Below are 144,179 nucleotides of genomic sequence, written 5' to 3'. Positions count from 1 at the left end.
GTCACTTACATTAACACATTTAAAAATCTGAAACTGCAAAAAAGTATACATTTACCATTAATGATATTTAAATGACAAAAATATTGTTATTTATTAGTTATTATGTACTGTATTATAAAAGAAAATCTTGAGACAAGACGAGACTATTGCCAAGAGATGTTTTCAAGTCCTGCCCTTCTCTCAACCATTTACGATTAACAGCCCCACACCCACGGTCCTCTCACCTCTCATTCATGTGAATACTTTTGTCAAACACAGTTCCTGCGCTCTCAGCACTTATAAATTTTTACGTTTTCTTCACTTTATGTTATAAAAATATATAAATATATAAATAAAAGAAGACTTATTATGTCCAATTTTATTGAAGAATTTTATCCAAAGTGTTATCAACAGAAGAAATGAGTACACGGGCAATCCTAGCACAGAGAAACGATGAAGTCAAACGAATTAACGTGAAAATTGTCGATCGGTTACACGGCAAATTGGTTAAATGCGTATCAATAGACTATGCTGAAACAGTTGGTGGTGATGGTGCAGAAGATGAAAACATCAACTTACAATATCCCATGGAATATCTACAACCGTTAACACCGTCCGGTCTTCCACCAGCCAAATTATTGTTGAAAGAAGGATGTATCATAATGTTACTGTAGAATTTATCTATGAGTGATGGGCTATGCAATAGGACAAGATCAGTTGTATTCAAAATTGGATGAACAATTCTGACATGTAAAATTTTAACAGGCGACTAGAAAGGTAATGTAGTACATCTTCCGTGGATAACATTAGACATCAAAGGAGATCTTGATATATCATTCGTATTAAAACGTTTACAGTTTCCCATTAGAATAGCTTTTGCTATGACAATTAACAACTCACAGGGACAAACATTCAAAAAAGTCGGTTTATTTATCAGAGAGAAAGAAATGATATTCACTCACTGCGTTGTCACGATGTAAGTCCAAATATGGAATCAAAATTCAATGCGATATTGATGAAAAGTTAATTCCAAATATTGTTTTTAATGAAGTTTTACAGTAAAAGTGTAAGTTTAAAAAGTATTTGCATGTTAATTTCAAAGCCAAACAGAACAAAAACGTATAATGCAACAAATTCCTCTAAAGCAACATGAAACATAATTTTCTTTCAATTTATTATGTTTTACTATTTTTTACTATGGTTAATTACTCGTGCAATGTAAAATAGTTAGGTCTATTATGCATATGTAACAAGTCCCATGAAAATAACAATCTTTTTAAATTGTACATTCGCTACACCATAGCAAGCAGGGGGCAGAGACCCCTAGTTTTTTTTTTAAAAACAGAAATTGTTAACCTGGATAGGACAAGATGGTTAACTTTGCAGATGATACCAAGTTAGGTGGATTGGCAGATAATCAAAAATCTGTTTAATCGTTATAGAAAGATTTGCACAGCAAACAGGCTTGGGCAGATTTGTGGCAGATGAAATTTAATGTAAGTAATTGTAAAGTATTACATGTAGGAATTATAAATGTTAGGTCTGAATACAGAATTGGAGGTCTGAAATGGGAAAGTACATTTTATGAAAAGGATTTAGTAGTCGTAGTGGACTTATCACTGATAACTTCAGTGTTCAGAAGCCACTAAGAAGGCTAACACGATGTTAGATTATATAGCACCCTGAATGTGTAGAGTACAAGTTCAAGGAGGTTCTGCTCAATCTTTATAATGCACTGGTGAGGCCTCATCTGGAGTACTTGGTGCAGTTTTGGTCTCCAGGCTACAAAAAAGGAAAACAGCTGCACTAGAAGGGAGACTGGGCTGATTCCCTAATGCAGGGTATGAGTTATGAGGAAAGATTAAAAGAGCTGAGTCTTTTCAGTTTAAGCAAAAGGAGATTAAGAGGCGACATGATTGAACTGTTAAAAATTCTGAAAGGGATTATTCCTGTGGATCGAGGCTATTACTTTAAAATGAGTTTAACAAGAACACTAACACACAGTTAAAAACTTGTTAAGGGTAAATTTTACACAAATGTTAAGAAGTTTTTCTTCACACAGAGAACCACAGCCACTCGGAATAATTTGCCAAGAAGTGTGGTCGACAGTAGGACTTTAGGAACCTTCAAAACGAGACTTGATGTTATTTTGGAGGAATTAAGGGGATATGATTAGTGAGCCTTGTTGGACTGGATGGCCTGTTCTTGTCAAAATTTTTCCGATGTCCTAATGTTCTAAAATTCATGCATTGTGATGTAACATTCAGGTGCATATGAACCTGAAAACTGTTTCAAACATTTGAGCTTTTTTAATTTTTATTTTACTTCATCAAACAGACAGATGCATATAAAAATGCATTGATCAAATGTGATATTAATTAAATTCCATACTTTGATAATAATTACACAGTCAACACCACAATAGAGCATCACCAAGGCAGATAAAACCCGTGCGTACAATATAAGTAGTACAAACAGCACGGCAGATGCAGGGCACAAACACACACACACAGGAAAGCAGAGAGGAAAGAAAATGATAACTCAGCACATGTGGCGCTACCTCAGCGGGTGCTCAGCTTAACTTGTTTAAACTTGTTTGAACTTGCCTCTGCTCATGTCATCTATCGGGTGCAAATTTGGCACTTGTGCTTTAGTCTGACTTTGCTTTTTACCTTCTTCACGGCTAACACCTGCACAAACTCTGCTTCTACCTCTTGTTAGCTACATTCTGCCTTCAGTCCCCAATATTAGAGGGTCTTTGCTATAATTAAGGGGGGCAGAATCCTTTCCAGTTTGGCCTCTAATAAAAGTTTTGGAGTGATTTTATGCAATGACTGATAACCACACTGTAGATTTATGTAAAATGATGATGTCTGCTTCATAATTATGAATGGTCTACAGTATATTGACAATTTAGCTTGTCCACACACTTAGTGCTGAGTTAGCACAGACATTAAATAAATAATCAGGGTAAAAAAAGTAGTCACAGTTGCTTGAAGAGTGCCTTTCAGTAAATAATACTAATAAACATTTTTATGTTTGTAAAGATATACAGGAGTTAAAGGCCACCCCTTTAATTCCTGCTATGTAAAGTGCTAATTTCTGTCATGGTTCTGCTTATTTATGTCCTTTTGTATGTTGTCTTTGTTTAATTTCAAATATTTTCTATATGTTTATTATAGATAATTATTTATGTAATGTGTAGAAATTTTCATTATTGTGTAGTTATGTTTCTATGTGTGATCATGTGTTCTCTCAGGTCATTTCTATATTGTGGTGGGGCCAAGATAAACACAGAACTAACATACAAAAATGTTAGTGAAATTCTAATAAAAATTTAGCAAACCCTTTTTGCAAATTCTGGATTGATACCACAACACAAAACTAGGAAGTACCTGTTCACTTAATTAAGGTTCAAGCACTTTATTGTTATTGTGTAACACAACGAAATTACTTTTTGTGACAGCCCCAAGGTGCATTTAAAGAAAAGTCAAATAATTCCAAATATGTCGTATACAGTGTTAAGTGATCAAGTAACCAGAGCAAATTATTATTGCTCAAAGTACAGCAGCATAAATTGTTATTGCACCTGTTAATGACTAGTACATTACATATTCTATATTGTATTAATTAGTATATTGCATATTACCAATTTAGCTTATTGCACATGTTCAATTAAAAATGATCTCAGACTGAGGAGATTCAGAGTTCAGAAAGTTTATGGCAGATGGGAAAAAGCTATTTGTTAGTCTGTTTGTACGTACACAGATTGACCTAAAGAGTCTTCCTGACGGGAGGAGCTCAAACAAAGAAAAACCCCAGATGAAACTTAAAAACCACTGGGCCAAGGGAATTAACAGAGAAAAGCTTTGTAGAAAACTATCCAGGTTCTCAAAATTTTAAAGGCCATCAAAAACGCTGAATTATTTCAATTTAGTAAAGAATCACATACTCAAGGACACTGGTAGAAATGAAGAGGCTGACGCCAGGAAGTATTTTTAGGAAGAAGTCTGTCAGTTTGAAACAAACTGCTGAGTCATGCATTGGAAGCAGAAACACTTACAATGTTTTAGTATAAGGATGAGATATTGGACATCCTCAAACCAAAGTAGCAGCAAGTGGACAAAATGGCCACCTCTCGTTTACATTCTTTCAATACACAATCAAAGCCCAGTGGGACAAGCACATATATACACTTTACACTATAGGCAAGTATGATAACAATCAATAAAACTTAAGAACCCTCCAGTGGCTGTTTACTCACACTGGCACTGGAAGAGCCTCTTATATACAAGTACTGGTCCTGTCCCCTGTTAGTGACAACACTTCTGCCTCTGCCATTTTTTTGGTAAGAGAAATATCACTGCATAACAACTTTGTTAATGATTAATCTACTTATCACACGAAGTAAAGAAACAGAAAGAAATGAAGCAGCTGTTTGTAAAGAAGCTATTTAGGGTTCATTTGGCAACTGACTGATCAGTATGAACTTTATGAATAGATGGAATGTAGTGTGTGGGGGACGGCTGGGGCTCTTGCCCAGCCGGGACGCCTGGAGGATGGAAGGACCTGGAGAGAGACAATAACTCCCCTGGGACATGAGGGGGCAGCCCCTGAGGTTTGCATCGGGGCCACGGGATTGGAGCTTGGAAGCTCAACCCTGTTGTGGCCCGTGGTCACCACCAAGGGGTGCCTGGACAATTGTGGAGCCCAGGATAGCAGCATTTCCGCCACACTTGCAACTGCTGCCAGAAGATCTGGGGACACTGGGGCTGCCTCGCTCCATTCGGGGAGCCAGAGTCGGAAGGTGGAGGACAGAGCTTGCGAGGAGAGGAGCGAAGAAAGAAAGAAAGAAAGAAAGAGAAAGAAAGAAAGAAAGAAAGAAAGAAAGAAAGAAAGAAAGAAAGAAAGAAAGAAAGAAAGAAAGAAAGAAAGAAAGAAAGAAAGAAAGAAAGAAAGAGAAAGGACTGAGCAGTGGTTGCTGGGGATTGTGCACTGTATACTATAAAAACGCGTGCTTTTGGGACTCAGTGTCTGTCTGTGTCAGGGCTGATTTTTCCATAAGTGGCAAATGGCTCACTAATCATGGCCACTGGTTAGTTGCTTTGTTTCATGATGTATGATGATGTGTATAATGCTACATGATGAGTACCATCCTGGGCATCTTATATGTGAAGATGTTTTTCTCTTTCTTTCATTTTTGATGTGGTACAGAGTAGCTAGCACTGCAGTCTCACAGATCCAGAGTCATAAGTTCCAATTCCTGTCTAGTCATTGTTTGTGTGGACTTTGCAAGTTCTCCTTGTACTCGTATGGTTATTCTTTGTATACTGTTTTTTCTTCCAATGTCTCAAAGATACTACAGTATATTAACTGGTTATATATATATATACAAACTGCACTAGGAAGCATGTGCAAAGTAAAGTGAAATACTTTGCAAAGTACTGACATCCCTTCTTCCACTGTTCAATCCTGTGATATAGCTTATGCACCACTCTAGCAAGGACAGTAAACCTGCATATCAAGGAAATAAAGAACTACATACAAGAGTGATCGATGTCGCTCATGTTCCTTTTGTAGTGTTATCCGTATGCTGCTGGGGACATTTCCTTCCTCGTCTCATCAGTAATCCTCCATTATAAATACTATGCAATGGTAACCAGGCAATAGCAGTACAGGTCATGGCGCTGGCCTAAGACATCCAGTCATACAAGAGCAAACAGTTATTGCACATATTGCTCCATGTGTGACATAAGTGTGCAGGAGATGTGCAGTAATGTGTTACTCAAGTGCTTTAGTACTTTGCTTTTGTCAACTCGCAGCAGTCATTTTCATGAAAATGTCCTTAATGTATTTTCTATAGCTTTTTTCTCACACCTTACATATAGATGTTGGAACATTCTCAACATAGTTTTTACATTTTGAGAACTGAACATAGTACCAGGGTGGAAGCCAGGACTGGGCAGTATTAAGGCTTATTTATTTGCTTTATTACTTTTTTCCTTTTGGCACAGAGCTTGATGAACTCCAGCACAGCGGCCCTGCAGGAGGAAAACAAAATACTTAAGAACAAGTTGATTCAAGCAGAAAAAGTGAAAGGTGAGTCAAAGGGTTCAATATTGACAAAAAGAACACAGCAAAGTGACAACTCATAAGCATGCTTGCCATTAAACATGGCAAGATTTAAACTGGCTTTCAATAATCTTACCAGCTGGCAAGTGGTTATGAGTGGTAGAAGAGACATTAATTAAGTACAGCAAAGGTGCAAAGTAGTCAACAATAGGGATCTACAAAGAAAACAAACTACTGTGGGTCTGCACCTCCCAGCAATGGCTAGCATTAGCCACCAGAGGCCAGTGTGCCACACTACAACTGTAATGGTTGCCTAGGGCAGGAAATCTTCAACTGAATCAATATGCTGCTGTGGAATCCATTGTTTCTGTAATTTTCCCCATAATGTGATATGTGACAGCAGGAAAACACAAAAAGGTCAGGTGGAGTGAACTGAAGCAGACATAACAAAAGCTGCCTTGAGAACCGGTCCATTTAGTACAAAGAGCAGTCTTATGGGCGCAATGGTTCTTGAGGCTGACATACAGGACTCTGCTGGCCTAGAAGGTTTGGTGGGTCACTTCAGATCTTTCAAGTAACCTGAAATTGGGGTTTAATTGGAAGTCAGTTTAGGGCTGTATACAATTAGTAGGCTCCAGAGAGAGTCAAACAGGTAAAGATGTGCACATGTTTGCGGGAACAAGCCATTTTAAACAATAGAAAGGGCAGACTATTAGATAGGTACAGTGGGTTGGGAGTATTATAAATACTATGAATACCATGTATAACTTTCATTAATGTCCCTTTTGTATTTTCTCTATTCTCATTACCAAAACCACCATTTATGATATACTTTAGAATTTTGATGGTTTTGTTCTCTCATAGTATGGCACGTAGAAGTCTTCTGCTATGTAAAATACATTCTGGGTTTCACTTTCCTAACAGATACTCTGAAATCATTATGACATGGGCTTAATAAAAGGCCCAACAGGCAGCATAGGATTGCTGTCCTATGTCTACTGTAATGTACCCTTAGCTCTTTTGAATTATCTGATGGATGGATTTCTGCTTCAAATAATGTGTGCTGTATCATCCAACATATGCTTAATTAATTAAGCTGGAGAGTGGGAAAGTCATTGCAATCATCTACAGTTAGTTACTTGCCAGGTACGAAAACAATTCTAAGATATTCCTAGACATGTGCCAGTACCCTGCTAATTAAGTTCATTCATAGAGAGGTCATTTGTTGCCATGGTGGGATGCTCTGGATTAGCTAGCATGTCCACCTATTATGTAGCATTCAACAACAAAAACAATATTTATTTATATAGGATATATTCATACTTAGCTTAAATAGCATTACAAATAGAACACAAAATTGCAATTATAAAAACAAGTACAAGACAGAAATGGTATAATCTCTAACAGAAGTGAATGTAATGCAAATAGTTCATTAGTCTCCAGTGGTTACAACTTTATATGTTAGGGTCAAATTTGATAACGTTACAGTATGAAATGGTGAAATGATCAGGGCGGAGAACAAAATAAAAACTCCACCTGGTGTAGATGCTGAAGAAAATAAATCTCTAGGGGTTTCAAGGAGAAAAAGCCCCCCCGCCACAGCCCTATCTGATCATTCAAAAATACTAGAATATTATACAGTTATTCATTACTGTACATATAAAGATTTGATATTGTGGGTACCATTATATTTATAGCATACTCCACCCTTTCCACCTTCAAAGGCAGTTGCAGAGTTCTTTAACCTCCTGAGCACTATGTTTACCTCTGGAAAAACAAGTTAAAAACATTGATTTTTTTTCAACAAGAAAAAATGTTATTATGTGTAATGGAAACATGTAAATATGAACAAAAATCAGATAATGTAGGAAAGATGTAGTGTCCAATGCTGTTGATTCAGAACATTTACATCTGACATCTTTATCCAAGACAACTTGCAACATTTACAATACAATTGGTTAGATTGCTTTTGGTTTTCTAATTGGAGCACAGGCAGGTCAAGTGACTTGCTCATGATCACACAGCATCAGTAGCAGGAAATGAACCAATAACCTTAGCACTTGAAGTCCAAAGCCTTAACCAATACACCCCATTGCCTGCCCTTTGAAGCAGTCACCAATATACAGCCTGAAGTTGCAATCGAGACAGTACACACACTTCTTTGCACAGTTTTCTTATAAATTTTTTTTCTATTGTATGTGAACGACAAAGCAAATAGTCAGTGCCTGAAACACACAATCGAGGCACCTTTTATGTTAGTGTAGACTACACAGCACCTGGGTTAGTGACTTCCAAATTTCCCTCGACACAAATATTGACGGTTGCTGTATTGTGAACAGTGCTTAGGGGGTTAACGTCTTTCTTGACTTTCTGCTTGATCGGAATCATTTTGCCTTTTTGCCCCACACCTGCTTGCACCACAATGAACTTTCACACGATCGAATTTGAGCATATCACAGTGGTTTGACTGTACAATGCTGTATGCATCAGTTTCACTATTCATATCAACATCTGAGAACCAATTCACATTGTCATTGCTATTGCTTAATTAAATTAATGGTTCAGTGTCAGTTTGTTCTAAAACTGGCTTTACAGCTTTTTGTTTACATGCTGCTTTGTCATATAGAGTCCTAATTGTGTAGACTTTAACAAATGCCTCAGATCCCTTACACTAACAACTCAGTGGTCGGGTGCTTTACCACTTAATGTCACCTTCCCTTCTTTATCTAAACTTCAGGCCATTAGACAGAGTAAAGAAACAGCCAGAAGTTAAGTTATGCATTTAATCATGTATTATTAATAATATTTCCAAAAATGTTATGGAAGCACGTTACAATGTTAACCCTTAAACCGCTAGAACTGGTTATAGTTGGTTCCCAATGCAATTTGCTAGCACGCCGGAGCCAAGTATATTCTGCAACATATATTCGTTGAACATCGCAACCGGCTATTGTTGCTTCCCAGTGCAATTTGCCAGTATACCGGAGCTGATCAGTCAGTGCCGTACATTCGTTGAGCAGCCAGTTCATGACCACTGCCACCCCCTGCAGCACAGCAACAGCACTGTCCCTGGGATTCAGCCACTGCTAGAATAGCCTGCAAGCATCAGTGTTTACCTCTGTGTGTTTGCGTGCAGCCAGTTCAAGCGCAGTTGGCTCTGTGATTTACTGAATTTTATCAATGGCATCAGTTGCTCCTTATGCATATTGTTCCAGAAGTTTTTTTAAATAGTTTTTACAGTTCATTGGCAGTGTGTAAAATGATCAGTGTTGCAGTAATTGTGATGTTCTTTGCATGAAAAAAAAAGTGTTCAGTTAAAATTTCACTTTTTCTTGGTGAATTGTGACGTCTATTTAAAAAGTAAGTATCTGGCGTCCAGGGGTGCATTAACCCCCAAGTATATGGCAGTTTAAGGGTTAATGTTGACAAACCATATATTTACAGCATATGTTTTTTGTTCTTTATTTCGCCTTATACAATTTCTTGTATCAGGAATTTGTTAGTTTCGCATACCCCTTGGGGTCAGAGTGCAGGGTCAGCCATTGTACAGCGCCCTTGGAGCAATTACAGGTTAAGGGTCTTGCTCAAGGACCCAGCAGAGTAGGATCTCTTTCGGCAATGACAGGGATTCAAACCAGCAACCTTCGGGATACCAGCACAGATCCTGAGCCTCAGAGCCACCACTCCGCCCTAATGTTGCAGTGTATCTTACATCCATAAGCATCTCTCTGCTCATCTTCAGTCTAGCTTGCTTTGCTACCAGGTGAGCTTTGAATTCAGTGTTGAAACAGGCCACATGCCTGTCTGAGTATGGCTGCCAAGACGGAGTTATCTTCATCATGGTATTCTCTTCATGGCTAGATAGTGAGAGAGAGGGAGAAGTAAAGGCAAGCTCACCAATTTTTTTTTTACTATTCTTACCACAAGTCATGAGCCATTGGGGTGCTGTGGTATAGAATGGCCTCTGATTCAAAACCAATCCTAAACAGACATACTTCAGACCAATAGAATTAGCTTACCTGTCCCTTCTGGGACCAAACATTAAGGAAAGTGCTCACATACAACTCATCCCCAAGTCGCTTTGTTGAGGCAGTTTATGGTCTTCATGCAGGAGATGGCTTAAAATTGTATTATGTGATATCATCTAGTGTTGAATTATACTCTGTACTTATAAGATTTCTATTGTACTATTATATTGTATTGAGGATTACTTGTGTTTTGTTCTGTGTATTGTATTAACCCCCTTCTTTTTGACACCCACTGCACGCCCAACCTGCTTGGAAAGGGGTCTCTCTTTGAACTGCCTTTCCCAAGGTTTCCTCCATTTTTTTTTCCTACAAGAGTTTTTTTTTTGTGAGTTTTTCCTTGTCTTCTTAGAGAGTCAAGGCTGGGGGATGTCAAAATTTCAGGGCCTGTTAAAGCCCATTGCAGCACTTCTTGTGTGATTTTGGGCTATACAAAAAATAAACTGTTTTAAATGTTTTAAACTGTATTAAATGTTCTAAGTCCAAAAACAGTCACCCTTGCTAAGCTTGTCCGATACATGCTCCATCCCCTGCCATAAATTTCACATCCTGAATCAGTCCTAAAGACTGGGGGTTTGTGTTGGTTGGGTAAATATCAAAGCACCTCTGTTCTCATGAATAAAGTAAAACATGCCTCCAGAAACACTATCTAATTTTACATTTGCTTTGTCTAGCTTACAAATATAGACATAAACAATTTAGCTGAACTATTCTATAAAATTTCAGTAATTATTTACTGCTCTGATGCTGATCTTTCTTATCATATAATATGTCATTGTGATAGCAATTGACAGGAAGAATTCATAATTAATTACAGAATTATGGTATTTGATGATTCCTCTAGAGTGTCTCTTTCTCTTACACGATTTGACCCAAAAACTAATTAGCACATCGTCATCTCATAACAGGCTTAAGTTTCAAGTTTGCCATTCCTTCCACTCGTTTTAGCTCTAGACTGTCCTCAAGAAATTGTGACATACAGACACACACACATAGACAGACACACACCCATCATCGAGATATTAATGTTTTCTGTATCAGGGACCCTAAAACGCTGAGATCCATCAAAAACACGAAGATCAAAATTTTTGATGAATCTAAAGCTTTTGCTCCTCCTCCATAGACAATAGGTTATGGTGGGGGAGGGTGCAAAGCAAAAATATTTATCACTCCACCACACATGTCATTGTGTGTTTTGGTTAAATTCTCCTTTCTACTCATAAATATTGATGAGTTACCATTGATGGTAAAATATTTATGATTTTTTTGCAGCATATATTATTTGATCCACTAGATTTCAGCAGAATATTATCCTGAGGGTTATTTGGTACATCAGATCATAACAGCTTAACATGACAGACACACTGAGTTAACCGTTTTTACATAGTATTCTGAGTCAGAGAGAAGCTTGGGGTTAACACAAAAAAGGAGGTTAAAGAGATGGCATTGGTGCAGAGCTCTATCACAGCACACTAGAAAGAGAAAACAGAGACAAAAGAAGTGATTAGCAACTGTACAAAGTAATTAGTAACTTGTTCAGATGTTGATTGATTTATATCATTGGCCACATGCCGTCCAATCTCAGATTATCAGGAAGAACAATTTACACTGATAGTACGGTGAGATCATGCGCCACTCAGTCCTGGCTACCCCTGCAAAGCAACTCTATAGCAACCATACACAAAAATGCTAGAAAAATGGTGATAAACAATATGATGGCATTGTCATCAGACGGAAATTAATTTTAATGTCGGGGCAAACACTCCAGAGGTTGAAGTGAATAAAGAAATAGAATTCTCCACTTACGAAAACAGTAAATAAATGCAAGGCCTTCCACAAACAGTGCAGAAAATGTTTGGATCATGACAATTGTGCATGGATCTTTTTTGAGTCACGCTGTCTTTGATGTGGTTATACTTTACAATCCCAGCAAGGTTGCTATTCCATTATAACTCATGCCAGTGTGCCTTTGGCAAAAAGCCTACTGTGTTCAAGGTCACATAAATATTTTGTCTTACCCTCACCCCTTATTCTTCTGAGATTTGCACACATTGTTTAGTGTTTTACTCAAACTTTTTAATGAAAGATGTGGCCAAAGTACACAACGATCCTGGAATTTTTTTGTACCCAGATTAACCTATTCTCCAATATCGGTTTGTCTTTCTGATATGTTTCCTACTTGCTGGTTTATTTTGCATTATCCTGTGACAAGTGCTGGCAAACGTTACTTTTAAAAGTAACTTAGTTACATTACATATTACACATAAAAGAAAATTAACTAAATATATTATATAGCTACATATCATAAAATGTAATACTTTAGAAAACAGTGTGTTACTTTTGCATTATTTTTCTTCTTTTGTTTGAATAACTACACATTTGACTGTCCAGCATTTGTTATTAAATCCAAAGCCCATATATGAATGTTCATGAAACTGACCAGAAACACAGCCAAATCTGATGATTTTCTTGTGTTATATAAATATGTTTATAGTTCTTTATGTGCTGTGAAGTAAATAACATCTGTTACACTTTCCCATCTGCAAAGTGAGCGCCCAAAGATTTGCGGTATGAACACTGACTGCTGCACCACCAAATCATATTGTTTCAGGATATAAATAGAAAATAAATGGATTAGAATTAAACTGACACTTTTTTTGATATGTTTCTGTTACTGAGAAACATGAAAAAAGCTCTTTTCTGCAGGGTTGTGCTGTTGAACCCTGTAAAAGACTGGCACATCCACCATGTTTGCTTCTTTCCTTACATGCGATGCTCACTGGCTTCCTGTGACCCTAAACTGGGACAAGTAATTTACTCCTCAGCACATGCAGGATTAAATGTGTATTTATTACTTTTTTTCACTTGATTGCATGGCACACATGGGCTTAACCTCTACCTTACTAGCTGTCACCATATGGCTGAAGCACACACGTTCACGATATTACTGAATAGACACAATACTTCTGAAAAATAATATAGTCATATTTTCTTTTTTTGGAGTGGCAAAAATAAGCTTCAGTAGTAATGAAGTAATGCATATCTATTTATTTATGTTACATATTTTTACTTCAATAAAAAAGTATTGCGTTATGTTACTCACTACTATAAAAAACAATCTAAGTAACTCACATTAACTTTAATACATTACCGCCACCTCTTCTCATGATGTCATCTTATTCATTATGGGTGCTACCATTTTCTAACAAGAGCATTGTCTTTTGCTATAACAATTGCTCCCAGTGTTCCCCGGGATAGTGCAACTAGAAATGTCATTGGAGCAACGATATGTACAATATAGGTCACTATGTGCAGTCTAAGATTATCTGAGATTAGCATTCTTTGAGATGTTTCTTATGATTCTTTGTATAAATTACCACTTTACTCTTTTCTTTTCATTTGAAGACTTTCATTCTGTTTGTTTTGCAGACTGGGCTCTGAAGACCAATTTTCTGATCATCTAGTAGCAAACTCAGCATGTTTCTTGACCAGGTCCGATCTCCTGGTCCTCTCTCATAAACATTCTTACTGTCTCTCTGTGAATCAGTACATGATCCACTTGTCTCAGCCTATTTATAATGTCATTGTCTGGCCCTGAGGGGCACTCACTTAGTGAGCAACTGGTCTTATTGTTTAGCAATTCATTTAATAATGTGGCTGATCATAATGTTGGTTATAATACGGAGATGGAAAATGTTGTATAGTACTACTTAGGTAATGATTAAGAAAATACCACACAGTAAGCCTCTAAGTATCTGCCAAGTTGAGACACTGATTCTATTGAAAGCTGACTATATGGACCAGCAGTCACCTCCTCCCTCTCTCTTCCTGAACATTTTTGTACAAGTAATACACACTGAGAAGAAATGTGCTAAACTGAGAGCATATAGTTTCTCAGTAAGCATATTTAGACAAGCAAACTCACAGCCCTTCTTTTTCATTTCAGACAATCTAATAAAGCTTAACATCAGCTTCACCGAGATGCACAGCCTTCTTCAAAATACATCTGAACAGCTACATCAGTATCAGAGATTGGCTTCTCAACTGGAAGAGGACAAGTGAGTGTTGAGGCTCAGGACTCTTGGCTAACTTTGGGCAGCCTAGTGATGGATGCCTAAGGCTTGCTGAGTTCAGCAGGTGGCACTGACAAGTGAAGAGGTATCTGACCGAAGTCTTTGTCTTTTCTTCAGGAAGAAGTCTGCTTCTGACATAATGCACCTTGAGAAAAAGATCAAGCTTCTCTCCAAAGGAAATCGTTATGAGTCACCTGGCACCGCCCTCCTCTTTAGTGTGGCACTACTCATATCAATGCAAAGGTGAGTATGATGCAATCATAAGGGGTGAAGGAAGGGCCTTAATGAGATAAGAAGGGGATGGGCAGGGGCTAAAAGAGGCCCTGTAGGAGGTTCCCCCATGTGGGCTTTTTTACAGAATTGGTTACTTCCAACCAGGGGAATGTCTATAGCAAACTATTTTAATATTTACTGTCTCTTTTTAAGATATTCAATAATTACATTTGTGAATGCTAGCGGGTACCAGTTAGCTCCAAACCTCAAAGATGAACACGTCAATACAGTTCCGAATTCTAATACTGGGTGCTTATTACAATTACCTTGTATACACAAACACAAAACAAGTTGTCTTTTCTCTCTTTCTCCTCCTCTCCTCTCCTCTCCTCTCCTTTCCTCTCTACCACACTACTCTCCTCCAGTCAAGTGTTGCCTTCCTTCCTCCCAGCTCCAACTCACCTGGACGAAGCAGTGCAGCCAGTTTTATTAAGACCCCAGGAGTACATCTGTTGCTAGGGCTCTGGCCCATTGGAAGCACTTCCTGATAATACAGAAATTCAGAATAACAGGGAATGTCTCTCCCTGCAGTGCACACTTGTGGCACCCACAGACCCCAGCAGGGCTGCACTTCTGGACTTTACTTTCCAGCATTCCCTACTGGTTTCTGACCAGGCCGCTGCCATCTGGTGTCCAGGGGGAATAAACATTCCCCAGAGACACTCCTTCCCTGTCCTTCTCTTTCATCCCGGTCAGGGAATGTACTACAAATATATCTCATCTGGACGCCTGTCAGTCTGCCTGGGGGTTTCCCATCCAGGTAAGGAATCTTCTGTTCTGGTCGGGGTGTCCATTCTTCCACCTGAGGAGCTCTGGCACCTTTCTCTCCCTTGGCTGGGTTGTCTGTCTGTCTACTTGGATCCTCCCGTCCGGGTAAGGAGCCATCTCCTCTCCTGGTCGGGATGCCCGTCCATCCCATGTGGCACTTATACATTTTGACTTGTAAAGATTCAAATTTTAGATTTTTAGATTATATTTGGAACAGAGAAAACTCTGGACTGTTTCTATGAGGTTCTAAGAAGCTTTCAATAGGATGTAGTTAGTAGATAGTTGGTAGAAACTGTTTTGCTCTTCTGCTTTATAAGGCAGCTCCTGGGTCCATGGTGGAATTGTCTTATTTTCCTTTAGACTACCTGGGAATTCTGACATCCCAAAGATTTACTGTGGACTGAGGACACTAAATTGGCACAGTATGGGTGAGTGTGGCCTGTGACACACTGGAGCCCTATCTGGTGTTGGACTGGTTAAACCCTCACCTAGAGAAGCAGGCTACAAACAGATGAGAATATCAACCTTTTGTCTAGCCATAATTACAAAGACAGGTTTATTAATTAAATTTGAATTAAACATAAATAAATTACAAATTTAACTATAAAATAAGCAACTTTAAACAATAAAATGTGATTAAGAATATGCTGTACATAAATCCATCTTCTAATCTGCTCATCCAGCGTAAGGCAGCAAGTTGCCGATGTCTGTCCTACACTTTTAATTATAAAGGTGGTTGAGCGTTTCTTAAGAGCAATGCCATAGGTGAACCATTTTTGGTTCCCAAACTCATCCACATGAAGGTTTCAGAAAGAATGACAAAACAACGACAAAAATGAACATAGCAGGGGTGCTCAAGCTCAGTCCTGGGGGACCCACTTGTAGGTTTTTTAGCTGTACTCTTACTTTAATTAAAACAGCTGTTATTTCCAAGTTTTATGTTTTGGTTTCAGTCCAGAAACTTCTAAACTGTTTGAGTTTTTTTTATTGGACTACAGCAAGAATTAAATATGTTCCAGGGGACTAATTTAGCATTTTTAAATTTTTAATTTCAAAATGGAGGATGGTGATTTTCATTCTAATTTTTCAGGTATTCTGGTTATTTAATCCATTTATTAATGAGCACATTAGTGAGTCTGACACTGAAGTAGTTGCAGCGTTTCATCATTCGCTGTCTGCTCATTAATTGTCATTATTAGGATACACTTAAGGGTGCAAACAGAGAAAAAAGGCAAATTAATAAGAAAACAAAGAAGAGTTAAATGTTTAAAGCTATGGGAAAAAATAAAAATACTATGTTTCTAAATTCATTAAATATGTAAAATGAACTTGGGAACCATTAAAATAAACGCTACTCTATCTCAGATTCTGAAAATAAGATGGTTTGGCTACTAGATTATTAAGGAGATCAGACTTGTGAGGTTCTGAGTAAGCTCCACAGTTCCTGGTCACTTCTGGGAGCCTCTTGAACCCAGAACCACCAATAACGTACCCGAGGATGAGCTGGGCAAATTATGACATATACATACAGTAATCAAGTGGTTGGTGTACAGTGTTCAGTACTTTTATTCAAAACAAGCAAAGTTCCAACAGTGCAGTGCAATATTTTCAATAAATAAATAATCCCCAATAAAAGCAATGTCCATGTGGAGTTAATAATCCAAATCTACCAATAAAAATGAAGTTAAAATACACGACAGGAAACAGTTCTAAAAACTCAAAATCCCAGGTGCATCCTTCAACAATCTGGATGTCTGCTCTGCTTACCCCAGATGGGATCCTGCAGCCAGAGGAGATGTCATTCTGACAGGCACAGCCAACAACAGGCCCCTGGTGCCATAACAGGCTTCTAGGTGGGTGCCGCACTTTGCCTCACCTCGCTCCTCCAACTCCTGCTGACACTCCCCAGCCTGGTGCGAGAGCCCTCTTGAGCAATGGATCACTCCAGCTACCTCAAGATGCTTAGCGGGTGTGACCCATTTTAGCCCCTTTCGAGTTTTGTCCATTTGTGCTGTCTACCTCCTCTCTAGCGCACTCTGGCATCTACTGATCCTGCTGTCAAATCCAACTTTCCTTTAACCTTAGTCTCTCATTGTGCACACTCACTTCCTTTTTCTTTTTTGCCCCCTCTCTGCTACGCAGGCTCCTTTTACAGCCCAAATTGGGTGCAGGTGTTGTCCTCCACCTGCTCTGAGGTGTGAATGAAGCACCTGACTGACCCGCTGCATTTGCATATGAATGTGAGATCAGCCAAGCACCTCAATCAACATCGGAGCAGCGCATGCACTTTCACACGTATGCCTGCACCCATTTGGAGCCTGCATGCGCCAGGCCTTCAGATTATTTATTTAAAATCTTGCTTTGCCACGAACCTCTTATCACAGGACTCCTTTGTGGAGGAAGTTTATGATAAGACAGAAAAATAAATGCTGAGTGGAATGAAAGAGATATATGTGCAGTAAAATTAAAAGTCCTGTTCTTCATTCTTTAGGTGTCTGTGAACAATGGAACCGATCAGAAGCAGGAATGGCAAGCCTCAAAGTTACTTGTCTACAGACTGCAAAAAGAACAAAAATGCAAAAACAAGCTGAATAATTGTCTATTTCTTATATTTTAAGTAAAAAGACCCTCAAACATTATATATGATTTTCCATTACAGTTAGGTCAACATTGTGTATGATGTATACTTTTTTTTATTACAGTTCTGATTTATTTTTTCATGTTTGAAATCTTAGCTATGTTTGCAATTACTGTGGCACAGTGGATAGCAGTATTGAGTCAGTTTCACAGAGTTTGGCCCAATCCTGTGGTAACTGACATCTTCCTGGAATTTGTGTGCTCCTCATATACATGGATGAATTTTCCTCAGGGTGTATAAAATGTACAATTTGTATTAGATTGATTGGTAGTTGTAGTGGGCGGCATGGTGGCGCAGTGGGCAGCTTTGCTGCCTTGCAGTAAGGAGATCTGGGTTCACTTCCCAGGTCTTCCCTGCGTGGAGTTTGCATGTTCTCCTCGTGTCTGCATGAGTTTCCTCCCACAGTCCAAAGACATGCAGGTTAGGTGCATCCTAAATTGTGCTTGGTGTGTGGGTGTGTGTGCCCTGCGGTGGGCTGGCGCCCTGCCCGGAGCTTTTTTTTCCTGCCTTGAGCCCTTGCGCTCCAACAGACTACCATGACCCTGTAGTTAGGATATAGCGGGTTGCACAATGGATGGATGGATGGGTAGTTGTAGTGGCCCTGTATGAATGTGTGATTTCATGTAATTCATTTATGTTGACCTCTATTGTAAATCACTTTGGATAAAAGTATCTGCTAAACTTATACAGGTAAGTGTAAATGCAAATGTGTGAGGGTGCACACGTGAGTGTGCCTTACAATAGACTACAATTGTACTCCTATCGTGAGCATAACAATCTCATCAACATTTCACCACCCTGCAACCTTTTCATTCAAATGAAAAGCTAAAAATAGATTGAAGGTTGTTGCCATTTATTTTGTGGAAACTGTTCCAGATAACAGGAATAGTGGTTAACAGTGTTGCTTCTTCAGGAGGCCAACCTTGAATCTTAAGCCAGATCACTATCTGAGTGGGGTCTGCACATTCTCCCTGAGTCTCCTTGGGGTTTTTCCTCCTGGTACTGTCATATCCTGCATGTCACATTCGGGTAATAATCGGTGACACCTAATTAGTTCTGTATGAGTGAGTGTGGGTAAGTATGTCCTGTAACGCACTGATAACCCATCCAGGGAATGTGTTCCCATTGTGCTGCTGATGATAGAAAACACTGGTATACATTGAAAAAAGTTGGATTATTTCTTGTGATTTTTATATATGTTTGGGAGTTGAATTAAAAACTTAAAACCGTTTTTCTCCATCATGGAAACATTTGTTTCACAAAACATATTTTTTAGCTGTCTTTTATCTTTTTTTATTGCTTTCACATTATAATTAATTAGATATCAATATTTTCTTTAAATGATAATTTATCTGAATTAAATACTTTAATATTAAATCCATGGTTAAAGCCATGTGGTTGTTTTATTTGATAATCAGATCAAAATGTAGCTGGAATTGAACTCAGTGATGAGTCACAGCAGCAGGCAGGAGCACGTGAAGCTGTTAGAAGCCCATGCGAGTCGGATGGCCGAGCCAAGAATTTACATTGGGGTCAGAACGAATATTCAGCCAAACAGCTATAGCTTGGTGCCAAAAACATCATTAGACTGAGCTTGGTGGGTCCTTCTAAAGTGCGACAACCACCTCTTCATATTAAGCTTGGTTTAATAAAGCAGTTAATCGAAGCCCTATTAAAGACGACTCTTGTTTTATATATTTGTGCCAAAAGTTTCTGTGTTTGTCTGAGGCTGAATTGAAAGACTTGATATTGGAAAATTGAGCAGAATTTGATGGTCCGATGAATGATCTGGAACCAGGATGCTTGGGTATCATTTAAAGAAGTAATTTCTAAGTTTTTAGGTAACAATAAAGATCCAAATCATAAGAATTTGTGAAACATACATTAGTTAAGTTTCAAAAATTAGGTTACAACATGAGTCTCAGAGATCACTTTTTGGAATTTTCCCCTGAAAATCTTGTAGTGAGTGAAGAGCAGGATATCAAAGACATGGAAAGATGGTACCAGGGACATTGGGATGTCAGTATGATGGCGGACTACTGCTGGATGACTGATAATGACGCACGAGAAAAAGTGTACAAAAAGTTTCAAAACAAATAAATTAAGAAGTGACAAAAACTAAAGAAGTTTTAAATAAGTCAATGAACATGTGTTGTTTTTCTCTATGCATATATGTTTAAAAATATTAGATTGAAAAAACATTTTTATGCTAAATTGATTTACAGCAATATTGTATACATAAATAAACTGCACATTTTGTTAAATTGTATTCATTTTCTTTTCAGTTTTGCACTTAAATGTGATGGACACATTATAATTATATTTTTTGCTGTGTACTTAAAAAAAACTATTCACAATTACAACAATTTTTAAAGAGTTTAATTTTGCATATCTTTGTAAAGGGTGAAGCTATCCTAAATGAAATTAACAGGTAAATTATTATTGTGAAATGACTGCCACTTTGTGGTAAGAATATGAACTGCACCTGGGATGCTGTTGGTACATAGAGTACCAGGGTTGGGCAACACTTTTTTATGGGGGACCACATGAGAAAACTAGCTTGTTGAGGAGGGCCGAACACATTCTGTCAACTGCTACATACTGTAAACATGTTATATTTCTTTTTTTTCACAATAATAAAATTAATAAAGACCACATATTCAGAGATCTTTTTTGATTTTTTGAACCATGGAACATACACATTCTATACCATGCTTTTAACACAACCTACAATTCCTGATTGTGTAAAACAAAAAAACAAAATAAGAAATACATTTTACTGCATTAATCACTGATAAAGTATTTCACTGTCTCTGTTCCTTTGACAACTTAGTAGGAAGAAGTAAGACTTTGATGAGCTTCAGCTAATGCACTGAACTCAGGTGTAATTCCTGATGTTGTTTTTCGCAGTACAGCAGACACATGGATTTGTTGAATTTCATTGCTGAGAATGTCTGTTCACATATGTATGTTGATCCAAAGGGAACAAGCATTCTCTGAATTAGTCTTCACAAGTGAGGGAAATTCTCCATTTTGAGAGAATTGTAGAATGTCAGTAATGGCACTGACTTGAAGTGTTCTGCCAAAAATGCATCAGACTTCAAGCCTATAAATTCAAGTTGTACCTCACTGAAGGCATCATCCACATTACAAAAAGAGAGGAGATGGTGAACATTTCAGCTTCCACTGCTTTGAAGTCTTCAAATCACCTGGAAAACTCACCATGCTGTGCCCGGAACATGGCTGCATATCTTTTAAGCATGTCAGCAGATAGATTCCTCAATCTCAGCGTGGGAAGGTGTATCAATGTGTTCCTGTCACTTGTTGAGACAGAAACAGCAGCTTCGTCATGAAGGCCTTGACTAGGCTATGCCTAGTCCTTTACCTTGCAATTTTGTATTCAGTTCATTCATAAGTGCAGTCACATCATTAGCAATCCGATAACCAATTAGTGCTGCTAACTTGACCTACCTCCTGTATCTCTGATTTCAGATCCCAGGCCTGTTTGTGAACTTTGCCCAAGCTAAGCCACCTGACAGCTGTGTGGTAGCCCAGATCAGTGTGATCAGCCTCCTCCAACTATGTAACAAACTGCCTGAGATTTAATATCCTAGCCCTGATGAAATTTACAGGATTTATTACAACATCAACGTCATGATTATTTCTCAGCACTGATTTACATAGCACTTCTCTGTAAATAATACAATATAAAAATATGACGTTTTGGGCTGGGTTAATCTCAGCCACTGTTTCCTGCATCATTTTTAAAAGTCAAACATTTTTACCTGTCAAATCAGGAAAACAATTAGTTGTCACACCAACTAAGTCTTCACACTGCAGTCCTAACTTTTGCATGCACATACTGACTTCAGTAAATAAATCCTTACTGGTTGTTGTCCTTTTCTCTGACTGCATAGAAGTCTGCAGTTCCTCTGTCTCTTCAAAGTCTTTCGTTATTCCTTTCACAAAAATGAGCAGCTGCACTGTGTCATGAATATCACAGCTCTCGTCCAAGGCCAAGTAGAAGAAGTCAACATTTTCCACCATGCGTTTCAGCTCTAGTACCAGATTCTCCACAATTTCCTCAATCTGTCTTGTAACCGTTTGCTGTGAGAGGGACAGACATTCAAACGCTTCCTTCTTCTCTGGGCAGAGGATTGCCGCCAACTCCAATAAGCACTCTTTAACAAATTTGTCATCAGAAAATGGTTTCCTTATTTTGGCTATGCAGTGAGCTAATATATATTCCTGATTTTTACTGTTCCTTCCTTTGCTGTATAAAACTTTGTAAAAAGACTTTGCTGTTTTTGCAGTTTAGCTAACAATTCCTCTGCAGTCTTCACCTTCTCATCTTCAGATAAATTTCTCTATTTTTTGGTGTGCCTAGTCTCAAACTGAAGTTGTAGTCTTTAAATGCAGTGATGTGCTCTTTGCATGCCAAACAGATTTCATTACTGCTAATCTCCGTGAAAAAATACTTGGTAGTCTAAAATTTGTTGAATGATCTGCTTTCCGCATCAACTTTTCATTTTTTTACCGGTCATTTTTATTGTGTCTTTGCACAAAATTCATACAGGATGCAGATTAACAACAGGTGTTGTCTTCCTTTATTCAATATAACATGAACAAACAGTCCATGAGTAGACATTTTAACAGCCCAAGAAAATAGATAGATAGATAGATAGATAGATAGATAGATAGATAGATAGATAGATAGATAGATAGATAGATAGATAGATAGATAGATAGATAGATAGATAGATAGATAGATAGATAGATAGATACTTTATTAATCCCAAGGGGAAATTCACATACTCCAGCAGCAGCATACTGATAAAGAAAATATTAAATTAAAGAGTGATAACAATGCAGGTATACAGACAGACAATAAATTTGAATAATGTTAACGTTTACTCCCCCCCCCCCCCCCCCGGGTGGAATTGAAGAGTCGCATAGTGTGGGGGAAGAACGATCTCCTCAGTCTGTCAGTGGAGCAGGACAGTGACAGCAGTCTGTCGCTGAAGCTGCTCCTCAGTTACTGTTCAGTGGATGCAGTGGATTCTCCATGATTGACAGGAGCCTGCTCAGCGCCCGTCTCTCTGCCATGGATGTCAAGCTGTCCAGCTCCGTGCCTATAATAGAGCCTGCCTTCCTCATCAGTTTGTCCAGACGTGAGGCATCCCTCTTTTTTATGCTGCCTCCCCAGCACACCACCGCGTAGAAGAGGGCGCTTGCCACAACCGTCTGATAGAACATCTGCAGCATCTTATTGCAGATGTTGAAGGACGCCAGCCTTCTAAGGAAGTATAGTCGGCTCTGTCTTTTCTTACACAGAGCATCAGTATTGGCAGTCCAGTCCAATTTATCATCCAGCTGCACTCCCAATGTGCAAATGCATTGTTTTTCAGTCCTTAATATTTTTAATTTTAACATACATCACTATACTATAATAGAAATAACTTACTCAATTAACATTTATATTTGGAAATTTTAAATGTTCACTAATAATAGATAACTATTAAAGTTTAGAACACTTTTCAACAAAACAAAAAGTAAGACCACTAGTAAAGAAATAACTTTACAACACGGTAATTTATATCACCAGCAAAATAATGACAAAAAATTAAAAACTGATATAAAAGACAGTGAAAGCAAAAACATGGGTACATTTGACTTATTAAATGTTGACTCAACTACACACTAATGTGATACTTTAATTGTATCACTTGTAGACGTGGAATGTGAATTGATAACCAATACTCATATAAAAAGCATTGTGGTATAAAAATGACAAACTGACCTAACATTATCTGGATAACAGAAAAATACATCTGATAACTACAAATATGGTGGCAGATGTGTTGTACTGCTGACTTACAGCTTCAGGAGACTAGATCCCATAGGGATATCCAAGCTGAGGTGTCACACCTCAATAAAAGGACAAGTGTAGTAGAAGTAGGACCCCGTTGGTTGGTAAGTGGTATATGACCAAAATGGTGTTGGGACAACCATACATTTTTAGTGCTGGTTACAGTGGGACTGTATGTGAAGGCCAGAGAAGTGACAGTCTTGAGGCAGCACTCTTATGCGTAAGGGATCCTACTGTATACTCCATACTACTCCATAATTATGTGACTGGAATCTGTTTATACATGTGTGTGTGTGTATGGGGTGAAGGGGAGGGGTCCTATGTGGAATACTGCAGAGTAACAGACAGTAGGAAAACAGCTAAACATAGTTGTGTAAATAGGACTTCTGAGTGTGGGGGTATCTGTGTGTATGTTAATCTTAAGTTGCGGGAGAAGACCAACCAAGAAAATGACTTAGTAAGTATCATGAATTCCACATGAATAGTCTGTATGTATCTTCCAACTAACTGGTTATATTAATATTTTGTAGGGCTCTCAGATTGAATATCACTATTCAAATATAATGCAAATTTAGTAAGGTTCTTCTTTGAAAGTAAAAGCTGACATTTGCTTGTCAAAGAAAGGCATTTGTCTTACCTGCACCAATTCTGGCATTGTGTTACTCCAGACGCGCTATGCAAAGCTGCAATATTTTACTGATCCTTTTTTTGTGCTTCACTTCCATGATCAGCCTTTTTGTCATTTTCAAGGATTAGTTGTAATCTTCATTAGTAGGACTCCTTCATAATGTAGTATTTTTTTTTAAATCCCATTAGTCTGCATATTGATCTGCAACTGTACTCGGCAGTTTTAATAAAAGCTTCCCCATGCCCTAAAAGTATTGTTTTGAATATGATTCTACTCCATTCACTCTTAAACCTCAGATCCCAGGTGTTTAATGCCAAGACCTTCTCATTAAAGCAAAAGGAAAATAAATGTCAGAATTCTGATTTTTCTTTAATTACAATGGTTTGAACGCACAACTGTAAACAGCCCCATCAGTCAACACGCCATATCACACAATTAGTATCCATCCAACACATAATGCCTTAAATAATGATGTGTAATTAAAATGATTCAGGACACTTTAGTAAAATATTGGTACATATGCAAAGGAGAAAAATAGTAGATTGTGCAGACTCAGACATGATACCTGATTTACCAGGTGAGACCAAAAGTACTTACTGGCTTTTTATTCCAAATGCCTCAATATAAACATTGCCCTGCAGCTGCTTGTTGGACACATCCAATATAATAAAACAAGTCTGCCATCGACCCGCCTGCTCTTTTACTTCAACCGCTTTTCTCATTCTGTCGCTATCTTATTAAGTGACCCGTATTACTCCTGATCTTAAACCGCTCTGCCTGTGTCTGTTTGGCAGCGACATGTCACAATACGTTTGCACCGCATGCACCGGTGTCAGAACCACTTCATGATTTTTAAATACACGAGTAAAGAGAAGTAAAAACATTAAAAATAATATACCTAAGAGCAGTGCCAGCACGTGGATCGTAAATATGTCAGCTCCTTTTTGTCGTTGCTTTTATGACTCTCTGTCTCAAGAATGACTTACGCACCCAACCGTCAGTCCTGGGGCATCATGTATAATCGGTGCGTACGCACAGAAATGTTGTGTACAAACGTTTCCACGCTCAAATCGCAATGTATAAAACCTAAACTTGGCGTAAAGCCACGCACATTTCCACGGTGGGCCATACCCTGGCGTAAGCAAGTTCTCCGCTCGGTTTTGCAGACTGGCGGCACCCAGCGTCAAAGCAGTGCTACTGTTCCTGTGTGGTTTCCCTTTTTTGTTTTACATCCACATCCTTGATGCGGCTTTATAAATACACTGAAATTAACCGCATATTGTTTATTAGTTTAATGCATCTGATTCTAATTAACTTGTAACAATATAATGGTCCACAGAATGGTCAAACTATTCCAAATACCATAACTGCTTTAGCATTTTTCTCTCACTGCACCTTCTTCTTCTTCTTTCAGCTGCTCCCGTTAGGGGTTGCCACAGCGGATCATCTTTTTCCATATTACTCTCACTGCACCACTCGGAGTATTTATATCACTGTATCTGAGTGAGAATCACAGCTGTACAGCAGCTGATCGGAAAGAGAATTATCGGTATACAGCATCAAGCACACGCTGCCTCAGCCATTCGCTATTTGAACTGCTCTCATCCGACAAACGCATCAGAGCCTTTCCTGTACGGACCTCGTGGTTCACAAACAGTTTCATCCCAAGAGCTCTAAACACACTCAATCAGTCCATCAAATGCTCCTTATGGAATTGTTTGTACAGTACTTATAAGTACAATTACCTCACTGTAAACTTGTGATAGTTATAATATTGCACAACCTGAGCCACTTTATAAAGCGCGTATTTACATATGATGACGATATCATTTTTAAGATGAAATGCAGCAAAATATGTTTATTATATTATACAGATAAAACTTTAACTACACAGTGCCGCAGCACTAGCAAAGAGCTGGAGCTTCGTTCAGGGATTGTTCCTGTCTCACGCTGTATTCTTGCTGTGGCTGACACGACACTGGAAGGATAGATGGATAGAATAATTAAACATTACGAAGATATTTCAATGTTCCTTAAGAGTTTTGAAGAATCGGTGTTCTAAGCTTACAGATGGCTTAACGTCTATTACAGAGCTGATTGTGTGGCAATTGGGTATTTGGAGAAAGAAAAGTAAGGACAGGAATTGGGGGTTAGTACGTTTGAAAGAGACAGTACTTCTGTAATAAAGTATTTCATCGAAGGTCGCGCATGGCGCAGCAAGCATCTTGCATGAGACATGACCAATCGCTGCGCCACCGTGTTCCCATGTTTAATAACATGCTTTAACTCCTATCATCATGAAAATGATACCACGCATACTTCTCAGATATTTTAATTATTCAGAGAGCTGTAATATTACGAATGTAATGGATTCTGTGTCTTGTCAGAGGAAGAGAAAGCCCAGAAGCACGTAGTGATTCACACACATAGAGCACATAGAAGATCAATTACAAAACATAGCATTTAACGTGCTACTTTAGTTACGAAGGGATTTGAGAAACTAGTGAATTAAACGATTTTAAGATAAAAGTTTATGATGTTCTACTTTAATAACAAAATAAACTACGTGATTCAAGTGGAAATTTCGAGATTAAAGTTGACATTTCGTCCTTTTTTCCCACTGCGTGCCTTTTTTTTCTCTGTACCCTAATAAGCTTTCATATGACACTCAAGACGGCGGGCTACGGCTCGCCTTTTCACGGCGACTTTGATATGTGACAGCTTCTTTTTTATTTCGGGCACTGTGCGACTTTGTGAACTTGAGCTTTCAAGTTTCTCCGACACGCTGTGTCACTTCCTTTTGTTGTTTATACCACTGTTTAAAACAACAAATAGTCAGTTTTTCTTTGCCTCCACTTGGTATTCGCTGAAATTCTTCTATTTTCCCTCTTACTTTTGCTATTGTCTTTTCACAGAAGGCTGAGCTTAAGGGCTATTTATATGGATTTGCATATTTAAAAAGGCGTAATTATGGGAGGAGTTGTGGCGGAACAGCAGGCGCGAGCACATGAGTTACTTTTCACGCTGATCGGGATTTATGTAGTGGAAGAAAGTGGAAGTTGCCGTTTGCACAGATTTATACATCTGGATTTTTTTGTGCGTACGCACATTTCCGCTTTTGTGCTTATGCCATGTTATAGTGTGAGTTCTACACACGGCCCCTGGACTGAAAAAAGATGGCGGTGCAGATGTTTGGAATTTTCAAGACTGCAGTACCTATGAGGTCGGGCCAATATCACGTAACACCCATCACATTAGACTATGATTAATATTAGGGCCCCATTACACTATGATTAAGATTAGGGTTGTAGGAGGCATTTTGTGACTGACGTTGTGGGCATTACTTGATCTATTGCAAGCTGCAGCTAGACCCTTCTCGGAATTTTGGAGGTGCTTAGTGTAGCAGATAAGGTCTTTGTCCTCCTCTCGGACCCTCAGGTACCACTCCAAACACAGGGTAAAAGCACAAGACTCTTTTATTGTACTCTTGTACAGTGCACAAAGCACCCTCCACTCCACACTATTCATAAATAAACTCTCAATAACACAATACTCTCTTTCCTCCTCGCCCAGACACTTCGCCACCCTACCTCCCAGCTCAGCTCAGTGTCTGGGCTTTCCCACAGTCCTTTTATACACCCTGACCCGGAGGTGTTCCTGTCCAACAGTCCACAGTTCCTTATTCCTTCTGGGTTAGGGTAAACAGTCCTTTTCTTCAACCCGGGAGCACGTCGTTTCTTCCTGTCACGTGACCACGACGTACTCCCGGGTTATAGGGCACATAAGAGCCCACGAAACCTCCTATAGCAACTCCTGGTGGCCCCCAAGGTATCCAGCAGGGCTGCGTATAAAAACTACATAGTCCATGAGGCCCTGCTGGAACTCGGGGCACGTCCACGCTGTCCGGAGAGCTCCTCCTGGCGGTGAGGGCCGGAGTAAGAAGCCGGCAATCCACCACATTATATTTAAAGAATTATTTTCTAAGTACCGCAAAATTTTTTTTTTGCTGTAATAAAGTATAAAATGCCCTTGCAAATGCACATGTAATGTCCACAACCGTTAACCTAAGCTCCAATATATTCGAATATTTACTTTTTAATTTGAATATTTAAACCTGACTTTTTAGCTAATTTGGCAGCCCTAATATTTTGCTTTATTTTTTCTCGGCCAAATATCGTCATAGAACAAATGTCATATTTGTAGTGATAATAGAAACAGATACAATCCGTTTTCTGAAATCACTTGTTGCAATTTACGATGGTCATATTAATAAAAAATGCAATGGTCAAACTGCTTCTTTCCGTTCATGGGAGTCTAACTCCAGTCCTGGCAGGAGTACAGAGGCGCAGGTTTTCACTTTAACAATTATCTTAATCAGTACCTAGTTTTTGCTACGAATTAACTTCATTTGCCTTAATTTTAAACAACTTGCAATTTCCTTAATTACCAGCCTAAAAATAATGATCTACAAAATACGCCAACACAGGACAAGCTAACCTGCGTCCATCATACAACATCTGAAAATACAGAAAGGTGAACGTCTCAGTAATATTGACCTGCTTAGTCCACAAAACATTTTCACGGTGCACTTAGAAAAAAGAAAACCAGCAGTTTTGGAAATGTGTGGCAGAACGACAGCAGCAACAAGCCATGGGAATAAAAAAGTCTAATTATCGAGAATACTTGGCTTCTACATCAGAAACTGGTTGAAGTGAAATTTGTTAAGAGTTCAAGGCTCCAATTTAGGCGGTTATCTGTTGGATCACTTCACATCTCATTTCTGTTTGGGTGCCATTTACGAAAAAAACACAATTTAGAGGACTTAAACACGAAGGCAATTAAAAGAAGGGGGAAAATCAATAAGCAGGAGAAATTGGTCACTGATTAAGAAAGTGTCAGGAAGAAAAAAAAACTGCAGCCATTAACGCCCCCAGGATCGGAGCTGTACGTATCTTGTACGAATGTTGGATTTTAACTACTGATCAAATTGCACTTAACACTCTCGCATTTCCAGTTAATGCTGTTAAATTGTGCAATGTTCCTGTTACTAGTAGTGTTACAAAACAGCGTAATTTGGATTACTTCATCTAAAAAACAAAATCAATTTAGCGTAAAGAAATGTAGTTACATAAAAGAACCCCTTTTGAGCTACTCAACAAAACCGCATGCTGTGTAAATCCCAGAAGATTTGATAGAAGCAGTTCCGGAGCTCGAGGGCAGTGGGCGTGGTCCACCACGCGTCTCCCAGCAGTCACGCGACTTGAGATGCCCGAGAGTGGATACGGAAGTAAACAAGCCATTATAGTTGGTAATAGTAAGCTCAGAGTGAGACGATGGTACGATGAGTCTCTGTTTTGAGTTCCATCATGAGTGACCGTAACCGTAGAGCGTCGGGAAGTGTGCTGCGACTGGCCAGTCTACTGTCATGGGTAAGAAAAAAACAAAAAAAACCAAAACAGACTAATGGAGTGGTATCGGAAAATAATTGTAAAACTCTTATGGAGCTCCCGGTTGTCTTAAGAGGCAGGTGGCAGCTTCAGCTGGAGTAGATTCGGATTTACACAGATTTCAACGTGTATGGAGTGGTCAGGGCTTCTACAGACGCAACGCAAGAGAAGAAATTTGACAAGTAGTCATTTTACCTATATTTATATGGTGTGTGAATATAGAAGCCATAGATGTAGAAGAATGTGAATAGTGGCTATGCAGCGTCGTGTACTATATCTTGTACCTTGAATAAGATGACTTGACAGAATCTGTTTCTTTTATTACAGTCCCGTGGATTCAGTGGATAGGGCAATCACATAAGTAAAGTAGGCGAGAGGTAAACAGATTGTCTTGTAGAAAGAGTTTGAATTTATTTTTCGAACTAGCTAAATGACAAAATGTCACCCCTTTTTTTAGTGCTTGTGGTTTCATTCAATTTACTTTTTATTGTCCTAAAATGATAAATTTGTTTTTTTTTTACAAATACACCATTATGTAATATTAAAAACACATCACAAAGAATACAGCCAATAAATCTAAATTTCGTACAAATAAATAAAATATAGCAATGAACATGATACTTAAGGTAAACCCTTGGCTCAGACATAGTATACATAAAAATTATAGCACCATTTAGACTTGCCTAATGAATAATCCAAATGATAACTGTTCTTCCTATGATTTAAGCTTATGATTGTTTTGTTAAAATGGAACTTATTTAGAAGATTAATAGCAGTTAGAAAGAACGTATTTGAGCCAGTTGGCAATGTAAGAATGTGAAGTGTTATTTTATGCTATTTCAGGGTTGATGATCATATTTTGATATTTGATTCTTTACCAGTCATCCTAGCCCTCTAAGTGCCACTCCTAGGAAGGAGTAAATGTAAAATCCATCCATCCATCCATTTTCCAACCCGCTGAATCCGAATACAGGGTCACGGGGGTCTGCTGGAGCCAATCCCAGCCAACACAGGGCACAAGGCAGGAACCAATCCTGGGCAGGGTGCCAACCCACCACAGGACACACACAAACACACCCACACACCAAGCATACACTAGGGCCAATTTAGAATCGCCAATCCACCTAACCTGCATGTCTTTGGACTGTGGGAGGAAACCGGAGCGCCCGGAGGAAACCCACGCAGACACGGGGAGAACATGCAAACTCCACACAGGGAGGACCCGGGAAGTGAACCCAGGTCCCCAGATCTCTCAACTGCGAGGCAGCAGCGCTACCCACTGCGCCACCATGCCGCCCCTAAATGTAAAATGAAAAATTTAAAATTTAAGCAATGGGGAATCATTTTAGTCAATTTCAAGGTCAGTGGTTACAAATATAGATGTTATTTTGATCCTTTACTTGTGAGCTAGTCCTCTACAGACATCTATCAAAGAGTGGAAAAATAACAAATATGTGTTACAATTGAGAATATTTAGACTTTAAACATTTAAATGTCTGATGCACCTATTCTTGTTTATTATGTACTTCTGCCTCTTGAAGAAAATCATTACATTTCTTATGAACAATCTAAATTAGAGAGTCTTACACTAATTCATACTTTTTTGTCCTTGAAACCCTGAACCTGTGACCTGAAAGCAACAATTAAAATTGAGAATGTAGTGAGTAAGCCCTGTCAGACAGAATACATTCTGCTTTCTGTACCAATTGCTTATTAAACAACTCTGTTTTGACTGTTGAGACCTTGTTATTTTTCTGCTCCATTTTGCAGTTTGTTTTATTCTGTTTTTGTTGCTGGCATTTAGATTTTCAAAGCAGGCCAGCAGATCTTAAGTAAAGACAGAATCAATACAAGATTTATTGTAAAAAAAAAAAAAAAAAAAAATGACACAATTATTGAACAAAATGATTCACCTTCCTTAAACAGTAGAGGTCCTGCTGTCCCTTTTTGTAGATGGCTTTTATATTTTCATTAAAAATAAGGGTTGAGTCAGATATACCAGCTAACCCACTGTTTGTTCAGAGTGAGACGCCTGATGGAACTGGTGCATGATTTATATCACAGATCTGATTGTTGAGTGAAGAAAAAAAATAACAAAAAAAACTTTTTATTTTTTAGGCGTAATGTTGGTGTTGGCAGACAGCAAGGAACAACTGAACTTACAGTGTGAATTGGGATTCTTTGAAATATATTATTAAGATAGCATTACTTACTTGTTTTAGATTCAACATAATCTGAACAGTACAACTTGTAATAAGCAGACAACATTGTACTTTTTGTGTCCAACTTTTACTTTAAAGTATTTTAAGGAATACATGAAAGCGCAATCATATCTGCTTATTTCAATAATCTGACCATGTATACAATGTTAAAATGTATCTTTGATAAATGTCAATTGCACTTTTTCTGCAAAACCCAGCTTGTGCAGAAGTGAAACCTTTCTTTCCTCTTTTTAAAGTTGTATCATCCATCTATTCATTTCCTAAAGTTGTTTATTTGTTGCAGGGACACAAAGGGCATCCAAGTTCTCCCCAAGACCTGAAACAATCTCAAATTAATGTCAGTTTCTTGCAGCTCATACTCACTGAAATGTTGAAGTATATACCAGACTGATTTAAAATGCTATATTTTGGGGTATGACTGGAAACCCAGAGTACCCAGAGAAAACCTAGACTAACACAGGTACAACTTACAATTGTCACCCTAGCAGTGACGGTACTGGGAATTGATCCTTGTTTCCTGGAGCTGTGAGGTGTTAACCATATAATAATAATAATAATAATAATAATAATAATAGGCTTAATGATGTACATATCATATGTTTAACAATTTTCTTTTCCTAATTTTCCAAATCAAATTCACAATTAGCTGGAAAACATCCAGGTATGAAAGCCAAGCAGTCAAACAACGTGTATTTCCACAAAGCAATTTAGAATTCTAAATTGCAGAAGGAGATTTGGACAAAGATGAAGAACTCGCTTTATTTCTACATTTGGCTGGGACTCTAAATTTAGTCCAAGCACTGTGAGAGGGCAGTGTTGCCTTTTGTGCCACTATTCAAGTAATTAATACATGTTTTTATTATTAATGTAAAAATAATGTCTTACTTCCTGACAGTTAATCAAGTCATGTTTCATGTTCAGTTACGCATAAAAATATTATGTTATCCGAATAAATACAATAGTGGCTATACTATAAGCATTTGTAAAACTCTTTGGAAAGCTGTTTCTTATTTAGCCGTTTCTACTAACAGTGGCATTACTTAACATTTACATAGCAACATTTAATTTTCTGGTTCTGTTCCTAATGTACCAGTTCAAACAAAAATGTTAAATAGCCATACATGACATCAAAGTAATTGTTACATTTATAATAAGAATTTTAGTCTGAGTCATTATCCAATATAGATCAATATTTATGGCCAATCTGTTTCCCAGTTGTATGTCATTTAAAGTGAATGAAACACAAATGATAGGGAAGGCATACCACAACACAAAAATAAATACAAATAAAATGCAGCCTTGGAGACCCACTTATAGGGAACTGATAATCCATATTACTAACCGAGAATAAACCGGATATGGACACAGGGACACGGCGATGGGACCATGAGACGTACTGCGCATGTGCACGTCTCACCGCAAGCGAAGTCGTATCCACCGCGAACGAAGGAGTCACGGCCCAAGAATGAAAGAGCTCAACTAACGTGAATGAGAAATGAAGCAACAATGCGCCCATAGCTACCACTAACGACACAATCACACACAAAAGAGGATTCTGCGCTGCACCCCAGAGTGAAACGTGAGAGGCTATGGAGGCCCCACAGGTCCACAAAGATAGTACGAAAGGCGCAGGCGTCACCGCCATATTGTGAGTGGCACTACTGCAGAGTGAAAGGGGCAGGGGTCGCCACCATATTGTGAGTGGCACTACTGCAGAGTGAAGTTAGGAATAATGTGCTGCTTGGGATTGTACAAACTGCTGAATGCTTTACACCAAATTCAAACACAATACAGCTCAACGATACAAACACGAGCCCACCTGGATAAGATCAATGAACGCAGGCGCCTACAACGCACGTCTGAAACTGCGGAAGCAAAGCAGGCACGGGTTCAAAACAAAAGACCACAACTGACGGAGATAAATAATCTCTTTCAAATCTATTTCGGGTTACCCAAGACCAGGGGTTGGCGAGCGAAGCGAGCAGGGGGCAGAGCCCCCTAGTGTCTAATACTAAGGGACTTGACTTTAAACTTGAGCTTTGCTGGTTAGCCCCTGTTTCCATCTCCACTTCCATTTCCACTAAACCTGCCTGTGTTTCAACTGTGTGAAATACAAATAAAATCAGTTGTAATATAACCGTGTCTTCATAAGAGCTTTGAAGTAATCTAAACTGAAGAAAGGCACCACATAAAATAAAGCAAGCATATTTGTTTGAGGCAGAACCTCTGTACTTTTGAAGGCCTTCCATTTTTAAACTTATTTTTTATTTTGTGGCTAATGAGGTACAACGTTCTTGTTTTCTTCCTGAATCCTAGATACCTATTGCTATGTAGTTCCATTCTGGGGCGGCACGGTGGCGCAGTGGTAGTGCTGCTGCCTCGCAGTTAGGAGACCCGGGTTCGCTTCCCGGGTCCACCCTGCGTGGAGTTTGCATGTTCTCCCCGTGTCTGTGTGGGTTTCCTCCGGGCGCTCCGGTTTCCTCCCACAGTCCAAAGACATGCAGGTTAGGTGGATTGGTGATTCTAAATTGGCCCTAGTGTGTGGGTGTGTTTGTCCTGCGGTGGGTTGGCACCCTGCCCGGGATTGGTTCCCTGCCTTGTGCCCTGTGTTGGCTGGGATTGGCTCCAGCAGACCCCCGTGACCCTTTGTTCGGATTCAGCGGGTTGGAAAATGGATGGATGGATGGTTCCATTCTGAAGCAAAACCGAATGCATTGTTTGTATAGTGTTTTAGACTGTCCCAGGTGTGAAGTGTGTCATGAGTTGATAATTCATAAAAGTATCATATCAGACACCTGTGGGGATGCGACGTTTTGTGCGCTTACTTCAGTTAATTTGAAGTAAATCACAACAGTATTGAAAGAGATTAAGATATTCAATGTTTCATTCAAAAAAATTGTCAGTGTAAAAGGATCAGCACAATGGTTGGGAAAGTCTGCTTAATACTCTCTTGTTTTTGTGTTGGCAGGTTGCTGCACTAGTGGTTTTGTTGGCATCTGTGTGCTTCTTCATTACATTTTTGAAGTTCCAGATCTTCTTCTCAGACATCTACATCATTGTACCTATTATTCTGGCAACTGCAGTGGCTGCCACCCTCTTTTTTGCCAGTTTTATAGGGTGCTGCATTAAGAATGATTCACCATGCCTTCAGGGGATGGTAAGTGCAACAGCCTCTTGTGAAAGGTAAAGAGTGTCAAGGAGATTTTATGAAAGTCAGGGAAGACATCAGTTTGGTATATAGGCTGACATTTTATATATGAGCAGAATCATTTAAAACAGAAAAAAGAATGGCTAACTTGCAATAAATTTTGTTTGATTGTTATTAGTATAGTTAAATACATGTCTTAAATATCCAGATTTCTTTCACTAGCTCTCTCTGGGTTTTTTTGTTTTTTTTCAGAGACATGTAAATGAAATCCACCTTAATAAAAGGCCAAGTGTCATTGTTTCTGTGTGTCTGCCCAGTTGCTATGTCTCTGTTCTATTTCATTTGGTATTCGATTCATAAAGGCAGTGCCAGTGTTTGTGATGTGCCATCTGTTGGAATGGAAAAATGCAGTGTATTTTATTACTATATGCATTACAAAATTTATTTCAGTAGATGTTGCACTACAAACATTAACACTGAATATGTCAAACAGAGAGTAACTGCCGGATGTACAGAAATGTAAATCAGCTTATGTGTGTGGCTGTGTATCTGTGTGTTTGTCCAGTTGCTAATATTAGGAAGAAAAATAGGTAAAACATGTAGAAGAAGAGTAAAAAAAATTTAAAAATTGATCATAAAAATACTACACGAGGGTCTAAAAATGAGAAAATTGGTTTTATCAGCCTATTATGTTATTTGATGTTATATACACCAGCAACAGCAGCGTTGTAGTGATATTTTTGCACCTGCTTGGGCCACATGAACAAGGTTTATAGATGTAATGCTGATAACTTTTTGTGGCAGAAAGTGGATTAGTGAAAATTATGAGAAATTGACTTACTTCTGGGGGAAACCAAAGCCATGATACATTTTTCACATGCACACACTGCTATGGGTATGACGTTAAACTGCATCCGGCCCTGCAAGCAGTCCTCCAACTTGCAGGGAAGCCATGGGGGTTGGTGGTAGGATTGGCACTCCAGCCACCATAAAAAAAAAAAAAAAAGTTCATAAAGCTCTGAGACTACAGAAAGGACTCCTTTTTGTTCTCCATGGGAGTGGCTCTGCTGCAGCTGCCTATAGGAAAGGTGCTCGCATCATGAAGGGGATGGGGAAAGCCCTTGGGAGCACCATCCCTGGAAGAGTCAAAACCGTCGGAGAGTCAATGGGGTCAGGTGTGTTGGGAATCGGAACTGGTGTGATGCTGAGGCGTTGCCTGCTGCACGGCAGCACTCGGGTCCCAATTTGAGGCAGTCCATCTGGGTAGGCACATGGAACGTCTTGTCTCTCTGGCATGATGATCATCTTCCTCTGCTGTCGGAGGAGCCATGTAAACTCAGCATTTCAGTGGCAGCACTCTGAGGTCCGCAGACCTGGGACTGGTCAGATCTCTGTAGGTGAATACACCTTTTATTGGTCTGGTCGCTCTGATGGCTGTCATACTCAGGGTGTAGCTGTTGCTGTAACGGATTGGCTTCTTCCGATGGTGTCCGATATCACTCCTTTCAACGAGCGTATTATGAGACACAGATTGCGGCACTTCCTGGGTGCCTTCTCTGTTGTCTCAGTGTATTCTCCAACCGCGGTGAGTGATGTCTCGGTGAGGGAGACATCTTATTCGCAACTTCGCTCAGTGGTTGATAGGTGCCCACGAGGTGATACCCCTCTGGTCATGGGTGACTTCAGTGTAACCACTGGCATTGACAGGGCTGGCTATGAGGATTGTCTCGGTCCCTATAGGTCTGGTGAGAGTGGCTCCATGTTCCTTGACCTTGCAAAAGGTTGGGGCTGTGAATTGGTGGATCCTGGTTCCAGCACCCTGAGCCGCATCGTTGGATTTGGTACTCCAGTACTGGTGGTGCGGTGAAGGGGATCGATCACATCCTTGTGGGCAGACACTGGAGGTTATTGCAAAAGTGCAGGGTCTACATAAGTGCCCAGTTTGTGAATTCTGACCACAGACTTGTTGTTGCTACTGTGAAGATCCAGCTTGGGTCCAGTAGGTTACCACCTTTTAGAAAAATAAGCCTGGACTTTGCCAGACTCCAAGACCAGGCTGTTTCTAATGATTTTTCACGCAGTTTGTGTGAGGAACTTGTGGATTTGGGTGTGACTGCCGATCCTAATGTGATGTGGGAGACCTTCCATGACAAGACTCGGAAGGTTGCTGAGAGCTGCTAAGGCTGTCCTCTCAGCATTGGAAGCAATCTTTGGTTCCATTTGGGAAACTGGCATCATCCCAACTGTCTGGAAAATGGGACTTGTCATCCCTATCTGGAAAGGGAAGGGTGATCGCCTGGATTGTGGCAACTACAAGGGGATAACATTTCTCTCAGTGCTGGGTAAGGTGCTAGTGTCGTCCTCAATAGGATCTGTGATCACTTGCTCACCTACCAGCACCCGGAGCAGTCTGCTTTTACTCCTAAGAAGTCTACCATCCACTGCATCCTGGCACTGAGGGTTCTCGTGGAGCGCAAATGCATATATTGGCAGAGTTTCTTTGCAGCCTTTGTCGATTTTCATAAAGCGTTCCACTCAGTTGACTGAGCTTCTCTGTGAGACATCCTCTTCGTGGGATTCCCTCAAGGTTGCTGGATATCATGAATGGCCTGTACTGTGCAGCGTGGAGGCAGAACCTCTACTTTTTTCCCCAGTTGATTCTGGGGTTTGTCAGGGGTGTGTTCTTGCTCCTACTCTGTTCAGTGCTTGTATGGACTGGGTGTTGGGCAAGGTCATGGTGTCCAGCAGCTGTGGGGCATCTGTTGGTGAAGAAAGATTCACTGATCTTGACTTTGCTGACAATGTTGTGATCTTTGCAGAATCAATGGAGGCTCTGATTGGGGCTCTCGAGAGAGACTGAACGAGGAGGCTGAGTGTCTAGGCTTGCAAGTGTCCTGTATAAAAACCAAGATCCAAGCCTTTAGTGACCTCTTAGGCACAGCCGTCAGCAGTGTGTCTGTCTGCGGAGAGAGTGTTGACCTTGTCGAGAGGTGTACTTTCCTTGGCAGTGACATTCATGCCTCTGATGACTCTTCCTATGAAGTCAGAAGACGGATTGGGAGAGCCTGGGGGGTCATGAGGTCACTGAAAGGGGTGTGTGGTGCTCCCAATGAAGGTCCAAGTCTTTAGAATCCTGGTGCTTCCCATCTTGCTATATGGTTGCGAGACATAGACGCTATCCAGTGACCTGAGACGATGACTGGACTCCTTTGGTATTGTGTCTCTCCGGAGAATCCTTGGGTACCGTTGGTTTGACATTGTGTCAAATGAGCATTTGCTCATGGAGTCCCAAATGCGGCACATTGCCTGCATTGTGAGGGAGCATCAGTTACGGCACAATGGCCATGTGGCGTAATTCCCCGAGGGTGATCCAGCTCTTAGGATCCTCATTGTTGGGGACCCGAGTGGCTGGACCAGGCCAAGGGGTCGCCCACGTAACACCTGGCTGCAGCAGATAGCTCATTTATGGTAGATGGGACTGGACCTCATGTCTGCCTGGGGGGTTGCCAACTCGGACCCCGAGCTGTTTTGTTGTGTGGTGGGTGCGGCATCGCACTGTACCAGTGCATGCACCCCAACTTTAAACTTCTTACGAGATTTAGTCTTGGTGGCATTCATGAGACTGAAACCGCATTTACAATTGGCACAAAACACTTGAAACATTGCACAGGTATCCATGAGGCAAGCCAGCATTGCAAATTCTTCTTCTTTGAGTACATTTTGAACTATATGTGGAAAGTTTGTTTTTTTTTCTTTTCAGACACAACAAATCGAAAATTGTGATATTGCATCATCACTGTCTTTGACAGCTTATTCAGCTCAGTTGACAGGGGAAGGAAATGATGGTACCATTCAACCAGCTTCATGATTTCTGTTTCTCCATTATCAAAGTGAGCTGTGTTGGAAATAACAGTGCCTTATAACAACCTCCAGTCTATTAATTCATTTTCTGGAAAGCAAGCCTCCATGTGCAAACCTCACTCCAGTGCACATTTTTGCCCAAGTACTGAGCGCACAATTCTAATATTCTCGCCTTCACAAACTGAAACACTTCAATTGGTGTCAAGGATAGCACAGGCAGTAAAAAATAACAGAGCTTAAAATGCTTATCTGATGGGCAAAGCAAGTACAGAAAGAACATTAGCCTAAAATTAAATGTCTTAAAGGAATACTCTACCCAAAAATATATATATATATAAAATATATATATTTTAGTGCTGGGCAGCGATTAAAATTTTTAATCGTCATTAATGTGAACAAAAACATTTTTTTTAATGTATTTCATTTATCAAATTAGCAAAGTTAACCAAACCAGTGTGTGAAAGTAAGTGCAACCTAGATAAATAAACTGAATTATAAGGATAATTAGAATTAGCTGATTGAACACAGTCAGGCTTGATTACAACTTGCCCCACTCAGTATAAACCTCGCATATTTTCACCTTTACCATTAGATTTAAGTTGCCATTGTAAACATTTAGTAAGCACATAATGCCATGAACATATCAGATTTATGAGCCAATTAGTAAGCTATTGTTGGCCACCTGTCTGCAACGGATTACAACACAACTTCTGTTTCTAAGACCCCACTCGACCACAGTGAGTGCCGTAATCTCCAAATGGAAAAAACTTGGAACAGTACTAAATCTTTTAAAAAACTGTGTCTCCTGCCAAAATCATTACAAGAGATCAATGTTCAGTCACAAAGGATGATTATAAAAATTCAAGGACTGGAGGATTTTCTTTCCTCAGCAATATTCAATTCTCATGAATGCACATTGAAAAAGGCATTGGATAAGGCTTCATTGTAGAGTAGCAAGGTGGAAGCCACTGCTAACCAAGATGAACATATATACCAAAGTCCCCTTTTCAAGGAAGCACCTAGATGATCCCCAAGCCTTTTAGGAGAATATTCTGTGGACAGATGAGACATAGTGACGTATCCTATTATGTCTGGCATAAAGCAAACAATGTATTTCAGAGTGGGACCATCCTATCAACAGTAAAAGACAGTGGTCGTTGAGTGATGGTGTGGGGATGCTAGAGATCTGGGTGACTTGCCACTAATCGAAGGTATCATGAATTCTGTTAAGTATCATGAGAATATCCTGTCACCTTTTTGAGAACAGAAGTTGAAGTGTTGTTGGGTCTTGCAACAAGGCAATGATCCAATGTACAAAAACAAGTTGACCTCAGAATGAAAAAAAACAAAATCTGGAGTGACCTAATCAAAGTCCAGACCGAGATATTATAGAGATGCTGTGTCAGGACCAGAGAAGAGCTTGAAAAGTTACTAAAGTCACTGAATTAAAGCAGTTCTGCAAAGAAATGTGGGCTAAAATTCATCCACAGTAATGTAAAAGGCACGTGTTGAATTATGAAAAGCATCTGGTCGCAGTCATTGCAACTAAAGATAGTACAGCTAATTTTTTAAGTGTAAGGGGGCAATTACCTTTCATACATTGGCAATGGGTATTGGATAACTTTACATTCAATAAATGACATGAGGAAAACATGTTATTTGCTTAATCAGGTTCATTAAAAACAGTTTTTGTCAAAAAATTGCACTAACAGTTGAAATAAGAAACGGTAAATAATTTTTCATGCCACTTAATGTATAACAAAATTTAAATCAAATCCACCTTGACTGGGAGATGAAGTGCTTTCTTAGTGAGGACACAAGAATAATTTGGGTTGTGCTAATTAGTACACCCAGAATATATAATGGTGCCAACAACAAACATGAGAGGAACAAAATAGCTACTAAACTAATGCGCATTCAACAGGAAGCAATCATAGGCTGTCTTCTCTTTCCAACACCTACAAGTGTGAAATCAGAGCAGAAGGTGATCACACCAAGCACAGTGGTACAACTGGCAGCAATGGGAGCACCAGCTGGAGAATCATGATGGTGCCTCATTGCTGATTGGCCATTGGTATCATATGATGATAATGTTGAGGGAACAGTGAGTATGGGCAGGAAGCATGATTGGAAGTTTCCAACCGTTATAAATGTTTGCATTCTCAAACAGCTTAATACAATTCATGTTTCTGGGTTTTTCCTAAAACGACTGGGTACAGGGCAGGAACCAACTCTCCAAACGATTTCTTTTATGCACACTCCTGCTTTTACACTGACACATAGGCACTTTTGGTTTGAAAATTCCCTTAATACACATTTCTTTGGGATATATGAGAAAAATCCATGCAGACATGTAGTACAGTATAAGCTCCATATGTTGTTACATAATGTCTTAACCTATAAAACTATGAAGTAAATATAGTGAAGATAGGCCAAAAGTAGACTACCACTGTCCAAACTAGACAGTTTATAAAAACAGTTAAAGTGCTTGTGCCATTTGTGCTTATAATGAGCACAACTAGGGCAACAAAAATGTCCCTGCTTAACTTAAGCTTATGAGTTGAACTTTTTCATCATTCACAAATGGTTGGGTTTTAAAAATAGTTTTACGTTTTAAAAAGAAGAAGGGAATTGGTAAGAGATAGCAAAAGATGGTTGTAAGTGAACATCTCAAAACCACAGATACATTGTATTTGTGGCTTTCCTAATAAAGTAAGCACTAAAGTGAAGTTTTTTGGGACTTTCAGATCTTTAACCAAATTTTTTAAGAATATATTATATGAATAAAAGTTAATACATTTTGTTGGGAAAAGGACAGTTTTTGTGAAAGCTTTTTGTTTTTTTTTCTGCAGTTTGTCTATCTGCTTGTGATTGCTTTCTATCTAGAAGCTGCTGCCATAGTTCTGACTCACCTTCACTCAGCCAAGGTAACTTATACCATCTAAAAAATTTTGGTCCATCCCTTTGGTCACATACGATTTTAAAATTTCCTTTCAGTTCCATCCTTCTTTTATCAATGTGATATCTATATCTGTTGTCCTAAAGTGGTGCATTAAAAGAAATCTTCATCTCAGAGTATGAGTCTTTCTGCCTCACTACTATTCTTCTGCACTTCCTTTGTTAACTTTGTATGATCCTATAGTTAAGATTTTGCTTTTCTTTTTTTTTTTCCTTCTGTCTGTTTAAATAGCCTTCAATGTTGGTGACACCTGTATTATGAAATTTCAATTTTGAATATTTAAATTATAAAAATCTGATAGTAAAACCATCAAAATCATTACTTCATGTTGTAGTTCATAAGATGTAAAGAAGTACGTCATACAATTCAGTCTGTGATTAAGATCTCACTTAGAAAACATGACAAAAATTCTGGCCAGTGTGGATTGGTAATGTTTAATTTAAAGAAAGTCTATGAGAGGAAACTTTGATTATTTGCAGAGGATGAAATGCTGCTGCCTAGACACAAAATATGTTCCATGAATATATTCATCTTGCAGGTAGACACTGAGCTGACAGCATTTGAAGGAGTCCTTAACAAGTACAATGAGACTAACCAGAACATTGATACAAGAGCTGTAGATGATATTCAGGAGGAGGTATGTTTGCTTATCCTGTCTTATTTTGTTTGTTGTATTTCGTAATATCCATAAGTGATCTGGTAAGTAAAAATGGCAGACATTTATAATACAGAAAGTAGATCGGCAAGATAATAATGTCTTTACAGAAGTTTGTGTAATGCAGTATGTGTTGTTATTTTCTCAATTTAGCTTCAATGCTGTGGCATTCAGAATGTCAAAGACTGGGAGAAGACTCCATGGTTCATACAGACTAGAGAAGACAGGGTGCCCCATAGCTGTTGCAATTCAACTTACCATAATTGCACGGGCAGCCTCACCGATTCAAAAATGCTCTATGACAAGGTAAGAGTAATTTGACTTCTGGTTGTGTCAGGAGCTGTAGCCAGGAGGTTTATGATATACTAACTTGCTTCTGTTCTCATAATTCTCCTTTACACATAGGGCTGCCAAGTGGTACTGAAGAAAAACGTGTCTTTTAATTTCAGATTCATATTGTGGTCACTAGTAGCAACTTCACTGTTACAGGTGGGTTATTGGATGAAAACAGTAAACAAGCTGTATTCCTGCATTATTCTCATTCTCTTGTTTCTGATCTTTTGGCAGGTTGTGGAGCTCATCAGCATTGCTATTCTTATGAATGAACGTGTTCTCCCAGAGTACCGTATATTGCTGGACAGAGACACTTACGCCTGAGGCAGTTCATCTGTTTTTCAAAGGACATCTATATTCTCCAGTTTCACAATCATAAGTGTTCTTTTGAGGTTGAACGGACTTGTTTGCTTTCCAGGAAAATGGAAGTCCCTGTTATTGTACAGTATTTTGATATTAGAATGGGCTTGAATCATCTGTCAAATGTTGATTAAGAAATGTGTCTATAAACCCAGATTGTATGCTTGTTTTTGTGTACTTAAAAATATTTTTGGTGTAGTTTTCATGGAAAAAGATTTAAGACTTGCACAAATAAAATCTCACATACTTAAATATAGATTTTTGTTTAAGACAAAATGTATAGTAGTGTTCTACTTATATAAAGTACTCCCATCAATTACTTTCCTGGATTACTTGTACAGTGTGGGTATATGTATATTATCAGTAAAAATATTTTAATGTTGATGTATATTTTTATATTGTGTTTCCTGTCAGTTCTTAAAGTCTGCACATGACAGGAGTAAGTGCCTCATTTTTGATTCCCCCAACTCTAGCCCCCACCAACTTGATACATGCTACTCTTAATTTCGTTTGTATTAAATTCTATTGCAGTATAGTGTACTATGTTGCGGTGGGTAGCACTGCTGCTTCAGAGACCCTGTACCCTAATTTCAAATCCCATGTCTATGTTCAGTCTTGATGTTATTCCCATGTCTAACTGGGTTTTACTCTGGGTATTCCATTTATCTTCACACATCCCTAAAGAAATGGAAATTAGATTAAAATCTGGCCCTGTGATGGGCTGATACCCAATTGATGGATATTTGTCTGCCTTTTTTCTAGTGCTGCCATGATAGGCTCTGGGATGCTAATGTTACACAGTGCTAAGCTGAAAGTAGTAGTTGTTCTTACTGTTGGTATATGTCACATTAGTCATTTTAAAATTTCACTTTACCAGTTGACCATTTAATGGGCCTAGCTCTAGGCATTAACTGCATGTACTCTGTTTAGTTTGAAATGGTATAGAGGGAATCAAATTGGAGAATAGACAGTCTTCTGGAAGACTACCTTCCAGAGTTTGGTTACAGATGTGATGTTAATATGTTACCACATTTTAATTCAAAACACAAATAATGTAAAATGAAGTTTAAACATGCTGTATGTATACATTGACCACAATTATTTTAATGTTCATTACATTAGTTTACCTAGGTTGGCTGGTTATCCTAAAATTCCTTTACATGTTTAGCAATCCTAAGTTGATGTCACATCACGTAAATTTTAGCTATGGAGTATGTCAGATTTGCCAGCCGCCAGACCATCTCAGTTTAAAAGACTGAAAATTGCTACCCATTTCACATTTACAAACTGACTTTCTCATTCGTCATTCACTCCCCTTTTGTGACAGCCAATAATAGTGTGCTGCCTGATGGATCTGATGTTGTACAAAGGGTTACCGGGTATGGTGAGTTCAGCAGCAGTCTTGGCCATCTTTTTCCATTCTGTCTTGGTACATAAAATGCAAGACATCACGCAGATGAGCTTTTCTTTTTTTTGTGAAGTCCAAAGTCCCCATGTTCCATACCTCTTTGCTGCATTGTGATAATTGTTCTTCTGGATCAGGGTTCATTGGTTGTCAGCTCCCATACACACAGAGCCCTCACCTACAACTAATGGAGCAAGTCACAGACTAGCTGGAGTATATCACTGGGCCCATAACATTACATGACTGTCTCTGACTCGTTAAGATTGTGTAAATGACAGTGATGACTAAAAAAAGCTACACCTCATCCAGTACCTCTTCATCATACTGTACAATTTTACTCAGTTATTTTCACTTCCATATTGCCATCATGCATATTTTTTAATTGCTAAGCTCTGCAAACATAGACCCAATTACAAAAAATTAGATGCAACATATTGACAGCATTCGAGTGATCTCCATCTTTGTGCTATGCATATACAGAATTTCTATCCATCCATTTTTCCACTTATTTATCCAGTAGGCAAGGGGCTATTCTGAGAGTATTGGGATCTAGGCCATCATGGGAACAACTCAACCGTTACTTAAACTTGGATAACTAAGAAATAGTGATTAACCAGACCTGCATGTAATTGGAATGTCAGAGGAAAAGTCCATGCAGATAATGGGAGAACAAGCAGGTATTGCATGGGTATGAGTGTCCTGGAACTAGAACTGGAACCCTCTAGATCCTGTTCCATTATATTGAATTTTGAGGGTACAAATTAAGAATTTAGAAGCATCCATGTTTTTTTCTTCATTATTTTACCTGGCCTGAACATGAATGTGTTATTTTACAGTAATGATTTTATAAATGGCCTCTAATTTGTGAATTACAAGCTTCCAGTTCAGTAGAACCTCGGAACACAAACGTCTCCAGACTCGAATAATTCAGAACATGAATGGTTCATTTAATTTTTTTTTCCCCCAAACCTCGGACAAAAACTCAAAACACGAACATCCTGATAAAACATTTATGGATCAAAATGCAGCCATGAGGAGCCGAGACAAAGCCAAAAGGGCCTATGCATGCTGTATATGTCAATGACTCTGTCTCTTTATTGCTGCAGATCTCCTCTTGTAAAGACATGCTGAAATTGTGTTTTGTGTGTGTTATTTTTTTTTTCTTTTTTGTTGGGGTTGGTTGGGTTCCTGTTGAAAGTATTACTATGGCCCCTAAGAAAGTTAGCGGTGACAGTAGCAAAGCGAAGAGGAAGAAAAAGGAAATAATGAAACATGAAAGTGGTTCACGTGTGTCAACACTTGCAGAAGAGTGTGGGATGGCCTAGTCGACAATATGCACATTATTGACCATCCCTCCTCTCCTGCCACTTCCAGTATGCCATCAGCTTGCATCATTACAGATAAAGTGCAGTTACAGTATGTAAATTGTCATTTTTATTTGTTTTATGTGATTATTGTGTTTATCTCTTCTGTGCCTTGATTCCAATAGTTTTAAAATGATTTTTATCATTAGTTATGTACTTATATAGGTATAAATAAGCAATCATTTGGGGTCTGGAATGGATCAATCCAATTTACATTATTTTTTTATGGGGAAATTTGATTCGAAACTTGACCATATCAAAACTTGACCAGCCTTCTGGAACAGATCAAGTTAATGTTCTGAGGTACCACTGTATTTGTAGCTTATAGTGTGTGTTTCTTGTTTCAAAACAAAGCCAGTATGATTGCCAAAACCTACAAGGTAAAGTATCAAACTATAGTTGAATTTCTAATGTACTCGGACCAGTCCCACAGAGGGACCACAGATCCTAGAAGAGCATCAACAGCAACAGAAGACATTGCCATCAAGGAGCAATTTGGAATACAAAAATCAACAAGTTACAGTACTTGAGACAGAAGAGGCTATTAGGGAGGTGAGCTGAATGACTCATTCCTCATGAAACACTGAAGCAAAATTATTATTACTTATTATATGGCTAACACCTTTATCCAAGGCGACTTTCAACATTTGAGAGATACAATTCTTTTGTTTATCCATTTGAAGCACAGGCAGGTGAAGTGACTTGTTCAGGGTCCATAAGTAACAGCAAAATGTGAAGCCACAACCTCAGGGTTTGAAGTCCAAAGTGTTAATGGCTATGCCATAGTGCCTGCACTACACACTATGCACATATGATGTCTGAATGATGACTTCTGAGATTAAACATCACTATATCTAATAGTGAGGAGACTCTTGAGCTAATAAATCTGGGGGAAAACTGTTGAGCATGCCTCTTCTGCTTCTCAACCACGCTCCAGTTCACACTACAAAGACTGTTCTGCCAATTGTCCAGACCTTGCTATTGTAACAACCATCTGTTCCCCAATCTGAAAGCCTACTTCCATGAAATACGCAATACCAATGATGAAGCCACTAAGCCATCTATAAGAGAGTAGTTGCACAGGCAAGACAAACCATTTTAACTGAGCAGCACTAAAAAGCTTTCTGAATATTACAGCAAGTGACTTAGTGAATTAGTGATGACAGGCATTTGGTAGAACAGAAATTTTTGATCACCTCTAGTAACTAAAAAATGTGTCAGTGGGTAACTAATGTTATATACAATTTGAAATTGAAAAAAATCTAATTCTCTCTTAAAGGATCTGTTTAGAACTTTTTGAAAACCTGGCAGGATCTAATCAATAATATTTTAGAATAAGCACTTATATAGGGGAGAAAGACTACTTTCCCTCTATACCACTCTCAAAGGTTTTACTCTGGCTTTTAGTCTGTCTCTCTTTCTCATGGGTGGGGGTGGAATTAAATTTAGTTTTGTTAAGTTTGACTTGATTGTATGGAATGTTACATGCTTTAAATAAATTCAAAAAAAGTTAATAAAAAAAACGTTTTGGGGGTAATTTTAATTGATAGAGCGAAAGGTGCTAAGAGATAAATAGATGAAGTTCTCATTGTAACATAATTTGGAAAGGAAATAAAAGAACACTGTATTAACAATACAAAGAGAATATTGTCAACAGGCAAAACGTACTTCATCTCAGATTCCAAAATAGGTTATGCATGTTGTGCAGCCAGTCTATACTGTACACTACAAAATGCATTTGGCCTAGACAGACAGATGCATAGATAGATACTATTAATCCTGAAGGAAATTGCACTGTATTAGCAACTTCCTGACAAACAGGAAAGAAAAGGTGAAACTGGGGAGACTTCCCTCTAGCACCCATACAATCAGCACTGGTGCCTCCAGTGATGTGAGCTCTCCCTTATGTTATTCTCCCTTTATATTATTGATTGTACCTCTAACAATCCTTTGTCAAACTCCTCAAACATGTAGACAACACAACCATCATTGGACTCGTCAGAAATGGTGACGGCTCTGCAAACAGATAGGAGGTTGAGCAGCTGGCCCCTTGGTGTGGTCATGACTATCTGGACCAAACTCACTCAAAATTGTGGACAGTGGACTTCGGAAGGAGGGTCCCAGTATTAAATTGTGTCTCCATATTTAACAAGAATGTGTCAGTTGAGAAAGCAGTCATGTTTCTGGGACCTGACATGGAAGTCCAACACAGATCCCATCATACAAAAACAACAGCAGAAAATGTACCTCCTGCAACAGCAAAGGGAGTTTAGTCTGCCAAAGGAGCTGCTGATTCAGTTCAACACAACAATCACCGTGTCTGTTCTAAGCTCAATTATTACAGTGTCGTTTGGACCAGCAACTAAAAATGACAAGTACAAGGTTACAACGAATAGCCAGGTCAGCTGACTACCGGTACCTGTCTTTCCACCTTGCAGGACCTGTGCTATTGCAGAATCATAAAGTGGGCACGGAAATCATCATGACCCCTTACATCCAGGCCACATTGTCTTTAAACTTCCCCGATATGCCAGGCAACACCAAAACAAACAGCTGTAAGATCACTTTCTATTCAGAATCCATTGAGCTCAAATACAGTTAATTTGGCTGTGCTTGTTTTATGCTGGGCACCCAATATCTTGCAATATTGTTACATATAGCTTAATTCAGTAATTATTTCAGTATTCCTTGCAGATTGTATACCTATGTTTACATTCTGTGTGTTGTATTTTTATTAGGTGTGTACTTATCAAATGTGCGTATGTCTGTCATGTAACTCTACTTGGAGATTCACCAGATTTCTTGTATGTGAGCATACCTGGTCAATAAATGCGATTCTGACTCGCACGTCTGGTATTATGGCAGCCATTGCTGTATTCTTAAAAAATTATTTTCTCCTAACTACTAGAAGAAGACTACAAGTCTAGCACGCGCATTAAAAAATATAAGCTTTCATAACGAAACTGTGCATGCTCGAAATTTCCATTTGACCTTTATTTTCCGTTATGTTGAAGTAAGCATCAACATTTTTTCCTGCGAAGTCCTTCTTCACTAACACCATGCGCAGCGTACCCGACATTTTCTGAACAAAATCGTCACTTGTCCTATCGCATTGTTCCGTCAGGGCGGGATTGAATATTGACCAATGGCTTAGACTACGGATATTGAGTGACGGCGTTAGTTTCTAATAGGAGACGGAAAGAGGCGGGTTTACGTCACTTGTCCGTCGCGCCGGATCCTTGCTCCTTTCATTGTATTGCTAGAGGACCCCGCCGATTTGCGCTCCACGGAACCTGAAATTAGCAACAACGTGCAGGTCATCCTATTCGAAAGAGCATCGCTATTGTGGAGAGACAGGTACGTAAGACTTGAAAGGGCACAGTAAGTTGGTAGCGAGTTGGAACTGGTTGGTGTAACGGACGCCATGAGACGCATTGAGGCCTTGCCGGGCAGGCCTATGTGGGCTGAAAGGGCCGTAAGAAGGAGGGTTGAGTTTATATTATGGTGGGTAGTGAATCTCGCAGCGTGCCAACTGTTAATAGATCTAATATTCGTGTACATGGTTTTGAACGAACGTGTGTATTTTTGGTCTTCTGTGTTGTGTACCCATTTTGTAACGCGTGACGTGCGCGGTACCTCCCCCAAGCCTTAACAGCAGGTATATTAATTGATTGTTAATGTTAGAAGAGTAAAATAGTGGTACCCGAAAGCTCAATTGCATTTTCCTGTGCACCATATTTTGTGGGGGGTCCCCAATTAAAACAGGTAACATTAATCCTCTCTTTGGGGATGGTGGGCTCGATTTGCATGATGCAGCCGCTTCGCAGCGAATGGCGGTCAGTTTTTGGCCAGTGGTATTTCAGGAGTCATTTGGTATTGAGGCAGTGCTGTAGACAAACGCGAGTTTACCCGAATCCCACATTATGTAATAGGTGCACAGTGGAGCATTTTACCTAACGGGCAAAGTTTGAATGGTAGGTAGAAGCTATAAGATGGAGGGTCTGCAGGTAACCAAGCACGCGTGTATCTCCCTCCGCCCCTTTACGCAAGCGTACTGTGGCGTGACCCGCCCATTCCTTTTTGAACTTCAAACTTTGTATTCCTAAGGAACTTAAAGCGTGCATCGCGTAGTAGAGGCAGCACACATTTTCCGAATGACCCTTGCCCCGTGATGTATGGTGTGTGTGTGTCATGTATTGAGCCGGGCCTTTTTGTATATTTCACCATTTGAGTATACTATTAGGAGGGATGGCTTGTGCTCTGTAAAATAGTCTTGACGTCTGCTTATAGAATAGGATGGAAGGCTTTCATTATACTTGTACTATACTCCTACTATTCATTATACAACGAAATTTGGTATGATATCTGTCATAAAAGCCGCACTATATGGAAGGAAAAGAAGTCAAATTCATGTATGTACAAAAGGAAAGCATTAAAACACCTAACCATAAATACATTAATTCGGCCTTTGGGGGCTGAATTGAATGTGTATATACTAATAGTTCAAGATTTAAATCATTTCCCAGCATTTGAATTGGGGTGTGATGAAGGTCACATCTCTGGCCAAAAACACAATTTTTCAGTCTGTTTTTTTGGGAGAGGATTTAGCGCCTAGCAAATGGTAGTGGATCAGACTAGCTACCTTCTTCATTTTTTTTAATGTTGACATTGTCCAGAAGCAAGAGGCCCCCGCCTTATGATTTGCTGAGCCTCCCTCACCACACGATGCAGATACGCCAGCTGCATAGCTGCTCAGCAGAAGTACTATGCTTTCATTCAGTGGGTGAGGATGCTCTTCATGGTGTTATGGTAGAAGTTCACCAAGAGTCCTATTTCAGTTTCCTAAGGAAGAAGTCTGTTTTTTTTTTTTTTTGCCAGGTAAGAGATGTTAAGGGACCATGTCAGCTACTTTGTTATGTAAACTCCAAGGTCCTTCATGCTCTGCACATACTCCACTATGTTTCCATAAATGAGGAGAGTGAAGTGGTCCGTCATCTTAATTATTATGAAGTCTATGATGATTTCCTTTGTTTGGTGGCGTGTAGATGGTATACAGCATTTCTCTTCAGTCCTGAGTTAACAGGGCTGTGTTTTAGTTTGATTTTAGGATATGTTTTTTTATGTTTTATGTAGTGTGGCCATATAGAATGTAATGTATTTCATTTACAGAACTCTGATCTTATGGTTAAGACTCAACCTCTTGAAACAAAAACACCTGTTAATATTAACCTATTTTGGAAGGCAAGTTTGAAATACAGTAAAACCTTGATTGTCTGTCAGGGGTCGGAACTGAGGCCGTGACGGATAACAGAACAGCTACTTTAAAAATGATATACAGTAGATTCGTTTAGCAAATAATCATATTTATTTACAAAAAAAAAAAACTATATTAAGAAAATATAATACAGTTTCAACAAAATTAAGTCATATGATATTGTAACGACCAGTGTAATAAGCAAATACAACTCAGAGGTACTGGAGTTTTCTTTGTTTTACTTGAAGTCTTTGTTCTGTAAGATATGGTGCCCTGTCTTATATGCCGTTATCTGGGTTACAGAGCATACCTCCAAAACAATAAACTGATTGGTAGGGAAAGCTTTCTTTTATCTCCTGATTTCTACATTCTTTTTTTTTCTCTATTTTGCAAACAATCCTGCTTATTGTCTCCTGACTCTCTACTCAAAATTTCCATCCACCACACCCTCCTTTTTCTCCTAACTTCTCATGTCCCTCATATCCCAAGAGGCTTGTCCGCCCCTCACAGAACAGAAGCCCTTCACCCAGTCCTATCACATAACACAAAATTCTGCCCTTTCTGCTCCCGTACAGTGCATCACAAGCTGTCTGGATGCCACAATATATTGACAAAACGTAAGAATGTAAAAAGAAAGTTACAATACATAAGAAAATTAACATTAATACAGAATAACAGTACTGTCCGTGGTTTCCATTTTTGACACATTTTCAGTTTTGTCAGCATCACACTTTATATTGTTCACTATTTATTCCTACTCTGTAAATTGAAGCAATACTTTAAGCACTTTCACCATTTTGCAAATGTTTAATAATTTCAATTTTTGTGACAATTCCAACACTACACGCATAGGTTTATTAGCCATAATAATGTATAGTAGATTAATTATAACAAAAGAGAAAAGTTACAAAACGCTATTAAAACTGAAGGCATGTAACTGACACTGTGGTGCTGGGGAACAATACTATGCGTTAGGGAAAGTTGTCCTAATGTGCAAAGTTCGCAGCATACTGCGCGGTAGTAGTACGGCAATAGTTAGCCGCTGGTGTGCACAAAGGTAGTATGTTTTTTTTTTTTTTTTCTTCCCCTGACGGTTAATAGAGACTGCCGGTTAATTGTATGATGGATTATCGAGGTTGTACTGTATTTTGGAACCGTAGTGAATTTGGTGTCCATCGGGGTTCCGCATACAGTTATCAGAGCAGTCTAGACGAGAACAGGCCATTCAGCCATCAAAGCTTGCCATTCCTATGCACTTAATTCTTCTAAAAAAATCAAATCTAGTTTTAAAAGTGCCAAAAGTCCCACTGTCTACCACATTTCTTGGCAGCTTATTCCAAGTGCCTATGGTTCTCTGTGTAAATAAAAAAAAAAAAAAAAAAAACAAATCTTACTAATATTTACCCTTGCCAAGTTTTTGTGTCCCCATGTTCTTGATGAACTCATTTTAAAGTAACACCTTGATCCACTGGACTTATTCCCTTCATAATTTAAACACTTTAATTATGTCTCCTCTTAATCTTCTCTTGCTTAAACTGAAAATTATCAGCTCTTTCTATCTTTCTTTATAATTGCTCCTCTGTAACCCTGGAAACAGACTAGTCGCTCTACTGGACTTTTTCCTAGCGCTGCTAAGTCTGTTTTGTACCATGGAGAACAAAACTGTACACAGTACTCCAGATGAGGCCTTTCCTATGTGTTATAAAACTTGAGCATAACCACCTTGGACTTGTACTCTGCACATCATGCTGTATAACCTAACATTCTGTTAGCCTTCTTAATGGCTTCTAAACACTGTCTGGAAGTTGATAGTGTACAGTCCTTCTCATAAGGTGTGTTTTCAATATAGAAGTGTGCTTCTTAAGTCATTAGCTTAAGTTGCATGATCATATGAACAATTATTATTAAACAAACACATTACATTTTATTTATGTTTCATATTTACACATATACATTTATTTATATAGCCAGTTTCTCAAGCTCTAAATGCATTATCAACTGTGTATAGGTTTTCTATAACATTATTATTTAAATGAGGAACGTTTCCTGGTGTTTCACAGGAGTGGTACTAATTGGGTGAAAGTCCCACCATCTACTCAAATAATACATGCCTTTCCATGGCTATGGCACCCATGGACTTGCTATATGCCAGCCTCCCATTTTTTTAAATTTTGCATCATGTCTGAGAATGTAATAGTTGTTTTAATAAAAGTATAAGTATTGCAGATCACACTTACGTTAACTTCACTCACGTTTTAAGAACTGAATATTGTTCTAGTTGTAACCATTATTGGTTGCATGAATTTTGAGACTTCTTGTTTTGTTTTTACATTTGACACTATGGGTTTCTTGCATATCAAAGACTGAGGTGAATTTGATGGTATTTTGAGCACCTTGGCATTTGATTCACTTTGTAGTAATAATTATCCTGGTACCATTTGTAAAACCTATTTTAGTACAGGGCATCCTTTAGCTACTTTCAAACAGTATAGTTTTCTCAGTGAGAAGACATTACACCTAGATGTGCAACTAGATGGAGAGCCATAGATTGAGTACCTCTGCGGAATATGCATGGTGTCCCTGTGGTTGGGTGTTTTTTTTTGGTTACTGTGATATTCACGTTAAATATTCACTAAGATATTCGAGTTAGACTTATCAGCAGTTGTAAATTTGCTTGATACAAGTGAATGTGAGTATGTACCTGATTGTGTTCCATCTCAGAATGGCTTAGTGGTAACATGTTAACAGGTAAATGACTGAAATAGGATATAACTAGAATAATTTGAGCCAATGGATGTGAAGTGTGTGTGTATAATCTAAGGACTTTACCACTAAATTGCAAGCTCAGTAGCAGTTGTAAACAAGTTTTGGATATCTGGTAAATTGCATCTTACAATTTACAGTGTTGTCATGTCATAGTTTGGTTCACAGGGTATTACTGTCTTGGGTTCTGCTTAAATAGAGCCATCAGATGCACAGGTCATTCATGCACATATAAAAACCTTTATTCATTATGCTCCAGTGTTCATGAGGCTGAACCAAATAAATATGAGACTGGGTGTTTACTAGAATGTTTCAGAATTGTCTAAAGCAATCTGTGGCATTCACTTTAAATTTCAAATAAAGACTTGGTAAGCAACTGTGCGTGATGTCTCTTAAAATGTACCTTTTGTTGTTGCCAGTAGGTAGGCATTGACTTTCAGAAGGGGCTTGCTACAAGCCTGTAATTTGATTTCTTAAATAGAGTTCAAGTCCTCTTTCATTAAGAAGTATACTGCTTTGCAGCTAACTTGATTGTTTCATTAAAAAGTTGCAGTGACCTTTTGTCTTGCACTGTTAACTGAAGAATGTCTGGAATTTAGACAGTCACTGAAATAAGTGAGAACTATTCTTCATTAGCGCATAGGAAAGATATTTCCAAGAGAAATGTGTGCCTTTTGCGTTGGGCACCTGAGAGAAGATTGGTTTTGATACCCCAAAGCAATATTTACATTTCTTGCTTGTGTCAAAAGATACACACAGTAAACCTGAGGTAATAACTTTTCCATCTTTGGAAACCCTGTAAAGATAAAAACTCATCTTGCCTGCTATACAGGTACACTACATTCAAAACATTGGTTTCAATAAAAATTAATTGAGTGGTATCAATTTGATTTATGCTTCTGTATTAAAAAATGAAGTGAATCTTTTTTTGGAAATAACAAAATATCAATATAACTTTGTTTAAGCTTACTAATGTCCTTTCTTGAAGACTTAATAGTAAAAGGTAATTACTTTGTTCCACTTATTAACAGTATGAAAGAATGATGTCCTAGCAAGACATATGGTATATACAGTATAACCTGGTAAACATTTTATTTAAAGTTTATTGTTGTCATTCAAAACACAGTCAGTGATGCATGATATATCTTGGTTATTTAAGAAAACATATTTTGGGGAAGAGAAATAAACATTAAAAATCTGAGATGCTGTAGGTATTAAACATTTTGAGGTTTCAGGATGGCACCTAGAAAGATATGACAGAAGGTATGAATTTTTCTCTAGACCTTATGTCAGCAGAGGTACATCTGTGCCTTCAGTTTCAACACAGCTTTTAAGTTACTAAAAAGCTTCAAGTAATTTGAACCAGAAGTGATCAGTTGTAGGTAGTTTGTATAGTAAAGCATCAGTGAAGCACCCATACTTCGTCAGTTGAAATTAGTTCTTCACACACCTTTAAGAAACAGTGAAGGGTGGGGTAGTAAAATAGCAGAGATCCACTCAACACATTTTTTATATATTTATATAGTTTTTAACTTTCACCATATGCAATAAATTGATTAATCATGTCAGTTTGTCCCACTGAATTTTCCAGTGCAATCCACATTCTTTCCCTTTTTCAGTTTCTCATCCATGAGTGTATGTTTTGAATATGTTTGATTTAAATACATTTAAGTTTGTTTAGTCATTACTAATGGTGCAAGTGATGAACTTGTCCACTACTTTGCACAAGCCAATTTTCTTTAAACCAGCTTTGGTGTCCATGCCTGAGTTTATGGGATTCTTCCTGGAAAGTGTTCACATGCATATTAGTCTAAATTAGTAACATAATATGTATATGTAAAAAAAAAAAAAAAAAAAAAAGTATTATTAGTGACTGAGATGTAACACAAGCATAGATAATCTGGTTTTCCATTCATTATCTCTGCAGCATTTAGTAGGATAATTTCAATTTGGAGGTCCAAAGTAATTCAAAGCCTTGTATGTTTACTTCCTGTAATACTGTACTATTTGAGCTCTGTCATAGACATTGAATATTTTCATGTAGAATTTGAGCTTTTTGGTTTACTGTGTTTTTCTTTCATTCCATTTATATTTTTAATATTCAGTGAAGTTTATGTGCAGAATATTTTTCTGTTCTCATTTTTTCATTCAGTAGTTACATGTAGAAAAAAAAAGACTGAGTTTTAGTTTTTGTATTTAGCTCGCAAGTGCTTTGCTTGGAATGTCCGATTCTGTGTGAGCATGTTATACTTGGTGTTTGTTTTTGGAGATACTCATTGGCAGCAATGGCACACAGAACCAAAGTGAGGTGTTAAAAATACACGCTGAAGAGGCAAGCAGGCCTGATGGCTGATGTATTTTTGTTCTCTCCACAGGTATTTCCTGAAGAAGGCCGAACATCTTGTTTCTCTCTTTTTCTTTTTTCTTTTTTTTTTTTTTTTAAGACCATTTCTTTATATCCCTGCCCTTTAATTTTTATTTTTTTTTCTTCAGCGTGTATTTTTATTACCTTATTTTGTTTTTGATACCTTCAGATTCTGCATCTGTGAAGTGTCTACATGGCAGTCAGAAGGGGCCACATTAGATACTTAAAAGTGAGTAGAAGCTTTGCGTGTCTTAATGTGTTGGTACCCTGAAGCATTATTATATCTGACTTGTTCATTGAAGGCATTTTATTTAACTAGGGAACATCTTACTGCAAATGTTTTTCTTAACTTTTATTTTATTTTTTTTGTTGCTGGATATCAGAAAAATGTATATCACTATAATGTATTATGCTTTATCAAAACTCATGCAGCAGGTTGTAATGTACAAGCATGAAGTAATGGCACTGTTAAACTTAATTTAAGCCAACTTAATGATGAATCTTGGCAGAGTTTTTGTTTGATTCACTGCCATGTTATATAAAAAAAGAATTTGCGTTAACAAATATATAGCTACTTAGTTGTATGTGTTTGTTAGGATGTTAAACTGCAAAATATAAGGCTTAAATGTCATATTCATTGAAAATATATAAAGTGTTTAACCAGCTACAAAGTGGTAAAGGACTGATCAAGCTGACTGGCTCTTTAAAAGAAATTTGTGTTTCACACTCCTACATAATTTTGATATGGGTGCCTTTAACAAATAATTTACAGTAAAGATGTACACCTGTTTTTAACTTTTTGGATTATTTTTAAAAAGTTAAAGAAGTGAATAAGAACCCGTTGTGTTTTTGGGGTGCATGTTTAGCTTTAACATTTGTTAGTGGTCACCAATAAGCTAAAGTTCTTCAAAGCTTTATCCTCAGCTTGCCTTTAGATTTTTTTAAAGCACCTATAGTGTAGTATAGAATTAAATATATGATGCTATATAGTCGCATTCTACAATACCAAATGTTAGTTTGGCTAGAAATATCTTTGGTTGGTGATTGTGTTTGCTAATTGAATTAGATTACATTAAGTATGTTTTTATTACAATGTTGTCAAGATCAAACACTTCAGCTAGCATTTGATATCTGTAGGTTTTGTAGTATAAATACTAATTATGTGATCCAGATGCACTACCGTGTAAGGAAATATGAATCCAGATTGGTTTAACATGGCAGCATGTACCCCATCTAATGATAATACAGAATGACTGAATCTGTAGATTTGTCTCCTGATCCTTTACAAACTTTTGTTGCATGGTAATATTTGCAGGCTGTAGCATGTATGCTTTTGTGTTTTTATTTACCAGTCCTTTTCTTCTCTTATACTCTAGGACTTCTGTGCATAATATTTATTCTCTTGCTTTGGCAAAATCCTATTTGTTTTGCATTGTGCTTGATTTATTCAATGCTTCCTCAACGTTGTCTCTGCAGGAGGTGTATGACATGTCTAACGGTTATGAGGATCACATGGCTGATGAGGCGAAGGACAGCAAAACAAACCTTATTGTGAATTACTTGCCACAGAACATGACCCAGGATGAGTTGCGAAGTCTTTTCAGCAGTATTGGGGAAGTGGAATCTGCAAAACTCATCCGGGATAAAGTGGCAGGTAGGATGGAGTAGCAGCGTGATTTACTTAAATTTTGTTTTTTTATTTTGTCATTTGGTTGTTTACTTTTCCTGTTTTTTGTTTTTGTTTTTTGTTTTTGTTTTTTTATTTTTATTTTATTTTGTTTTTGTTTTTGTTTTGTTTTTTTTCCCTTTATCCCACCGGAAGGTCACAGCTTGGGGTATGGGTTTGTAAACTATGTAAACCCTGGGGATGCAGAGAGGGCCATCAATACACTCAACGGGCTGAGGCTACAGTCGAAAACTATCAAGGTAAGATGGTGTTGGAGAGAGCACCTGGCAAGGAGCCTTTAAGTATTTGTGTGCATGAGGGTTTGGAAGAATGTGTTCAAATGATCCAGCACTAAGCTATATTTTTCACTTCATAGTACAGATGATTACCGAATGTCTGCCAATGGGATTCTGATTATCCCTTTTATTTTATTTTTTTTTCTTCTTTTGGTTTAAAATACATTTACCATGCTGAAGGAAAATTTTCAACTTGAATTGTTATGGTGAAGAGAGCTATGGTAGAAACATGGATACTTATAACAGATATGTTAGTTGATTAATGTAATTGACATCAGTCACTTAAATGTTTGTGCAGCTTATTTTCTGTCTTTGGTATTTCCTACAGTGATTGTATTATTTTTCGCAAATGATCTTAACTTCACATTGTAATGATAGGGGAAGAAAAGTCAATGATGTTTACTCTTTTTTCATTTGTAATTGCCAGGTCTCCTATGCTCGTCCCAGCTCTGAAACCATCAAGGATGCCAACCTTTACATCAGTGGGCTTCCCAAGACCATGACACAGAAAGATGTGGAAGACATGTTCTTGCGATATGGCCGTATCATCAACTCCCGTGTCCTTGTTGACCAGGCCTCAGGTACTCTGAGTAGAGCACAGTGTTATCCTGAATAATACTACTAATATTTTTGGAACGCATGCAGTTTAACAGTACTTAGGTGACTAATTGTGTGCATTTCAGTTAACATCTGGCCTCTCTTATTTGATTTTTTTTTTTTTTTTTTAACAGGTTTGTCTAGAGGGGTTGCTTTTATTCGTTTTGACAAAAGGGCAGAAGCAGAAGATGCCATTAAAGACTTAAATGGTCAGAAACCCCCTGGAGCGACAGAGCCCATCACAGTCAAGTTTGCTGCCAATCCCAACCAAACCAAGAACACTGCACTCCTTTCTCAGTTGTATCATTCACAGTCACGCCGTTTTGGAGGGCCGGTACACCATCAGGCTCAGAGATTTAGGTGGGCGGCACGGTGGAAACTTCTGTGAAGTATTTCATCCAGACATATTGCATAATGCTTATTTTGCACTGTCTTTCATCTGTCGCTAGTACTTACTGTGTTATAAGACTTTAACTGAAAACAGTTGCAGCTATTGTGTGATTTAGAGGTAGTGTGCTAGTGATCCTTCTTCTATCGGCAACCCCTGTACACTTGCCATTAAAACTGCATTAGTAAAAGTAACTCAGACTACTTAAGTGAATGTGTGTGTATAACAAATAATGAGTTATTGTTGCTTTTGTACTGCTGCCTAGGTTCTCTCCCATGAGTGTTGATCACATGAGTGGCCTCTCCGGAGTCAGCATTCCTGGAAACTCCACATCAGGCTGGTGCATCTTTATCTACAACCTGGGCCAGGATGCAGATGAGGGCATTCTTTGGCAAATGTTTGGTCCCTTCGGTGCCGTTACCAATGTCAAAGTGATCCGCGACTTCAATACAAACAAATGCAAAGGGTTTGGTTTTGTGACCATGACAAACTATGAGGAAGCTGCTATGGCAATTGCCAGTCTCAATGGTTATCGCCTTGGGGACAAAATTCTGCAAGTCTCGTTCAAGACCACCAAGTCACACAAGTAAAACCACTTTGCTTTTACTTGTGTATTTTCTACGAAAGAGGAAAAAAAACAACAAAAATTAAGTTACACCATTAAAGGCTTTTTTTTTTTTTTGTTTTGTTTAGTGTAATATCCATTTAGCGCCAATTTTCAGAAGTGTTCTCTTTGTCTATAGGAAAGTGTAGCAGTTTTTTTTTTTTTTTTTCGTTTATTTTCTGTTTTTGGTTTCCTCCCCATCCCCCTTTTTTCACTTAATGGGATGCAATGAACTGAGCATAGTTCCCCACTTGGTGTGTTAAGTCAGAAGAAACAGTACATTCAAAATTGCTGCTTGATCGTCTGAATTTCATAATCTTTGGCCTAAACATTTGTCCCTTTTGCCTTTGGTGGTTCAGTTCTTTGCTTGCAGCTATCTTTTTCGTGTAGCGCAATCCCATCATATCCTAAATAACCATCAAAGAAAGTAAATGAGTACATTCAGGCCAATATCCTAAATTGTATGTATTTCAAAGCATGTTTGTTTTATTTGGTGTTGTGTCTCTCACATGGATATATAGATGTATTTTAAATTGAACACTTTTTTTTAGAATTTTTTTTTTGTGCTGAAAATTAATCTTCTCTAAAATGGCCTTACATGAACTCAAGTTCTTGTGTAGTGGTGAAGCAGTTATTGTAAAATGAATAATAACTTACCCGGTCAAGGAAAGGGACGGGGATTGTTTGTATATGGAACTGGTTGGGTCTTGGTGGGGGAAAATGTTGGGTTTACTTACTTTAATTTTACTACAGTTAAAGCAAGTATAAGTAAAGTTATGTAAGGTGGTTTTTTTTTTTTGTTTTTTTTTTTGTTTTTTTTTATTCATTTCTCATCATGTGTTTTAATTGGATCCCAGTATACCTAAGCTCTCATTAATCTTTATATTGGAAAATAACTTTCATATTTGAATTGTATTTATTAAAAAAAAAAAAAACAAAAAAAAAAACATATATACCAGGAAAGCCAGCATTGTAGTTAAACATATAGAATCAACCGCCATGCTATTCTTTAGAAAGGACCAAAATATTTAAATGCATAGTGGGCTATTTATGTTTCATTTCTCCCCCACCACCAAAAATACACTGTGGTATTGTTTCTTGCTAAATTTAAAAGCTGGCCGCTCATTTCAACATATATTTCTTTTTGCATCCCTCTAGATTTTTTTTTTTGGTTGCACTTCTGCTTTTTTTTCCCCCCTTACAGTTTTTTTTTTTTTCTCCAGAGTAGCTAAACCATTGTATGTTAAGGTTTTATTTCCATGCAGTGTAGTTTTAATATTACAGATCTTTAAGTTAAAAGAAAAGCCAACACTGGGGGTGGGGGGGGGGGGGGGGGGGGTGGGGGGAGACTGCATTGAGAAGTGCTATGTTAATTTTTGTTTTCTTTGCCCTTTTTTTTGTGTTTTCCTTTTTGTTTGTTTTTGCATTTATGATCATTAAATTTGATTTTGTTTTGCTGAATATTTTGTTTTGGTTTTTTGTTTTGTTTTGTTTATTTTATTTTATTTTTTTAATTTCTTTTACATTTTTATTGTTTTTTTCCAAGGATAGTGTTAGAGGATGGCACACCTACCTGTATGCTGTCTTTTGAAGGAAATTAGAGATTGTAAAATTGCCTGGCAGGTTAACAAATCTAGCAGTGTACAATATGGGTGGTGTAATTTTAGATGGTGGCCAGAATAATTTTCTTTTCACTCCATTTTCTACAGTCACGCTGCAAATTTCATTACTGATATGTCAGAGGTGGGTGTGATGATGGGGTTAGGTATGCCTCCATACACTAGACTGTTGAATTGATATTTTGTTTTAATTATTAAAACTCTGTACTGTACATTTTAAAAATGTTTTGTGGGGGAAGGGAATTTTGGTTGGATTAGACCTTGTTAACTACCATTACATTTCTGTGATTGTTTTTAAGTTTCTTGAAATTGAAAATGTTAGTTTTTTTTTCCATTTTGTGTGTGTGTGTGATTTTTTTTTCTGTTTCTCTGTATGTGTGAGAGAATGTAAAGGTTCCTTACTAATGGAGTTTTGCACATTATTAGGCTTTTGGACAGTACATTTGAGATGAATGTATGTGTGCTTATGAGTTTACCACTTTGTTTTACAGAAATTACACTGGGCCATTACTGTATGTTTTTTGTCAAGGTTTTTATCTAAAGGTGTATTTCACTCTGATAGGTTTTTTTTTTCTTTCCCTTAAAATTTAGTATTTTTTTACAATGATTTTATTCTTTTAAATGAACTAGTCCAGTGCCATTAAAATATAACACAACTTCTCTCTTCCTGCCCTCTCCAATATTAAATTGCATTTATGGGGTGGGGTGGGGGGTGGGGTGGTTTATTATGGCTAGCTATTTATTTGCATGTGTTAGCTATTTATAAACCACTACATAACATACAAAAATGAGTATTTTAAGTACATTTTATTTTTTTCAATATGTACTTTATACTATTTAAATATTCTATATAGAGCTCAATTTTATATGTAATAGTTGTACAGTTCTATACAACTATTTCTAGGTTTTTATATATGTAACAAAGGTGAAGTACTTATTCTTAAGGTTTATATGTTTTTCTGCATATTTATGTGTATGTGTCTAAACTATATGCCGCTACCTGGAAAACCTGCAACATATGAAGTGTGAACAGGAGCGTCATGAACTGCTGGTCAGTTATTTTTGTTTGTGCAGCTTTTTTCACCCTGCAAGTATTAAGTAATTATAATAATGCTTTAAATCTGGGGAGAGCCACTCACCTTAATAACATGGTAATGCCATGCTGATTTACAAAAATGCTCTTCCAAATGGGAAATGTACTTTTTTCATTCTTATTATGTACTGCAGTTTCAGTGTGCAAGGTTTGTCTTGTAGTCACTCCCCAAAACAGATGATCTACTTATTGTTGAAGTTTACATAAAATATTGAGGGATAGTCAATTTTTTACATGCAGCAAGAAATGATGGGATGACAGATTTAAAGTTTTCTGTTGTGGATTAATAGTAAACTTGTTTTCAAATTAAGTATTTTGGATCTCACCATAGTTTGATGATCTTGCATAGTGAATATCATACGGCAGCTAGTATTTGTGAATAGGAGTTCAGCAGATAGGAATTGCGTTCAAACCCATTCAAATTGGCTTTTTTATTTTAGTTTGCATTAAAAGCTATTTCCAAGTAAATTATGATTTTTTTTTTCATTTGGCTTAGTCTTGAACAAATGGTTATTTGAAGTGTTTTTGTGTTTTTTTTTTTTTTTTTTTCCTGGCTAGAGAATTGGACAAATGGTTGTATATACTTCAATGCAGTCTAAATAATGATTGAACTAACATGGTAAATGTACTGACCCTACAATAAGATTTGTTATCTTCATATTTACTTTTTTTCTTGCCCTTATACCAGCATATTCAATTTTGTAGAGTTACCTTTTTTTTATTTTTTTTTTACCTTTTTTTTTTTTTTTTTTTTTAAGGAACTCAATCATTTGTCAGAGCCAATTCATTTTAATTTTTCACATAGCTCCATAGTATTTACTCTGCCCATCTCTTCAAAACATAAGAGATGTGCAACTAATTTTAAGGGTTGTGATGGTGGCTTTGATTTGCTGACCTGGACTATTGGAGTCTTTATTGTGTTTAAATGATTAATCACACTGCTGCTCTGCTTGATTCCCAATGGGAAGGAATGCACTTGGAGGGTGTGTGTGATAACTGATGTTTAAATGTTGAACTGTTTTTTTTTTTTGTTGTTGTTGTTGGTTTTTTTTTTTTTTTTGAGCCTTAATTTATTAAAGAAATTAAGACCTTCAGGAGTTTGGCAGTGCATCACTGGCTTTCTTATTATGAACAAGAAGGCTTTTTATTTATTTATTTATTTTTTTCATTTTACCCATATTGTATATGGTTATACATTTTTTTTTTTTTTTTTTTGGTAATTTTTTAGTTTTAGTGTATTTTTCTGACTTTTGTTGGTTTGTTTGAAATAAATTCTTATTTTGAGGTATATTTATGTTCATCTGTACTGTCTCAACATTGATTATTTATATTTATATATATTTTTAAAATAAAAGTCACACTTTTTTTTACGCCAAAGGAATAAAGATGAACATTTTCTGATTTCTTGGTCAGAACACATTATTGTGCAAAAGGTGGTTGGCCTTTTTGTGTTATGTTCATATTTCCCGTGTTGTATTCTTTAGTCCCAGTGTGTGTGGGTTTTTCTTTTTCTTTTTTCCTTTTTTTTCTTTTTTTCTTTTTGTTTAAACAAGTGCCAACATACCACAGGAAAATTAAAATTACCTGGTCTGTATCAGTGGTTTGCACTTTTGGCCTTGGGAGATCACATTGGCTGCAGGTTTTCTGTTTCCAGAAATATGTGCTCAGGCACCTACCTTGACTGAAAATATTTGTAAGTTATTTTGATGTGTATCAATACAGAAACTCTGAAGAGTATTTATTAATACATTTCAGGAAATAGAATAATTGTTTATTTTGCAGTTTTTCCTCATTTATTTTAAAAGTTTTATTAAGCTGTTTTTGCTAATGATTAAACATGTTGAAATATCACTAAGAGCTGCATAGTTTTATTAATTTAAATTGTGAGTATTGGGAGATAATGTATTGCCTCTAACTAAACTCCATGCTTTATTGGCTAGATATTTTCTGGTCATCTTCTATAGACAGCCAGTACATTGTGCAATTTATTTATTAAAATGTGGAAAAAGTAGATTTTTCTTTTAATTCACTTTGATGGGTAGATGTTATTTCCTTTAATTTCACTCCATTTCAATTAACAGAACATTCATATGTGCTGTCAAGAGCAAATGCTCAGAAGAGTAATTTTTTTTTATTTGATCATTAGCAAGCAACAGCTTCAGACATTACCATATGAAACCACAATTGCAGATATTTGCCGAAATCCCTCCTAAAAGCTAAACAAATCAAAAGTGTGTTTGTGTAACATGGAAATCCATTTAAACATGTAATTTTCCTAAAAACCTAGAGTAAATTTGTATTCCTGCTAAAGGCTAATTTAGCCCCTGTGACTATAGGTTTTATTTTAGAATCCAGTGACCAAAGCTGCATTTAATTTGTCCCATGCAGTTTGAAGGTGCTGCTCACATTGTTTTAAAATAGAAATGATGTTTTTAAAGATAATTTTTTTTTCTTTCTGGATTAGATTAATATTGCTGACCTTTTTCACTTTATTTTCAAAGTATTATTTAAACCTGTTGTTTATGATGAAAGATGCATGAAATACAACAGCATGAGTTTGTCCTCTGTCTTCTAAATCTTAACGGGAATGAGGATCAGCTAAATGAGGCCAACACCTCAATGAAGAAGGATAATAAACTTGTACTAAAGCGTTTGATAATGCGAGCATTAATCTGACATTGCATGGAACTTCTGGCTTCATAAACTAATTGCAAAAACAAGGCTTATAAACTTATGATTATACAAGCTATCATCTTACTAAATGTTGTTTAACACTAAAACATTAAGACTCAGTAGCTCTCCCAGACCAGGACTGAGAAACACTGGCATGAAGGTGACTAATGCGACTCTTTATTTGTTGGCTTCATGTAACTGAGATGTAGTTTGTTCCTCATGATACATTCGGCAAGTATGAAGAAGTAGAGGAGAGGTGGGCAGAATTTGTTCTGAACATATGAGTTATTCAGAACTACTGCCTTTCTGTCAAATTTTCATTTAGGTTGGTATGAGTTACTTTTAAAGTTTACCAATTAAATATATTTAGACTTCAGTTTGGTATGTCCACAGTGAGAGACTAGAAGTATTGTAGCTCTGTCTGTTGTGGGTTTTATAGTCCTAGCGTTGTGGTTCATAGGTACGCTGACGTAAAATGAGATTGTGAATGTTGTGGTCCTGTGTAGTGGTTGTCCGTTTAATTTCAAAATATGCATTTTATTATAAATGTGTAATTTGTCATTATATAAAATTCTATCACTATTGTTGTATAGCACATATTGAGAAAATGTTAGTAAAATGTTAACATTTTTCATATGTCTCTGCACATTTCCCTTTTTTTTTTAAATATATGCACAGAACAGAAAATAAAGAGGGCATACTTCTATTAAAACTAATATTCAACCAACTACTATTATGGAAAGTTTCAACAAAACCAAATAGTAAAGTATTGAAATTATCTCCTTTGGCTTTGTGATTAATAAAGTTATTCTTATGGGGCCACACAAGTTAAATACCTGCACAAAACAAAATAAGAGTAATAGTCATAGGAGTTATTCTGCTGAAATAAGACCCTTGTGAAATGGTGTGGCTCCCTGTTGTACTTGCTTGCATTGAACCATTTTGAATAATAGTTTTGCTGCTCTTTTTGAAATTAGATTTTAGTGCCGTTTTGAAGCTAAATCATGAGTTGGATAAGGATTGTAAATTGTGTTTTAGGTTATTGGTTGTGTACAAGAATGTTTGGATCAGTTTTGCAACTTTGACTCTGGTGAATCTCTGCCTTTGCACTGGAGGTCTAAGAGGTCTCTCTCTTTCTCTATCCATCTGTCGGTGTCTGTATATGAGGCAAACAACATTCCATACAATCAAGTCAAACATAAACCAAAAGTCAACCCCCATCCAAGAGAAAGAGAGGAGAGCCAACAACCAGAGCAAATCTTTTAAAGCAGCAACGAAGAAAGTATCATTTTTCCCTGACATAGATGCTTATTCTAAAATATTATGGATCCTACCATATTTATAAAAAAAGTTTTGAACATATGAGAATTAAGATTTTTTTCCCTATTTCGCATAGTATAGTACATCAGTTACCCAATGACTTAAAAGTGGGTGGGTTTCTTCCAGTTGAGCAAGATAAGTCTATGTGTTAGGAGTCAGTTAAAGGTAATTACAGTTTGTTTGTCCTTCTCCACTTTAAGCCTATTTGGTTATCCTCCAAACACGGCTGTTATTGTGTTAGGAGTGTTTGTGATACAAAAGGCTGTCTGAGAGGCATTCAAAGATGTTTGTCCAAAATTGTTAATTTGGTGCACACCCAGAACATGTGGCCCAGAGAGGTAGATTGCAATATTCACAGGGTGAATCTTACCCTGGATCCATTTTGGACAATTTTTAAAAGAGATAAATGTGCTCAATTAAAGATTTTAAGTTGAATGAGTGCTTTGCACATGTGGAGTTAGTGTATTCTGTACATGGCTGCCTTCCACTCATTTTCTGAGATATTAAGTGAAGTCTTTTTTTCTCCACCCTACCCTGGCATCTTTGAAAGGAACAAGCTGTGAAATGTTTTCATATATTATAGAGATGCTATATGAGTCTTCAAGACTGATCAATATTTCTTCTGAAATAGAAATAGGTGAACAATGAGGGAAATTGAGCAGGTTCTGTTTAGCAAACCTAATTTGAAAATTAGTGGAAACGTTGTGTTGATGAGAAGTTACATTTGTAGCGTAATTGTTCGTAGGATGCAAACACATTATCTACAATTCTCTTTCTGGACATTTTCCAAACATTAAATACTATGTAGGTTTGAGAGGGTAGAAAGATGTGGTTGTCATATAGAGGTGCCACAAATAAAAGCTTCTCTGTCCTAAAGTGCTTCCTACATTGATTTGGTTCCATATTCTGAGCGAGTGAAGGGCAATTGGAGCATTAGTGTATTGACGATAATTTGCATTTGTCAGGGCACAAAGCAGGGAATATAAAGAAGACTGCAAGATTTTATTTCTGTCGCAGACTACGCTTGTGTATATTTATTGGCTTGTGCCAATTTCCAGGTCTTTATGGTTTGTATGTTTAGATAGATACTTTATTACTTCCCAAGAGGAAATTCACATCCCATCCAGTAAGAAAGTCGTTCTGCTTTAGGTTGTTTTAGAGTTGCTCTTTGGATGTGTAGATGTTTTGAATTTCAAATAGATGAGTTTTTGATTGAAACTAATTTCTTAAAAAATGATTTGTTAATGTATTTGGGCATGCTTTATAGAACAATGGAAAAAGAAGCTTGGGAAGAATGTTCATCTTGACAATTCTCTGTGCAAATGGATGGGATGGAGGATAAACCATCTATTCACATCTTATTTTTTTCCAAGTAGACTGCAAAATTTTGAAAAAGAGCTTTATATTTACTTGTGATATTTACCCCTAGATATTTAAACTGATCTGCTAAGATAAAAGGGAGAGTGTCTAGTATAATATTGTGAGGTAGAGAGTTCTCTGGAAAAAGTATGGGTCTAAGAGCCTGTAAATAGAAAAAACAGAATGGCATCATAAAGGCCAAATGGCCCCCAATCATAGTTCCATTATGCCCACCTCTGCATTTTTATATCTGTGCATCAAGCTGGATAAAAAGCCTGGTTGTAAATTTAGTTCTCTTCATCTGAAACATCTTTATAAAATATGCAGAACTTGCATTGTCTTATTGTTTTCCTAAAAACATGCTGTGTAAGAATACTTTTAATTCAGTATGAGATGCAAGGTTATGTTCCATGCCTGAACTTCTTCAGATTGCCTTTTATTGTAATTTCTTTTCAAATTTCTGATTTTTTTTTTTTTTTTTAAGTGGCTGCTAATTGACTCAAAGTGAGTTTGAAATGTTCATTTTAAACAGGATGTCGTGCTGTGGCTGTGTGTTTTGGATAACAGCATGTTTAAAGTCATGTTGACTTTGCAGAGTTAAGAATGTCACATACCTGCCAACTTCTGTTTGTCGTTCATTGGGCATATGTACTATGGCAGGCATCAGGAGTATATTGCAGTTTCCTTTTTACAGAAGTTTGAATAAGACATAATTGTCTGGTGCATCTCATTCAAGTCGAGAAAGTGTTGTTTCCAAAATCAGTTGCTTCATTATTCCATTTTTGGCTTGTTTTTGCTTACGCAGGTGTACATGTACATTTTTAAATAAAACTTTCAAGTTCCATATTGTTCATTGATCCCAATTTAGAATTTGCAGTCTGAAGTATCATAATCACAAAATTATGAATTATTAATGGTTACATGTCTGTAGTTCTGGTCCATTTTGTGCAATTTAGAATGAGACTGAATTAAACACATACTAGCCTTAGCTATCTGAAATATGTAATATCAAGGTGAATGCGTGTTCTTGGGGTGCTTAAACTTTGTTATTCCTGGGGGTTCCCCCTGCCACACACACACACTGATGAATTGGATTGTTTAATGTGTTAGTGTTTGCTCATTTACAGTTATTCTACAGGTATGCTTCATCAAAACTATTGAGAATTTATCACACCAATAGAGGGAGACATGTCCATATTGTAGTGAATAGTGGTAGCGGATTGTACTGCATAGTTGCATTTTCTTTGCCAACCCCCATCACCCCTTTGGCAATTGTAGTGTGATGTGGTCCGATAAGCTGTTTCATTCCACTCCCCCTGGTAGATTATACTCTCAATCACTGGAGTTAAATGGCTATTTAAAGGTACCTTGGTCTTTCCTTTGTAATCCAGAACATTTTCTGTTTTGCAAGTGGATTAACCTTTGAGAAAATAACCTTGGTAGCTGGGGGCTGGTTACTTTGTCCAAACAATACTCTCTCTCTCTCTCTCTCTCTCTCTCTCTATATATATATATATATATATATATATATATATATATATATATATACAGGAAGATAGAACAATAAAGAGGTCATATGTTTCTTTTGTATTGTATACCCCCAATTCTTACAACCAAGACATATCCACATAACACCTGTTATTTAGATTTTCATTAAATTCAGTTATATTACAAAAAATAATAAACAAGGCAATTGTGCTTGCCATCTTCATGTGAAGATTTCATTCAAGCAGCTGCTGTAAAGTCAACATTGCACAGTTTTGTTCCTGCTAATGTACTGTAGCTTACTAAAATTATTTTAAAATTCTGTCAAACAGTCCTTGCCGACTTGTCCTTAATTTTTACATAGCACCCTGTTTTTATAAGCATCATCACCAAGTGAAATGAACAGAATGTGCCCTTCTCCGAGAGCAGGACACCAGTATTCATAAACATTGAGAGCTGCAGTTGCTTGTGTTTTATAATGGCCATCTCCATTTATTGATTGATTAGTTCAGTCAGTCTTGCCTGAAAAATCTTATGCTTGTAGTTTAAATAATTCAAAAAGCTGTTACTGCTTGGATCATGTGAAGTATATGGGGTTAAAGCAGATTACTATATTCATTGGCACCTTTGGAAAAGCCAAAGTGATCTGCATCGTCTTCTCTGTTTCTTGATCTTCACGTAGTAGAACGTGGTGCAGTTTTGTAAAGTATAATATTCACATGGAGCAATCCCAAAACAAAAAACCATGATGATGTTCTAGTTTCTTAAGATCATAGCAATGTTTTCTTCTGGAGCTCCAGCTTCACCATTCTGGTCATCTCATCATCTCGGGAGAAGCCATTGGACCCTAGCATTCCCCAAGTGAGATATTAGCTAGACCTTTCATGCAGATAGAACTTGTCTGATGTCCCTCCCTGTCTGATACAATCACTTGCTAGACTGACTGATTAGATCCACACAAGGTTTTTACTGTTTTATTGATAGGTTCACTTTTTTGGTAGTGTCCCATGATTGTCCTAAACCGTTTTAGATTTTAGGTTGAATTTGAATAAAAAAAAAAAACTCATGGTCTTGCAAGGGAAAGGCCACTCCACTGAGAATCTGAAGGCACCCACATGACACTTGCTATCTAGTTATTGAAAGTAAGAAAAATAAAGGTCTTCATTCTCAACCATAAATGGCAGATGTCCTGAAATGATCCTTCGGCTGTTCATCGATGAGACAGTCCCTACTTTCTTTGCAAGTGCACAATAGTGAGAGGCTAACCTTGAACTGCTTAACTGTTTTATAGCAAATGGAAGAGGAGTGTAGGCCAATTCACACTTGGCAGATATTGTAGTAAACTGTTGGCTTCTCTGTAACCGTATCACCAATGACCTCAAACACACAGTCTTTACTGGCCAGCAATGGGATCTCTGTTGTAGGCAGGTTCTGGACACTGCAGATCAGGTCCTCCTAGAACAAAGGAGAAACAATCATGTAAGAATAATGCTACCTATCTTTGATGTCCTTGAACTATAAAAAGTGGTTTAAGATAATTTGAGTAGGTCAGCACCAAAGCACAGGTAGATTTGTAAATTTTCAGAGTAGCAAAAGGTCTTTAAATAGATATGGAAAGTGACTAAAGGTAGAAAAAGATAAAAGGATACCCCTCTTATGTTTATTGTTTTGTTCTAAATACCGCAAATAATAAAATGACAAAGCTATCATTTATGAGTGGCCTTCAATTCAAGGTGCACGTTTTAGTGAAATTGTACTTTATGAGGGATGCTTGGTAAGATTTGCATGAAATGAATTCTTCATTATCTTTCTTTAAAAGGACAAACGGTAAAATCTTTTGAATATAAGTGTTATAAGTGAGATATATTGAAGGAATGGATCCTCTGTATTGGGCTTGACGTTTAAGGACACATGATTACCGGAATTTTCTTCAGTTTATAATAGGCCTGGGAAAGAGCGCATTAATTTTTTGCGATTAATGTGGCCTCTTTAATACGTTAAATAATAATTGTCGCATCCAGAGCTGGCAACGAGGCAAACGCCTCAAGGCAGTGCTTTGGTCAGGGTGGCATTTTCATGTATTTATTTAACATTCTGAAATATTAATTCTGTAATAATCGGGTTGGAGATGCAGATGGCTACGTGACTGGACAGATGCTGAGCTTTCAGAAGGCGCAGTGCATTACACAAATGAAACCTCTGAGCGAGAGGAGGACGTCCCGTTTAAGAAGGTGGAAGGTGCTGAAACGGAAGCGCTTTTACTCGGCGTTGGTGACGGAGCGCACAGAGCAGGAGTCATATGGGGCCGCAGCGGCACGGGGTGCGGTATGAAGAGGTGTACGAAAATAGCACGGAGTGAACGAGCGAGTAAAGGGGAGCGGTAGTGAAAGAGCGGTATGCTTCGGGCCGTAACTGAAGCGGAAAACAGTATGGAGGAGTTAGACGAGTCTGCGCGTAATTAAAGTTAAAGTGCTTAAACAGAGCTGCTTTTATGCCGGCTTCTCGAGGCAGTGCCATCCACCTTATACAGGTTTCGACCACCTGAGGACCGCGACGTTCTCAGATCAGGACCCAGGGGCAGTACACCGTTATTTCCACCCGCACCAGTTGAAAAACACTTAATTATCAAGTCGTTGATGGTGATTTACATTTTGAAGAGAGTATTTACCGAGTTTTATTGTATGCCCATTTATTTTTTCAATTAAATCAGTCTTTTAACAGTGCATTCAAGGTGGGTCGCTTTGATCGTTTAATTTTTTTTTACTTTGACACCTCTGTGTCTCATATGCCCTACCAATTTGATAATTAATACATTGGCCTCGTTTTCTTACTGACTTCTTTTCGACTTGCCTTCTTGGAATGGCATTCAAATTCAGGTTGTACTTTCTCATGTAGCATATTGTTAAAAGGTCAGGTTTAAATTTAAATTATGTCATTAACTTTTTTTTAATTCCTTTGTGTTGATTCTTCATTAAATTTGTGATTCGGTGTGTATTTACTTCATGATTTTGGTATTAATTTTATGTGATTAATCAGTTATTTTTTTACTCAATTCCCAGCCCTAGTTTATACACTTCTGCATCCCTTTTCACTATCATACACAGTAGAAAGTGTAAGTTAAGTCTGCTGCCCTATACCATATTTTAATTTATCTTCTTCATTATCGCTCATCTGGCCCAAGTTTAAAGTACTCCTCTCTAATTATTGAGTCAGTGATGCAACAGGAGAAATCTGATTGTATCTACTGACGTCTAGGCATAAAGTTCTCCCAAACAGAACAGAAAAGAAAAGTCCTATGTGAACACATGTCAATTGAATACCTTTTCAGTACTGGGCATGAAGTCCTTCCGACAGATGTGAGCAATGATTCCTGCAGCCAGTGCATCCCCTAGAACATTGATCATGGTCCTGAATCGATCTCTGGAGAAACAAATTTCAGCTTGTGAGCCTAGGTAGTCTTGGCAGTAATCATTACTGTGTGTTAATAGCCAGCAAATACACCATTAAAAATAGCAAGGATGAAAGGACTGAATTGGAGTGCAGAATGTGTAAGGAATTATGCTGGGCCAGTGATTGCATGCAATGTGGTTTCTAGAGTCATCTTAGCAAAGCCTCTTATGGATCTTCTGGTCCAGATAAAGGATGCATCTTAAAAAAAATATTGTTTAAATACCTGCCATCACATAACCAGTCTCTGTTATACCTACTTAGTTTGCAGCATACAGATTACTTACATTCAGTGCTCTGGCTTTAAATCCCATGCCCAGACACTTATATTTTTCTTGTGTCTGTGTCGTGGTTTCCTTAAGCTACTCTGGTTTTCCTCTCATATTCTCATAGATATGCAGGTTAAGTTAATTGGTGATTTTAAAGTAGCCCTGTGTGGGGACAGTCCCCGAAGTGGACTGGTGACCTGTCTGGAGCAGACGTCTGCCTTGCACCCATTCATCTTAAACTGGTTTCAGAGAGATTTAGAATGTTATGCCTTATGACAGGTTGTGTTTATTGGAATGTGTTTTGTGTTACACTGCGTAGTCACCAATTAAAAACTGTACGTAGTGTATTTACTGCATATACCTTTTGCCAGGTCCCATCTTAAAAAATGTTTGAGTGCTAATGGTTTACCTTTTTCCACTTAATGGTTGAGTCTGTTTTTAATTTTTCATTTTCTCTTATAGAATTGCTCACATATAACAATATGAATGTTGTATTAGAATTTTAAGGGAGTGTTACTGCACAAAGCCCTAAAGTACAGGTAAGTTCAGTCTTTCCTCTTCTGAAGTAGCTTAATCATTGATGATCTCCCTAACATTTTTATAATTTGAGTGAGGCAGAGGCACTGCATTACTATGGATCATAAACATGGGAGTTAAGGGTTAAGTTAGCTGTGAGGTTTCTCTGCTAAGAGCCACACTGTAAGAGGTGTACAAGTTGTAAAGGATAGCAAATACCACCCCATTGATCTCACATAGAATGAATAATAGGTCAGCCTTTTTGAAAGCAATCCGTAGTAATAGGGTGTTGTAACATGTTAGCCATTATGAATGTAGTGAGAAGTCAAGCAAAATGACACCTTTTATGGGCTAACTAAAAAGATTACAATATGCAAGCTTTCGAGGCAACTCGGGCCCCTCTTGCCAGAAGAAGGGGCCTGAGTTGCCTCAAAAGCGTGCATATTGTAATCTTTTTAGTTAGCCCATAAAAGGTGTCATTTTGCTTGACTTCTGAAAGCAATCTGTTAACTCACTTTTGATTCTCCAGCACAGCATTGTGAAAAATGCTCTCTGTAACAATTGTGCTGGTTTTTGTTTCCTTTTATGTGAATGATCTTCTTAAAACCAAACGGGCTGCCCAGCAGTCACTGTCTTTGTCTACAGCTGCATCTCCTACCTATCCCAGAAGATCTACTCTTCTATTTCAGAATCATAAGAGTGGCACTCACAGAGCCCAGTCCACTGCAACAATGAGCGTAATGTCATCAGCCGGAAGGCCTACCGATGTCAGAACGATCACCATGGTAACCAGGCCTGCTTGCGGGATTCCTGCAGCTCCAATGCTGGCTGCTGTGGCTGTGATGCTGCAGAAAGAAAGTGAAAGAGTTGAGTGTGCAGCTGACTGTTACCTGGAGTTGGCCGTGCCTTTCAAAAGGTAAACATAAAATTCAGATACACCTTGTGCAAAATCTGCTCATTTCATGAGGAAGACTTAATGTCTCATAGGCCTTAAACTGTAGTACATTTGTCCTGAAGCAAAATTTTTGTGATTTCGGATGTTTAGTTCCTTAACAGCTTGAAAATAGTTGTATTTTTGTTCATGCTCTACTAAGTGCTTTACAGTTGTCTTGCGGGTGGAACCAGTCAGTTCACCAAATCTACATGGAGCACAAAGAAGGCTCAGTACTTCTCATTACCATTTTCTTGCCAGTTCACATGACTTGGACCATTTGGTGGGCAATTAAAAGATTGTGCATTATTCTCAAACTGCCTTTCACCCCTTCTTGGCACCATGGCACTTATTCCAGAAAGTTCATGGCTGCAAAATGCACTCACCTGATAGTGATAATTTGTCCAAAGTCTAGATCATACTGGTTTACTTGTGCAATGAAGATGGCAGCCACAGCCTCATACAGTGCTGTACCATCCATATTGATGGTTGCACCTACTGGCAGGACAAAACGTGCAATCCTGCGGTCCACTCGGTTGTTCTCCAGGAGGCATTTCATGGTGATTGGCAGTGTAGCAGAGCTGTAGGGAACACACACATGAAAAAAGCCCAGTTAAGGTGTCCTTTTCTACACAGGAGGCTACAAACCTTTTTGTCTTAATGCATGGGTGGGTAAAGTCAGTCCTGGAGGGCCACAGTGGCTGCAGGTTTTTGTTCCAACCCAGTTGCTTAATTATTAATTAATTAAACCAAATAATGCATGATAAATACACACAGGTGTAAATGGAAACCAGCTAAATGGAGGACTGCTTGTTTCTTTTGACATTTGAATCTTATTGCTAATAAGGAAGGGCGGCATGGTGGCACAGTGGTAGCGCTGCTGCCTCGCAGTAAAGAGACCTGGGTTTGCTTCCCGGGTCCTTCCTGCGTGGAGTTTGCATGTTCACCCTGTGTCTGCGTGGGTTTCCTTCCATCTTACCTGAAGAAGGGGCCTGAGTTGCCTCGAAAGCTTGCATATTGTAATCTTTTTAGTTAGCCAATAAAAGGTGTCATTTTGCTTGGCTTTCCTCCCACAGTCCAAAGACATGCAGGTTAGGTGCATTGGCGATCCTAAATTGTCCCTAGTGTGTGCTTGGTGTGTGTGTGTGTGTGTATGTGTGCCCTGCGGTGGGCTGGCACCCTGCCCAGGGTTTGTTCCTGCCTTGTGCCCTGTGTTGGCGGGATTGGCTCCAGCAGACCCCCATGACCCTGTGTTAGGATATAGCGGGTTGGAGAATGATTGATGGACTAATAAGGAGCAATTAAAAAACGAGAATACAGCTGTTTAAGGTTCAAATTAAGGTTCAAAATCCTAACCAGTGACACAATAAAAATGAATCAGAAGTGTCACTTGAGCAATAAGGACTTCTTTTCAAGCAATTGGGTTGGAACAAAAACCTGCAGCCACTGCGGTCCTCCAAGAACAACTTTGCCCACCCCTGTCTTAACGCTACTTGCCTGGATGAGGTTGCCAGGGCAATCACCAGAGCCTGTAGAAGGCCACGCACATATGGGATAGGATTCTTCTTGGTTATGAGAAAGTAAAAGGTGGGCAAAAGAATCAGGCCGTGGATAAGGAGACCAGACACCACTGTGACAGCGTACAGGCCCAGCTTTTTCCCAATCATTGTCGGGTCCTGCATCTCTAAGATCTTTCCTGCAACAAGGAATACGATTCCAAAGGGAAAATACCTGTAGATGAAAGAAGTTAAATGTACAGTTGGCTTAACTAGTCAGTGACACCCAGTTCAGAATTCTTCACAAGTAGGGCACCATTACTGTATGCCAGTCAGCGCTTTGGAGTCAGGGTACTGTGGGGTAGGAGACACACTCGACTCGGGTCTCCGACTCAGTTCCGTTCTCCACAGCATGTCGGTTAAACACACAGATGTATCAGGAAAGCTTGCTTTACACCTTCAGAAAGGGAACGAAGACCAGCAGGCACGTAATCTTCAGTATTCTTTATTAAATGACCATGCTGCTTTCAAATAAGAACAGTGTAGTAATCTGCGTCTGCCCCTTTTCTCTTCAGATATACGTATAAATCCGCAACAAAGTTATGAACAAATATAACATTTATATTTCTTCATTAAATATAACATTGAATTGCAAACTGAACTTAACTCTGCCTTAATGTACTGCACCACGCTGCTCGCTGCACACCAACTATATTTGTAAACGCCTGCACACTCGCTGTTTCTGCTTCTGCTGTATGCAAATTTGTATGGCTCTGCTTTTCTTACAGTACCAAAATTCTTAACTGACAGACGCCAAGTCCAGCCTTTAAGTCTCAAGTGCTTTAATATGTAGAACTACAACTCCCACTGTGATGTCTGTCATTCTTTTAGTAGTTAACAGACTAATAAAAACACACCAACAAGCTAACTGCAAATGTCAATTGGTTTAAACATTTACAAGAATGTTAACACTGTTCTCCCTGTGTCTGTTTGGGTTTCCTCCGGGTGCTCCGGTTATCCTCCCACAGTCCAAAGACATGCATGTTAGGTGCATTGGAGATTCTAAATTGTCCCGTGTGGGTGGGTGTGTGTGCGCACCCTGCGGTGGGCTGGCGCCCTGCCTGGGGTTTATTTCCTGCCTTGCGCACTGTGTTGGCTGGGATTGGCTCCAGCAGACCCCCCGTGACCCTGTAGTTAGGATATATTGGATAATAGATGGATGGATGAAGAATGTTAACACCTGCTCCATGCTGTGGGAATTGCAGAGTGTGCCAGTACTCTGAGCTACACAGCACAAGCAAGACATGCCAATGAGTTCTGGAGTGACACTATTCACTATTCATACACAATATGCCCACCAGTTTGTGGACAAATGACCATCACTCCAATAAAACTGTTTGGACATCCTATTACAAAATCATGGGCATTACTTTAGAGTTGCCTCCCCTTTGAGGCCATAATGGCCTCCACTCTTCTGGGAAGGCAGTCGATAAGATTTTGGAGCATGTCTGTGGGAATTTGTGCCCCTTCAGCTAAAAAAGCACTTGTGAGTTTATTGAACAGTCGGTGGTCCAATCCATCTCAAAGGTGTTAAACAGTGTTGAAGTCAGGGCCTTATGGACTTTGATTTGTGCACAGGGGCACACTCCTGCTGGAACAGAAAAAGACCTTTCCCCAAATTAATGACACAAAGTTGGAAGTGTTGAATTATCTACAATGTCTTTGAAGAATTCAGCTTTTATAGTATGCTAAATACGTCTCCATCCATCCATCCATCCTCTTCAGCTTATCCGAGGTCGGGTTGCGGGGGCAGCAGCTTGAGCAGAGATGCCCAGACTTCCCTCTCCCCGGCCACTTCTTCTAGCTCTTCCGGGAGAATCCCGAGGCGTTCCCAGGCCAGCCGAGAGGCATAGTCCCTCCAGCGTGTCCTGGGTCTTCCCCGGAGCCTCCTCCCGGTTAGACGTGCCCGGAACACCTCACCAGGGAGGTGTCCAGGAGGCATCCTGATCAGATGCCCGAGCCACCTCATCTGACTCCTCTCGATGCGGAGGAGCAGCGGCTCTACTCTGAGCCCCTCCCGGATGACTGAGCTTCTCACCCTATCTTTAAGGGAGAGCCCAGACACCCTGCGGAGGAAACTCATTTCAGCCGCTTGTATTCGCGATCTCGTTCTTTCGGTCACTACCCATAGCTCATGACCATAGGTGAGGGTAGGAACATAGATCGACTGGTAAATTGAGAAATACGTCTCGTAATATTTAATTTGTATGTTTTATTTCGGTCTGTTTTTATTTTAGAATTATTTAGATATTGACTCTTAAATTGTGGGATCAGAGGTCAGGTGGAAAATGTTCTGTAACTTAAAGGGCTGGCAGGTACAAATGCAAATGACCTCATTAAATCATTAATATTCATGAGTTAGTTCCCAAAGATTGTCAAATTCTGGGGTGTATGTAAAAACAGACATACTGTTGACAGGAATATTGGGAAAATAAGTATACATTGTTAAAGGGTGTCATTGTTTATTAGAATGTATATATTTTAAGCTTAGATAAAGTGACCAGTTGTATGTATGCTTGTAAGAATATATAAAATGGAGGCCTGGGACTTTAAGATGAACATATGCCACGTCTAGCCAAAAGTAACTTAATCAGCAATTAGCCAGACCATTGGAACATATCAGTTGTTCCAAACTTTGATTGTTGCCATATCTTACATAAGGCTGGGTTTTGTTGTGAAAGAGGCAGACACTTTTACACCACAAATCAGCTGTAGCAGTAACAGTACCATTTACTGGAGCCAAGGGGCTTATCCCAAACACTGATGGAGAGCCTCAGACCATTATCGCTCATTCACCAAACTTTCTAGCAGACAGAAGGTTGTGTTCTCCTAGCATCCACTAAACTCAGATTCATGCCTCAGACTGACAGATGATAAAGCATTATTCATCACTCTAGGGGACACATATCCACTGCTCTAGAGTCCAATGGTGGTGTGCATTTCAGCTGACGTTTGGCATTGCACATAGGAATACTATCCTTGCGTACAGCTACTCAGCCATGGAAACCCACTTCATGAAGCTCCCAGCACACAGTTCTTGTGCTGATGTTTCATCCAGGGGCAGTTTGGAACTCTGTTGTGAAAGATGAAGCAGAGGATAGGTGCCCCTTCTATGGATTTGCGTTGTCTGCCATTTTGTGGCTGAGTTGTGGAATTGTGGCTGCTCCTTGAATCTTCTACTTCACAACAATAGCACTTACAGTTGATCAGGTCAGATCTACCAGAGCAGAAATTTTAAAAACTACAGCTAGAAAGTTTGCATATTCTGAAATCAAAGTCTTAGTCCACCACCCTGATAATAATTAAAACCAAGCAGCTGTTCAGTTAAATGTATATGTAGCACCTTAATTAACTATTAATTAAGTATATTTATATAGCACTTTTCTAAAATACTCAAAATATACAGTAGATTGAGTAGACCCCCTTCAACCATCACCAATATGTAGCATCCACCTTGATGATGCCATATCAGCCATTCTTGTACCATAAGCTCACCACACATTAGCTATTAGGTGGTGAAGGGATGAGAGACAGTGTTAGCTAATAAGGGACAGGAGATGATAAAGTGACCAGACTGAACAGGTTAAGGTGGGTGATTTATGTAGGACATCAGGAAACACCCGAATTTTCTAAAGATGTCCAGCGACCTTTTATACCCACAGAACTGGGACCTCGATTTTATGTCACATCCAAGGGACAGTACCAGTTTTTACAGCACTGCGTCCCAGTCACTGCACTGGGGCATTGGGATCCATATTCAGGCTAAAGGGTAAGCACCCCCGATGGCCTCACCATTACCTCTTCCAGCAACACAAGCTTTTCCAAAATGAACTCCCATGCAAGTACTGACCGGACCTGAACATGCTTAACTTCAGGTGGGTTACAGGTGGTATGGCTGCTGGCCTTACCTTTCAATGTGAAGTATACTTTTGGTTTAAACTGTGAGGAATTCATGCAGGCTCCCAACTTAAGGGGTTATACGTTATCATAGCTCTTGTATTTTGTTAAACTGAGTGAGGGTACTTCTATTTGTATGATTTTTTATATATATTTCCTTTTTCTGATTCTTTGAGTACAATTTCTGATTTTTGTTTTTGCCCACAGTATTGTTTGATTGCCCTTTATTTTTTGACTACATCTCATCTTCTTCTACCTTTATATTCTTTTGCGTTATTTTTCTCCGTCTAGCACAACACCCTAGTATTCTGTTCATGGTTGTTTTCTGCTTTGAAACCACCTTACTATCTTCTGTTGCTTTCCAAGGCACCCTTATGAAAGGTGCTATATAAAGTAAAGATGTATATAGTATACTGGTATGCTTAATTTTTTGCTCTCACTTTGTCTCTAGGCTGTTTTTAAAAAGTTAAAGTAACAGAATCAATCAGACTCTTATAGAACCTTTTAAATAGTCAAAGCACCAATAACATGCTAACTTTCATAAGGGAACTCGTGTTACCTGGATTACTTGGGTGGGCACAATATGATCGGCAAACAATGTACTTTGCAACACAATTCAAGTGACAGAAAAACTGATACGTTCATTTTACAGACGGGCTTCAGTGTACAAGCCAGTAGGCCACATAGCCAGCTGTATTCATGAGGTGAGTGGAAGAGGTCACCCCGTCTTGAGAACACAAGTCTCATTACATCTAGGAAACAGGCTAATAGTAGAAATGTACCTCTTAACCTGTTGAGTCTGGAATAAAAGGAGCCATTAAATGAAATAATAGCAACAGAGGAGAAAAACAAAACATATGTTGTCAATACTAGATATCAAAGTAGGAACCAATCTGATGCTTCATGTCTGATTGCCCTGGTTTGACCTTTGCTATTGTTTTCTGCCTACATCTCATCTTCTGGACATTTTGGTTTAATGATGCCCACACATTTAAAACAAAAACCAAGTGGAGGAGATGAATGAATGGATTTAAGTCCAAGAAACAGCCTAAAGATAAGGGCTCAACTCTTGTAGAAAGCAAAGTCATAAGTATCTTGAAGGTCAAAGTAAAAGGAAAGAAAAGAAAAGAAAATAGAATCTCTCCCCTCTTCTGAATGATGATTTTAATACCATCATCCCTCAGAATCCGATCAGCAAACTGGGCCCATTGGGACTGAGCATACCCCTACAAAACTGGATATTGGACTTTCTAATGGATAGGCCTCAGTACGTACGGGTAAGGAAGAATTAATCAGATACCATCTCCTTGAGCACAGGTTCTCCACAGGGGTGTGTTCTAAGTCCCCTCCTCTTCACACTCATGACCCACGATTGTTGTGCCAAGTTCAGCACAAACCAAATTATTAAGTATGCGGACGACACAACAGTGGTGGGTCTCATTTGAGGTGATGGGGAGAGGGATTACAGAGAGGAGGTGAAGTCATTTGTGGAATGGTGTGATAAAAACAATCTGATACTGAATGTCGAAAAAACGAAAGAACTGGTGATCGACTTCAGGAAGAAACAGCTGATACACATCCCAGTCTACATTAAGAACACTGCTGTGGAAATTGTGCAGTCTACCAAGTTCCTGGGAGTCAATGTGACGAACAACCTCACCTGGTCGCTGCACACCTCCTTCATCATCAAGAAAGCTCACCAGCGCTTGATCTTTCTGCGGAGGTTAAAGAGGGCCCATCTCAGTAAGTCAGTCCTCACCACTTTTTACAGAGGGACCATAGAGAGCGTGCTAACCTGCAGCAGCTCTCTGTGGCAGGAGAGCTGCAGCGCTTCGGACTGGAAAGCACTGAGGAAAGTGGTGAGGGCTGCGGAGAGGATCATTGGAGCCCCGTTGCCTAATGTACAAGACTTGGCAAAGCAACGCTGTCTGGCCAGAGCTGTGCGGATTTCTAGAGACCCTACTTATCCTGCCTCTGAACTCTTTTCCCTCATGCCCTCAAGCAGAAGGTACCGCAGCCTGAATTGTAGAACTACCAGGTTTAAAAATAGTTTTTTTCCTACTGCTGTTCATCTTTTAAATGAAGCATTTTAGTATTTTATTGTAGGCATTTTTAATTCAGAATTTTATGTATTTTCAATTTAGACTTTCATGCACTTTTAATTAGAAATTTTTATGCACCTCTAATCAGAATCTTTGTGTATCTTTAATCAGAATCTTTCTGCACTTTAATTAGAATGTAATTGATTTTAACTATGTGTTTTATTTAATGTCTTGTGCATCGTATTTTTGTTCTGCAGCACATCTTGGATGTTCTGCTGAATGACAAATAAAATTGAATTGAATGTTTTAAATTGTGACTAGGAATTGTAGGAGTAGCTTTGAAAACAGAGTTACACTGGTGGTCCCATCCTGCCCCATTTCAAAGAATTTATGAGGAGCAATAAGTGTAGGCTATGCCCCCCCGGCGCCCCTCCCTTTCTTAAACTCTGGTTCTCTTCTTACCACACAGCAGCTGAAATAATCTTCATGACACATTCATTGATGCACTGGCAGACATTCACCATGGGCATCCCTCTCTCTCCCATCTTCCCCAAAAGAAGGCCTTGGAAAAAAAAAATAAAGGAATCAATGAGGTGAGACATGAAAAGTGGACATTCAAAGCCCCTAAAGTCACATGATAGGGAGCGGGCATATATGGATATTGATATTTCTTGTTACTAAATATTTCCTGTTGTACTCAAGTTTTATAGAAGTAAGACTGTGCAGTTCAATATATACACAAAACCCCATATATACTATATGTAGAAATACTAGCTCAGCCCTAGCCTATTAATCATGTACTATTAGTCTAGCACTTAAAACTACGCACAGAAGCATCGTCTAATTGAAATGAATTTCATTTCAATAACTACAGCATGCTTATTTAAAGGCATCACTGCTGACACATCCATTCCCAGATGTTTGTAGCATCTACATATATATAATGCATTCACTCATGCATACACAAAAACACTATTTCCCATTTAGTTAACAAGCTGACATTTGGCAGGTTGGTGCAACTAGATCAGTAGGTGTTGTCACACATGTGCGTATGGGAGGCAGCTAAAGGGCTTGAGTAAGGGCAGTTCCGAGACATACCGGGATGTGGCAGAGTGCACTGACTCTTTTTCTCCCTTGCCTGCAGACCATTCACAGGAGATCCCACCTGGTCCTCTTGACGTCACTTCTGGGACCCAGCCAATGGAAGGAGACCTTGCCGGCTCCGGCCCCTGTGATGTCACATCCGGGCTCGAACCAATGGCTGGAGACCTTCATGAGCCCAACCCCTTTGACTTCACTTCCTGTCTTCCCCTTTAGAAGTCTCCACCTTTTCCCTGTTCCCTCAGTTCTGTTTTGGACTCGGTTTTGTGCACATCAGTGCTATATCTATTGAAAGCAACTTTGCAGCCAGGAAACCAAATTATACGGGTGGCTGGCCCAAACCTTTTCACGACTCTTATGTCTGGTTATTGTGACAGTGCCCACTAAGAAAGGACATTTCGATTTATCGATATTTAGTAGTAAATCCCCCAACAGAAAGTCTGAAAAATGACTTGACAGATTTGTTTGAATTTGGTGATATTATAGAGAAAAAAAGAATGTTTTTTGTTCATAATTTTTTTTATTTGTCGATATTTATAAACATTATGCTCACTTACATGCTCTCCGCTATACTAAGAGCATGCTTTATGCAAATGAAGAATGCAGCAGACAGCCCACACGAATGACTCTACTAACCACTAGGGTGGATAGAGAACTGAAGACAGGGCAACGTCCTGGGTAGGAAAAAAGAGACGTGATCACATCTTGAAATGGAAAGAAAAAATTTAGCGAAGCTCAAGGAAAATGCAGAGCTCAATAGTTAGCAATCTGCTGTTTGTTTGGTTTTTTTTGCTGTTGATCACCGACACTCTTAGACTCTTGGTTATTCAATCTGCTTCGTTAACCTCCAGTCCCTGATTGGTTGACCAACCTCTCGCTCCCTTGATTTGATTGAGGCACTTACAACATTACTGCAGTGGGCTGGCGCCCTGCCCGGGGTTTGCTTCCTGCCTTGTGCCCTGTGTTGGCTGGGATTGGCTCCAGCAGACCCACGTGACCCTGTAGTTGGTTGGATAATGGATGGATGGATAGCGGATTGGATAATGGATGGATGGACGGACTTACAACATTAAGGAAAAACCCCCACTGAACCCACCCCAACCCCTTTAATCCATCATATTGCTGCAGATTCCAAGGGTGAAAATTCAGTCTTAGAAACTGGTGCTTCATTTTCTAATTGGGAAATGATCCATGCTCCTCACTGTTCACGTTAATACATCAGTTTAACACACAGTGTATTGGCAATTAAATATATGCACTTCAAGCACTGTTTTGTATATACGTCAACATCTGTGGACTTTAAAGGGGAACTACATACAACTGCTGGAACACACAAAAAGAAATACTGTATTTCAGTGAATGGCATAAACAAATGAAAATCATAAACATCTAATGAAGATAATACATACTCAAATTTCTTGTTATTCCTTCTGAATCTCCATTTTAATTCAAAAGAATACACTTTCCTGTAAAATTGTTTTACAATGACCATCAGCAAAATCTAAAAGCAGAAAAAAACAGGAACTGATCTAATGCAGGAATTGTGTAACAATTGTGTATAACATGTTTAAGAGTAAGCAGTTCCAGTAACCTAGTAATATTATTGCCATATATACTCACGTTTAAGTTCTCTAGCGGATAAGTCAGGGCTTGATTTTGCCGTATTATTTCCGGTATTTTATAATGTCGGTCATATAAGTAGAAAGCGGAAAATTTACACTATTGGTCCAAGAGATTATGATATGCTAATGCTCACCTGAGAGAGTAACCACGGAGCACACTGCGCTGCTGCAACAAAATTCAATGTATCTGAGAAACTGGTGCGAGACTGGAGGAAGCAAGAAGATGTAAAAAAATAAAAAATTAAGTGTCGCATTTTTGAACAGGTGTATATGTCGGGGTCTGATTTTATGATCGATTTTTCGGGTTTCAAGACCCGACTTATACGTGAGTATATGTGGTACTTATTATTTGACCTATACCTTTATGCAAGGCAACTGAAACATTTTTGGTTGCATGTATTTTGTTTTTCCAGTTGGAGCAAAGGAAAGTAAAGCAACTTGCTTATGGTCACCCTGTGTTATTTCTGATACCCCGGGTGATACAGCTAGTGTACCAATAAGATGCATTGCCTTTTTTATTCCAGCACAACCAACACTATAACCTAAAGAACCAAAGGATATTTTATTTAGAAAAGAATGACGAGAAATAAATAAGGCTGCAGAGGACGTATTAATCATATTGGAGCCCATTGACTGTCGCATAGAGAGAAGTACCTGATGGTTATGACTATTTTTTTATTTCCTATTTTTTTCTATGTACATTTTATATTATTAAAGGAGCAATCTACTCAAAAAATATTTTTCTATGTTACTCACCCTGTGTAGTTTGTACACTTTAAAAAAAATGTTAAATTTACGGTAAAATAGTGGCAGCTGGGTTGCCAGAATTTTACCGTAGAAAAAAAAGGTGACAGTATTTTTAGGTCTATAAAATTTTATTTTTACGGTAAAAAAAACTGCCAGCTGGGTTGCCAAAATTTTACTGTAATAAATAAGGTGACAATATTTTTAAGTCTACAGTATAATTTTGAAGTAAAAACTGTTTTTTCTTTGCAACATATTCCAATCCTCACAGGTGGCGCAGTGGTAGTGCTACTGCTTTGCAGTAAGGAGACTGTGGAAGATTGTGGGTTCGCTTCCCGGTTCCTCCCTGTGTGGATAGTGCTTTGAGTATTGAGAAAAGCGCTATATAAATGTAATGAATTATTATTATTATTAAAAGAAGGGAATGTTTAACCATACCCAGAAATTCATGTAGTGTTATACGTATGCCAATCAATAAACCATTAAAAAGTATTGTCAGAGTCAAACCCCAGTACACAGTTTGCATCAGTAAAGTAACAGTAACCAATAGCAAACATGTATCATTTAATTATACACATTGAAAACAATTCAATGTTTAAGGAAGCTATGGCACATTGTCTGGTGGAGAAGTAAAGTTTGCTTTTGTGGTGCATGGTGTCCTAAAAGTGTGCCAGCTTATCGAATACAACCCACCATAAATCGGCTTCCATAGACTCAAAAAACCTTCAGCATGCAGGGAAAAAAAAGTCTGCTAACTCGGTTTAAGTTTTTTTCCCTGCTCTGCAAAGGTATGCGGTTCACCAGGAACAATATGGTGAAAGGGAGCGTGTCCTTATGCAAATATCATAACCAGTTTAAATGAAACAACGATTTACTGTTTTACATTTTACGGTTGTTTACCTTCGCTATTTAACAGTTTTACAGTGTAATTTTAATGCATCAGTAAACGGTATTTAGCATATTTTGAAGGTAGAAAAATATCGATTTTACAGAACTTGGCTGTAAAAAATAATGAAATGTATTGCTTAAGATATACAGGTAATTTTCAGTAGAACATAAGGTAACTTTCCTTTTTTTCAGAAAAGGTCTTTTACTTTCACCATTTACAGTATTTTTACCGTTAAATTTACTGACATTTTTTACAGTGTAGGAATGGCTTAGAAAAAACTTTTTTAAACTTTTGTTTTTATGCAGAATGGAAAGAAAAAGTTTATGATATAATAGAAGCCAAGAGTGACCAACGGCAAACAATGTGAAAAACATCCACATGGGAGATATCATATTTCTCACGTTGTATAATCCGCATGTCAGTTATACACTCACATGCTGAAAACATGCAAAACACATGCTTTTTGCTAAAGTATTGCCGGGAACTACCAGCAGACATCATAAACTGGAAACTTAAACTCTAATTGGAATGCATTTTTGAATTGAAGACCTGCCTCTCCCCCTTATTCGTTGATCAAGAGTCCTGTCTTCATCAAAAAGTTTTTCTCTTGGCCATCCCCATGAACTACATTGGTAAGTAAAGGGTAAAAATATCATTTTAGAGTTGTCCATTGCTGCAGCTATACAGTATTAGTATAGGATTATCAACTGCAGCACTAACAGTTCAATCTGTGGAAATGAAAAAATGAAATGCATTTAGTTATCACTATCACATACATTCTAATAGATGTGCATCACAAACCCTAATGCGAAATACACCTAACAGTGTAACTACTGAACAGATAAAAATCGGCTTATGATAAATTATAGAGTATATATAGTCCTACTATACATTATATACTGGATCTGCAGAATTATTTTTGATATTTCTGCAGTTTTCAGTAAAATGAATTCTTCCTTATGCGTGAATCATCATGCCTATAGTGAATTAACTTATTCATTATTTTTATAAGCATACTTTTTATTCTGACGGCACAAAGGTGTGAAAAGATGACACATCTCCCTTTTCGACTTTGTTTAAAAAACAAACAAAAAAATGATCACAAAAAATGATCTCCTAATCTCTCGTCGCTTTCTGCTCATCTCACAGGTTTTCTAAAATATTGGTACTTCAGTTTGAACTGCATACTTAGCTTAATGTTTTCCCATGTACTCAGTTACTATCTGTAATTTCCTCATCATTTTATTCTCTAACGCTGTTTGTACTGCATTCATTGCATCAGTCATTATTAGCTGTTAAAATGTTTTCATACAACTTGTATTTGGTTATGTACTGTTTTGCTATTTAAGACGGCTTTAAATTAAAGTCGCAATCCCTTTCAAAAACAGATTTTAAGGAAAAAATGATTGGTTTATACAAGAATTGCATGTCAATATACCAAAACCATTTTTTTTTTTCTTTCGTGAAATCAATTTCACTTGACAAGCCCGTGTGCACCAGATCAACTTCCCCTTCACAACCTGCCGCAGTGAATCGCCTGCCCCTCCATATAAGCCCACACGCGCCAAGTCGCATTCACCTTAATATTAACGCATGCGCCAAATCGCCTGCCTCTTTATAAGCCCGCACTCGCTGTATCCCATTCATGTTCACAAACTTATGTAAGCTTATTTTCTTTGTTTTTAGCTGCAGAAGGTCTTATAAGGCCGTGACTGTGAAATACCTAGAATTTAAGATACATCACAGTTTTAACCTTGGAAAAATGACAAAAGTCAGTCTTAGATTGGAAGCAATACATTCTCTCTCTTTCTCTCCACTAAAACGTTAGTATATGTAACTTTATTCAGTTGATTTTGTACAGTGCAACACACGCAGTGTGGTTTTGTTTCTATTGTTGCTTTTTGTTCACCAGTCAAGGTAACCTACACGTCTTTGGACATGTGAGTGGAAAATTGATATAAAACTGCAAACCCCACATACAACAACCAGACTGGGGATTTGGACCTGATAAGTTGGATCTGTGAAACAGCAACGCTAACTGCTACACCACCATTTTAAAAAAGGTATTGTTTATCACATCTTTGTAGTTTTTTCTATATACATGTAATCTCTTTGGTGTACATTGAACTAATGTACACTAACCAAAATTCTTCCAGAATGTGAATGCTACTAGAGGGGGAAGCTGTCTGGACAATGTTTACACGAGCGCTCCTGACCCCTACAAGGCCCTACCCCGCCCCTACCTCGGCTGCTCAGACCATATCAGCGTTTTTATGGTTCCTGCATACAAGTCCCTGCTGAAGCGCACTAAACCAGCCCGCAAGAACATCAGAGTGTGGCAGGTTGGTGCTGTTTCAGCTCTCCAAGACTGCTTCGAATTGACAGACTGGGACATTTTCAGGGAGGCTTCTATGGATGGTGACTCCATCAATCTGGAGGAGTATACAGACTCTGTGACTGGCTACATCTCCAAATGCATACAGGATGTTACTGTTACCAAGGATGTTACCACAAGAGCCAACCAAAAGCCCTGGATGACGAGAGAAGTGCACAAGCTGCTCAAGATCAGAAATGCAGCCTTCAGATCTGGAAACAAGGCCCTCAGGGTGACCAGAGCCAACCTGTCTCACCCTATAAGGAGAGCTAAGTGGGCATACGTGCAGAGGATTAAGAAACAATTCAGCAGCACCAGAGACACACGTCATATGTGGCATGGCGTTCAGACAATTACAAGCTACAAGCCCAACCCACACAGCAGCGATGGTGATGCCTCCCTTGCGGAGGAGCTGAACAAATTCTTCACACAGTTTGATGCGCAGAGCAAAGAGCTTGCGAGAAAAGCAACACTTCCCTCCACTGACCAGGTACTCTGTCTCTCCATAACTGATGTGAAGAGGACTCTATCCAGAGTCAATCCACTCAAGGCTGCAGGACCTAACAACATACCTGGTCATGTGCTCAAAGAATGTGCCAGTCAACTGGTTGGTGTCCTCACAGACATCTTCAACACATCTCTGACCCAGTCGTCAGTCCCAGCATGCTTCAAGTCAACCACCATCATACCAGTGCTGAAGAAGTCATCAGTGACATTCTTGAATGACTACCAACCAGTTGCACTCACACCAATCGTAATGAAGTGCTTCGAAAGGTTAGTCATGTCATACATAAAGACTAATCTCCCTGCCTCCCTTGACCCTCTTCAGTTTGCATACCGCTCAAACAGGTCAACTGAGGATGCCATATGCTCTGCCCTTCACCCCTTCCTGACACATCTGGATAAAAAAGACACATATGTCAGGATGCTATTCATAGACTTTAGCTCTGCCTTCAACACAATCATCCCTCAAAAGCTGGTTGTAAAACTGAGCAGGTTGGGCCTGAACACCACCCTCTGCAATTGGATCCTGGACTTCTTGACAGAGAGGCCCCAGTCAGTTCGGATGGGCTGCAACACTTCCAGCAACATCACACTGAGCACTGGAGCGCCGCAGGGCTGTGTGCTTAGTCCACTGCTGTTCACCTTGCTGACTCACGACTGCACAGCCACGCGCAACAACAACCACATCATCAAGTTTGCGGATGATACAACTGTGCTGGTTCTGATAAGCAGGGATGATGAAACGGCATACAGAGATGAGGTGGAATGGCTGTCTGCATGGTGTGAAGACAACAATCTATCTCTCAATGTTGACAAGACAAAAGAGATAATTGTGGACTTCAGAAAATCACATCCTGCCCACATCTCACTCAGCATCAACGGTTTAGATGTGGAGACTGTTAGGAGTACCAAGTTCCTCGGTGTGCACATAACTGAGGAACTTACATGGACACATAACACCTAATCACTAATCAAGAAAGCCCAGCAGAGACTATACTTCCTGAGGTGGCTGAAGTGAGCAAATCTTCCCCCTTCCATCCTCACCATGTTCTACAGAGGCACCATTGAGAGCGTTCTGACCAGCAGCATCACTGTCTGGTATGGAAACTGCAACATATCCAACCGCAAGCGCCTGCAAAGGATAGTGAAGACAGCAGAGAACATTATTGGCATGCCTCTCCCTTCACTACAGGACATATTTTACAAACGTAGTGTCCGCAAGGCCTGCAGCATTGTGCAGGACTCCTTACATCCCTCACGTGGACTTTTCACACTTCTGCCATCCAAGAGAAGATACTGCGGCATCAAAGCCAGATCTGCCAGGCTGCAGGAGAGTTTTTACCCCCAAGCTGTTAGACTCCTTAACACCATGCTGCCTCCTGGGATCTTCCACATGGCCTCAACCACCTCGATAAACAGAACTTTTATACATGCGAGCCACTTTTCCAAAGACGAGTGTGCATGTCGTGAAGAACTGAAAATCTCCTACTGACCTTTAAGTATTTTGACACTCTTGATATCCTTCTGCTGTGAAACATTCTGACCTGTCATTGTTTACACGTGTCTTAAACAACTATTATCATACACTGATCATTTCTGTATGATCTATATCTTTTATTTATTATATTACATATTTATTAACTATATTTACAGTCATGGCCGAAATTATCGTCACCCCTGGAATTTTCCCAGAAAATGCACCGTTTCTCCCAGAAAATTGTTGCAATTACAAATGTTTTGGTATACACATGTTTGTTTCCTTTATGTGCATTGGAACAACACAAAAAACAGAGAAAAAAAGCCAAATCTGATATCATTTCACACAAAACTCAAAAACTGCGCTGGACAAAATTATTGGCACCCTCAACTTAATATTTGGTCGCATGCCCCTTGGGAAAAAATTACTTAAATCAAGCGCTTCCTATAACAATCAACAAGCTTGTTACACCTCTCAACTGGAATTTCCAACCACTCTTCTTTTGCAAACTGCTCAAGGTCTCTCAGATTTGAAGGGCGCCTTCTCCCAACAGCAATTTTTAGATCTCTCCATAAGTGTTCAGTCGGATTTAAATCCGGACTCATTGCTGGCCACTTCAGAACTCTCCAGTGCTTTGTCTTCAACCATTTCTGGGTGATTTTAGAGGTATGTTTGGGGTCATTGTCCTGCTGGAACACCCATGACCTCTGACGCAGACCCAGCTTTCTGACACTGGGCCCTATATTGCGCCCCAATATCTTTTGGTAGTCTTCAGATTTCATGATGCCTTCCACACAGTCAAGGCATCCAGTGCCAGTGGCAGCAAAACATCCCCAAAACATCTTAGAACCTCCACCATGTTTGACTGTAGGTACTGTGTTCTTTTCTTCATAGGCCTCACTCCGTTTTCTGTAAACAGTAGAATGATGAGCTTTAACACAAAAAGCTCTACCTTGGTCTCAACTGTCCACAAGACGTTTGCCCAGAAGGATTTTGGCTTCCTCAAGTACATTTTGGCAAACTCTAGTCTGGCTTTTTTATGTTTCTGTGTCAGCAGTGGGGTCCTCCTGGCTCTCCTGCCATAGCGTTTCATTTCGTTCAGATGTCGACGAATAGTTCGAGCTGACACTGTTGCACCCTGAGTCTGCAAAACAGCTTGAATATGTTTTGAAGTTGATTGGAGTTGTTTATCCACCATTCAGACTATCCTTCGTTGCAGTCTTTTTTATCAATTTTTCTCTTCCGTCCACGTCCAGGGAGATTAACTACAGTGCCATGTGTTGTGAACTTCTTGATTATGTTGCGCACAGTGGACAAAGGAACATGAAGATCTCTGGAGATGGACTTGTAGCCTTGAGATTGTTGATATTTTTTCACAATTTTTGTTCTCAAGTCCTCAGACAATTAATTCTCTGCTCTTCTTTCTGTTCTCCATGCTTAGTGTGGCAAACTCAGACACACAACAGAAAGGCTGAGTCAACTCTTCTCCTATTAATTTTGAAAGGGTGCCAATAATTTTGTCCGGCCCATTTTTGGAGTTCTGTGTGACATGATGTCAGATTTGGCTTTTTGTGTTTTTCCAATGCACATAAAGGAAATGAACATTTGTATACCAAAACATTTGTAATTGCAACAATTTTCTGGGAGAAATGGTGCATTTTCTGGGAAAATTCCAGGGGTGCCGATAATTTCGGCCATGACTGTATGTATCTACAGTAGATTGCAAATACCATACACTGCATCAATGTTCATATTGCTAACTACACGTCAATATTGCTGATACTTCTTTGTCTTGTCTTTGCACTATGTCTTGTCTTGTTTGTGTTTTAATTTTAAATTTAAATTTTAATTCTATTTCTTATTTCTTATTTGCACGTCATGTTGTTACACTGTGGACCCTGAGCTTCGCAATTTCGTCTATCTGTATACTTGTATACAGTTGAGATGACAATAAAGTTCACTTTGACTTTGAACTAAAGCTTTAAGTCCATATGTATTGTCATTTGCACATAGAACAGTGAAATGTTTACTTGCATGTCTCCCACAAAGGAGTGACAGTAGTGCTAACAGTAAATACAATGATGTACTGTAAACACAACATCAGATGACAACATGATGTGCTTATATTGTTGAATGGCTGTTTAAAATAGGAGTATTTTAGAATTTTTATGAATATATCAGGGCACACATGGTATGAAATCTGGGGGAATTCAACCCTCTGAATGTGTCATAAACCCTATAAAATACATCTATCCATCCATTATCCAACCCGCCATATCCTAATTACAGGGTCACGGGGGTCTGCTGGAGCAAATCCCAGCCAACACAGGGCGCAAGGCAGGAAACAAACCCTGGGCAGGGTGCCAGCCCACCGCAGGGCATACACACACCCAGCACACACTAGGGACAATTTAGGATCGCCAATGCACCTAACCTGCATGTCTTTGGACTGTGGAAGGAAACCAGAATACCGGGAGGAAACCCACGCAGACACGGGGAGAACATGCAAACTCCACGCAGGGAGGACCCGGGAAGCGAACCCAAGCCTCCTAACTGCGAGCCGTGCCGCCCCCTATATAAAATACAGACTTCTGAAATTTTGTGTAGTCTATAGGATAATATAAACTGCCATTTAAAAAAAATGGTTCTATTTTTAAAAATAAATGTACTAATTTTGCCACAAATTTCCATTTCAGTTATTCTGTGCATGTGTTTGTAATCCAGGAGATGTGGTGGTGGGTCTACAGTCTTACAAACTGACATGCGCTTTTTGTGACAGGTGAAGACCACACAGAATTAAAAGTAAGTCATGGCCAAGTGTTTCCAGTTTAACATTCAATACTGTCTCTTCTCCTTATGTCTTTCAAATAGTGACAGTCAGACAGTCCAAATTTGCAAAACAAGTGCCATTAACACAAGAAGAAGGATATTTAGTTCTGTCTGGAAGAATTCGTATGCTTTAATTTTGCACGTGTCGGTCGGTCTGTCTGTCTGTCATTTAGTATTTATATAAAGACTCGTTTCCTGTAATCTGTAGACATTTTGCGGAGCTGTGAGACATGTTCTGATAGTACTATCCCCGACTTTGCAAATTATGCTGACAATCTTGGTGATCCCAATTCTAAAGGTGCACCAGAGACAAACAGGACATGTGAAGCTCCATGGTGCAGCCTCTTCTGCAGGAATCCAGAAATGGGGGTTTGGGGCTGGGTTGCTAGGTAACAGTGGATGATGGCATTATGTAGGATTTTCTTGTGCAAAAAACACGGTAATGTCCATGGTGGTGTGTGCTAGTGTGTTTTTGTGTGGGAAATATGCAGTATGTCACAGTTTCCAAAAACATATTGCTGTTCTCCATGATGACAGACATTAATTGATTTAATTGGTGTGCAACATAGTACATGCATTACTTTGTAACGGCCGACCCCTTTACCCAGCCGGCAGCTACACTCCCAAGACCTGTGGCTTGGATGATTTACTGAGAAATAATCTTACTATCAAGCCGTACTTCTTACCAATTAAACTTTTCCCCCACAATCGACGGTGAAAATATAAGCACACAAAAACAGGATGTAAAATTAAACGGATTATATGTATTAAGTGAAATGACATGCAAAAATCAGAAACATAAATATAAATATCCCTCCACCCCAGAAATAACAAGACACCACCAAATATATATATATATATACACAACAAAAACCCTCCCTTGTCCCTGTAACAAATAAACACACAACACGAATAACAACAACGAATGATAAACTGAAAATGAATAAGAACGTGAGTCCGGTAATAAAGAAACTGTCCTGAAAGCGGATGACTGAATTAGTGAAATTGCGTTGTTTGATTCTCCCCGGAAAAAATGGAACAGCCTCACCGTGAATCCTCGTGTGTGTGGTGGATGATTAAGTCCTACCCCGGGGTCTCTCGTGGTGAGGTCCTTGAAGTAAATCTGGCAGATGGAAAAACAAATTGGATGGCTAAGCGCGATATGGAAAACAACAGGTACAGTGTGGTCGTGATTGTGGAAAAAAAATCTCCTTCTCTCCTCTCCTCTTCCTTCTCCTCCTGCTGGCTTAAATAGTCCTGTGACGGCTGTGATTGATTAATTGTAAACAGGTGTTTTCCAGGTTTGTGGCTGTAGTCTCCTTCCATCATCCGTCCCCCTTTATGGGGACGGCATTAACTGATACACAAACAGTAAACGGGACAATGAAACGAGACGCACTCAGAACTGACATTTAACACTAACTATGTGGCCCCGCTACAACTTATCTGTGGAAAAGAACACATGTGAGTGAGACTTTAAGGAGCATTGTTCTTTGTTTTCCATTCAAACCAAAAAAAAAAATTAAACATCTAAAAAATCTTTTTAGTTTTGCAATTATGTAATCTCCTGAGAAATTAACTTTAGTGCCAGTTTCATGAAATTGTGTGTGAATCAAAACTTGCACATTTCACTCATAACTAATGGCTACTACTATTTCTACTACTGCTAATAGATTAGGGATTATCAAATATAAACTCAATATCATATCAACATTACTATTAAAAATCACACCAATTCTGCAGCCTATTGTGTCAAAACTAAAGCAGGAAAGCTTGTAGAGATTAATATGAAGTAAATACCGATGGTGGCAGAGAAGAGGACGATTCCAAGCACATTCATTTCTCGACTGTTGCCAGGGGTCGATCTGTAGATGACCTCAGGAGCAGGGGTGAGCTCAAGGTAAACAGCAGTGCCCAGTTTGGGGTTCTTCTCATCTGGAACAATGTAGACAAAACTGGGTGCGAGGCCAGCGATTCGAGATGAAGAAAGTGGCTTGATGGAGGGTATCAGCTGTGTGCGATACTAGAAGGTAAGGCAAGAGAGACAGAAACAAGGCATAGATTAGTTACATTGACAGCATTTACAATTCATTTGGTAGTTTTGTGTGTTGTCTAATATTACTGTATTTATAGTTAATGGTTATTTCCACTCTGGAAAGGAAAAAAGGTTAAAGACACAATATATCTGCTGTATAGCCTTCATCAAGTGTGAACCTGAATTATATATATTTTGAATACAAAGACAGTAAATGCAATATCATAATTAAATCAGTTGGTAGACGCAAGAAACACGCATGCAGTTGTCAGTATGAGTGGCTGTTAGGTAGCCTTTTGACCTGAGGACTAACTGACCCTGAATCTGGTACTAGTGCTAATGGTTAAAAACGTAGGAGGGAGTAATGTGACTGTGCACAATGGCTGCAGTGTTTAGTAATGCTGTTTGCCTTTCTATATGATACACAGAATATGTGCTGAATGAAAGGCAGCTGTGTGCCAATGATGTTCTGTGCTGACCTCACCACTGTCTTTAGTCCTTTGTGGTTCTGAGCTGAGCAGATGCCATAGCAGGATGTTATAGACCCTCCATGAGTACGGATGCCAGTGTGCGCTGGTAGATGCCGGTGATTCTATGAATTCTATGACAATCATCTTTCTTTTTTGACATCAAGGGACAAAGTGTTGTCCTGGTACTAGTGTTACAAGGCCAATATCTTCTCTGTTAGCCATTCCATCATTGCTGGTATTCCTCAGATGATGGTATCATCAGAAAATGTTATGATGTTACGGGATAATTGTTCCCTGTGTGGAGGGTATGATGCTGCTAATCTTCACATGCTGAGTTATAGCAGTTAGGAAATATATATATATCCCATTACAGAGTGCAGCACCAAGTCCTAAAATGAGAAATTTGGTGGTCATATTTAATGGTACAACGCTGCTAACTGCTCTGCTATTTATAAACACGACTCCACGTTGCAGAGTTGGTTCTCCAGAAGTACCTGTGTGGAATGTAATGGATGTGGCATCTTCTGTGATCTGGTTAGGACAATATGCAAAATGAAGATGATTGAAGTCCTATTTAATGTGTCCCACCACAATGGCAGTCTATTCCGTGTGCCTGTAGTCATTGTTTACACTGTTTGGTTTGTAATAATGTGCTCCAAGGTAGTACAATTATTAAATTAAATTATTTTTAAGGTGCCATTTGCCTTTGCTATATGTTAGGATATAGTGGGTTGGATAATGGATGGATGGATATATGTTGGAAAAATGAATAGAAGTGTCAGACCGAATCACAGGATCACCGAATGATTATTTAAGATAATACCTACTTTACACCCTCTCTATGAAGTGCTCCAGTAGGCATTTGGGTTTATTAGGATGGTGTTAATTATCCTGCCTGTAGTGTTGGTCATCATCCATTTTTGTTTTCTTTAACACTTGGAAAATTGGGGTCTTTTTGGAACAGGTAAACCACAGAATCTCTCAGCCAGATATTGAAAATGTCAAGAAAAACTGCAGCTAATCATTTGTCACAGATTTTTAAAAGTTGTCATGAGGTTCTATCTGAAATTCATGCCCAGGGATGACACATTAAATAATGCCACCTAAGGCAAGACATGTTTTTGCTGGTGAGAGAGGACATGCAGGTGATGGGTGTAACAGAACAAGATGCAGAGGACAGAAACATATGGAAGAAGATGATCCGCTGCGGCCACCCCTAATGGGAGCAGCCGAAAGAAGAAGAAGAAGGTTACAGTCAGTTTACTTGATTAACCTGCAATACATTTTTCGAGACAGAGATCATAATCAAACACTCCCACAAAACAGTATAAACCCAGAACAAAGGGCAAAATAATAAATATTTTTGGAAAAATATGAAAAAAAAGAATAGGATGGGCTTAAAATCAATAAAACACACAAAAAAGGCATTAAAACAATACAAATGTATAAATTCATTTGATTAACATGCAGTATTGTGATACAGGGTTCAAAATAAAACACCCCCATAATACAATACATCCTTTGAACAAAGGGCAAAATAATGAATATTTTGAAAAGATATATTGGGGATTAACATAAAATCAATAAAACCCTCAAAATAGGAATTAAAACAAATGCTTACATTCTTCACTGCTTGTGTTTCACCCAGGTATCTTTTTATTGAGTCTTGCTGTGGCGAAATTGAATGAGAATCGAAAGTGAATCAGTGGATGTTTCACTCATTCTTCACACTTCTCTAAACGCCTTGGCATTTTATAAAAGATGCCTGCTTTTTTTAACTAAATTTGCTTTTTGCAAACTAAAGAAACATTAATAGACATTACTCCTGTGACTGACACTTTAATAATATTTCAGAAATGACCATTGATATACATATACACAATACGATATGTCAAAAAACAGGGAAACTAACGGCAAAATCACTTACTGACACGTAGCGTTTTGATTGGTCTGTTGCTCACTGTGTATCAAAGTGATATAAACTGTAGTTCTGAGATATGTGAAACTTTTAAAATGAAAATATTTATTAAAGTTTAAAAGACACCATTTTTGCTAGGCACAAAGATGTATCTAACCCTAAAGTCTCATACGTAATTCTTATTTTTCTCTTATTATTTTGTGATTTGAAAGAAATGCTCGGCGGCACGGTGGCGCAGTGGGTAGCGCTGCTGCCTCGCAGTTGGGAGACCTGGGGACCCGGGTTCGCTTCCCGGGCCCTCCCTGCATGGAGTTTGCATGTTCTCCCCGTGTCTGCGTGGGTTTCCTCCGGGCGCTCCGGTTTCCTCCCACAGTCCAAAGACATGCTGGTTAGGTGGATTGGCGATTCTAAATTGGCCCTAGTGGGTGTGTTTGTGTGTGTCCTACGGTGGGTTGGCACTCTGCCCGGGATTGGTTCCTGCCTTGTGCCCTGTGTTGGCTGGGATTGGCTCCAGCAGACCCCCGTGACCCTGTGTTCGGATTCAGCGGGTTGGAAAATGGATGGATGGAAGAAATGCTCTTGTTTGAAAATGCTGTCCTGGCCTAAGAACCACTTGAGGTGATCACCTTGCTGTCTCACCACACATGCCAGGCCTGCCTGTGCCTTATGGATGTTAACGCATTTTAAAATCCACAGAAACTCAGAAGGATGAATCATGAGATACTATAGGCAATCACATGGAGGGAAATGTGTTTAGGAAGCATTAAGCTGATCCAAGTGAGAAAAAGCGAACATGATTAACTGCAATTTTAGTTTACAATCTACTGTCCACCAGACAGACAAGATTAGACAGGAGTCCCTGTGGACTGTGATGTTTGCTGATGACATTGTGATCTGTAGCGAGAGTAGGGAGCAAGTTAAGGAGACCCTGGAGAGGTGGAGATATGCTCTAGAGAGGACAGGAATGAAGGTCAGTAGGAACAAGACACAATACATGTGTGTAAATGAGAGGGAGGTCAGTGGAATGGTGAGGATGCAGGGAGTAGAGTTGGCGAAGGTGGATGAGTTTAAATACTTGGGATCAACAGTACAGAGTAATGGGGATTGTGGATGAGAGGTGAAAAAGAGAGTGCAGGCAGGGTGGAATGGGTGGAGAAGAGTGTCAGGAGTAGTTTGTGACAGACGGGTATCAACAAGAGTGAAAGGGAAGGTCTACAGGACAGTAGTGAGACCAGCTATGTTATATGGATTGGAGACGGTGGCACTGACCAGAAAGCAGGAGACAGAGCTGGATGTGGCAGAGTTAAAGATGTTAAGATTTGCATTGGGTATGATGAGGATGGACAGGATTAGAAATGAGTACATTAGAGGGTCAGCTCAGGTTGGACAGTTTGGAGACAAAGTCAGAGAGGTGAGATTGTATTGGTTTGTGTTGGTTGATTGTGTGCAGAGGAGAGATGCTGGGTATATTGGGAAAAAGATGTTAAGGATAGAGCTGCCAGGCAAAAGGAAAAGAGGAAGGCCTAAGAGAAGGTTTATGGATGTGGTGAGAGAGGACATGAAGGTGGTAGGTGTAACAGAACAAGATGCAGAGGACAGGAAGGTATGAAAAAAGATGATCCGCTGTGTCAACCACTAACGGGAGCAACCAAAAGAAGAGGAAGAATCTAATGTCCACACATTTTGTAATGAATATGGTTATGGTAGACACATACCATCCAAAAGTGACAAAGGATTATTTACCGAAACAGCACAATTCTGCAGTGAACCCGTTTACCTTTTTACCAGCCCCTTACACATTAGTCGCTTCTTGTAAACTGGAAGGAGAGGCAGTGAGAGGTGATCTGACTGTCACAGGTGGGAGTGAGACAGTGAGTGGTAGTTTTTTTATCAGGATTTAACAATGGTCCAGAGGGTTAACAGCCCCACTACTGTTCATTAATACTGTATATGTAGGGTGTGGATTGTAGAGGGGAATCATATATCTCAAACTCTAGGCATTTATTGTGCAAGATACAGTTTTTAGTTAGGAATGATTTTTTTCCTTTATTTTCTTTCTTTTTTTTATTAAGCACAAGACCACAGAAAGAGACTGACAAAAGTAAGTGAAAATGTGCCCCTTCCATCTTTCTCTTTTTCTTTCTTCACACCCAACTCTAACTCACAAGCCTGAGGCAGAAAGAGATTCTGTTTCAAGTCATCAATTCCATGGCCACGAAACATTTCTGAGTCAGACTGGCCCTCCCAGATGACAAGGAAGCCACGTGTCAGCAGCTCCCAAAGACCCCAACATGACTGCATAGAAAAACTACAACTCTCAAGAAGCTGCACATGTGTCCAAACGGGACATCTACCAGAGTCCTAGTGACGCCCATTATACTGGGGTAACACAGAGCCTCACGAGTCACTTTCTGACCATCCATCCATTATATTGGTGTCTTGACAGGGAAAAGGAATACCAACCGTCCTGGGTGGGATGCCTGTTCATCCTCATCATCCATCAAAATGTATAGAAATCAAGCTCTTTTTATTAGTACCAAAAAGTGTTTTCATTGTTTAAGTGTTTACTTTCTATATTTTCTCTATTAATGTAATTAGATGAATTAAATGAATTAGACTAGTGATTTCTTTCTATATTTTTGGCGTCATTTTAAGGTTTATGTGGTATTTTTCTATAGCAAACACCATCACCATATATGATGCAGTTGTTTCCTTGTATTTTTTCAAGCTGATTAAGTGACATTGATTTTTCTTCAATCACTGGACCAGATTGCCAAGCAAAAATGCTCCAGCATGACTTTATATTTGTCAACCCATTCATTTTTTTCCTGAATGAACATAATTCAATTCGAGGTCTCATTTAGTGTCAACCACTAACCTATTCGGACAGTGTCAGACACAAGGCAGGAACCAAGTCAGGACAGGGCGTACTTCATATTTAAATAAAATGCATTAGCATATCATCAATACAGTTTCCTTTATCTGCTTGGTTTATTACACATAACATTCTATTTTTGGTCCATTTGCATACTGTATAATGTGTAAAACATCTACAGCAAAAGTCACATCTGTCCTTCTGACTATTTCATTTATGTTAGGTAGAATGCCCAGAGGGGACTGGGTGGTCTCTTGGCCTGGAACCCCTGCAGATTTTATTTTTTTCTCCAGCCATCTGGAGTTTTTTTTTTTTTTTTTCTGTCCACCCTGGCCATCGGACCTTACTCTCTTTTTTTTATGTTAACTAATATTGTCCATCCATCCATTTTCCAACCCGCTGAATCCGAACACAGGGTCACGGGGGTCTGCTGGAGCCAATCCCAGCCAACACAGGGCACAAGGCAGGAAACAATCCTGGGCAGGGTGCCAACCCACTGCAGGACACACACAAACACACCCACACACCAAGCACACACTAGGGCCAATTTAGAATCGCCAATCCACCTAACCTGCATGTCTTTGGACTGTGGGAGGAAACCGGAGCGCCCGGAGGAAACCCACGCAGACACGGGGAGAACATGAAAACTCCACGCAGAGAGGACCCGGGAATCGAACCCAGGTCCCCAGATCTCCCAACTGCGAGGCAGCAGCGCTACCCACTGCGCCACCGTGCCGCCCTAACTAATATTGTCTTATTTTAATTTCTTATGTTGTTACATTTTTTTTAATTTACTGTTCTTCATTATTTAAAGCACTTTGAGCTACCTTTTTGTATGAAAATGTGCTATACAAATAAATGTTATTATTATTATTATTATTATTCTTATTCTTATTCTGAGTGAATGAAGCAACTCAACTCTCAGCGGACCCCTTTTTTTTTAGATTTTTATGTGGCAAACTTATTCATCGAGGAATTTTATTTTTTTGAGATTACAGTATTACATTTTCATTGAGATTATCTCGAGTAGGGCAAGTTGTACACATTTTCCAAATTTAAAAATCTCCCACTGAAAGCATTGGCGAATTTGCAAATTTGTCTATCTTAAAACAGAGAAATATTCAATACAACTTAAGTACAAATTACTGTTTCACTTTTACTTTGAGAGAAGTTACTTCAAGTTGAATATATATACAGGGTATATATATATACACAGATGTATTGATTCATTTTGCTACTAAGATTATTTCTTTTTTCGTATGGTAGTACTGATATTGGTTATTTATTCATTACTGTGCAAGGTTAGTTCTACCCCTTCATGTACCAGAATGAAGTGATAGATCTCATTATATGCTAACAATCTGGTCTCTGTCTCCATCTGGTCTTGTTCTCGTCTCTGTGGCTACACTGCATCTTGCATGAACATCAGTCATAGCAGCTCACTTCACCTTCTTCTTGAAGCTGAAGTGGGTAAGTGATGTGAGATAGAAGTAAAAAACAAGGCCAAATAACTTACGTAGAAATGTATGAAGTATGACTTGGTGACACGTTATGCTACAGTGACTAAATGTGTACTCAGTATTTCTATTACACTAAAAGCAACCTCGTGGCTACCTTATCTAAAGATGCAGTATTACATGACTCTGTAATGTATTAACAAAGCACCACAATGATTCATTATCTGCCATGTTCGGCTGCAGCCAACAATGTTAGTGTGAAACTTCAGCACAGATTTTAGAGCGCCTTAAAAAATGTGTTTAAACACACTGAAACTCCAATTAGCCACCGACCCTCCACATCTGATAACTCACAAAGCTCATGAATCTTCACATCACTTGAGTTGGAATCTACTGTTTATGAAATCAGTTTCAGCTATATAATATATTTTTAATTCCATTTAACAATATTTTATGAACACTACTAATATATGTATTTACATTCCATTATTCATATTATTTTTTTATTTTGACTCACTGTTACAAAAATATGTACAGTAATAGACACATTTATAATAACAAACTCCTTGATGAAGTAACTGGAAAATTTTAAAATGCTCCAACTTTCAAACCAGCTAACCAAGTCTCCGACTGCACCCTGAATGTGCACATTTTCTTACTTGTTTATTTTTACTAAAGTTAAATTATTTTAAAATGTGTATATTTAAATCATTATTTTCTTAATTTTTATCTCACCATTCCATCTCATTTTTCCCATAACTGAATGTTTGGTGCAGTATACCTGTAGTTAATTTAATTGCACTTAACAATCCTCCATAATTTCATTTTTTGAGTCTATTTATTCCAGGATAATTATTTTTATTGGAAACCAATTCAGGCAACACAAGTTCACAAAAGCAATGTCAGTGGCCTGAGGAGAGCTGGTAGGATTTTAAGTGTCTTAGTGTACTTGTAGGTGGCACGCTGCTTAGTGCTATTGAAAAGCAACTTTTGGGCCTGTCTGTCTGTGTGGACTTTGTGTGTTCTCCCTGTGAGGTTTTGTCTGAATTATTTACAGGTTAGATGAACTGGCGACTCTAATCAGATTTACAGTGCTTACAGAAAATATTCTGACCTCTTCACTTTTTTGCTGTGTTGTAGCCTTGTGCTAAAATTGTTTAAACTCATTTTCCCCCATCATCAAACAACCCTTAATGCCCCAGCAAAACAGAATTTTAGGAATTTCCTATTCAGATTCCTTTTATTATCATTGCACTTAGTACAATGAAATTGCAGCAATCCTAAAGGTGCATTCACATATAATGGGCATAATTAAATTATAATACAGTACAATATAATGCAATAGAATAAGTAAATATTGCCCTTAGTTATAATGCACATATGAATCGAGTGCAATAATAGAAATATATAAATAATTTAACTTGCAAAGAATGTAAACATGTAGCTGTAGTGCAAGACTGACTGTTGTTCTATTGGTTGTTGTCAATCATTGTATGTATTTAGTAATATTCAGTTCTCGTATGGGTCTGGGGTAGAAACTGTTCTTAAATCTGGTTGTCCACGATTGGATGAACCTGAACCGCCTACCAGAGGGCAGCAACTCAAATAGGTGATGTCCAATGTGGGAAGGCTCTTTCATGTTTTTGGCTGCTCTGTTGAGGCAGCGAGAGCTGAAGAGTTCCTCCAAAGAGGGCAGTGTACATCCAATAATGCTCTGGGGAGAGTTTATGATCCTCTGAAGGGCTCTTCTGTCTGCCCATGAGCTGCCATCATACCACACAGAAAAGCAGTATGACCGCACACTCTCAATGAACAGTGGTAAAAGGACACCAGCAGCTTCTTCTTCAGGTTGTTTTTTCTGAGGATCTTTGGAAAGCAGAGTCTGTGCTGTGCCTTCTTGACTGCCACTATGGTATTTATGGTCCAGGAGAGATCTTCTGTGATGTGTAAACAATCTTGCTTTGTCCTATATTTTGGAATGCCTGTTACCTTACACTCCAAATAGTAACCTTAGATCTTTGAATGAGTGTCTGCTTATAATTCCAAGAGCTAAACTTAAAAGAAGTGGTGAGGCAGCTTTCCACTCTTATGCACCTAAAATCTGGAATACTTTACCGATAGAAACTCGCCAGCCTGATACAGTGGAGCATTTAAAAAAAATTGCTAAAAACATATTATTTTAACATGGCACTCTCATGGCTACATTTTAGTGTATCCCCGTTAAGAGATATGTGCATTGAATTATCATTTTCATCAAGGCTTCGCAATCCGCACTCATCCCTACTTCTCTGCTGTTCTTTTTCTGTTTTTTCTATGGTGGCAATCTGTGGCACCACCACCATCTGACCAAGGCAGCATGCAGTCCCTACATTGATGGATTGAAGGCAGTACCCCCAACATTCACCTGACCATCATCATCAAATTATTTCACGTGAAGCTTGGAAACCATGAGGACTAATTTAGATCATTTATGTTAGGTAGAATGCACAATGGAGGCTGGATGGTCTCATGGCCTTGGAACCCCTGAGTTTTTTTTTTTTCTCCAGAACATCTGGAGTTTTATTTTTTGTATGTTTTTTCTGTCCTCCTGGCCATCTGACTTTATTTTATCCTTTGTTACTTAGTATTGCCTAATTTTATTTTTGTTTCATATAAACTTTCTTTCTTCATCTTGTAAAACACTTTGAGATACACCATTTATACGAAGATGTGTTATATAAATAAATTATGTTGTTGTTGTTGTTGCGGTAAGTCACAAACTCTTTGATCCAGTGGTAGATTGTAAAAGTCCTTAGCCAGTGAGCTTTGTGACCAGTTTACCTGGGATAACTGTTTTAAAAGCCAAGCTGAAGTCTATGAAGGGAATCCTCACGTAGCTCCCCTGCTGCTCAAGATGGGAAAGTGCAGTATGCAAGGCTGTGAAGATAGCATCTTCTGTGGACCTGTTTCCTCTATAAGCATATTGGTGTGGACCCACGGTGACTGGGAGGAAGGTTTTCATGTGTCGTAGGACCAGTTCTTCGAAACACTTCCTAATAACTGGAGTGAGTGCCACTGAATGGTAGTCATTAAGACTGCTGATGACAGGATTTTTAAGCAGCGGAATCATCATGGTAGACTTAAAACAAGATGGAATGATGGGCTTTTACAGGGAGAGACCCCATAAAGTTGATCCACACTTTCTTTCAGTACCTGTTCTGTCACTCTATCAGGACCAGCAGCTTTTCTTGAATTGATTGCTCTGAACGCCCGCCTCAATTCATGCAATTGCACTGTGAAGGCCTGGTTATAGAGGATTGGTTCGGATGAGGTGAGACTATTTACTTGGACTTAGACGTGACTTGAGTTGCTCTGCCATTGAGATGTCCGCATCAACAGTCATGTGGCTACTGGTTGGCGATGTGCTGAATGCCTTGCCAAAGTCACTGTGTGTCACTATTAGCATATTGGCCCTCGGTCTTTCTTTTGTAGGCCATTTTAACCTCTCTGATGGCTCCCTTTAGGTTGGCTTTGGCTGTGCTTTGTTGCCAGACCTGAAGGCTGTGTTGTGGTTTCTGAGGAGAGATCTGAGTTCTTTTCTCGTCCTAGGCTTCTAGGTGGGGTACACGTGAATATGTTTGTTGACAGCAACATTGTCAACACATGTAGAAGAGTACAGTTGATATGTACACCTCCAAATCCTGATCCTCAAAAATGTTCCAGTTAGTCCTTTCAATGAAATTGAGAAGCTGCAAGGATGATCCTTCAGGCAATGTTATGACAGTCTTCATGGTGATCTGAGCTATCCTTCTGAGGGGAGTGTATGCTGGAGTCAAAGGTATAGATAAATGATCTGACTGGTCTATATGAAGCAACTCTTTGGTCCTACTGTATAACAATTCTTGATATTTGAGTAAGCCTTATCTGTTGTGTTTTTGTTCCCCTGGTTGCACAATTTATGTGTTGATGAAATTTAGGGACAACTACTTTAAAGTTCGTGTGGTTGAAATCACCAGCTATAATATGAACAGCTTTGAGATAAGTGTTTTGCTGCAAATTTAATGGTATCAAGCAAGGAGCCTAGAGCTTTGTCAGTGTTAGCATCTGGTGGAATGTAAACAGCTGTAATTATGACAGCAGTAAACATTTGATTGTCAGATAGTCCAAATCAGGAGAGCAGTGATTATCTATGTTCTTCATGTTGGTACCAGCTGCTCTGCACGTAAATGCAAAGTCTCCCACCTTTACTTTTGCCAGAGTCTTTGCTTCTGTGCCAATGGAATGCTGTATGTTATACTACCTCAACGACTGCATCTGGTATAAGCAAATTTAACCACATCTCTGTGAATAGTAAAATGCAATAGCCACTTACGAGTTAGTTCTCAGAGACCTGTAGATGTAATCTGTCCATTTTGTTTGTGATGGATCTGGCATTGGGGAAAAGTATGCTGGGAAGTGATGGTTTATGCGGATGTTTCCTTAGCTTTATGAATAAGCTAGACTGACATCCACACTTTTGCTTCCTGTATCTTCTCCACCTTTCTCGATTACCTAAGCTGACAACAATCCACGGAGAACCCAGTTCCCTTGGTAACTCTACCAGGATGTCACGTAAGTGCAAAAATTTGTCCATAACAGCCTGGTTGTGTTGAAATCCAGTTTTTATAAGATCTAGGTGACTATACTTGATATTCGCCAGGCTGAACTTAACAGTGACAAACACATATAAACAAAAACACACATAATGAGCACTGAAAGGGAGAGCGTAGAGCAGGTGCATCTGTGTAAATGTAATTTTTTCAAATTTAAGAAAAATAATAAATTGAAATATCATTTTGACAGAAGTTTTTAGACTCTTTTCTATGAAACTTGAAATTTGGTTCTATGGATCTTCGTGGATATGTTACTACACCTTGTTTTGAGTCCACTTGTGGTCAATTCAACTGATTGCACATGATTAGGAATGGCACACACTTGCCTATAGAAGGTCTTACAGCCAACTGTGTGAATCAGAGGAAAGATCAACCCATGAGGTTGAAGGAATTGCCTGCAGAGCTTAGAGACAGGACTCTGTCAATGCACAGATTTAGTGAAGGCTACACAAACCTTCTGCATTATTCATGGTTGCCAAGGGCACAGTGGTCTTTATAATTATACAAAGGAGAAGGTTTGAACAGCCATACCTCTTCCTATACTTTAGCTGGCTGCCTGACTGGAGGGCCTTGGTAAGAGAGGTGACCAAGAACCCGGTTGTCACTCTAGCTGAGTTCCAGAGAACTTGTGTGGAAGTGGGAAAAAAACTTCCAGAAGGTCAACCACCACTGTGACACTCCACTCATTATGGGCTTTATAACAGAGTGGCCAAACAACACACGAAAACTCACTTGCAGTATGCAAAAAGGCATCTAAAAGACTCTCAATCTGTGAAAAACATGATTCTCAGGTTGAATTGAATTGTTTGACCTCAATTCTAAAAGTCACATCTGGAAGAAACCAGGCAGAGAAAAATGGCGGAAAATCCCCAAATTCAGGTGTGTAAAGCTTGCTACGTCAAACTCAAGATGACTCCAGGTTGCAATCACTGCCAAATGGGCTTCAACTAAATACTGAGCAAAAGGTCAAAATGCTCATGTCAATGGAATATTTCAGTTTCAGTTTTTTTATTTTTTAGTGAATTTTGAAAACATTTCTAAATTCCTGTTTTAGCTTTGTTATGCTTTGGGTATTGAGGGTTGCTTGATGAGGGAAAAAATAAATGATTTTAGCATAAGGCTGCAACATAATGAGATGTAAAAAAAGTGAAAGGGTCGGAATACTTTCTGAAGGCACTGTACAGTACGTAAAAGTGTGTAGGTGATTATGATTTATGATGGACTAACATCCCCACCCTGACGGTGCTCCAATGCTGTGTTTGTAAAATGGAAAAAGCAGGCTTTTTTTTCTTTTTTTAATGCTTTTCTACCAGTCATTTGTCATTTCACTAACAGGACATGGACTCTTCAAGGTGTTCAGCTCAGTGGACTTGGGGGTTCAAGGAGCTGAAGTGGGTATTTGTGGGAAGAGCTTAAGGAGATGACCTTAAGTTTGCTTGGGCACTTCCAATCTTGGAAGGATGACTCAGAGGTGTAAACTCAGGCCCTGTCTGGATGACAAGTGATTATCCTTCTTCAATCCCCACCACTGTTTGATCCTCCCTAATCCTCCTACTCAGTCTACGAAGTGGTTGCTCTTTAATCTCGGCATAATGTCTCTTTCACTAACTGTTTTCCATATGGCCATGTGGCTTTCCAAAGATATTCCGGTTTCCTGACGTGGGTGTTAAAGTAAACGCTGACACTGCAGGTGTATTTAATGGACAATCGTCTCAGGGGTCACTGCCTGGTGCCTGAAGCTGGTGTGACTCTGTCTTGCTACAAGCTTGCAATAGAGAAAAAAACACATATGGATGGTGAATACCACTACACCTTGTTGTAATCCTTAAATCATATTTGAAGCTTACAATTCAATTTACTGAAACTGAAGATTAAGATAAGATTAAAAGCCACAAGTGATGGCCTGCATTTTACAAAGGAAAGCTTTGTGTGTTAGATACTGTGGCCTAGAGTGTAAGACATTGTGCTGTAAACCATATGACTTCAGGTTCAATCTCCTAGTGTGCTCATACTGCTGTTAAAAATAGGTTAGTCTCACAGAGTCTGATGTATAATACAGACGTGGACAAATTTTGTTGATAACCCTCCATAAATAAAGAAGAACCCTCAATTGTCTCAGAAATAACTCGAGACTGATAAAAACTAATGGGCACCCATCATTATTTATTCTGTGCTTAACAAAAAACAGGCTTTGCTTTGCAGTGTTGATTCAGCAGATTATTTCAAGTAATAACACAATGACAATGGCATTGACAAAAATGATGGGACCCTTAACCAGATATTTTGTTGCACAACCTTTAGAGGTAATCACTGCAAACATGTGATTCCTGTAGCTTTCGGTGAGACTTTGGCACCTATCAACAGGTAGTTTAGCCCACTTATCCTGAGCAAACTGCTCCAGCAGTGTCAATGTTTCAGTTCTATCCATAGATGTTCGACATAATTCAGATCAGGGCTCATAGAAGGAGGCCACTTCTCCTCCTAGAGGAGAATAGTTCAATGTTTTTGTTCTTAGCTATTCTTGGGTGCTTTTAGTTGTGTGTTTTGGGTAATTATCCTGTTAAAGGATCCATAACCTATGACTGAGACACTGACACTGGGCAGTACGTTTCTCTCCAGAATGTCTTGAGATTTCATTATTCTCTGCATAGACTCAAGGCACCCCTTGCCAGACGTGATAAAGCATCCTCAAAACATAACTGAGCCTCCTCCATGCTTCACAGTAGGTATGGTGTTCTTTTTTCTGAAGGCTTAATTTTTTCATCTGTGGACATAGAAGGCGATGTGTCTTGCCAAAAAGCTCCACTTTTATCTCACCTGTACAAAGGATGTTCTCCCAGAAGCATTGTGGCTTGTCCATACGAATTTGAACAAATTCCAGTCTGGCTTTTCTATGTTTTTCTTTCAACGGTGAAGTCATCCTGGGTTTTCTTCTGTTTAGCCCGATGTCACTCAAAAAGCAACAGATGGTGTGATCAGGCACTGATGGAGCTTGACCTTGGAGTTCAGCTTGTATCTCTTTGGAAGTTGTCCTTGGCTTTTTGTCTACCATTCTTACTATCCATCTGCCCATTCTGGGAGTGATTTTTCTCTTGCGGATACATACATGGAGGACGGCTACAATCCAAGAGATCCTTAAACTTCTTAATAATATTTGCAATGGTTGTCACAGGAACATCAAGCTATTTGGAGATGGTCTTTAATGTACTTGTCTATAGTTTTCTTTCTGATCTCTTCAGACAACTCTCTCCTTTTGCTTTCCCTGGTAAGTGTTCAATGTGGGACACACAATGATACCAAACAAAAGAGTGACTTCTTTTCTCCATTTAAATAGGTTGTCACATGACTGAGACAAACAGCTATTTTGAAAAATCACTCTAATCCAATTATTTTTGTTCTTTTCTAGGAGTACCACTTTAGAATATCTTTGTAGTAAAAGCAATGCTTTATTTTTTTGACATTTACTTTGCTTCATTCCTGCAGTGGGCTGGCGCCCTGCCCGAGGTTTGTTCCTGCCTTGCGCCCTGTGCTGGCTGGGATTGGCTCCAGCAGACCCCCGTGACCCTGCGTTGGAAAATGACTGACTGACTGACTGACTTTGCTTTATTCAATGACATGTCAAAGGCATGTAGGTATACAGGGGGCAATTATTTTTCATGTCATCACTTTTTAGGAGGCATACAGCACTTTTTCAATGACCCGTAAGGATATCAACAAATTTGTCCATGTCAGTATGTATATCCGGAAACAGCCATGAATGAATGTTGCTTAAAAGTGGGTAGGAACAATTAGAAGATTCATCAAGTGTCACATTTCTAAGCCAATCCAATGGCTTGTGAAGGTGACGCTCAAAAGTAAAGTAATTTTGAACCGCAAAGAGCAATGGTCTTCTCATTTTAACCTTGTCCAATAGAGAGCAATTGTCTGATTGTGATAAAATGTCTACAGCTGAAAAGTCTCCTAAAAAGACCCATATTAAACAAATAAATGTGTCGCATGTGCGGAAAACACTCAGCATATATTAAAAATAAACATAACTTGTTAAAAAGGAAAACCATTTATGTAAAATCAGATTATTTATTGGCATTCAAAGATATCAATGAACTATTGGTGAAAATGAATGATAAGTTGTCCCTGTTGTTCATGGTTATGACAATAGTGTTAGATTTTACCCACATGTGTATATGTACAGTTTGTTTGTTTTGTATTTCATTTTCATAACTGAAATTTGTTTTCAGACATTTTATGCTGAATTAATATGAATAAAGATTGTTTTTATATAAAGATGGTGTCAGATGTAAGGTTGAAAGAATTGGCAGCTACATTCCTAAACATATATATTGCAAAATATTCTGTCGAAGTAAATGTTGTGCCACACCCTGTCAAAAGGAGGTGAGAGGGACTGCTGCTATCCATCCATCCATCCATTTTCCAACCCGCTGAATCTGAACACAGGGTCACAGGGGTCTGCTGGAGCCAATCCCAGCCAACACAGGGCACATGGCAGGAACCAATCCTGGCAGGGTGCCAACCCACCGCAGGACACACACAAACACACCCACACACCAAGCACACACTAGGGCCAATTTAGAATCGCCAATCCACCTAACCTGCATGTCTTTGGACTGTGGGAGGAAACCGGATCACCTGGAGGAAACCCACGCAGACACGGGGAGAACATGCAAACTCCATGCAGGGAGGACCCGGGAAGTGAACCCAGGGGACTGCTGCTAAGAGAACCGATAATGTAGAGCCACGGCAGATTACTCAAAACACCCAAATCATTTAATATGTGTAACGACACTGACACCACTCCAGCAGAACCATGGACAGGTCTGCACAGCATTCCACCTTCTGGCAGCATATCTAAATGAATAACTCAAGTAAGTTAACATTACTGTCTAACTGGAAATCCAAATGCAATATATAGCTGCAGTTTCTTGGGTCTTTCTCTGTCTTTGGCAAACCTTAAGTCCACAATCTTGGTGTTACCTTTGACAGTAAACTCTCTTTTGAGAAACAGATTAATTCTGTAGTCAAGAGTTGCTTCTTCCAGCTTCGTCTATTAGGTAAGATCAAGTCTTTTTTATCTTCTAGGGATCTTGAGAAAGCTACTCATGCTTTTATCTTTTCTCGCCTTGATTACTGCAACTCACTGTATTCTGGGATTAGCAAATCCCTGATACACAGGTTACAGTTGGTCCAGAATGCTGCCGCTCGCTTTCTGGTTGGGGCAAGAAAGTCTTATTCTGTTTCTCCAATATTAGCTTCTTTGCACTGGCTGCCTGTCAGTTTCCAAACTGATTTTAAAATCTTGTTGCTAGTTTTTAAATGTTTACATGAGCTTGCTCCTGCCTATTTATCCGAATTGTGTGTTTTACATCAGCCATCTAGAGTGCTTAGATCTTCTGGTCAGTTGTCTCTTGTAGTCCCTCGTAGCAAGTGTAAAACTAAGGGGGACAGACAGGGCTTGTGCAGCTGCTGCTCCTCGCCTCTGGAACTCTTTACCTCATTACATAAAGGAGTCGTCTACAATTGGACTGTTCAAAACAAGATTAAAGACTCATTTCTATTCACTTGCTTTCTGTGACCTTCAGTAATACTGATGGTTTCCTCATTGTGATTATGTAATCTTACTTCTATTTATTATTTATTTTATTTATGTTCATTCATTTTATTTCTATTTATGTTATTTATGTTAATTGTATGTTTTTTCTTCTTTTTTTGTAAAGAACTTTGGTCACAGCATTCCTATGTTGTATTAAATATGCTATATAAATTAATTGACATTGACATTGACAGTATTTTATATACAGTACATAGCCCACAATGTATAGTTAAACTCTATTTGCTATTTTATGCCATATAGTAATGCAATAGTGAAAATGACATAAACATATTGTAGCAGACAGAAGCACTTCTCAAATGCATGGAGACAAGTAGCTGTAGTGGTCTACATGTATTTCTGTCTCTTGTATCTCTGCACTCATTACAATGTAAAAATAGATCATTAAGCTTCAGCAGCCTTGTGCTACTGAGTTTTTGTTTTGATAACAGCAATCTTTCTTTCTGTTTTAAATCAGTGTCAAGTCTTCTGTTCAGTTACATTTCACTTTCCATGTCTTTCCATAGTTATTTTATGTATTTTTCTAATACATCAGTAGAAACTGGAATGATGCAACCCTGGGCATTTAAAGTGCATGGATCAGAGGAAACTGGGGTTCGGGTTTGTAGAAACCCTGTTTGCATGGCCCTGCCAGGGCTGGATTTTGCTGCTGTTCACCACAAACTTTTTAAAGAGTTTTCCCCAGATGTGCATTGTCGTTCAAGAACCACGTCTGGTTGCTGTGATAATAAAGTATCTATCTATCTATCTATCTATCTATCTATCTATCTATCTATCTATCTATCTATCTATCTATCTATCTATCTATCTATCTATCTATCTATCTATCTATCTATCTATCTATCTATCTATCTATCTATCTATCTATCTATCTATCTATCTATCTATCTACTGTAAATAAGTAGATATACCTGATTAGGACAGCATGTGGTGTAGTGTTCAGTGATGCTGCCTCACTGTTCCTGTAGACTGGGCATGAATCCAGGAAGAAGTGGAGTTTGCATGTGTGTCCTGTACTGTGACAGGGCCAGTTCCTAGAATAAACAAACTAAATGACCACTTGGGGCTCAGTGGCCAGTAGGGTTCTCACAACACACATAGAAAGAGTGGTGTTTAAGGCATCAGCTCCACAATAGACACATCACATTGCTACCCTTAAAGGCTAGATATAGGCCTGTCAAGTGGGTTTATTGTAGGGACTATCATTTCTTTCATGTTATGTGTATTGTGACTGTAAATCAGCCCAGGTTGATGGATGTGTGTGAGCGGGCCCTGTTCTCATCATGTTTTTGTGGATTTTCCTCCAGTTTATATTACTCATCTTAAAGATATGTGTTAGGCTGACCAGGGACTGTAAAGTGTCTCTTTATGAATGTGAGTGTGTGTTTGTGTGTGTGAGTGAGTAAGTAAACATTGTGATGGACTGCTGTCCTGTCTAAGGTTGTCTCCCACTTTGTGCTCTACATTGCTGAGTTGGACTGAGTTTAAGAATGAATGTGTACTCTATATGTACCATATGACCTCTGGTTTTCATTGTATGCCCTCAAGAGATATATGCTAGGATAAATGGCGACTCTTAAAGGATTCAAACACCCCAAAAGCATATTTTTTTAATGTGTTACCTTCCCAATGTGTTTTGTAATGATGACAGAGAAAAATATTTCAATTACAAGTTTTCACGGGGGAACAAAGATAAAGTTTATGATTATGTTAAAGTGGCCAGAAAAATCAGTACACATCATAAACAGGAAGTGCATGTCACATGGGACAGAGTTTTTGATTTGAAGATCTGCCTCTTCCTCTCATTCATAGGTCACAAGTCCTGTCTTCAATTCGAAAACTTAGTCCTTCATGACTTGTGTTTCCTTTCTTCTCTTCAATTCAAAATGTGTGACTTTTTTTCTGTTTATGATATGTGTTATTTTTTCTGGAAGTATTTATTCAACAATATTTTAGCGAACAATGCACATTGTGAGGAAATGACTGGATACCTGACATGTGGATTATTTGATGAAAGCAATGTGGGTTTTGTGGACATTTTTCATATTTGTCACTATTTTCTTGCATTTTATCATAAACTTTTATGTTTGTTCATCATGAAAATGTGAGATTAAAAATATTTCTCCATCATCACTACAAAACAATGGGGTAATTAACATATAAAAATATCAATTTTGGGCAGAGTATTTCATTAAGTTACTCCATATTAGTGAGGGAGGAGAGTGCACGAGTGTGCCCTGAGATGGACTGACATTCCATACAAATAGTTTAATTTTTGCCCTGTTCTCTGTGCTGTCGGGAGAGATCACTGTGCCCCCACAACCCTAAACTGAATGATTCACTTATATATGCAAACAGAGATTAAGATGGGACATGATCAAAGTGTTGAAAATCATGTCAGTCAGTCATTGTCCAGCCCGATATATCAGGGGTGGCGAACTCCAGGCCTGGAGTGCTGCAGTGACTGCAGGTTTTCATTCTTACCATCTTCTTAATTAGTGACCAGTTTTTGCTGCTGATTACTTCTTTTAATTAACTTGACTCAGGCCCCATAGTTGTTTCTTTTTCTTTAATTAGCAGCCAAACAATCATGAGACACAAAACAAGCCACCACATGACCAGCTCCCCTGTGCCCATCACACAATATCTGAAATTAAAGAGAGGTGATGGTCTTGGTAAGGTTGATCTCTCAGGTCACCAAAACATTTTGACGGTGCTCTTAGAAAGAACAGAAAAACAACAGTTTTCAAAATGTGTGCTGTGGCAGAATGAGAGCAGAAACAAGCCATGGAATTAAATAACAGGTTTAATTAACAGCAAGAATTGGCTTCTCATTAAAGTGATTGGAGTGAAATCGGTTGGAGTTTGAAGCCCCAGTTTAGCTGGTCATCTGTCAGCTCGTTTCACATCTCATTTCTGCTTTGCTGTCATTTAATGAAGAAAGGAATCGATTCAGAGGGCCGAACTGGTCACTGATTAGGAAAAGGGTTAGAATGAAAACATGTAGCCACTGCGGCACGCCAGGCCTGGAGTTCGCCACCCCTGCGCTATATCCTAACACATGGTCATGGGGGTCTGCTGGAGCCAATCCCAGTCAACACAGGGTGCAAGGCAGGAACAAACCCCGGGCAGGGTGCCAGCCCACCACAGGGCACACACACACACACACCAAGCACACACTAGGGACAATTTAGTATCACCAATGCACCTAACCTGTATGTCTTTGGAGTGTGAGAGGAAACCGGAGCACCCGGAGGAAAACCCCTCCAAAAACATGCAAACTCCATGCAGGGAGGAACCAGGACATGAAACTTGTTACAGGCAAATTTCACAGAAATGTTAGAAAGTTTCTCCTCACACAAAAAACCACAAACAATGGAATAAATTACTAGGTAATGTGTTGGTGAGTAGGACTTTAGGGACCTTTAAATCTCGACTGGATGCTCTTTTGGACAATCTAGGTGGCAGCATTTGATGGCAACTCATTAAAAGTAATGCGTATTACATAGTCAGATTACTTTTTAAAGTAATGAATAACATAACACAATACTTATTTTACTGAAGTAAAAATATCTCCATTACCAAAAAAACAAAAAATGCATTTCTGTGGTAATACCAAAGTTTATACTTCAAACTCATAAAAAAAATTACTTTGATATTTCGCAAAAGTTTTATGTTTATCCCCATGACCCTGTATTAGGATATAGCGGGTTGACTGACTGATGATTATGTTTATCCAGTTTTGTGCATCCATTGTAAAGTGTTGTAAGTCACATTGGATAAAGGCATCAGTAAAGTAATAATACATAATAGTTTTAGGTCATTCGAGCATTAACTATTGTCTATAATCAATAATGTATTACCCTTAAACCTCTTACCTTTAGTACATAAATATTGTTAGTAGTCCAAAGCTTCTCTAATATAATATTCTTGGCCATCCCTTCTGGTGCAAAGAACCCCAAAATTATAATAATAATTTGGTGATAATATGGCCATGTAAATATTTTGGAATGGTATGGACATCACGATTACCTGCTTAACCGATAGATTTCTTTTAATGACTGGTAAATTAAAACTCAACGGACCAATTTTCAGTTTTTTTCATTTCACCACACATTTCTAGCATGGATTTTAGTATTAGTTAATCAAAATAAATGGCAGAAATTGGGAAATCATATTTATTATTCCAGTAGCCAATATATAATCACTTTATAGAACAGCCAGAAAAGATAACAATAAGTTAAATAGAAACCTAGAAAGCATTAAATCCAGAGCACAAACAATGGAACTGAACTTACCTGCTGAAAGGTGGCTTCAATCAGATTTGATGGAAACATATTTCTGGGGAAAAAAACAAAAAACAGATTATTTTGTTTTTAATTTCGGAAGTTGCCTGCTTTCCCTTTATTATAAATTTGGAAAGCTTTTGACATTTACAGTATACTGTGAAAAGCTCAGATTTCCAAAGTTTTCTGCATTCAAATAAACATCCTGAGCAGGGGGAACACAACAAGGAGAATCTGTGAGTCAGGGTGCAATAAAAGGAATGAAGACTGTAGCAGTTTCAGTATACTTTATTTGATGTAGCATCTTTCATGGCATGGTAGTAGTAAAGAAGAAAATGAAAAGAAAACTGAGTACCATTATTAACAGTTCTGCACATCCTTCTTAAGTACTTTCAGCCAATTAATTATTTAGCAGAAGTGTGTCAAGGAACATTACTGAAGCTTCTTTATGCCAATGGCAATATGCCTGTATAATACAATACAATACAATACAATAGTTTATTTTTGTATAGCCCAAAATCACACAGGAAGTGCCGCAATGGGCTTTAACAGGCCCTGCCTCTTGACAGCCCCCCAGCCTTGACTCTCTAAGAAGACAAGGAAAAACTCCCAAAAAAACCTAGTAGGGAAAAATGGAAGAAACCTTGGGAAAGGCAGTTCAAAGAGAGACCCCTTTCCAGGTAGGTTGGGCGTGCAGTGGGTGTCATAATGCCTCACTGGGACTGGGACTGCTCTTTTTATCTTTAGCCAAGTCAGACGTTTTCTTTCTTTTTAGTTATTTTGGTATTTTAAGTGGTGCAGTGGTAGCACCGCTACCTCACAACAAGGAGGCCAGGATTCATGTCCTGGTTCCTCCCTGCATGGAGTTTACATATTTTTGGAGGGGTTTTCCTCTGGGTGCTCTGGTTTCGTCCCATAGTTCAAAGACATGCTGGTTAGGTGGACAAATTTTGCTAAACTGGCTTGTGTTTGTGTGTATCTCTGGGTTCACACTGCAATGGCATGGTGTCCTGTCCAGAGATTGTTCCTGCCTTGTGTTTGAGGCTTGTTCAGATAGGCACCAGCATCCCTACTCAGAATGAAGTGGAATTGGAAGACGGATCAATGGATGGTGAGTATTTCTATGTTGTTTGTCATACTATAATAATATTAATTCATTGAGCTTCAGCCAAATTTTCCAAGATAGTGGTATCTATCAATCTATTACCTATCTCTGCACTTTCATAGGGCAATTTATGAAGCAAAAAAGTTTACAATATGACATCAAACTGAACACTCATTGGAATAATAAAAAAATTAAGCGTAATAAAAAAGTGATAAAAGTAATCCATCCATCCTTCCATCCATCCATTTTCCAACCCACTGAATCTGAACACAGGGTCACAGGGGTCTGCTGGAGCCAATCCCAGCCAACACAGGGCACAAGGTAGGAACCAATCCTGGGCAGGGTGCCAACCCACCGCAGGATGATAAAAGTAATGCAAGTGAAACCGAAGAACTGAGTACAGGCAGTTTAATGTGAACATTAATTGAAGCTCCTAACCTTTATCTGGATGATTTTATGCATTGTACGGATGCCACATGATTAGCTGATTAGATAATTACAAGGATAAACATGTATGCAGGTGTTCACAGAAATATGTTCAGTGATTGTTTATAAACTACAGTTGCTTATTGTCCATTTGGAGATATTTGAAATTATTTCAGATTACTTCCTTATTATGTTAAAATAATCATTTTGAGATAGATTAACTGCCCTTTAGGATATTTAGAATGCATTTTGAGGTAAATTATCTGTAAAGGTGAGTCTTAAGTGCCAATAGTCTCAGACAGTAAGGCACTAGGGGGCTCCCTGTTCAGACAATTATTACAGTGAAACCCTGTGACAGATCAGCTCTGTTTCTCTGAGGTGTCTTAAGTGCATAAAACTTGAATTGGAGAAGCTTGTGTCTTAGAACTATTGATGTATGATATGTAGGGAGAAAGAGATCATTATTTAAAGACTAGTACTGAAACAAGGGTAGATGTAGATCAGTCAGTACTTTTTATGCAGTACCTTACAGATACAGTCTAATGTGAAGCAGTTGTGGGAGTCCAAGTGAAATTTTGTTGGTCTCCAGGTAAGTAGTCACTATTCACCTCCAGGACACATCGATTGTCTAATTCTTTCTAAGTCCTCCTGGCGTTATGCCTTTATTTAAATACCAGCCCACCCCACCAGCTACAAAGCTGACAGGTTGGGAATCTAATCCTCTGCTAATGTGACCCCAGAGGTCACTTGGATGAAAATCCACACAAATTAAACAAGCTCACAAGTGCAAGTCACTTTCCCTGAATGCTTGATCACTCTGTGTTGATGCTTTGAAATAAGATCCTGAGTGGTGCAGAAAGTCATCAGACCCACCAACAAGAAATAGTTTGTGAGGTCACTTGTGAGCTCATTCTTGTCAGGTTTGTCCAAGGGGTTTGGTCATTCAATAATTAAGGATTCTGTTCGGGTCTATGATGAGCAATCAGGTTTGTCTGATGGAGCAGCTATGGTTAGAATAGATTGGGGTTTTCACTTTGATTTGTACTTTTTGTACAACAGTCATTGCTGCAGATAATGCCACTTCTGATTCCTGAACTATACTGTGATCTTCTCTCATTTTATTCATTTTTATTTGCTTTGTGAAGAGTGCTATATAAAATATAAGATCTTCACATATTATTATTATTATTACATGTGAAACATTCCATTTCAGACCACTATGATGAAAATTTCTCTGGACTTTCAATGGTCCACTTATGGGCACCTGGTGGGATTGACCCTGAAGAATAGTCAGCAGGCTATTGAGCTAGAATGTTGTCACTTTGTCATATTTTGTTCTGCTATTCACATGTCTGGTGTATTTCAGTTTCATTTTCTGCTGCAAAGTGAAAGGTTTTGTATAAAATGAAAGCAGATAACTATAGTACTAGGGTGTTGTACTGTGTTAGCCATTATGAATGTAGAGAAAAGCCAAGCAAAATGACACCTTTTATTGGCTAACTAAAAAGATTACAATATGCAAGCTTTCGAGGCAACTCAGGCCCTTTCTTCAGGCAAGATGTAATCACCACCATTACATCTTGCCTGAAGAAGGGACCTGAGTTGCCTCGAAAGCTTGCATATTGTAATCTTTTTAGTTAGCCAATAAAAGGTGTCATTTTGCTTGACTTTTCTCTACAAGCAAATAACTAGCAAGAAAGAAATGTTTAGAGGTCAAATTCAGGCCAGCACTGCCCATAGATACCTGTATTTATGAAGTGAAAGAGACCCTTTTGAATAGAACTTCCCTTTCATGACTTTAGGTAAATGTTTTCTAAAGGGAAACATACTTCACTCAAAACCATTCAGTTAAAGGAGAAAGTGACCAGGCTGGACACTGCAACTTCTACAACTCAGGGAACTACTGTGGATCAGTAGTAAGGTGTCCAATGGGAGCAACAGAGAGAGGTGTTGCAAAAATGCCTTTCAGTTAATAACTAAACTCCACCTAAGGAGAGTAGAGACTCAGTCAGAAAAAGAAGACTAAAAAATGATAGGAGAAGAGCTGCATGAATAGAAAACAGCAATGCCACCAAAGTCTATGTTCATGTGGGTCTCCAACAATACATTAACCATCCAGTCCATGATATCTTAAGAATGAACTAGTAGCCCAAGCAGTAGTCATCATTTTAATAAGCCCTTTGTCCCAAAAGGCATTTTCCAGTGTGGTTTTGGTCCAATACAAACACCTACACATAACACTTCTAGCTATTAATGGGGTGATCAAGCATCTACTGTCAAATCAATTCATTCTAGTAAGGTGCTGTTATATTGAAGCCGCTGTTCATCAGCAATGAGGGAGAGCCTTGGCCAAGGAATTCTGGGGTCTAGTAGCCTTAATTCACTAAAGTCGTTGTCCCATAGGACATCATTTAAGTAGGGCTGTCTGGTAAGTTCCTGTACCAGTAGGCTATCCCCAGTAAAAGTCGGAGCAGCTGAACAGCCACATTATGAAATATGGGTCCCGTAGTTACACTCCAATGAGTCCTTTGTCCCATTACACATTGCTTCAGTATGTATCCATTTGGCTAAAGTTTCTGTCCATTAATATTATGGTTCAGCAGCTATAATAATATAACATCTGTGTCCTGTAGAGCAGTTTTTGTAAACTACTGCTTTGCAGTCCATATTTAGGTTGTTAGTCACTCATAAAATAAAAGAAAAGCTGGTTCAGCACCTGAATAGTTCACACTATAATAACTGGTATTATCTGTGTGATTTAAATTGTGCTCTTCCACCAAGGGTGGCACCTACAACCACCTCTCACCTTGCTTTATGACTTTGTATTCACTATCCCAATCACGATAGTTTTTATTAAGATTGAACCCCCACCATTATTCTTCAATATTCATTTCAATTTAGAATCTAGCTGGTTTCACCAAGGGACAATCCCAAAATTCTATGATATTATTTTCTTGTTTTATTCCAAGGAGGACTCTGCTGCTCCCTGCCACTTTTCAGTTTTATTTCCAGTTTACAATTGTGCTTGTTTTACCAAGGATGAACATGCTCTTTGATTTCCCAATGGAGTCTTCAGTGATCATAAATAGGTAAAGCTGGGTTCTTATGCCATAAAGTATAAGAACTACTGCTGTAGGACACCAATTTGGTAAAACATTGGCTCACTTAATCCTCTAACCCTCTGGTCATTAATGCCTAGTGGTATTGTGATCTTGTGGATTTATTCCAATAATCTTCTCCTCCTATAGGGAATCACGCCAATAAGACTCCATCCTTGTAAGTCCTTGTAAGTAATGATGGAGTCCAGTAACTACAGTCCACGTTGCTTCAGTAAAGTTGACTTGCAGGAAGGTGGTGGTCCAATAGCTACAGTCTATAAAAGCCATGCCCAATGGCAGATCAATCCAGTATCCCTGGTCCACTGGAACCTTTGTGGTCTTGTAGGCTCATTCCAGTTAAGATCAGTTCAGTGAGGCTGTAGTTCTACTGATCCACTATCCAGTACATGCCAGTGGCAGAGTCCAGAGTCCAATATCTTGTCCACTGAAGCCTTCTTTGAGCAACACTATGGTCCATTAATTCTACTCCACATGGCCTATGTCCCATAATGTAGAGCTTATATAAGGTTCTGATCTTCATAAGCCTCTGTCTATGCAATATTTTGTCCAGTAATATGGCATCCCATTATCTACTGTATAGTGAAATAACATCTGTATTCTGTAAGGCGAGTTCAGCAAGGCGCTGATCTACTGAAGTCTTCATTCATTCAGTCATTCATTAAACCTAGTTCATGGCTTGGGCTGCACCTTTATTCTTGTTTAGCAAAGCGCATTGAAAATCCAAATGTGACTTGCTGACCTATTACTGCAGGATTCACCCTGTGATGTCTGAATAGCAATCCATCCCAAAGAAATTTGTATACTGGAAAATCCAGTAGAAGTGTTTTCAAGCATTAATTCCACATGCATTGGCCTGTCATTTAGCATTTAAACAAAGATTTCTAGTGAAACAGAAAATCACTGAAAGTGTGAATATATTCAGTTAGGATAAAGCAGTTGCTACGTAATGGTGGGTGCTTTTGGCCATGGTTACCTTCTCTGTACTGAGTTTTTCTGTGGAGAAAACACAGTAATGTGCACAATGGTGCATTTTGGGGTACCTTTGTATGAAAAATATGTAGCATGTCTGTTTTTTACAAAATGTACTTCATTCCTCCATGATGATGTGAACCAAAGGCATAAATAGAACAGATTTTACCAGTGTGGTACACATTACATGCTTTACACAGCTGCGGAAAAGAAAATAGCTAAATGCAGAAGTGTAAAAGAGGCTTAAAGGGACAGTATTCCTTGTTTTCCACCAAACAATCCTCTAAAACCTAAAAAAAAACTATTTGGTGAATTTTGCAATTGCAAAGCCACCTGCAAAAGGAATTTTAATGTCAGTTTCACAAAATTGTATGTGAATCAAAACTCACCAGTTTTGCTCATCCCCAGCTAGGATTAAGGGATTGCATGCCTAATTGAATATGAGAAAGGAGTACATCGGATAAGATGAGTTATGTTTTCTGTTATTTAAAATGAAGTTCTGTATTTCAATTTCAGAGAGTGGCAGCATGTTTGCAAGTAACAATTTCACCATATTCTCTACACGTAACAGTACTACTACTTCTACTAATACCATTGTCTTGAAGACTCAGTCCATCATTGTCCAAGTACCACAGTCTAACACTTAAGTAAAGCCCATGTCACATTATGCTACCTTTCCAACGATTTTCAGTTGCAGCCCTTATTTACATAATCTTGGGGGTTAGGAGGCTGTTGGTGATGCGCTCCCATGGAGCCTGTCACATAATGTTGCATACACAATGACTGAGACCAACTGGTTTGCAAAGGCTCAGTTGAAATCAAGCAGGTTTGATTTTCTCTTTAGTCGAGGGGGAGGCTGTGTGTGCATGAGAGCTGACAAGCAATGAAAGCTCACATGCAAGTGCAATGCATAAAATGTAGCAACAAAGAATAAGGAACACACATGTTTTGAACCACACAAATAGAAGAGAAGCTTGCCCATCTGATGTCTCAGGTTTTATGTACTAAAATAGAATGGAAAAAAGGAAGAAGAGCAGAAATCACTGCACTTGTTAACCCTTCGTACAGTTCTGATTCCATCAGGCAGCGTGCTATTGGTTGTCAGAAAAAGGGGTGAGCACGACTGTGCTTGAATATTGGCTCATGGTCAGTAAGTGTGACTTGGGCTGTGATATTCAGTTATATAATTTGACATTGTTTTAATGTCAAGGTCAACAAATGCAGTCGGCAAATCTGATGACAGAACCCATGACAAAAAGTCATGTAATGTGAAATCAGCTTAAGAATTCTGTTCTGCATTTTGGACAATTCTGTGGTGGTCAATAAGATACAATCAAATAACATCTGTTTAATGAAGGTCATCAGTCTATTCTCTGCCCTTTAAGTATTAGCCCAGTAATGTGGTCTTGTGGCACTGCTTCATTAAAGTCAATGTCTGTGTTCATTAAGCTTCACAGTCTGGTGAATTCTTTACCCAGTAATGCTATGGCCCAGTAACCACAGACCACCATGTCTATATCTTGTAGATTATTACTAAACCAACCGCTCTTTAACCGCTCTTTAAGGCCATCTGTCACCAATCTGTTGAAGCCTTTCCCCATTAATGCTACTGTCCAGTAATTTAAGTCAAATAAAGTAAGTACAGAAGGCAACAGTCCAATGATGCAGTGAATTAATTAGCTACTATCAAATAAAACATGTTCAGTAAGTTGTCAGTCCAGTAATATTCTCATGGTTTTGTAGGCTCAGTACGTTTAACTTAATGTCCTTAATGGAACACCTGTCCAGTAGCACACCAGTCTTATTAAGTCCCATTAACCTCTTGTACCATAATGCAATGGCAAGTTTGCTACTATCAAATAAGTCCTATGGGCTGTCAATCCATTAATACCCTAGACCACAGGTGTCGAACTCCAGTCCTGGAGGGCTGCAGTGGCTGCAGGTTTTCATTCTAACCCTGTTCCTAATCAGTGACCAGTTTTCACTGCTAATTAACTCCTTTTCCCTTCATTTTAATAGCCCTGTTTTTAAGGATTCAGTCCTCTCAATTGATTCTTTTCTTCATTAAATGGCAGCCAAACAGAAATGTGATGTGAAACGAGCCAACAGATGACCAGCTAAACTGGGGTTTCAAACTCCAACCAATTTCACTCCAACCAGTTTCTTAATGAGAAGCCAATTCTTGCTGTTAATTAAATTAGTTACTTAAATCCTTGGCTTGCTGCTGCTCTCTTTCTGCTACAACAGACATTTCCCAAACTGTTGATTTTCTGTTTCTGATTATTGACCTGAGAGATCAAATTAATGAGAACCTCATCTTTTTTTATGTTCAGATAATGTGGTTAGCTGATCACCTGTTTGCTCATTTTGTGTCTCATTATTGTTTGGCTGCTAATTAAGGAAATAGAAGGAACTAAGGGGTCTGAGTCGAGTTAATTAAAACTAAGGCAAAAGAAGCTAATTAGCAGCAAAAACAGGTCACTAATTAAGAAGGTGGTTAGAATGAACACCTGCAGCCATTGCGGCCCTCCAGGACCGGAGTTTGACACCCCTGGCTAGACTGATGTCTGGTGAACCCTCAGCCTGTTAGTCTAATAGCTATAGTCCAAAAAGTTAATGTACTATAGAACATTAGTCAAGTTGTTCTTTATCCAGGCAGCCTCAGTCCATTGCAGTCTTTGTCTTGTAATGAATCAATCCAGTAAACCTCCAGATGCCCAAAGTCTCTACCTAGCATGCTTGTTCCAATAAAATGAAGGTCAAACAAAGCTTTTAATCTGTTTACTTGACATCTTGTCTTATTTAATGGACCATCCAACTACTTTTAGACTCCTTTTCAGTCATACCACCCCTCTGCCCATACCCTCTCAGTGGTTACCTAATAAGATCCAGCAGGGCATCTGCAGAAGTCATGACAGGACCATTGTTCGCTCTGTCTCCTTCCTTTACGGCGCCTGCTCCAGGGTGGATAATTAGCACCAGTATGATGCCCACAATGACAGCAATGAATGTTGTCCACAGGTAATAGGTGATAGTGATCACACCCATGCGTCCACAGGCTCGTGAGTCCATGGCAGAAAGGCCAGACATCAAGCTGGTTAGAACACAAGGAAAGAAAATGAGATGAAATCAGAAGTTGATACCATGTGATTAGCTTAACAGTCACTAAGTGACCAACTCACCACCAAACTAGAAGTGTGTGTAACACAAAACTGTATTATATATAAACATACACGACATATGACAAATGTAACAGAGGTTCCAGTGTATACTGTGATGGAACATCCAGCGTAGCAGCCAGAATAACATCTAGGGGGGAAAATTAAAAGAAAAATGATATCTACAGAGAGACAGAAAGTAAGATAGATAGAACTTTATCTTTCTATGGGGAACTTTGGCTTTTTACAGAAACTCAATAAATTAATTTACATGTATACATAACACCAGAATGACGAAAAAGGAAGAAAGTTTAGAAGAAAGGAAAAGAAACCTTCTGACTTGGCTGTTACAATCACAGTGAGACATTATTCAGGCATTGCTGTTGTTGGTATAAAGGAGCCCCAGCAATGTTTCTTGATACACTTCTGTTGAATAATTTGTCTGAAAGTCCTCAGTGTTAGAGTGTTAGAAAGAGGATGTGCTGTGTTGCTCATAATGGTACTCAGTTTTGTTTTAATTATCTACACCAGTTCTACCTTCAGATAGTTCAGCATGCATCCCATAACGAAGCCTGCCCTTTGAATTAACTTGTTAAATCGGTAGGCCTCTCTTGAAGTGATGTTACCAGCCCAGTACACCACAGTGAAGAAAATCACACTAACCATCAGAAAATTATAGAAGATGTGAAGGATGTCACTTCCCACATTAAAGGAAAACAGTTTGCTCTGCCCTTTCTTAACCTGCCATTGATGTGGACTCCCATGTATTTGTAGGAGTGCACCACCTCTACATCCACTCACTGAATAGTGAACAGATATACGGGCTCTTTAGTGCAGCAAGAATCAAAACCAGTTCCTTGGTTTTGCGGATGCTAAGTTGCAGATAATTCCTTTGGCACTAAGAAACAAAGTTCTACACCTGACTCCTAAACCCTGTTTTATCTTCCTTTATCAGTACACCTCACAGTGCCCACTGCAGCGTCAGCTTTCTGTTCTTTAGCACATTAGAACATTAAAGAAATTTTGATGTGAACAGGCCATCCAGTCCAACAAAACTCGCTGGACCTATCCACATGTGATGTAATATTTTGCATATAAGTTGATAAATATTTTGTATGTCTTTATTTGTAACTTAGGCAAAACTAAGTCAGGAAAGTGAATTTTCTGACAGAGTTGGGGGAAGTGCTTGAAACAAGTTTGGTAAATGTTTCTCTGAAGTCTCTCAACTCCCACACAAAGCCAGGCTGCCTAACTGCCAAGCTTTACCTTAACATATGGTTTTAGGGAATGGCAGGTGTTAAGGTGTTCTTTGCTCCATTGTCTGAAGCATGGCTGTTTGGAATTGGCTTGTATCAAAAACCTTTAGATACCATGACACCCTATTGCCAGTAGAGGTTGGACAGAAAACCCATAAATTTGCTTGCTTTATCTCGCTTTCTCTCTCTCTCTTACCAAACTGCTGAATGAACATCTCACACCATTAACTGAAAAGGGCAACACAATGAAGAGCACAGCTAGGCAGCCATATTGAGACAGGCATGCGGCCTGTTCTGAAGAAAGCTGACCACAAATGATGCCTTAACTGGAGACATTTTAAGTAACTAACAAGTCTGTGTGCTGCCTGAAACTACACATCACCATTTAATCAGGTTGTATGGTTGACAATATTCAAATGTACTTTGCATATTGTTATTGTTTATGAATATTATCAATAATACATTTTTTAAATTGTAACTTAACTCCTGCTTGTCTTTTACTACACCTAATTACCTGAGGTTACAGATGTAGAAGGGAAGGTGGGGAGAAGTTATATGGTACAATAGCTTATAAACAGTGATAAGTAATAATAATAATAATTATTCATTACATTTATATAGCGCTTTTCTCAGTACTCAAAGCGCTATCCATAGGTGTGGAAGATTTGAGGCATTCTGACAAAGGCTACATATTAATAATACAAAAGGGGAAAGTAGAGCAATATATTACTCTACCAAGACAAAACACCACCTAATTCCTCTTGGATGACAGGAGTGGAACCCAATGTGGTCTTTTGCTGTTGTAGCCTGTCCACATCAAGGTTTGACATGTTGTGTACTCTGAGATACTTTTCTGCTCACCACAGTTGTACAGAGTGATTATCTGAGTCACCGTAGCCTTTTTATCAGTTCACCTAATAATTTGCACAACAAATTTATCTCACATTCATTCTTTTGGAAGCAGATCAAGAACCAGAGATAGCAAGGGAAGTGTACTGATATCATATATGGTCAAGACCTGTCAATTTTGAAAATGGCACAAGACAGACATGCCTCAAAGGAAACTGTAAAGGTCACACTGACCTTAACAATTAGCCGATGGGAAAGTCTCTTATAGGAGTTGAAGCCCTAACCATGATGCCTGCTGTTGTCTAGATTTCACCATCTGCTGCATTGTCTTCATGGCCAAGTCATTAGACCCAAAGGAGAGATAGTACTCAATGGTGAAGATGACTTAATGCCAGTCCAAGACAGTCCAGAATCATTGAATCCAACACCCAGCTGATGATAGCAAGTGGGCAGTTGCAGACATGGACAAGTTGTCTGAAGAGGTCTATAAAAGGTGCTTCATCACAGCAGTGGGCAGAATACATTAACATCCTGTAGGCTATGTATTGGCCATTTACATGGATTTTTGGGGCTCCTCCTGATGGATGTGAGAGTCTTCTAGCAACCATTACTGCTAGTATCACCCCATTATCATAGCCAATATGTGTTTCAAAATTATAGGCTGACTCCTAGGTCCTATGAAGACCAATGATTTGGCTCCAAATGAATTGACTGCAAAGCATACATACTTATTGTCAGATCATTTTTGGTGTGCTCGTCACCATGATCAGACAGCAGCCTTTAGTGTTTTCTGGCAAGTCTAATGGAAAAACTCTGGTGAGCACAAATGAAATTTAAAGTAATAATTTGCATAGCTTACCACACTTATGTCCCTTGACAGTTTTTATGTAAATTGCTATACTGCTTTAAAGCACATACAGTGTACAGTGTGGAGTCATTAATTCACCTAACATCTGTTTACTAAACTTCCTTAATCCAGCATTAAGGCTGTGGGGACCTGGAGTCCTGCGGTGGGCTGGCACCCTGCCCAGGGTTTGTTTCCTGTCTTGTGCCCTGTGTTGGCTGGGATTGGCTCTGGCAGACCCCTGTGACCCTGTAGTTAGGATATAGCGGGTTGGATAATGGATGGATGGATTGACATGGAATCTGTCTGGGCATCCTTGAGTAACAGGCAGGAACCAAGCCCAGGTGGGATGCCAATCTATCACACAGCATGTGGTCTACCACATGCATCAGTAAGAAATCAGTTTAGAGATGCCAGTCACCCTGCATGGGTCTGGAATGAAATCAGAGGAGCATGGGGAAAACCATATATAAACATGAGGATTGCATTCAAACACCACAGAGACTGAGAATGGGCCAGAATTTGAACGAAGGACATTGGAGCTGTGAAGCATTGGTCATAACCACTGTACCACCATGCTATTAAGAGAATATTATGATCCGAACATATTTCTGAGCTATCAAATTAACCTTATATAGGTGTGACAGCATAATTAGGACTGAAATTGTAGTGTTTTAAGGTGGCACAGTGGTTACCAGGGCTACTTTCTAGATCCAGAGTCCTGTGTGGAGTTCCTCCCTCATCACAAAGACATGCAGGTTAGATTAACTGACTAGTCCAAACTGGTCCTGTAAAATATTGTGTATGTGATCATTTGCATTTTCATTGTATATACTGTACCCTGAATAAAATTCTCTTTTTTCAGTTTATTTGCAGTGGAGACTCAATATCAACCCTTTTTTCAAAGGCAGTATTTACAAAAAATCAGTCAGTCACAAATTGCAAAGCTGTAATTGAGAGACGGAAATATATTAACAAGTGCTGCCAGGATAGGCTTTAACCCCTCTCACCATGAGGTGACTTACTGTATGTGGGTTTCAGAATGTTATGTTTGAAATTTTAGTGATACTGTGTTTGAAACAACAGGGCTGAAGGTTTATTGATGTCTCATAGGAACACATGGTTTTCCATTGTGGAGTCTACAAGTCTTTTACCTAGTCCAAAGCTTTGTAAATTTTGGGTAGCTGTGTGCACGAGCATGCCCTTAGAGACATGATTCCTTATCCACAGCTTGCTCCCACCTTGCAGTCTTAAGTTTTGCATCCTCTGACCTTGCACTAGATGAATAACCATAGATATATTAATAACACACCTGTATATTATTTCTTTGTTGTATTTTCCACATCATTGTTTTTGCTAAGTTTAGCACCTGTGCCAGTCCTTTCCACCTTTGATGCATGGTGTTGCTTACCTGGATGTGATCAGGGGAAGGATGAGCATTTTCAGCATCCGCATCAGGAGTTCCCCAGGAAAGGAAAAGTAGACTTTGGCCTGTAATGACAATTAAATGAAAGGTGAGGGTGGACAGAGGGGTGCCATCTTTTTGGTCAATGAGCTGCAGTGTATTTTGAAATACCTTGAAACCTTGCTGCCCGTGCCATTCATTCTTTTCTCCCTTTTTTGAGGTTATTGTTTATAGTCAGAATCTTACACGTAATGAGTGGAAGCCTTTCCTACCACAAATTCAGGAAAGAAAGGAAACAAATAATCAACATATATCTAATGTTGATCAGTTGTTTCACTGTTATAATAGTGTCCTAGCATCTGAACTTAAGAAGGTCACTCTTTTAAAACCACATATTGCTTCTTTTACATACTGTATTTAGCTTCTTGGTTCACCCATGACCTACAGTATGTACAAAAAACAATTACAAAGTCTCTGTAAAAAGACAGGTCATTTGTACATGCCAGAATTCACAAAGAACACATGGATTCATAAAGGCAAGCAATCTATTCACCTAAAACATTTTTTTTCTCTAACATTAACCATCAAATGTTTTATCAGTATTCTCTTCATCTAATATGTGTGAACTATTCCTTTCTAAAGAAAATTAATTTAATTCAGAGTATGACAAAAATGGAAAATGAAATATCCTAACAAACTTCCTTAAAGAAAAAGTGCACCAGACTTCAGCAGAAATCAGTCTACTGGGGGGGGCCAAGTTGTTTCCTCCAAACAGATGGACAGACAAACATGGCTCTCTCAGTAGGTGCTTTTTGCATTATATGTGAACCCACTTCAAAAGCAGGTCAGGTCAGGTTGGGGAGCATGCACTGGTACAGTGCATTGCCACACTCACCACATGACGAAATAGCTTGGGATCCTGGTTGGCAACCCCCCAGGCAGACACGTGGTCCAGTCCCACTCTCTGGAAATGACCATCTATATGCCACACCCAGGTGTTACTTGAGCACCCACTTGGCCTCGTTCAGCCACTCAGGTCCTCAACAACGAGGCTCCCTTGAGCCACATGGAACTGCCCCACATGGGCGTAGTGCCATAACTGACGCTCCCTCACAATGCAGATAATGTGCCTCATTAGGGACTCTGTGAGCAACTGCTCATTTGACACAAAGTCAAACCAGAGGTATTCAAGGATTCTCTGAAGATACACAGTACCAAAAGAATCCAGTCTTCGTCTCAGGTCACTGGATAGCGTCCATGTCTCGCAACCATATAGCAAGACAGGAAGCACCAGGGTTCTAACAACTTGAACCTTCGTCCTTTTGCACAGATAGTGGGGGCACCACACACCCCTTTCCAGCCACCTCATGACCGCCCATGCTCTCCCAATCTGTCTACTGTCTTCATAGGAAGAGTCACCAGAGACATGAATGTCACTGCTTAAGTAAGTAAATCTCTTGACAAGGATGACACTTTCTCCGCAGGCAGACATCCTGCTAATGGCCATGCCCCAGAAGTCATTAAAGGCTTGGATCTTGGTTTTTATCCTGGACACTCGCAAGCCCAGACATTCAGACTCCTCGCTCAGTCTCTTGAGAGCCCCGATCAGAGCCTCCATTGACTCCGTGAAGTTCACAGCATCATCAGCAAAGTCAAGATCAGTGAATCTTTCTTCACCAACAGATGCCCCACAGCCGCTGGACCTCACAATCGTATGTAAAAACCAATCCATGTAAGCATTGAAAAGAGTAGCAGCAAGAACACACACTTGACGAACCCCAGAATCAACTGGGAAACACGCAGAGGTTTTGCCTCCACTCTGCACAGCACTCACAGTACCAGTGTACAGGCCAGCCATGTCTTAGGACAGGGGTGGGCAAACTACGGCCCGCGGGCAACATCCGGCCCGTTGGTCTTTTTAATCTGGCCCTCCGAAGATTGGTACAAAACTGCCCAAATCAAATCATATCATAATTATGACTGCATTCATTTGACCTAGTCTTGCAATGCCTGGCGTTCCACCAGGTGGCGCATTAGGCGCAGTGATACAGTGACTTGATTTTGCAGAGCCCAGGCTACTCTCTGTTATTACTCTGCTACTGCTCTGAACCCATCTGCAACAATGAGTGGGCCAAAGAAAAGAAAAGTCGACAGTGAGTGCCAAGTGTTTAATAAGGAATGGACAACTAAATATTCTTTCACTGAAGTCCGGTCAAAGGCTGTATGTCTTATTTGCCAAGAAACCGTTGCGGTTTTAAAGGAATACAACATCAGCCGTCACTTTTCCACCAAGCATGTTAATTACGCTAACAACCAGTCAACGCAAGAACGGACGGCTACCGCTCAGAGGTTGGCAGCTAGTTTTCAGGCTCAGCAAAACCCCTTTATCTGACGAACTGCCATCCAAGAATCAAGCACGAAGGCAAGTTATGTGCTGGCATTCAAATTAGCAAAGACCAGCAAGCCTTTCTCCGAAGGGGAGTTTCTCAAAGAGTACATGGTAGAGACAGCAGGTATCTTGTGTCCTAAGAGCAAGAACAAATTTGAAAAAATTAGCTTATCACGCAGGACAGTGACTCGCCGTGTTGAGCTAATTGACGAAGACGTAGCTAGCAAGTTAAACAAAAAAGCGGAGTCATTTACGTTATATTCCTTGGCACTGGATGAAAGTAATGACATAAAGGACACCGCTCAGCTTTTACATTTTATCAGAGGGATTAATGACAATTTTGAGATAACGGAGGAGTTTTTGGCCGTGGAACCCCTAAAGGGGAAAACGCGGGGAGAAGACTTGTATGACTGCGTGTTGAGGGTCATAAATTAGCACAAGCTACCTTGGAGTACGCTCGCCAACGTTACCACAGATGGATCGTCAAATCTGATTGGAAAAAACGTTGGGTTGCTCAAAAGAATCCAGGAGAGGGTGAAGGGGGACAACCCTGAGCAGGAGGTAATTTTCTTACACTACCTAATAATCCACCAAGAAGCACTGTGTAAATCCGTATTGCAGCTTAACTACGTAGTGAAGCCAGTTGTAAAACTCGTTAACTTTATTCGAGCGAGGGGTCTTCAGCATCATCAGTTTATTACGTTTCTTGAAAAAATTGACACTGATCACTAGGACTTGCTTTACCACTCCAATGTCCACTGGTTAAGTTTGGGGAAAGTATGTCGACGAGTGTGGGAGCTCAAACAGGAGATTATCTCACTTTTAGAGCTACTTGAGAAAGATGGCGATTTTCCTGAGCTGAGTGACGCAGATTGGCTTTGTGATTTAGCTTTTGCTGTGGACATTCTGACACACATGAATGAGCTGAACGTGAAGCTACAAGGGAAAGACCAGTTTGTGCATGAAATGTGCACAAATGTCAGAGCCTTCAAAACCAAGCTAGCTTTATTCTCAAAACAAATGTCAAACAACTCATTCGCTAATTTCCCCACACTGGCTACGCTGAAAGAGGCCCCTCGACTTGTGAAAAAATACAGGAAATCACTGGACGACCTGCATGGAGAATTCTGCCGTCGGTTCTCTGATTTTGGAAAAATTTACAAGTCACTTCAGCTGGTGTCATGTCCCTTCACACAAGACCCTGAAACGGCGCCACAGGAGTTGCAATTGGAACTGATTGATCTCCAATATGACACCATCATAAAGGAGAAGTTCAACTCTTTTAAACTGGATGAGTTTTATACTTCATTAAGCGCAGCCAAATTTCCAAACATCCAGAAGATGGCACAGACGATGCTGGTGTTGTTTGGCTCTACGTATGTGTGTGAACAGACTTTTAGTGTGATGAACACCAGCAAAGCACCCCACAGATCCCAGTTGAGTGATGAACACCTCAGATCTGTTCTGAGAACTGCCACAACAAAACTAACACCAGACTTCAATGTACTGGCAAAAAAGGGTGATCAACAACACCGTTCCCACTAAAAGTGAATGTGAATATTTACACTGTAATGCCTTTTTTATGTTTATGTTTGATATGTATGCATCTAGTGCTGGCCCGACCTGTCTGTCAAATTTTAAAAGTCAATGTGGCCCCTGAGCCATAAGGTTTGCCCACCCCTGCTCTAACCACAAAGCAAAGACAGCACAGGAATGGCTTGGGGTCAACTCTGTGAATGTTCTTGAGTGAAATACTCTTGAGCTCAAACTTGAACCCAATCAGATATATCTGGAGAGAATTGAAAATAGCTGTCCATTAATGGTCTCTACTCAACCTGACAGAGCATGAGAGGATCTGCAGAGAAGAATCGCAAAATATCCCCAAAGTCAGGTGTAAAAAGCTTGTCACATCATACCCAAGAAGACTCAGGGCTATAATTTCTGCTGAAGGGATTTCAATAAAGTATTGATTAAATGGTCTGAATACTTGTGTCAGTGTGATATTTCAGCTTTTTAATCTTGATAAATTTGAAAAAAATCTTAAAATCCTGTATTTGCTTTGTCATTTTATGGTATTGAGTGTTGCTTCATGACAGAAAAAAATGTAGTACAAGGTTATAACAAAACAAATGTGAAAGAATGTTAAGGGGTCTGAATACTTTCTAAAAACACTGCATTCCCTTGTACTTTCTGCCTGTTAAATGTCATATATTTTATAAGATTATTTTGTAAACATGTAAAACTCTTTGTGGTAATGGTCCTATTGATATTCCTAGCTTTTTACTATATTGCCAGACCTGTCGCAATTTATTGTCACCCGATGTGAATTGTTTCTTGTCTTGAAGATTAAGTGCAAGTCACTGGGTGATCGAACTTTAAATACAACAACTCACAGATTCTGGAACTCTCTGGTATCTCTTTATATTATACAGTCTTCTACAACTGATACTTTTCAAACTAATTTAAAGACGTAGCTTCTTAAACAAGTTTTTATTTGGTGATTCTATTTTATTATAATATTAATTTATAAGTAAAATGTGTTATTATTATTATTATTATTATTATTATATACACGTGCAAAATTTCCATTGAATGCTTGAATTTGAGCTAGGGCTTAGTGGCAGAGCTGCCACTGTGCCAAGGTATTGCCAGCCTATCTTTCTAATTGAGTTATTCCTCTTCCAGCCACATGTTATGTTCTCACCACTACTTATATTGTTCTTACCATGTGTGCAAACCTCCCCTTGAACTTCCATTCCCTCACATTAGAGTATCAGTGACGTGCCAGCCGGCAGGGCCCTTAAGTTCAAAATGCAGCTTTGAAGTGACCCACCTTTCACGTGTCCATAATAAGCACGACACACGTGTATGATTAGAAGGAGAAAGCAACTGTAAATCTTGACTGGACTCCAAGTCCCTGATAAGCCAACACTGAACTTAAAGCAGAGCAGTGAGCAGCAGCCAACTCCGATGAAAGGTGACACACTGTGTCCATGTTTAAGACTTTCAACCATTGCCCTTATCCTTATGTAACAGGGCTCAGCATGAGCCTGTTACCAACGGAGTGTTGACGTCACCACTGCAGTGCCTGATAGGGAATACCATTGTCATTTAAATATGTAATAATGTCAACATAATAAGTAATTCAAATGATATTAGCAATGGGATACAATTTGGTTCTCCATTTGTTAACTTCTTTTCATCATTCTAATTTTTAGAGATTGTCTGAAAGTTGTAATCCTGACTAAAAGAAGAGCAACCAGAAACACAACAGGACAAATCCTTGAGCAGAGTTCTCTGTCTCTTGGCATCATTAATTGTGCATGATCTCTGGGTGTGGGAGCTAACCACTGTACAATATAGCACATTTCTCTCAATTTTGTCCAAGACAGCGGTTCTCAAACTGTGGGGCGCGTCCCCTTAACAAAAAAGGGGGAGCGAATGTTGCCACATGTGGCATAATTTTGCTATTCATAGGGAAATTTTGAACTTGTAGCTGTGTATCGGCAGCAAAAAATATAGGAATAAATTTTATTAGGGTTTCAAAAAAACGTTAGGGGGGTCGCGATTAAAACTGTTATGAAAACTCGGGTCACAAATACTTAAAGGTTGAGAAACGCTGGTCCAAGAGGACAGGGCACATAAACTTAAATGTGTGCACCATCATCATTAGCAAGTATACATTTTTCATGCTTTCAACAAAGTTCTTTGGCCTCAGTTAATTACTTTAACTCATACATGATTGTGGGTTTCCTTGCATCCTACCAATCATGAATAATTAAAATTAAAAGGCTTAGTCCCATTACACCCTCCCTCCATCAACACCCTTATCCTTACTTGTTCTGATAGTTGCATGTTCCGCATCATAAAACCCAGCAAGCAGCCGGCCACAACAGAAATGACCGACAGTGTCAGGAGGCCATTTCTCTGACAGAAGGTCTTAAGTGAAGCTTTCAGATCTCTTGGTCTGGAGTCCACCAGGCTACGGAGGGAGGTCTTCACACGCTCCAGCATGGTGCCTCCTAATCAGGCAGTTGCTCCTGGAGGTCTGACAGTTCAGTGTGTGATGGCCAGTGCTACTGAGAAAGGAGAGGGTGTGGCTATGCAAGTCAGTTTTGCGTGTGTGTGTGTGTGTGTGTGTGAAATGCTTTCTAAGTTTGGAGTAAGCATTCAGGGATTAGCAGATAAAAGGACAGAGGTGGGAGGAGGAGGAGTGAAAAAGGAGTCAAGAGAAAGTGAAAGAGTGTGAGAGTGAGTGAGTGAGTGAATGTGGACTAACGGTCCTTTAGAGGGAAGGTTACAAAGATAGTCATTCTAGTTTGAGATTGCAGCTTCTAGACTACCTCTAGTCTTTAAAATGTATAAAGGCACATACTGATTGAGTAAGAAATAATTAAGTGGGCAGACACAGAAGCAGGATGATTGATGGAAACTAGGGCAGACTAACATGGTGCTACTACAAAAGACAAGCAGATTTTAAAGCTGTTTTGAACAAGCAATAGATTGACACATAAATATGAAAGGCTCTATGGTACATGGATAGGTAGGTAAGGAGGGCCAAGTATTTTACGCAGGAAGCCTCTAATCTGGAATTACTTTGATCTAAATACCTTTGTTAAACAGCCAAATAATTAGCCGCGCGTCTGCACTAATTCTTCCCAGAAAAGCCATTAAATCCTCTGTGCTGAAGCTTTCATCCGCCTTCAGTTCCTACAAAAGGCTACTCATTGACGGGAGAAAGTGCAAACATTTTAAAGTGGTGCTTCACTCAGCAGGTATCCCTTACACATCACTTAAAATAAAGAAACCCTGCCTAGCCACCTTCACATAATAATCCTTAATATTACCACTTTCTTCACTCTACTATGGGAAGTTCACAGAACATTTGACAGTGTTCATGTACGACTCCTAATTAAATACACAAGAAGTGATCAAGTTCAAAACCTTCTGTCCTGAAGTGCAGCAACCATATACAAACAAACAAATAATGGGCTTTTGTTTGATGAGAATGTTGTTTTATTTTCCTTTTATTATTAAACTGATTAAGGAGGCTCTTTCACGCTGCCAGTAAATAATTCAATTTTAGTTTGCTGCAGGTGGATGTTTCAATGTACTGTATACAACGTTGTGAATATGTTTTCTGATCTCCTCCTTTATTTCAAATGTTTGAAAACTAACCTCTACTAGATAAAGGTAATTAGAGTGAAGAAATAACACATATTTTCATATGTCATGTCATTTACTGAATCACCAACACCAAAAGGTATTGTTTGTAAAGTAATTCTCCCTTTAGTTTTCATACGTGTGATGCTCCACCTTCAGCTGCATTGACTGTAACCAAATGCTTCCTCTAATTCAAAATCACTGGTTCATGTCTCTGTGGAGAAACACTGGTAGACATTTGAGCATGAACCGCTCATTTCAGGTCTTGCTATAGTTCCTCTATTAGGTTTAGGTCTGGACAAGGCCAAGCAAAAAAGTTTAATTTCACTTATTTTCAGCCATTCTAATATCAATTTGCTTTAGTGTTATGTACTACTGTCTTCTGCAAGACCAACTACACTTAAGTCTCAGCTCACGGATGAATGACTGGATATTCTCAACAATTTTCTGATACAGAGCCAAATCCATTGTTCTTTTAGTTATAATAAGGAATCCCCACACCATCACTACCACCACCATCATCATCACATTTGACTGTTATAATAATAATAATAATTCATTACATTTATATAGTGCTTTTCTCAGTACTCAAAGCGCTATCCACACAGGGAGGAACCAGAAAGCAAACCCACAATCTTCCACAGTCTCCTTACTGCAAAGCAGCAGCACTACCACTGTGCCACCTGTTATTGTGACGTGTTTACTGTTGAATGCAGTGTTTGGTTTATTGCATTAATCAACCACTATCTATATCATTAAAGAAACCTGCTGCAGTATTAACAACATCGTGTGTTTTAGTATGGTTTAAACTGTAATATTGTGATTTCATTTGGTATAAAGGTCTCAAATGCCTTTAAGGTATTTAATTGATCTAAAGTTAATAATGTGATCAGCTAAGCTTAATAAAACAGGAACCAAATAGCACATTAGCCCCAATCCTCAATGTATCTCCAATTATAAACTGCCTGTTAGAATATCTGTTACTATATACTGTTGCGATACTGCGGGTACCCCATGAGTATTTATTGTAATTTAAATCTGTCAACAAGGTGTTACATTATTTACTGTTCTTCTCTATATACAGTGGTGCCTTGGTTTGTGAGCATAATTCGTTCCGGAAACGTGCTTGTAATCCAAAGCACTCGTATATCAAAGCAAATTTCCCCATAAGAAATAATGGAAACTCAGATGATTCGTTATACAACCCAGAAATATTAATATAAAAATGATTAATACAAAATATAAAGTAAAAATACATAAAACAGATCAACCTGCACTTTACCTTTGAAAAGAATCGTGGCTGGTGTAAGTGAGAGGAGGAGGAGGATTATTGTGTAGGACGACTTTCAGTATAACTAACGGAATCACTGCTATCTGTTGGCTCACTGGAATCTTTTTCTCTTTTAGTGACTTTAACAAGGAAACCTCTCCAATGACCGTTGCTATTACCTCCTTTTGAGGATTTTGCAGAAATGTGACATTGCATTGTCATTAAACATATTCATCGCTCACACTGCTACAGCCTTATTCGGGTGGTGGTTTTCTACAAATTTTTTTTGTTGCAGTACATTTACTAAAGAACAGTCACTACACTTGGACACAAAATAAAAAATGCTTTACGCACACACATGTGGTCACAATGCTATAATAAACAGTATATGCTCATACGGATGTTGACAATATGAGTGAGGCACGCTGACTGAGACCAAGCATGGGAGATGATTACCCAGAATACCGCAGCGAAAGAGAGAGAGAGAGAGAGAGAGAGAGAAGAACCATCGGCTCAGTTGTGATCACGTGACGCTCGGCAGACAAAGCGTATACGTGCTACTCGTATTGCAAGACCTCACTCATTTATCAAGTTAAAATTGATTAAACATTTTAGCTCATCTTGCAAAACCCTCGCAGACCAAGTTACTCGCAATCCAAGGTTTTATTGTATATAAAATCCAATGTCTGTCTGTCTGTCTGTCTGTCTGTCTGTCTGTCTGTCTGACCACTTTTCACGAGAGAACTACTTAACGGATTTAGATTGGGTTTTCATTCTATAATTTGCTTGAACATTCCGGTTGATTTTGTTACTTCTATCATTGCGCTATTTATCATAGTTCGCTTGCGGTGTCTGAGAGACATACAGCGGGCCGAGGGGAGGTGGGCTGGGCCCACCTCGCTCACACGCCATCCTTGGGGTGTTCTTTACCTCTGCTTAGCTAGCGAACGAGAGAACTACTTAACGGATTTAGATTGGGTTTTTTTCTATAATTTGCTTGAACATTCTGGTTGATTTTGTGACTTCTCTCATCGCACATGGAATCATAGCTTGCAAGAATGATATATTTGCACTAATCTGAGACAGAGGCTGTGGGCCGAGGGGAGGGGGAAGCGTGACGTCAGGAGTGGGAAGCCGGATATTAATATACCTGACCCTAAAGAAGAAATGCTTTGGATGAAGAAAAGACTCGACTGGATGTTAATGATGGAGCACTTTTTCAGATTTGATTTACTGTTAACATCTGGCTTCAAATGGTTAAACTAGGATATTTGTAATAATGTGTTATATTGTATGACCACAACACTTAATGAGAAGCCAAAAAGCTCAACACTGGAAGCTATGTTTCTCAAATTTATTATTTATTTTGTTAGTATTGTGACAAATATGTTTCAGTTACTTGTTTTAAATTTACTTTGATGTTTTTGATAGTGTACTTTGTACCAGATATAATAGGACCCTTGTCACCCAAAAAAGTTCCATACTTGTCTCATCTGTTCTAAGAACGAAAGGCATAAGGAAAGATGAAGAGTTAGTGCACCAGTGGTGAACTCCATATAATTGCAAAAGATGTTTATAGAAAAATACAGCAAAAGCTGCCGTATGGAAACATCTTTCCAGGTGCGAGTCTGTTGTGAGACTGGTTGCCATTTAGTGGTGGTTCATTTAAGGTTGTTGGCAGGAAGAGGCGGGTTCAAGTTGCAGAAACTGGAAGGGAAGTCAGTGATCTTCTTGTCATCACTGTTCGGGTCCGGTGGCAAAAGGAAAAGAGAAGCATTAGGTGACAGTGCCGACCCTCAACTCAAGATGAAATTACCGCTAGATGAGCCCTGAAGTTGTCTTCCAAGCACATGTGTATGACACTGTCCATAGATCTGCCTTCCAAAAATAATTCAGGTGCTTTCTGCCAAATAGGCGATGAGTGTTTGCACTCATTAAAGAAAATGTGCTGTAGTGGTTCTTCAAAGCAATGTCATAGGGGAACAATCTACATTTATTTACAGTGGTGTGAAAAACTATTTGCCCCCTTCCTGATTTCTTATTCTTTTGCATGTTTGTCACACAAAATGCTTCTGATCATCAAACACATTTAACCATTAGTCAAATATAACACAAGTAAACACAAAATGCAGTTTGTAAATGGTGGTTTTTATTATTTAGGGAGAAAAAAAATCCAAACCTACATGGCCCTGTGTGAAAAAGTAATTGCCCCCTGAACCTAATAACTGGTTGGGCCACCCTCAGCAGCAATAACTGCAATCAAGCGTTTGCGATAACTTGCAATGAGTCTTTTACAGCGCTCTGGAGGAATTTTGGCCCACTCATCTTTGCAAAATTGTTGTAATTCAGCTTTATTTGAGGGTTTTCTAGCATGAACCGCCTTTTTAAGGTCATGCCATAGCATCTCAATTGGATTCAGGTCAGGACTTTAACTAGGCCACTCCAAAGTCTTCATTTTGTTTTTCTTCAGCCATTCAGAGGTGGATTTGCTGGTGTGTTTTGGGTCATTGTCCTGTTGCAGCACCCAAGATCGCTTCAGCTTGAGTTGACGAACAGATGGCCGGACATTCTCCTTCAGGATTTTTTGGTAGACAGTAGAATTCATGGTTCCATCTATCACAGCAAGCCTTCCAGGTCCTGAAGCAGCAAAACAACCCCAGACCATCACACTACCACCACCATATTTTACTGTTGGTATGATGTTCTTTTTCTGAAATGCTGTGTTCCTTTTACGCCAGATGTAACGGGACATTTGCCTTCCAAAATGTTCAACTTTTGTCTCATCAGTCCACAAGGTATTTTCCCAAAAGTCTTGGCAATCATTGAGATGTTTCTTAGCAAAATTGAGACGAGCCCTAATGTTCTTTTTGCTTAACAGTGGTTTGCGTCTTGGAAATCTGCCATGCAGGCCGTTTTTGCCCAGTCTCTTTCTTATGGTGGAGTCATGAACACTGACCTTAATTGAGGCAAGTGAGGCCTGCAGTTCTTTAGACGTTGTCCTGGGGTCTTTTGTGACCTCTCGGATGAGTCGTCTCTGCGCTCTTGGGGTAATTTTGGTCGGCCGGCCACTCCTGGGAAGGTTCACCACTGTTCCATGTTTTTGCCATTTGTGGATAATGGCTCTCACTGTGGTTCGCTGGAGTCCCAAAGCTTTAGAAATGGCTTTATAACCTTTACCAGACTGATAGATCTCAATTACTTCTGTTCTCATTTGTTCCTGAATTTCTTTGGATCTTGGCATGATGTCTAGCTTTTGAGGTGCTTTTGGTCTACTTCTCTGTGTCAGGCAGCTCCTATTTAAGTGATTTCTTGATTGAAACAGGTGTGGCAGTAATCAGGCCTGGGGGTGGCTACGGAAATTGAACTCAGGTGTGATACACCACAGTTAGGTTATTTTTTAACAAGGGGGCAATTACTTTTTCACACAGGGCCATGTAGGTTTGGATTTTTTTTCTCCCTAAATAATAAAAACCATCATTTAAAAACTGCTTTTTGTGTTTACTTGTGTTATATTTGACTAATGGTTAAATGTGTTTGATGATCAGAAACATTTTGTGTGACAAACATGCAAAAGAATAAGAAATCAGGAAGGGGGCAAATAGTTTTTCACACCACTGTATATCAGTGATAGGTTTCATAGATAACCATGAATAGATACCAATGGATTCCTGATTTTAAGAGGACTCTTGTTACTTACAGTAACACAGGCTAGGTTAGGGTTATTGGAGGAATCTTCAGGTTTTCTTGATTTGTTAGCATCTGCTAGATACTCTACTATATGGTAAATATTTCTGTTTTATTCACATATTAGGAATCTTTTCAAAACCCAAAGATGCAATTTCACATGCAAAGAACCTTTCACAGAATGAAACTGATGTCTGTCCGTCAGTGGTTCTGTGAGGAACTACACAGCCCAGTAAAGAGCTATTTTAGAATCTTTATTTTTAAGTATATGTTCTTCTTGGTTACCAGTAGCTTCTGTTTTGCTCTTCTCCAATGAAGCATATCTTTACTCAGTTTTTTTTCTGATTATAGAGTTTTGCCAATATTTCTTTTGATGATTTTTTAGAATTCCTTGGGAATTCCTGGATGATTTTACATTGCATTCTTGGAGTAATTTTGTCAGGCCAGCCACTGCTTTCTATTTGGAGATTATTGCTCTCATTTAGTTTGGTGAAGTCCCAGAGCCTTAGAATTGGCTTTGCAGCCCATGTCAGACAACTGTTATCTGAATTTGTCAACAATTCCCTCTGCTCATGGCATTATGTGCTCGTTGAGTCTTTGTGTTGGTAATGTGATTCTGATGACACATGTCAAAATACCGTAATTGAGTTTTTACTGAGCAGAGCCCCATGGCTGTGTTCATTCTGTTGACTCTCAATATCCCTGTAATTGGGCTGATTGACAGGGGCAATTGTTCACATGCAGTGTGTCTAATATTGAAGACCTGAAAATGTTTAGTGTCAAATACATTGCAATAATAGAAGAAATCAAGAAGGGGGTAAATATTTTTTCATTATACTATATGTGGCCTGCAGTTTCTCTACTCTGTCAATCTCATTTGATGGCAAGCCATTTGGGTCATTTTTGACTTTATAGGTAATCTGCAGTGTTTATTTTCCTTTGGCATTTCTTTTTTTGTGATTTCTTTTGTATTACAATCAATACACATATAGAAATGACCAAACAACAGATGAGATAAGAGAGTGACCTCACCACTACATCTACCCCTACCCTGTACAGACCAATATTAAGCAGAAAAAACAGAAAGGAACAAAATGGAGATCCCTCAACAGGACCATAGCGGCCAGAAGTGCACAATCAAACCAGAAGAAAAAAAATAAATAAACAGAGATTGAAGTCTGGTTGTCCTCTATTGCTGAACATATAGCTGCCAACGTGCTTGGTGACAGATTTCCTGGTGTTTGAGTCCAGATGACCCTTTAATCTGCATTGTTGAAACCTAAAGAAAAATCAAACCAAACAATGATTTTCAAGTGTCAGACAGAAAGACATAGGAGACTTCTCGTGAGAGCCCAGAGCCACCTTAGTGTTGAGGGTACCCAGAAAAAATATCCTGTGCTGGGCTGAACTAAGAAAGCATGGAATCGAGTCCAAGAGAAAAAAAATGTGGAGTGAGAAAAGAATTTGAATAGAGAGAGGAAACCA

At 38.9% G+C, this 144,179-nt stretch overlaps 3 protein-coding genes across 5 annotated transcripts; 2 read left to right on the top strand and 1 right to left on the bottom strand.

Annotated features, from left to right (window-relative positions):
- The first annotated feature begins 29,553 nt into the window (after positions 1-29,553).
- On the top strand, positions 29,554-43,692 carry LOC114662613 (tetraspanin-3-like). The gene is made up of 7 exons (XM_028816189.2): positions 29,554-29,754; positions 34,963-35,151; positions 41,856-41,930; positions 42,501-42,599; positions 42,771-42,923; positions 43,023-43,106; positions 43,185-43,692. The coding sequence occupies exons 1-7, from the start codon at positions 29,692-29,694 to the stop codon at positions 43,272-43,274; spliced, it is 753 nt and encodes a 250-aa protein (XP_028672022.1). The 5' UTR covers positions 29,554-29,691; the 3' UTR covers positions 43,275-43,692.
- A 5,598-nt stretch (positions 43,693-49,290) lies between these two features.
- elavl1a (ELAV like RNA binding protein 1a) lies at positions 49,291-60,975 on the top strand. Of its 3 annotated transcripts, none has more exons than XM_028816187.2 (7): positions 49,291-49,436; positions 56,631-56,690; positions 57,938-58,115; positions 58,284-58,387; positions 58,851-59,004; positions 59,155-59,380; positions 59,674-60,975. In XM_028816187.2, exons 2-7 carry the CDS (start codon positions 56,655-56,657, stop codon positions 59,996-59,998), a joined length of 1,023 nt encoding a protein of 340 aa, XP_028672020.1. In that variant the 5' UTR covers positions 49,291-49,436; positions 56,631-56,654; the 3' UTR covers positions 59,999-60,975. The 3 variants fall into 3 exon arrangements, with proteins under 3 accessions (XP_028672020.1, XP_028672021.1, XP_051791420.1); XM_028816188.2 differs by having other exon boundaries at positions 49,295-49,436; positions 56,472-56,690; XM_051935460.1 differs by lacking the exon at positions 56,631-56,690 and having other exon boundaries at positions 49,299-49,436.
- An 8,673-nt stretch (positions 60,976-69,648) lies between these two features.
- Positions 69,649-136,634, bottom strand: LOC114661548 (excitatory amino acid transporter 5-like). Its single transcript, XM_028814684.2, has 11 exons — positions 136,415-136,634; positions 130,195-130,274; positions 125,555-125,770; positions 117,070-117,112; positions 95,560-95,782; positions 82,682-82,781; positions 76,222-76,455; positions 75,111-75,305; positions 74,504-74,638; positions 72,882-72,981; positions 69,649-71,016 (listed from the first exon to the last, which is right to left on the bottom strand). The coding sequence occupies exons 1-11, from the start codon at positions 136,589-136,591 to the stop codon at positions 70,879-70,881; spliced, it is 1,641 nt and encodes a 546-aa protein (XP_028670517.2). The 5' UTR covers positions 136,592-136,634; the 3' UTR covers positions 69,649-70,878.
- Positions 136,635-144,179: the final 7,545 nt, after the last annotated feature.

Source organism: Erpetoichthys calabaricus, chromosome 12, assembly GCF_900747795.2.
Source record: "Erpetoichthys calabaricus chromosome 12, fErpCal1.3, whole genome shotgun sequence".
Classification (NCBI taxonomy): Eukaryota; Metazoa; Chordata; class Cladistia; order Polypteriformes; family Polypteridae; genus Erpetoichthys; species Erpetoichthys calabaricus.
This window is presented reverse-complemented; position numbering and strand designations above follow the sequence as displayed.

Excerpts from the sequence above, each read along its gene's own strand:
- LOC114662613 (XM_028816189.2), top strand. The coding sequence starts at position 29,692 with ATGAGTGACCGTAACCGTAGAGCGTCGGGAAGTGTGCTGCGACTGGCC. Across the intron at positions 35,152-41,855 it reads CACCATGCCTTCAGGGGATG|TTTGTCTATCTGCTTGTGAT; the intron begins GTAAGTGCAACA and ends TTTTTTCTGCAG. Across the intron at positions 42,924-43,022 it reads CAAAAATGCTCTATGACAAG|GGCTGCCAAGTGGTACTGAA; the intron begins GTAAGAGTAATT and ends CTTTACACATAG.
- elavl1a (XM_028816187.2), top strand. The coding sequence starts at position 56,655 with ATGGCAGTCAGAAGGGGCCACATTAGATACTTAAAA. Across the intron at positions 58,116-58,283 it reads CATCCGGGATAAAGTGGCAG|GTCACAGCTTGGGGTATGGG; the intron begins GTAGGATGGAGT and ends TCCCACCGGAAG. Across the intron at positions 58,388-58,850 it reads TACAGTCGAAAACTATCAAG|GTCTCCTATGCTCGTCCCAG; the intron begins GTAAGATGGTGT and ends TGTAATTGCCAG.
- LOC114661548 (XM_028814684.2), bottom strand. The coding sequence starts at position 136,591 with ATGCTGGAGCGTGTGAAGACCTCCCTCCGTAGCCTGGTGGACTCCAGA. Across the intron at positions 76,456-82,681 it reads ATTATTTCAGCTGCTGTGTG|GTATTTTCCCTTTGGAATCG; the intron begins GTAAGAAGAGAA and ends TTTCATCTACAG. Across the intron at positions 71,017-72,881 it reads TCATGCCCAGTACTGAAAAG|GAGGACCTGATCTGCAGTGT; the intron begins GTATTCAATTGA and ends CCTTTGTTCTAG.